General features: G+C 36.8%; 14 protein-coding genes, 1 long non-coding RNA gene, 3 other non-coding genes and 3 pseudogenes across 33 annotated transcripts in view; 5 read left to right on the forward strand and 16 right to left on the reverse strand.

Moving 5' to 3' along the window:
* The window catches only part of LOC103934326 (pentatricopeptide repeat-containing protein At3g22470, mitochondrial-like), a 1,045-nt gene extending 332 nt beyond the window's left edge, over nucleotides 1-713 (reverse strand). The window contains exon 1 of the mRNA XM_048588714.1: nucleotides 242-713. Within this exon, the coding sequence (XP_048444671.1) occupies nucleotides 242-713 (472 nt within the window). The remainder of the gene's footprint in view (nucleotides 1-241) is intronic.
* Nucleotides 714-9,625: 8,912 nt separating this feature from the next.
* Nucleotides 9,626-10,519, reverse strand: LOC103934328 (pentatricopeptide repeat-containing protein At1g12300, mitochondrial-like). Its single transcript, XM_048588715.1, has one exon. It carries the CDS (start codon nucleotides 10,517-10,519, stop codon nucleotides 9,626-9,628), a length of 894 nt encoding a protein of 297 aa, XP_048444672.1.
* A 2,960-nt stretch (nucleotides 10,520-13,479) lies between these two features.
* Nucleotides 13,480-15,939, reverse strand: LOC125479494 (annotated as a pseudogene).
* On the reverse strand, nucleotides 15,582-19,685 carry LOC125468096 (putative pentatricopeptide repeat-containing protein At1g12700, mitochondrial). Its single transcript, XM_048588870.1, has 2 exons — nucleotides 17,524-19,685; nucleotides 15,582-17,076 (listed from the first exon to the last, which is right to left on the reverse strand). The coding sequence occupies exon 1, from the start codon at nucleotides 19,489-19,491 to the stop codon at nucleotides 17,617-17,619; it is 1,875 nt and encodes a 624-aa protein (XP_048444827.1). The 5' UTR covers nucleotides 19,492-19,685; the 3' UTR covers nucleotides 15,582-17,076; nucleotides 17,524-17,616.
* A 2,451-nt stretch (nucleotides 19,686-22,136) lies between these two features.
* Nucleotides 22,137-24,706, reverse strand: LOC108867985. 3 transcript variants are annotated; one of them, XR_007260077.1, is made up of 4 exons: nucleotides 24,420-24,706; nucleotides 22,771-23,485; nucleotides 22,515-22,636; nucleotides 22,137-22,342 (listed from the first exon to the last, which is right to left on the reverse strand). It is a non-coding gene; the product is annotated as an uncharacterized LOC108867985 (long non-coding RNA). The 3 variants fall into 3 exon arrangements; XR_007260075.1 differs by having other exon boundaries at nucleotides 22,771-24,706; XR_007260076.1 differs by lacking the exon at nucleotides 22,137-22,342 and having other exon boundaries at nucleotides 22,365-22,636; nucleotides 22,771-24,706.
* An 887-nt stretch (nucleotides 24,707-25,593) lies between these two features.
* Nucleotides 25,594-27,483, reverse strand: LOC125479438. Its single transcript, XM_048588716.1, has 3 exons — nucleotides 26,728-27,483; nucleotides 26,079-26,505; nucleotides 25,594-25,775 (listed from the first exon to the last, which is right to left on the reverse strand). Exons 1-3 carry the CDS (start codon nucleotides 27,481-27,483, stop codon nucleotides 25,594-25,596), a joined length of 1,365 nt encoding a protein of 454 aa, XP_048444673.1.
* A 3,512-nt stretch (nucleotides 27,484-30,995) lies between these two features.
* LOC125479502 lies at nucleotides 30,996-33,675 on the reverse strand (annotated as a pseudogene).
* Nucleotides 33,676-45,199: 11,524 nt separating this feature from the next.
* TRNAS-GCU lies at nucleotides 45,200-45,281 on the reverse strand. The gene has a single exon. It is a non-coding gene; the product is annotated as a tRNA-Ser (tRNA).
* A 2,627-nt stretch (nucleotides 45,282-47,908) lies between these two features.
* LOC103934307 (tRNA ligase 1) lies at nucleotides 47,909-60,431 on the forward strand. Its single transcript, XM_009344061.3, is given in 28 exon segments — nucleotides 47,909-48,265; nucleotides 48,934-49,404; nucleotides 49,695-49,745; nucleotides 49,968-50,050; nucleotides 50,692-50,791; nucleotides 51,091-51,169; nucleotides 51,500-51,623; nucleotides 51,873-51,979; nucleotides 52,375-52,503; nucleotides 52,975-53,039; nucleotides 53,147-53,311; nucleotides 53,544-53,704; nucleotides 53,851-53,882; nucleotides 54,319-54,488; nucleotides 55,291-55,370; nucleotides 55,659-55,724; nucleotides 55,818-56,107; nucleotides 56,489-56,596; nucleotides 57,222-57,319; nucleotides 57,743-57,803; nucleotides 57,946-58,022; nucleotides 58,113-58,184; nucleotides 58,273-58,349; nucleotides 58,997-59,077; nucleotides 59,315-59,417; nucleotides 59,573-59,621; nucleotides 59,624-59,730; nucleotides 59,840-60,431. Coding segments are annotated over 28 exon segments (3,591 nt in total). The 5' UTR covers nucleotides 47,909-48,070; the 3' UTR covers nucleotides 60,230-60,431.
* A 406-nt stretch (nucleotides 60,432-60,837) lies between these two features.
* On the reverse strand, nucleotides 60,838-63,542 carry LOC103934306 ((R)-specific enoyl-CoA hydratase). 6 transcript variants are annotated; one of them, XM_009344060.3, is made up of 5 exons: nucleotides 63,337-63,542; nucleotides 62,245-63,030; nucleotides 61,538-61,967; nucleotides 61,207-61,322; nucleotides 60,838-61,112 (listed from the first exon to the last, which is right to left on the reverse strand). In XM_009344060.3, the coding sequence occupies exons 3-5, from the start codon at nucleotides 61,802-61,804 to the stop codon at nucleotides 61,004-61,006; spliced, it is 492 nt and encodes a 163-aa protein (XP_009342335.1). In that variant the 5' UTR covers nucleotides 61,805-61,967; nucleotides 62,245-63,030; nucleotides 63,337-63,542; the 3' UTR covers nucleotides 60,838-61,003. The 6 variants fall into 6 exon arrangements, with proteins under 6 accessions (XP_009342335.1, XP_048444866.1, XP_048444869.1 ...); XM_048588909.1 differs by having other exon boundaries at nucleotides 62,245-63,175; XM_048588912.1 differs by lacking the exon at nucleotides 62,245-63,030 and having other exon boundaries at nucleotides 61,538-61,954.
* A 3,156-nt stretch (nucleotides 63,543-66,698) lies between these two features.
* On the reverse strand, nucleotides 66,699-69,974 carry LOC103934308. Of its 2 annotated transcripts, none has more exons than XM_048588945.1 (7): nucleotides 69,625-69,835; nucleotides 69,381-69,533; nucleotides 68,980-69,080; nucleotides 68,704-68,808; nucleotides 68,249-68,458; nucleotides 67,953-68,057; nucleotides 66,699-67,204 (listed from the first exon to the last, which is right to left on the reverse strand). In XM_048588945.1, exons 3-7 carry the CDS (start codon nucleotides 69,064-69,066, stop codon nucleotides 67,169-67,171), a joined length of 543 nt encoding a protein of 180 aa, XP_048444902.1. In that variant the 5' UTR covers nucleotides 69,067-69,080; nucleotides 69,381-69,533; nucleotides 69,625-69,835; the 3' UTR covers nucleotides 66,699-67,168. The 2 variants fall into 2 exon arrangements, with proteins under 2 accessions (XP_048444902.1, XP_048444901.1); XM_048588944.1 differs by lacking the exons at nucleotides 69,381-69,533; nucleotides 69,625-69,835 and adding exons at nucleotides 69,268-69,282; nucleotides 69,846-69,974 and having other exon boundaries at nucleotides 66,702-67,204.
* On the reverse strand, nucleotides 69,420-75,182 carry LOC125479439. Its single transcript, XM_048588717.1, has 4 exons — nucleotides 73,846-75,182; nucleotides 72,693-73,502; nucleotides 69,679-69,883; nucleotides 69,420-69,533 (listed from the first exon to the last, which is right to left on the reverse strand). Exons 1-4 carry the CDS (start codon nucleotides 75,180-75,182, stop codon nucleotides 69,420-69,422), a joined length of 2,466 nt encoding a protein of 821 aa, XP_048444674.1.
* A 4,219-nt stretch (nucleotides 75,183-79,401) lies between these two features.
* LOC103934330 (vicilin-like seed storage protein At2g28490) lies at nucleotides 79,402-82,518 on the forward strand. The gene is given in 4 exon segments (XM_009344084.3): nucleotides 79,402-79,837; nucleotides 80,700-80,878; nucleotides 80,987-81,067; nucleotides 81,517-82,518. Coding segments are annotated over 4 exon segments (1,665 nt in total). The 5' UTR covers nucleotides 79,402-79,434.
* Nucleotides 82,519-84,601: 2,083 nt separating this feature from the next.
* On the forward strand, nucleotides 84,602-87,955 carry LOC103934309 (protein disulfide isomerase-like 5-1). Of its 2 annotated transcripts, XR_007260008.1 has the most exons (6): nucleotides 84,602-84,817; nucleotides 85,260-85,318; nucleotides 85,406-85,581; nucleotides 87,479-87,584; nucleotides 87,682-87,747; nucleotides 87,792-87,955. XR_007260008.1 is itself a non-coding variant. In XM_009344064.3 (5 exons), the coding sequence occupies exons 1-4, from the start codon at nucleotides 84,698-84,700 to the stop codon at nucleotides 87,571-87,573; spliced, it is 450 nt and encodes a 149-aa protein (XP_009342339.1). In that variant the 5' UTR covers nucleotides 84,602-84,697; the 3' UTR covers nucleotides 87,574-87,584; nucleotides 87,682-87,955. The 2 variants fall into 2 exon arrangements, 1 of the variants encoding a protein (XP_009342339.1); XM_009344064.3 differs by having other exon boundaries at nucleotides 87,682-87,955.
* A 336-nt stretch (nucleotides 87,956-88,291) lies between these two features.
* On the reverse strand, nucleotides 88,292-91,264 carry LOC103934310 (elongation factor 1-alpha). The gene is made up of 3 exons (XM_009344066.3): nucleotides 91,107-91,264; nucleotides 89,597-90,079; nucleotides 88,292-89,498 (listed from the first exon to the last, which is right to left on the reverse strand). The coding sequence occupies exons 2-3, from the start codon at nucleotides 90,056-90,058 to the stop codon at nucleotides 88,617-88,619; spliced, it is 1,344 nt and encodes a 447-aa protein (XP_009342341.1). The 5' UTR covers nucleotides 90,059-90,079; nucleotides 91,107-91,264; the 3' UTR covers nucleotides 88,292-88,616.
* Nucleotides 90,251-90,331, reverse strand: LOC125479529. The gene has a single exon (XR_007260090.1). It is a non-coding gene; the product is annotated as a small nucleolar RNA SNORD25 (small nucleolar RNA).
* On the reverse strand, nucleotides 90,459-90,539 carry LOC125479530. The gene has a single exon (XR_007260091.1). It is a non-coding gene; the product is annotated as a small nucleolar RNA SNORD25 (small nucleolar RNA).
* A 1,467-nt stretch (nucleotides 91,265-92,731) lies between the features above and the next one.
* Nucleotides 92,732-98,009, forward strand: LOC103934311 (histidine biosynthesis bifunctional protein hisIE, chloroplastic). Of its 7 annotated transcripts, XM_018644271.2 has the most exons (11): nucleotides 92,732-92,962; nucleotides 93,295-93,357; nucleotides 93,601-93,657; nucleotides 93,755-93,787; nucleotides 95,451-95,499; nucleotides 95,608-95,681; nucleotides 95,777-95,964; nucleotides 96,755-97,000; nucleotides 97,074-97,169; nucleotides 97,262-97,413; nucleotides 97,643-98,009. In XM_018644271.2, exons 7-11 carry the CDS (start codon nucleotides 95,791-95,793, stop codon nucleotides 97,845-97,847), a joined length of 873 nt encoding a protein of 290 aa, XP_018499787.2. In that variant the 5' UTR covers nucleotides 92,732-92,962; nucleotides 93,295-93,357; nucleotides 93,601-93,657; nucleotides 93,755-93,787; nucleotides 95,451-95,499; nucleotides 95,608-95,681; nucleotides 95,777-95,790; the 3' UTR covers nucleotides 97,848-98,009. The 7 variants fall into 7 exon arrangements, with proteins under 7 accessions (XP_018499787.2, XP_048444859.1, XP_009342342.2 ...); XM_048588902.1 differs by lacking the exon at nucleotides 93,601-93,657; XM_009344067.3 differs by lacking the exon at nucleotides 93,295-93,357.
* A 2,739-nt stretch (nucleotides 98,010-100,748) lies between these two features.
* Nucleotides 100,749-103,497, reverse strand: LOC103934313 (annotated as a pseudogene).
* A 499-nt stretch (nucleotides 103,498-103,996) lies between these two features.
* LOC103934332 (pentatricopeptide repeat-containing protein At2g27800, mitochondrial-like) lies at nucleotides 103,997-105,864 on the reverse strand. The gene is made up of 2 exons (XM_018644273.2): nucleotides 105,711-105,864; nucleotides 103,997-105,348 (listed from the first exon to the last, which is right to left on the reverse strand). Exon 2 carries the CDS (start codon nucleotides 105,242-105,244, stop codon nucleotides 103,997-103,999), a length of 1,248 nt encoding a protein of 415 aa, XP_018499789.1. The 5' UTR covers nucleotides 105,245-105,348; nucleotides 105,711-105,864.
* A 4,148-nt stretch (nucleotides 105,865-110,012) lies between these two features.
* LOC103934314 (elongation factor 1-alpha) lies at nucleotides 110,013-112,867 on the forward strand. Its single transcript, XM_009344070.3, has 3 exons — nucleotides 110,013-110,162; nucleotides 110,992-111,474; nucleotides 111,673-112,867. The coding sequence occupies exons 2-3, from the start codon at nucleotides 111,013-111,015 to the stop codon at nucleotides 112,552-112,554; spliced, it is 1,344 nt and encodes a 447-aa protein (XP_009342345.1). The 5' UTR covers nucleotides 110,013-110,162; nucleotides 110,992-111,012; the 3' UTR covers nucleotides 112,555-112,867.
* The last annotated feature ends 15,208 nt before the right edge of the window (nucleotides 112,868-128,075 follow it).

Raw genomic sequence — 128,075 nt, forward strand, 5'->3', positions numbered from 1 at the left:
AAGTTATAATAACAAAGTCCAACTTCTTTCCCTCCATCTCTTCCAACAATTCAACTGCCTTGGGAAATTGTTGGTTTGCACACATGCCATGCAATAAATAGAATAAGTTTGAATGTCTGGAAGTTGGCCACAAGCTTGCACTTGAGAGAACAAGTTCAGTGCATCTTGTGTTCTCCCCATCTTGCAAAACCCATCGATAAGAGATCCCTTGCGTATTCAACTTTTTCAGCTCTACACAAACCTGCAATTAGAATATTATAAGTTACAATGTTAAAATTCAACTTCTTTTCCTCCATCTCTTCCAACAATTCAACTGCCTTGGAAAATTGTTGGTTTTTACAGAGGCCATCCAGCAAAATGTTATAAATCTGAACATTTGGAAGTTGGCCCCTAGCTTGCATTTGAGAGAACAAGTTCAGTGCATCTTGTGTTCTCCCCATCTTGCAAAACCCATCGATAAGAGTGCTATAAGTAACCGTATTTGGAACAACTCCCTTATGAGACATTTCCAGAAAAATCATCTGAGCATCATCTATCCTTTTACACTTACAATAGCCATTTATCAATATGCTATAAGTACGAGCATTAACCATGCCTTTGCTAAGCATTATTTCAAAGACCTTTTTCACCTCGTCCATTTCACCTCGCAAACAGTAGCCATCTATAAGCGAATTGTACATAATTGTATCGGGTGCAATATCCCCTTGCGTCATCATTTCAACCATGCTCCTTGCTTCCTGGACCATCCCCTCTTTGCAGAATGTATCAACCAAGACATTGAAGGTGTGCACATTTGGAAAGATATGTTTCATTAAACAATCTTGTAGCTTCTTTCCGCCTCCCTACTTTGCAAACTCCGTGAATCAAAGAGTTGTAGGTAATGACGTTGGGAGCAATGCCCTTACTCATCATTTCTAAAAAGAGGTTCAGTGCATCAACAACTAGAGCATCTTTGCAAAGACTGTCGATGATCGTGTTGTAGACAATTACGTTAGGCATGCAAGCATTTTCTTCCATCTTCTTAAGCAATTGGATTGCTGCACTATTGTTACCTTTCATGCAAAGACCCTTAACTAATGTGCCGAAAGAAACCGCATTCGGCTTGCAATTACCACTCTCCAACATTTTATTGAAAAGTGCTGCAGCCTAAGTAAGCCGTTGATTAGAGTGGTGTAGGTCATGACATCTGGCTCAAAACCTAATTTGAATAAGTTGCCCAAGACTGACAAACTAAACTCCACTTGGTTGAGATGACAAAAGCAAATAATGATAATGGCTAGAGTATAAACATCTGGACGAAATCCAGACACACCATTTGGTTATTCAAGGAGATGACTGCCGAATAATGTTTGAACTTGGCAAGTTGAGTCAAGATTTGGTTGAAAGGGACAACGGAAGGCAGAGGACGCCAAGTAATTGAGAGCATCCTCAACATTACAGATTTTCACAAGCTAGTTTTTTGTTGAGTGTTCCTAGATTCGGTCAATTTAGAAGCTCGAGAGTGAAACAAAGCCAAGTAATTGTTGAAGAGAACAACAACAGGAGAAGATTGAAGAAGGCAAGGCAGCATACTTCTGGTGCTGCTGCTTCCATAAGTCAGCGATCGTTGCCCGCATCATCTTCAGCATCTCTAAGTCAGCGAGTTGAGAGTTGCTCACAAATCAAAGAGTAATTTAAAGACTGTTTGTGAGAGTTGAAGAGCATGAATTTCATGTTTTTTTCTAGTTCTAGATTAACGCCAATTATAAATAAAAACACAAATCAACGAAAAAAAAAATGATGCTTTTTTGTTGGGACAATATAAGCATGAAGAAGAACACCCCGACAATTATATATACAAATAAGCCCCGTATTTTATATGACACGTCTTGATTTCAATTATTGACATTGGTGAATCACATGATGGTGGTCAGGAGAGGCTGAAATATTTCTGTAAATTTTTTTGGCCTCCGAAAGAATGAACTGTTGTGACAAAGCTACCAGTACTACATTAAAACTGAATAATAATATTTTTTTTTAACAAACGATATTATCTACACCAAGAAAGAGGGAGGGAGTGGGCAAAACCTCACAATGGGTTAGCCATATTAATGTGGTTCAAATCTAAGACATCTGACTTACAAATGAAGAGAAATATCACTAAGCTGTTGTATTAAGTGGAAATTGAAGTCGTTATTAGATGCAAAAGTGAGAAGTACTGAGCATGAAAGTTTTGCATGCTTAAAGCCGTGAAACGAGTCAGCAATGAAGAGCACAAGTATTCAACAATTGTCCATGTCCGAATTGTGTGAGTTACATACACTAGTATTTGTCTACACACTTTATGTGTATGAACACATTTTTTTTATAAGCTGAGAAGGAGAGAGGGAGAGAGAGAGAACGTGGGGGGAGTGTAGGCCTGGCAAACGGATCATGTCTATCGTGTTCTTGTCGTTTTCGTGTAACACCTGTTATCTTAACGAGTCGTGTCGTGTCACACCCGTTATCTTAACGGGTCCGTAACAGGTCGTGTCACTTTATCCAACGGGTAAAGTGACCCGACCCGTTATGACCCGTTAAGAAAAAAATATATTTTTTAAAAATTTGCACATACCACACATTGCCACATAAATATTACTTCAAAACATTAAAACATTTCTCATTCAAGTACTATATCTACACTCGAAAATAAAAGCCTAATAAAAAAAATAATACATACACTACTAATCTATTACAAATATTAAATGTGCAAGGATAAAGAGTTTTTGTTTTTAAGATTGTAAGTCTTTCTCAAAAGTTTACACCTCCATTTACAAAATCTTCAATTTACATCGATCATCATGAAATTGTATTGGAACTTTGGCTTGATCTATTGCCTTCAAGAGTTATGTTGAAGATGTTTTCAGTAAGCTTTTCCACGTCAGAACTCTCTTCCGCATAAACTAAGTATAGAAAAAGCAAACATTAAAAATCATTCAATTATGAAAAGTTAAACAAAATAATTATGAAAAGAAATAAAATAATAATACTATACCATATAAAAATATATTGCCTCCTTTTCCAAATAGCCAATCTCGTGTGCACAACAAAGCTATTTTTAAATTTAATCTCAGCCGATCCAATGGTCATCAATTTTTAATCTCAGCCGATCCAATGGTCATCAATTTTTAAATTTAATTTAATATATATAATTATTATAGTTTTTACTTTTTAGGGATATAAAATTATTAAACTAAGGTATATAATTATTAATATTATAGTTGATTCATACTTTTATTAAGTATATAAATTATAACATAAGATTTTGTGATATCCACATCCACTAGTGTAAATATTTTAAATTGAAGATCAAATTCATTCTTTGTATTCATATAGGGTCAAGGAGTGTAGCTGTAAAAATTCATCAAAATCAGAGTTAAAATAACCGTTAAATCTTGATTTTTCGTTTATAACCGTCGAAAAGCTTTGTCCCGTTACTTGATCTCTGAATGTTTTTTTTTTTGTGATTTTTTGCTGATGTGATCTCCAAGAATATACAAACAATTTTGACGGTTTGGATCGTTGAAATTAGTTTTGGAGAATTCGTATCCCATCAAAACGATAGATTGACTAACACTTAGAGTTTATTTATACTTTCATTAAGTATAACATAAGATTTTGTGGTATCCACTTGTGTAAATATTTTCAATTGAAGATCGAATTCATTCATTGTATTCATATAGGATCAAGGAGTGTAGTTATGAAAAATCATCAAAATCGGAGTTAAAATAACCGTTAAATCGTGATTTTTCGTTTATAACCGTTGAAAAGCTTTGTCCCATTACTTGATCTCTGAATGTTTTATTTTTTTGTGATTTTTTGCTGATGTGATCTCCAAGCATATACAAACAATTTTGACGGTTTGGATCGTTGAAATTAGTTTTGGAGAATTCGTATCCCATCAAAACGATAGATTAACTAACACTTAGAGTTTATTTATACTTTCATTAAGTATAACATAAGATTTTATGGTATCCACTTGTGTAAATATTTTAAATTGAAGATCGAATTCATTCATTGTATTCATATAGGGTCAAGGAGTGTAGTTATAAAAAATCATCAAAATCGGAGTTAAAATAACCGTTAAATCGTGATTTTTCGTTTATAAGCATTGAAAAGCTTTGTCCCATTACTTGATCTCTGAATGTTTTTTTTTTGTGATTTTTTGCTGATGTGATCTCCAAGCATATACAAACAATTTTGACGGTTTGGATCGTTGAAATTAGTTTTCGAGAATTCGTATCCCATCAAAACGATAGATTGACTAACACTTAAGAGTTTATTTATACTTTCATTAAGTATAACATAAGATTTTGTGGTATCCACTTGTGTAAATATTTTAAATTGAAGATTGAATTCATTCTTTGTATTCATATAGGGTCAAGGAGTGTAGTTATAAAAAATCATCAAAATCGGAGTTAAAATAACCGTTAAATCGTGATTTTTCGTTTATAACCGTTGAAAAGCTTTGTCCCGTTACTTGATCTCTGAATGTTTTTTTTTTTTGTGATTTTTTGCTGATGTGATCTCCAAGCATATACAAACAATTTTGACGATTTGGATCGTTGAAATTAGTTTTGGAGAATTCGTATCCCATCAAAACGATAGATTGACTAACACTTAGAGTTAATTTATACTTTCATTAAGTATAACATAAAATTTTGTGGTATCCACTTGTGTAAATATTTTAAATTGAAGATCGAATTCATTCATTGTATTCATATAGGGTCAAGGAGTGTAGTTATAAAAAATCATCAAAATCGGAGTTAAAATAACCGTTAAATCGTGATTTTTCGTTTATAACCGTTGAAAAGCTTTGTCCTGTTACTTGATCTCTGAATGTTTTTTTTTTTGTGATTTTTTGCTGATGTGATCTCCAAGCATATACAAACAATTTTGACGGTTTGGATCGTTGAAATTAGTTTTGGAGAATTCGTATCCCATCAAAACGATAGATTGACTAACACTTAGAGTTTATTTATACTTTCATTAAGTATAACATAAAATTTTTTGGTATCCACTTGTGTAAATATTTTAAATTGAAGATCGAATTCATTCATTGTATTCATATAGGGTCAAGGAGTGTAGTTATAAAAAATCATCAAAATCGGAGTTAAAATAACCGTTAAATCGTGATTTTTCGTTTATAACCGTTGAAAAGTTTTGTCCTGTTACTTGATCTCTGAATGTTTTTTTTTTGGGGCTTTTAGATCCAGGTCCAAAAATGTAGAGTGTTTTTAGGACTGAGTCCAGTTATCTAATTATTTGTTTTTATTTCTTTTATACTCATTTTATATTTTCTAAAAATATTAAAAATCAATTAAAATCTTCTAATATTATGCATTTTCCAACTCCAAAAGAATATATTTAATATCTTATAACAAAAAAACTAATATACTAACATAAATTTATCTACAAAACATTCTACCCTAACTCAAGTAACAAATATATGAATGTATATAATACCTATACGTGAGATATGAAACCTAATTAAAATGTAGAAAAAACATAACATACCTACAAGTAAGACACATTAATCTGTGACAGGTTGATTATAAAAAAAGAATCTGTTATATAGGTAGATAAATATAATTAACCTGTGATATAGGTTGATTATAAAAATTAAAAATAAAATCTATAAATGGGGTTTAAAGTAGGAGGAAGAATGAGAAATAATAAAAAGATAAATAAAAAGAAATAAGCAAAGAGATAATTGGGAAGAAATTTGATTTTTATAATAAATCTTATCATTGAACAGATAACTATTGATAATTAAATAATTAAATATAACAAATTGGACTTATTTTAATAAACTGGACTATTCCTACAATTGGCTCAAAAAATTGGACTTATATCAAGTTTCCCCTTTTTTTTTTGTGATTTTTTGCTGATGTGATCTCCAAGCATATACAAACAATTTTGACGGTTTGGATCGTTGAAATTAGTTTTGGAGAATTCGTATCTCATCAAAACGATAGATTGACTAACACTTAGAGTTTATTTATACTTTCATTAAGTATAACATAAGATTTTGTGGTATCCACTTGTGTAAATATTTTAAATTGAAGATCGAATTCATTCATTGTATTCATATAGGGTCAAGGAGTGTAGTTATAAAAAATCATCAAAATCGGAGTTAAAATAACCGTTAAATCGTGATTTTTTGTTTATAACTGTTGAAAAGTTTTGTCCCGTTACTTGATCTTTGAATGTTTGTTTTTTGTGATTTTTTGCTGATGTGATCTCAAAGCATATACAAACAAGTTTGACGGTTTGGATCGTTGAAATTAATTTAAGAGAATTCGTATCCCATAAAAACAATAGATTAACTAACAATTCTTAGAGTTTATTTATACTTTCTTCAAGTATAACATAAGATTTTGTGGTATCCACTTGTGTAAATATTTTAAATTGAAGATCGAATTCATTCATTGTATTCATATAGGGTCAAGGAGTGTAGCTATAAAAAATCATCAAAATTGAAGTTAAAATAACCGTTAAGTCGTGTTTTTTCGTTTATAACCGTTAAAAAGCTTTGTCCCGTTACTTGATCTCTGAATGTTTATTTTTTATGATTTTTTGTTGATGTGATCTCAAAGCATATACAAACAAGTTTGACGGTTGGGATCGTTGAAATTAGTTTTGGAGAATTCGTATGCCATCAATCAAGTTCCGTGTGTGTGTGTGTGTGTGTGTGTATATTTATTAAGTAGATTTAAATCTATTTATTTTGTACGTATAAATTATAATTGACTGGTACACGGAATAGTACATACATCACGTGTCACGTGTGTCATTATAAAAATAGTGAGATATGTCATGACAGTCATGTGTGTGATAAAAAGTTAATAACTTAAAAAAAAAAAAAAAAAAATATTTCTCACCACTTCTATTAATTTTCATTTTTCCCTCTCTTTTTTGTTTCCTTTTCAACTTTTTCTTATCATTTTCACTTTTCCCTCCAACATCTTTCCCTAATTCCCTCACTTTTTTGTTTCATTTTCAACTTTTCTTAACATTTTCATTTTCCCTCCATTTTTTTTTTCAAAAAGGGCGGCAAGTTGGCAACGGCAAGAAATTGATTATTGAATAGAAAGAAATCACATCAATGGATGCAAAATCATGCAATGCATCATGCATATTAAATTATTAATTAATAATTATTATAGTTTTTATAAAATTTAATATATATATATATATATATAATTATTATAGATAGACTTAATATTTTGGGGGTATAATTATTATAGTATATATAATTATTATAATTATTATAAATTTTATAGTTAATTTAATATATTATATATATATATTTATTATAATTTTTAGGGGTATAAAATTGTAAAATTAATGTATATAATTATTACAGTATTTTTTTAGGGTTATAAAATTATAAAAATAATATTCTGCTTATCGTGTATCGTGTTACCCACGTGTATACCCGAACCAACCCGTTATCTTAACAGGTGCTTATCGGGTTACCCGATAACGACCCGATTCGTTATCGTGTCGACCCAAACACCTGTTAATTTCGTGTCGTGTCGTGTCGTGTCGGATTATCAGGTCGTGTCAGAAATTGCCAGGCCTAGGGGAGTGGGAGGTTTTTGTTTTTGATATTTTTATTTTTTATTTTTATTTTTTTGAAATAAATATTGGAGGTATTTTAACATCATATATTGATGAGGCTTTGAAAAAAAAAAGAGCAAAATTTGGTTGTGTGAAATTACATTTCTGCCCCATATTTCTTATTCATGTTCTATTTTAATTAGAGAGTTAAACTGGTAATTTCATAGGGTTTTGGTTGACAATGAGTGTTTTATTAATTAGTAGAGATTTCTTATTCATATTCTGTTTTAATTAGAAGGTTAAACTGGTAATTTCATAAGATTTTGGTTGAAAATGAGTGTTTTATTAATTAGTAAAGATATAGCCCTAAGTCAAGTGTCAAATTTACAAACTAATTAGGTAATTGTGCACCAAAAATATGAAGGCAAACTGAAAGTTACAACAAAACGATAAAATAATAAGGCGTCAAGTTAAGCAAGATAGTACAACACATGAACAATTAAGATTACCATTGAGAAAACCGAACATGTATGATTAAGATAATGGTTGACAAACTCAAATTGTTCCTTCAAACATGCATAGAATTGTCTTTAGCCTTTCAAAATACATCACAATAGCATACTATTGCTAAAATTTCTAACCTAATGAAAAGTAAAATTAATAAACAAAGGAAATTACAGCTTCCAAGAAAAAAAATAAAAGCCAATGTGCAACGGTTGAGGAAAGAAATGCAAAACATGAAGGGGCAAACAGAAATATTTGGTATTTCACACTCTCTCATTTTTTTTCTCTTTCTTCTTCCTCTTCCAGCAAACTTTCTTATAATTGTATGTAACAATTTCTTAAAGTCTTACAATTGTAGGGTTTTGCACAAATGAATTGGATCCCATCCTAGGATCCCTGCATCTTAGCTGTTCATCGTATATCGTGCGGTCAGAAATCATTTGATTTTTTTATTTAAAATTAAACACAAATAATATCTGACGAAAATTGACCGTACGATGTATGATGAACAGCTAGGATGTGGGATTCCCTCGGATCCTCACAAAGTGGATCTGAAGAGGATCCCTTTCCTTGCACAAAAAGAAAGAGGAGATGCTGACGTTTGGTGAGATATGTTAGAATCATGTGGGTAAAAGATATGTTAGAATCACATGGGTGAAACTTCAAAAAATAAAATTGATATTCTTATCACATATTTGTATTATCTTTCTAACAGAGATATGACCCACATGTGATGATGGCCCCACCGCTATTAGAGAGATGATTCAAATGTGTAAATAGGTGATAAGTGTAGCATTACTTTTTAAAAAAAACAGCAAAATTTGATTTGTGTGAAATTACATTGCGGCCCATATCTTTTATTTCTATTCAGTTTTGATTAGTAGGTTAGACTGTTAATTTTATAAAATTTTAGTTGACAATCAAAGTTCTATTGATATGCAATTTAACTAATTGGACATAAAAGCCCTTCAAACGAAAAATTAAATCTTGAAATTGAAAAACGTTGTATAACCACTTAGTACTAGAATTTTGACGACATTTCTCTTCCTTTGTAGGTGAGAAATCTGTGATTCGATTCTCATCAACAATTTATTTGAACCATATTATTACTAGCCCATTGTAAAGCTTAGCTCACTCCCCACCCCCATTAAGTCTACATAATTCATACTAGTCCAGATACTCTGCTTCAGAAACAGATTTCATAATCTTAATTGATAAATTCAGTTAATAACACATATACGTCACTAAGGCAATGCATGAACGAAAGACTACCTGAACTGGACTCGACAGTGGAACAAATCCCTCCTCCAATGTAGCATTCAAGGGAAGGATGCACCGAAACTTGTCAAAACTAAAAAGATGCAAATCAATTTCATCATGGTCTTTCTATAAATGCCAACAAAGTGGCATCTACTCTATCTTTAGACAATAAATTAACGATCAACTCCGTAGTTGATGCATCTGCAGAAAAACCCCTCTCCACCATTTCTTGAATAAGCCTCACTCCCGTTGATGTCTCGTTGTTATTGATAAACCCTCAGATAATTGTGTTGTACGTCCAACCATCTTGAGAACAGCCTTTCTCTTCCATTTCTCTAAGCAAGTTTTCCGCTTCACATATTAGCCCTCTATTACAAAATCCACTAATCATTGTATTATACATCCTGGCATTAGGTTGAATTCCTTTTGATGATAAGCGACAAAAGAAATCCCACGCATATTCAACTTTTTCAGCTATGCACAAACCATCAATAAGAATATTGTAAGTTACAATATTAAAATCCGACTTCTTTCCCTCCATCTCTTCCAACAATTCAATTGCCTTGGGAAATTGTTGGTTTGCACACATGCCATGCAATAAAATAGAATAAGTTTGAATGTCTGGAAGTTGGCCACAAGCTTGCATTTGAGAGAACAAGTTCTGTGCGTCTTGTGTTCTCCCCATCTTGCAAAACCCATCCATAAGAGTGTTATAAGTAACCGTATCTGGAACAACTCCCTTATGAGACATTTCCACAAAAAGCATTCGGGCATCGTCTATCCTTTTACTTTTACAGTAGCCGTTTATCATTATGTTATAACAACAAGTATCAACCATGCAGCCTTTGCTAAGCATTACTTCAAAAACCTTTTTCGCCTCGCCCATTTCTCCTCGCAAACAGTAACCATCCATAAGCAAATTGTATGTAACTGTATTAGGTTTGATATCTCTTTGAATCATCATTTCAACCAGGCTCCTTGCTTCCTGGACCATACCCTCTTTACAATATGTATCAACCAAAACACTGAAGGTGCACATGTTTGGAAAGATTTGTTTACTCACCATTTCATTAAACAATCTTTTAGCTTCTTTCCAATTCTCTACTTTGCAAAATCCATGAACCAAAGAGGTATAGGGAATGACGTTGGGAGCAATACCCTTACTCGTCATTTCTGAGAACTAGAGTATCCTTGCAAAGACTGTGTATCCTTGCAAAGACTGTCGATGATCGTTCTATAGACTACTATGTCAGGCTTGCAAGCTCCTTCTTCCATCTTCTTAAGCAATTGGATAGCTGCAGTGTTGTTACCTTTCAAGCAAAGGCCCTTTACTAGTGTGCCGAAAGTAACCACATTAGGCTTGCAATTACCTCTCTCCATCATTTTGTTGAAAAGTGCTGCTGCCTCAGCCTCTCTATCCTCAAGAAGATAGCCGTTGATTAGAGAGTTGAAGATTGCGGGATCTGGTTCAAAACCCAATTTGAAGTTTTCCCAAGACAGATAAACTGAAACTCATTTGGTGTAAATGACGAAAGCAATTAATGACAATAGCTAGAGTAAATGCATCAGGACGAATTCCGGTCGCAACCATCCGGTTAATAACGAGTGATTTCCCTATTTTTGGTGAAAACCGACTCATTCACTGTGCTCGAAGGCGTCATAAAAAATAATTGGACGTAAAAGCAGAAAAATATAACTCTTGAAACAGAAGAAGGTTGTGTAATGTAAGAGTAAAATATTAAAATTGAAAGGATTTTTTTAATTTCAAAAATTAAAAACAAACAAGCTGCTATTGCATTCAAACAAGATTAGTTTGTCGCAATAGTGTAAATAATATCGTTTGTTCAAAAAAAAAAAAAAAAAACTAGTTGTTCACTTTGCGCAAGGTTGGAATTTGGAACTAGCCTTCGACTTTCCGTATAATTTTTTATTTGAAACCGGTAGTCTTGAAAACAAAAATTGAGGATTCACACAAATAGGTGAATATTTCCCGTGTTTGTTAGACACAGGAAACATAAGTCTAATGAGATTAAATTAGACTCGCTCCGACTAACCCCTTAGCTAGAACTCCTTAGCGAGAACTCCCAAATTTGACAGGATTACTAAGGCCATCTCCAACAGAATAAGGGCCAGAGAGCTCGTTTTAGCCCTATAGCCCTCCAAGAAATTAATATTTTAAAAAACAATGCCAAGCCATATTTTTTACCATCTCCAACTGAGAGGCCAAAGGGCCAAAGACAAAACATAACCCTGTGGCAAAAAACCATCTCCAACCGAGGGGGCTAAAAGGTCATAGGACAAAACATAATTTATTATTTTAATTTAAAAATTACAACAACTTAAATTTAAAAACTATAACAACTTAAATTTAAAGTCTAAAATCATCATCATCATCCGCCATTGTAGGATGATAGTCGGAGGTAAACAACTGCTGTAGGGTCATAATTTCCCTCTTTTTCCTATTAAAATTGGCCTTACTCATTGGAATGTAATCCAAAGTGTTCCCTTGCATATTCATATCATCCATCTCTTCTTGTATTTGTTTGGCTCATTCTTTATGCCTACAATTCCTTTCTTCCACGGCAATGGCATTTTGGTCCGCCATTAATCGCAAAAGGCTTCCATTTCCCATTGAAAGGTGATATCATCATTTGCCTTACCCTTTTCCTTCAATTTTTGGGCCTTGTTTCGTCCCATAGCCCTAGGTATGGAACCTTCACCGGACATGGATTTTCTACCCTTGTTTCTTAAATGGTAGAAGATCCATCTTCATCCCCATCTACAGCTGAGGATGCAGTTCCGAAAACTAGCGTAGGACCTACACTATGTTGAGGTGGATCTTCAAATAACACCCACCCTTTACAAATTTCCCAACAACCGTGATGCTAAAAGGGTTTCGAGTTGTCCTCCATATACAATTCCTCCGCTTCGCGTACCTAGAAAACATAATTACAAAAATTAAAGGAAATTAATTTATGAAATTAAATGTAATATAATTAAATATTTAAAATAAATTGTGAAAACACTTACTTCGTTGCAGTAATTGGCGCCGCTTTCATGTCTACTTGCGACCATTAACAGTGCTTGATGTTATTTATTCAAACTTGGATGAATATGTTTCTTCCATCTTGAAGAACAACTCTAGTTGTTTCGAGTATTCTATGGAGTGGTGCCTTTGTAGAACTCATAGTTTTTTTTTTTTTTACACACGAGTCCAAACACCTTCACTTGTTTGAGAAGTCCCCCTCACACTATCTTCTATAAGCCCTGCAAAGAGCTTCATCTTCTTTTCGGGTCCAAGCCCTACCTTTCATTGCAGGTGTGGCCATTTGAAAATTATTGAAACAAATTGAAGGAAAGATTATTGGAAGAGGTAAGAAAATAGAATGTGAAGAATTGATATAGAATGAAGTGAGATCGTATGGAATGATTAAAATTATGTGAGAAATGGTGTAGGAGTGGCTTAGGTACTTATAGGGAAAAAATGGGATGTTTTTTTTTAAAAAAATTTGGCCAAAAAAAAAAAATTCAAATCCAACAATAACTGACATCAACTAGCCCTTGGTTTAAAAAATTTGGCCCGGCCTGGGGTTGGCTAGTTGGCTGGGTTGGGCCAACCGGTTAGCCCTTTTCTCCTTTTTTGGGCTGGTGAGACCCACGAGCCCTTTGGCGTAGCCCTCGGTTAGAAATGATTTTCGTGTCATTTCAGTCTATTTTCAACCTCTGGACCTCTGGCCAGCCCTTTTCTCCTTTTTTGGACTGGTGGGACCCACGAGCCCTTTGGCCTAGTCCTTAGTTGGAAACGATTTTCGTGTCATTTCAGTTTATTTTCAACCCTCTGGACCTCTAGCCGGATCAATTGGAGATGGCCTAAGACCATCTTCAAGAGAGAGGTGTGCCCTCCCCCGTAGAACCCAGGTTCCAATCATCGACTATGTTGTTTAGATTAACGTAGTGTTCATGAATTCTACTTTCCAATCATTTCCTCCATTGCTCCTCCTTAACAGAAATTATCACAAAAAAATAACTGAAAAGCTAAACCAAGCCATAAATATGTCTACGAATTTCATATCAGTCCATATACTCTGCTTCTCCAACAGATTTCATCATACCATAAAAGTTGCTCTATCATTCCATAAATTATTAACTTATCATTCGTCAAAACTGAAAAAATGCAAAACAATTTCATCATGGTCTTTCTATAAATGTCAACAAAGCGGGATCTACTTTATCTTTACACAATAAATTAACAATCGATTCTGCAGTTGATGTATCTGTAGAAAAACCCCTCTCCACCATTTCTTCAAAAGCCTCACTGTCGTTGATGTCTCGTTGTTATTGATAAACCCTCGGATAATTGTGTTGTACGTGCAACCATCTAGAGAACAACCTCTCTCTTCCATTTCTTTAAGCAAGTTTTCTGCTTCACTTGCTAGTCCCCCATTACAAAATCCACTGATCATTATAGTATATGTCCTGACATTAGGTTGAATTCCTTTTGATGATAAACTACGAAAGAGATCCCATGCATATTCAACCTTTTCAGCTTTGCACAATCCTTCAATAAGAGTAGTGTAAGTTACAATATCAACATCCAACTTCTTTCCCTCCATCTCTTCCGACAATCCAACTGCCTTGGGAAATTGTTGGTTTGCACACATGCCATGCAATAAAATAGAATAAGTTTGAATGTCTGGAAGTTGGCCACAAGCTTGCATTTGAGAGAACAAGTTCTGTGCATCTTGTGTTCTCCCCATCTTGCAAAACCCATCAATAAGAGTGCTATAAGTAACCGTATCAGGAACTCCATTATGAGATATTTCCACAAAAAGCATTCGGGCATCATCTATCCTTTTACGCTTACAATAGCCGTTTATCAATATGTTATAACTATAAGCATCAACCATGCAATCCTTGCTAAGCATTAGATCAAAGATCTTTTTCCCCTCGTCCATTTCTCCTCGCAAACAGTAACCATCCATAAGCGAATTGTAAGTAACTGTATTAGGTTTGACACCTCTTTGAATCATCATCTCAACCACGCTCCTTGCTTCTTGGACCATCCCCTCTTTGCATAATGTATCAGCCAAGACACTGAATGTGTGCACATTTGGAAAGATATGTTTACACACCATTTCATTCAACAATCTCGTAGCTTCTTTCCACTTCCCTATTTTACAGACTCCATGAATCAATTTGTTATAGGTAACAATAGTTGGGGAAATACCCTTACTAATCATTTCTGAGAAGATGTGCAGTGCATCAACAACTAGAGTATCTTTGCAAAGACTGTCGATAATCGTGTTATAGATAACAACGTTAGGCTTGCAAGCTCCTTCTTCCATCTTCTTAAGCAATTGGATAGCTGCAATGTTGTTACCTTTCATGCAAAGGGCCTTTACTAAGGTGCCGAAAGTAACAACACTTGGCTTGCAATTACCTCTCTCCATCATTTTGTTGAAAAGTGCTGCTGCCTCGGCCTCTCTATTCTTAAGAAGAAAGCTGTTGATTAGAGTGGTGTAGGTTGTGACATTTGGCTCAAAACCTAATTTGAAGAAGTTACCCAAGACTGACAAACTAAACTCCATTTGGTTGAGATGACAAAAGCAATTAATGATAATGGTTAGAGTATAAATATCTGGGAATTCCGGACACAACCATTTGGTTATTCATGGAGATGACTGTTGATTAATGTTTCAACTTGGCAAGCTGACCCAACACTTGAGTGAAAGGGATAATGGAAGGCAGAGGACGCCTTTGAAGCATTTCGTCGAACACATTGAGAGCATCCTCAACATTAGTGATTTTCACACGCTGGTGTTGTTGGGTGTTTCTTGATTACGTCGATTTAGAAGCTCGAGAATGAAACAAACCCAAGTAATTGTTGAAGAAAACAACGACAGAAGAAAATTGAACAAGAAAAAGGCAGCATACCTCCGAATCTGAGTCCGAGTCTGCTGCTGCCATAACCAACTTTCAAAGAAGAAGAAGAAGCAGTAGCTGTTGTTGCCCGCATCATCTTCGGTGAGTCAGCGAGTCCGTGCGTAAATCCTCTTTCGAAAAACGTTTGCTGAGGATGATTTGTGGAGGAAAGAATCTGCTTCAACCTGTTAGCGCGATTTTGTTTTTCTTCTTAGTTTGAAAACAAGAAGGGTAAAGCTCTCAACCTTCAATATCCCTATTTGACGAACAAAATTAAAGACAACTACCTAATAAAATACGGTCAAAATAGTAATATCCTACCATTCACAAATTTATATTACCAACAGGACTTGTGAAATTTCCGGAGAGCACTGTTCGGAGCATACATGGAGAGTTTCACTTTGAAAGAATCTCATTAGCGTTTCACTTGATTTCTATCTGGCTAATCTATACATTTTTAAAATTAGCTTTGATGGTTTTGTTCATGCTAAGGGTTTGTAATTCGAGGTCATAATAGTAATCCAACAAAAAGGGAGCCTTACATTTCCAAGCCTATACCACCAATGGATATGTCAACTTATGCATCGAGCTTCAAACCAGCAGGTCTCTTGGATCACTAGAGTTAAAATAGTTGCAAACTCAAATCATTCTTCATTCACGGTAGTAATCTGTAAAGATATCCAGATTCTTACAACATCTTATGCTGGTCCTCGTTTTCGGAAGGAAAGGCTTCCTGAGAAGTACATAGCCGTTGTATCAGGTGTCCCTTCTGCTATTCACCCAGGAGCTTGTAGTACTCGCAGTTGGATGGCAAAGTCCGCCGGTTTTTGCCTTGTATTGGGATATGAAATTGCAACTTTCTCTTCAGGTTACGTGCACATGCTCGCTTAATTAAACACCGTCAGTTGGGACAAGGCATAACCGTAATGATTAACTCCACATCTATGCCAAATTGATCTCTTCCAAATTGCTGGTCTTTTACTTGTCATCCAGTCTGTTTATCGTGCCAGCACTATTGAAATTTACTCAACGCCTGCACCTGTTAATATGAGGGGATTGTTCAGGGCATGCATCTTCATTCTTCAGCCCTGAGCATCCTTCCTGTTCTAGATTCAGAAAAGGAAGATTGACGGAGCCAAACATTTACTTGCAATTGCCTTCTTATTGCACATACATTACCCATAGGACTTGTTAAACTCCATATCAACAACTCAAGGCATTTATTTCAATGGTGAACTTGCAATATTTTAGTGCAGATAGAAAAATGATTAAGAAAAGATGGAATTCGTATATTCTTTGTTTAATCACAGATGACATTGTTTGATCGGATACAGATTGTACCTTTCATGATGGAATTCGGATGCATCATCATATGTGTATTGTATCTGGTGTTGGAGCAAAGTTTAAGAAATGGATTGAGTCCTCCTCCTGTAGCTATCATTTCCTCCATTGCTTCTTTCATCAGACCCATATCCTTTAAAATTAATTATACATAATCTCCTCAAGATAATTATTACCAAAAAATAAAAGAGAAGTTAAACCAAGCCATAAATATGTCTACGAATTTCATATCAGTCCCATTACTCTGCTTTTCAACAAATTTCATAATCTTTAAAGAAAAGTATCATAAGAGTTGCTCGATCACTTGATAGATTCAATTAATAACACATATAGATTCAATTAATAACACATATCATATATCACTAGCCAATGCACGAATGAATGGCTACCTGAACTGCACTCAGCAGCAGAACAACTCCCTCCAATGTAGCATTCAAGAGAAGGAAGCACCGAAACTTGTCAAAACTGAAAAGATGCAAAACAATCTCATCCTGGTCTTTCTATAAATGCCAACAAAGCGGGATCTACTTTATCTTTACAAAATAAAATAACGACCAACTCCGTAGTTGATGCATCTGCAGAAAAACCTCTGAAGTAATTCATAATCCTATAGTATATTTGAGAACAAGGCAGTGCTTGCAACCACTGAAATGTGATTTCCAATCTTACCTGGGTATCCCATATACTTTATAAATGTTTTAAGTTAAATAATATTTACATGCAAGAAAGAAAACGGCAAAGCCCATGTATGCACGTCAACAAATAACAATCGAAAAGTCTAAGCCCCATTACTCGGCTTTTTCAACAGATTTCATAAAAAGAAGAGTATCATAAAAGTTGCTCTATCACTTGATATATTCAATTAATAACACATATCATACATCACTAGCCAATGCACGAATGAATGGCTACCTGAACTGCACTCAGCAGCAGAACAACTCTCTTCAATGTAGCATTCAAGAGAAGGAAAACTTGTCAAAACTGAAAAGATGCAAAACAATTTCATCACGGTCTTTCTATAAATGCCAACAAAGCGGGATCTACTTTATCTTTAGACAATAAGTTAACGACCAACTCCGTAGTTGATGCATCTGCAGAAAAACCCCTCTCCACCATTTCTTGAATAAGCCTCACCGCTGTTGATGTCTCGTTGTTATTGATAAACCCTCGGATAATTGTGTTGTACATGAAACCATCTGGACAACAACCTTTCTCTTCCATTTCTCTAAGCAAGTTTTCTGCTTCACTTGCTAGTCCCCGGTTGCAAAATCCACTAATCATTATGGTATATGTCCTGACATTAGGTTGAATTCCCTTTGATGATAAACTACAAAAGAGATCCCATGCATATTCAAATTTTTCAGCTTTACACAATCCTTCAATAAGAATATTGTAAGTTACAATATCAAAATCCAACTTCTTTCCCTCCATCTCTTCCAACAATTCAACTGCCTTGGGAAATTGTTGGTTTTTACAAAGGCCATTCAGTAAAATATTATACGTTTGAACATTTGGAAGTTGGCCACAAGCTTGCATTTGAGAGAACAAGTTACGTGCATCTTGTGTTCTCCCCATCTTGCAAATCCCATCAATAAGAGTGGTATAAGTAACCGTATCTGGAACAACTCCCTTACGAGACATTTCCAGAAAAAGCATCTGGGCCTCATCTATCCTTTTATGCTTACAATAGCCGTTGATCAATATGTTATAACTACGAGCATTAACCATGCAACCTTTGCTAAGCATCACTTCAAAAACCATTTTTGCCTCGTCCATTTCTCCTCGCATACAGCAACCATCTAGAAGCGAATTGTACGTAATTGTATTGGGTGCTATATCCCTTTGCGTCATCATTTCGACCACGCTCCTTGCTTCCTGGACCATCCCTTCTTTACAAAATGTATCAACCAAAACACTGAAGGTGCACACATCTGGAAAGATATGTTTACTCACCATTTCATTCAACAATCTTGTAGCTTCTTTCCAGTTTCCTAATTTGCAAACTCCATGAACCAAAGAGGTATAGGTAATGACATTTGGGGCAATACCCTTACTCATCATTTCTGAGAAGAGCTTCAATGCATCAACAACTTGAGTATCCTTGCAAAGACTGTCGATGATCGTGCTATAGACAACTAAGTTAGGCTTGCAACCTCTTTCTTCCATCTTCTTAAGAATCTGGATTGCTGCAGTGTTGTTACCTTTTGCGCAAAGGCCCTTTACTAGGGTACCGAAAGTAACCACATTCGGTTTACAGTTACCACTATCCAACATTTTATTGAAAAGTGCTGCAGCCTCGGCCTCTCTATTCTTAAGAAGAAAGCCGTTGATTAGAGTGGTGTAGGTCGTGACATCTGGCTCAAAACCTAATTTGAAGAAGTTACCCAAGACTGACAAACTAAACTCCACTTGGTTGAGATGACAAAAGCAATTAATGATAATGTTTAGAGTATAAACATCTGGACGAATTCCGGACACAACCATTTGGTTATTCATGGAGATGACTGCCGAATAATATTTCATCCTGGCAAGTTGAGTCAAGATTTGGTTGAAAGGGACAACGGGAGGCAGAGGACGCCTTTGAAGCATTTCGTCGAACACATTGAAAGCATCCTCAACATTACTGATTTTCACAAGCTGGTGTTGTTGAGTGTTTCTTGATTCGGTCGATTTAGAAGCTCGAGAGTGAAACAAAGCCAAGTAATTGTTGAAGAAAACAACAACAGGAGAAGATTGAAGAGGGCAAGGAAGCATACCTCTGGTGCTGCTGCTTCCATAACCAACCTTCAAAGAAGAAGAAGCAGCAATCGTTGCTCGCATCATCTTCAGCATCTCTAATTGTTGTAAGACTTTGTGAGAGTTGAAGAGCATGAATTTCATGTTTTTTTTCTAGTTCTTAGATTAACGCAAATTGAAAATAAATACACAAACCAACGAAAAAAATGATTCTATTTTGTCATGATTTTAGGTTTGGTCATAATTAAATTTCTTTTGAGTCTATATATAAAACGAACCAAGTGAATAAGATATTTTAAAAAGTGAAAAACGGTTCGGTCTGGTTTTGAGCTTCCACCAAGATGAAAACTGAAATGGATATGAACGGTTCGGTTCAATTTTTGAACGTTCGTTAATTTTTTTTTTTTTTTTTATTTGTCAACATTGTTTTTTTCGGTTTATTATGTCGTTGTTCAATTCAGTTCCATGATTTTTATGTCCTCCCCTACAATTATATATAGAAATAAGGGCATGTATTTCATATTACACTTCTTGTAGGTCAGGAGAGGCTGAAATACCTCTGTTAGTCTTTCTGACCTCCGAAATGATGGAATGTCATGACAAAGCCACCAGTTGGTCAGTTTTTTTTTTTTTTTTTTTTTTGTAACATACAATACTGCATTAAAATTGAAATTTTTTTTTTTAACAAACGATATTATCTACACCAAAAGAGGGAGACAAAGTGGACAAAACCTCACAATGGGTTAGCCATGTTAATGTGGTTCAAATCTAAGACATTATTATTTACAAGTGAATAGGAATGTTACTAAAATGTAGTATTAAGTGGCAATTGAAAACGTTATTTGATGCAAAAGTGAGAAGTACTGAGCATGAAAGTTTTGCATGCTTAAAGCCGTGAAACAAGTCAACAATGAAGAGCACCACCTTCGTTATTCATACGTCACTAGGCAATGCATGAACGAATGGCTACCTGAACTGGACTCAACAGCAGAACAACTCCCTCCTCCAATGTAGCATTCAAGGGAAGGATGCACTGAAACTTGTCAAAACTAAAAACATGCAAATCAATTTCATCATGGTCTTTCTCTAAATGCCAACAAAGTGGTATCTACTCTATCTTTAGACAATAAATTTCATCATGGTCTTTCCCTAATTGCCGCTCATGAACTTACTCATGCAAGCTCATGAGTAGCACCAGTAGTAGCACTAGAAGCAAACAATATAAATTGGCAGCGGCGGCAAATAATGGAGGAGGAGCAGACGGCACAGCTGCGCGAAATCTTCCGATCGTTTGACGGCAACAAAGACAGCAGCTTGACCGAATCAGAGTTGTAAAATAATTGACTAAGAGATCAATGAAGAGTGTAAAACAATTGCAATACGGTGATTTAGCAAGTTAATGGAGTTTTCTCTCCTGTTAGGGTGAGAGTTTCTCTCCGCACTAGAAGAAAAATGTTCATCTACCACGGTGAATGCTCGTGATAGATTGCAATCCACCACAAACATTGTGCCCGTTAGTAATTTGGAAGTGATAAAAAGTCTCAATTTCTACCACGAGTTATGCCCGTTGTCAAATGTAATGTAACCATAAACAATGCTTATTGTAGATTGGAATTTACCACAGGTACTACTGCCGTTGTGGATTAGTTATTTACCATGAGTAATGGCCGTTATAAAAAAAAAAATAAAAAAATTATATAAATCCACAAAGTTGGAAATTTATTTATTTTTTTTTTAAATAATCACATATTAAAAAAGAATTACAAACTGTACAAAGCTAACAACACCACCATCGATTTTCAATTTTTTTAAGCCTGAGAGGTTCAAACTCTCGCAGGGAATCCCTATGCACTTAGCAAGCACACGCCTTAACCACTCGGCCAAAGCGACTGTTGATGACTTAGGAGGCTACTAATCATTTTTAATTAATTATTTAATTAATCAAAGTCCTTGTTTCTAAATGAGGATCTTCAAGATCTCAAGGATCCTCTAATCACATTCGTTCATCGTACATCGTGCATATATTTTTCTTCAGGTACGGTTGATATTCAACTTTAAATTAAAAAAAAATACAATGATTTATGATCATACAATGTACAATGAACCGACATGATTGGAGGGTTCCGAAGATCCTCACAAGAGAATTTGGAGAGGATCCTTGTCCCTATTTTTCTCTCGTGAACTTAGTCATGCAAGCTCATGAGTAGCACCAGTACTAGCACTAGAAGCAAACAATATAAATCGGTGGTGGCGAGGAATAATGGAGGAGGAGCAGACGACACAGCATCGCGAGATCTTCCGATCGTTTGACGGCAACAAAGATAGCAGCCTGACCGAGCCGGAGTTGTAAAATAATTGACCAAGAGATCAATGAAGAGTGTAAAATAATTACAATAAGGTGATTTAGCAAGTTAATGGAGTTTTCTCTCCCGTTAGGGTGAGAGTTTCTCTCCGCACTAGAAGCAAAAAATGCTCGTCTACCACGGTGAATGTCCATCTTAGATTGCAATCCACCACAAACATTGTGCCCGTTAATAATTTGGAAGTGATAAAAAGTCTCAATTTCTACCACGAGCTATGCTCGTTGTCAAATGTAATGTAACCACAAACAGTGCCCGTTGTAGATTGGAATTTACCACGGGTACTATTGCCGTTGTAGATTACTTATTTACCACAAGTAATGTCCGTTATTAAAAAAAAAAAAAAAAAATATATATATATATATATATATATATATATATATATAAACCCACAAAATTGGAAATTTACTATAAATACAATTTTTTTAAATAATCACATTAAAAAAGAATTACAAACTGTACAAAGCTAACAACACCACCATTGATTTATACTAGGAAATATCAAACTACACATGAAGCATCAACTAGGCCTCAAACAACAAGGAAATTGTCAGTTGAAAGACTTCACTTTTCCTTGAACACCTCCAAACGCCTTTGAAAGTTAATACTATGAACTGTCGTTAACCTATGAACAACTGAAATTATAAACAATGTAAATCACAAACATGCAGTAGTATTGAAAATCAATAAGCACCGACAACAACAAACAAACTCAAAACTAACGAAAGCATTACTTGAATTCTGCCATCGGTCAAAATATATGCAATACTTGTACTAAATAAACAATTACTTGAAGTTGGGAATTACCATTTCAACCAAGTTTCTTGAAGTTATTTAGTGAGCCACCAAAGAGAAGGATCTTGGAGTCCTTGACCTTGAGGTAGAATTACAACTTGAGGCAGAAGCTTGAACAAGGGAAATTGCCATTACTGCAGAAAAGATTCAAATAAAGCAATAAAGCATAGTGTGAGAAAAGACTCGAGTGCACCTCAAAATACATATAAAGGAAGAAAACAAAAAATATATATAATGAATAGGCAAAGAACATGGATAAGGCAAATACATTTTCTGAGAAGCCATGAACACGAGTCGCACCATTCGTAGCCACCATCTGCATCTCCATTCATTAAACACCCACAACCAAAACGTATAAGAAAACAACTTGAAATCAGGATTGCCATTTATTAACATCTAAGTAATTGGATGCAATTATATATAGAGCCGGCGACAAATACAGAGACCTTCGTACAAACTGTTCTTTATTACACTGGAGCTTTTCCGTTAACATCTCAATCAGAACAAGACATACTCGTGCACATACCTAAGAAGCAAAGTGGATCATCCCACTGATTTTTTTTTATCACAATGGACATATTTCAAATATATAGGTTACCAAGATTTATTCAAGCTTAGGTTAGGTAAAGAAATTGAGGGAAACATCTTCAAATTACTAACCATATGATGGCCCATGAACTAGTTAAGTTGAGGAAATGGTAGCTGCGATCAAACCAACAAAACAACTACAACTACAACAGTATTAGAACAAATACAATACAAAATTAAAATACAAGAGCAAAGTTCCTAAATTTGAGTGAGAATATAGAGGATCAAATTCAAAACTCTAACCCTAAAATCCGTCCAAATATTTGCATACCAATTTCTAAGCCATAAAGTGAGAAAGGCTAGCAAATGCAAACTGCCCTGCAACCCAATCGTCATCCACCATCATTCATAAGAGAGAATAAGCTAGGGGTAGTTTTTGAACAAGAAATACGTTACTGCGACAAATTATTATCAAAGACTCATTAATAAAGGAATATAAAAAAAAAAACGATACAAATGAAAATCAAACTTACCCAACCGAAAAAAAAAAAAAAAAAAAAAAAGGAATATTCATCCAAATGTAAACTCTTCCTATTGGCTGGCAAAGCGATGAGATTTGACGGAGCGACGGACGAATCGATGGAGTGACAGCGTAGCAATGGACAGACAGATAGTGAGCGGTGGAGGTGAGAAAAAGGGTGAAACCAAGGCCGAATTTATAAGGTTTTAAACGAAATTGGGGAAAATTGCTTCAAAAACAAAGCTTTTGATGGCAGTTTTGAAGAGATTCTGGTGCGTAGAGTCCCATCTCCGCTGAGTTGGCTCGGAGGAGGAAGAAGGGTTCTTCTTGCATCAATAAAGGGACGAATCGGGAAACATGAAGAAGGTTTGAGAAGAAGTATGAACAGGGGTGCTAGTGGGGACATAGGATTGGAGTAGATATGGAAGCCACTAAGAGCACTTCCACCGTGTGCTCCAGCCCGAGGGACAGGCACAGGAACAGGGCCAAAGGGCCCGAGTGATGAAGTCCAGCGTGTGCTGGCGAGCGAGCCCAAGCAACCCCGAGCGAGAGGCCAGGTAGGAATCGACAACCCGAGAGCCTGAGGGTTGTGTGACGTGTGGCTGATGTGCGGCATCGATGCATGCGCCGACCTTGACATCTCTTCGTCCTCCTTCCCCTCATTTGACCTGGATCTACACACACAAACCCTCAATTCGAACGAAAAACATCAACTATACATAATCAATTTCAAAAAATTAAATTAAACTAAATTTTCCAATAAAATTACGGTTCTAAAACCACCGCATATACGATCAAATTCGATCGGCAGCAAATAAATCAAGCAAAAAATTAATAAATAAAAAAAAGAATCAGCGGATTGAAATCACTATTCAGGATTGATGGCTGGGACTTAGAACGAGTCGTGAAAAATTAGGGAGAAATTCTAGTCCCGGCAAGCAGCTATCGCTATGTGTAGAGAGAAGGGAAGTGGAAGAGAAAGGGAAGGGAATGAAAGCAGAGAAGATGAGAGGAAGACGAAGATTGGGGAAGAAGGAGAAACCGAGCAGGGAGGGAATGAAAGCAAAGAGGAGGGGAGATGATGATGGTGGAATGAGGGAAAAAGGTAAATGAGGGGAAAAAGGGAAAGAAAGACAGAAAGAAAAAGAGAGAGAGAGAGAGAGAGAGGAAGAACCGGTCAAATGAGGAGAAAAAGGGAAAGGGTGATAGGGATGTTTGATGGATTGGGTGAGAGAAAAAAATATTTTATTGTTTATTGCCAGAGCTATTCAAGTGTAACGATGGAGATGCAAAAGGCAGTTACTGTTCATTAAGGGCAGTTACTGTTCACTGGGTAGATTAAATAGTGAATAGCCTGGGGAGGGTTTCTCACGGTGGAAGTGCTCTAAGAGAGAGGGAGAAAAAGAGAGAGGACAAAAATTAACAAACTAAAAAAAGGGAAAGGAAGATAAAGTGGAAGAGATGGGGGCATGGAGAAGGCAGAGAGTGCGCAAAGTGAACTTGTCAAATTTCAAATATGTTCAAAATTTTTCAAAATTTGGTGTCCCGCCTTCTCTGTTTTTTTTAATTATGAATGATTGTACCACACGTTATGTTTATGGTAGATAATAAAAAGGCGATGCGTATATATATTTTTTTTTTTTTAAGGAAAGACGATATCATTAACTTGGAAAAGTTACTTTGTTTCTTGGATGAGAAGATCCAAAATAACACTCAGAGGCTCCTCAATCCAAACTAAACGAGTCCCACTTGACACTGCTACATTTGCCAAACAATGGGCAATACCATTATTATTCCTAAAAATAGAAATAAACTTCGAAGCAGTAAACGAAGCTGCACTATGTAAATCATCCCCCAATAGCAAATCCATGACCGAATCATGATCCACACAAGTATTGATAATGGAAATTGCTTGGGAGGAGTCACTTTCGACTTGAACCTTTTGATAGCCAACTCCACTTCATGCTTAATCGCTAGCAACTCAGCTTGGAGAGTCGAGGAAACAAAGGGAAGAAAGCGTGTCGTTGCTACCACAAAAGCTCCCTATGCGTCACGGATTACCACACCAGCCCTACCCACCTCAACCTGCAATTTAGTAGCAACCTCCACATTCTCTCTCACCCAATATTCCGCCACCACCCTAGGCATCAAACCATTTCCCCCTGCCGAGTACGAGCCGTCTGTTGCTGAGCAGTAAGTACAAGATCTGCCGCAGCCCAGAATTCCTGCAACCATGCCACAACACGTTGCACCACAACCCCTGGGGCCTCTTGCTTCCACTCCAAATTTGATCATTCCTCGCCTGCCAAAGATGCCAAACCACCATACAAATGAAATTGAAAGCAAAATGATTAGTTTGTAACAACAACAAAAACCACTCATTGACTGATCCACAAGGGACGGAATTAACCAGAAAGCTACATGGGGCCGCAAACCATGTAGCTCTAGCAAAATGACACTATTTGAGAACATGCACCACTGTCTCCGATGCTCCATTACAGAAAATGCACGTCAAATCCGATGTAAACCTTTCTTAGACAAATTCTCTTTTGTCAGGAGAATATTATGACAAGTCCTCCACACCATATTCCTCACTTTCGGTGGGACTTTGGCATTCCATATAGCTTTACATAAAAGAGTAAACGGATTTCCTGCAGAAGCTGAAGAAGACGCACTTAGTGACAGTGGTTTAATAGAATTCCATGCAACCCAATAAGCACTCTTGACTGTGAAAATACCCCAGTCATTATAATGCCAGATTAGTTTATCAGATGGAAGCCGATAACTAATGGGCAAAGCACGAATATGCTCCCTGTCTTCTTCCTTAAAATACTCAGTCAACTTAGCGTCACACCACTTGTTCCTTTCCACATCAATAAGCTCAGAACCCTCATATCCTCTCGAGATGGAGGCGGCATCATTATGGGACAAAATGTCAAGGGTCGTGGCACCCACCTATTCCTCCATACCCGCATTGAAGCCCTATCCCCAATCAGCCATCTCGAGCCCTTCTCCAACACCATTCTAGCTTTGAGTATGCTAGACCAACAATATGAAGAAGACGAGGGAACAAAGGGTGTCCCAAAAAGAAGTATTGGGGAAATACCTAGCCTTAAATAGCCTTGCCGTTAAGGACTCTACGTTTTGGACAATTTGCCAACCTTGTTTTGCCAGTACCTCCAAGTTAAAAGCATAAAGATTCCAAAACCCCATACCACCTTCCGGTTTAGCAATGCACAACTTATCCCGTGATTGCCAATGAATCTTCCTCGAGTCCAGATCACTGCCCCACCAAAACCGAGCCATTAACTGATGTAACTCATCACAAAAAGTCTTTGGAAGCACAAAACAATTCATAGCATATGTAGGCAGTGCCTGAGCCACCACTTTCACGAGCAATTCACGTCCCACTCCACTTAAGCACTTCCCTTTCCAACTACTCAACCTCTTGTGGACTCGTTCTTTGATATAAGCATAAGTTTGGCGTTTATTCTTACCCGCGAACGTAGAGTGGCCCAAATAATGCACATGTCGTTCCACCAATTGGACCCCCAAAAAATTGGCAAGCCCTTGCTGCTCTCGGCCATGCACGTTAGCACTGAACGCAATACTAGTCTTCCCCAAGTTTATTTCATGCCCTGACGCTTGGGAGAAAACACCTAAAATACGTTGGACCACAGCGCATTCATCCAGATTGGTTTTACCAAACAAGAAAATGTCGTCAGCAAACAATAAGTGATGGATACTAGGCTCAGCCTCACAAATCCGAATCCCGCTAAGAACTCTCATTTGCTCATTATACACAATAAGTGCCGATAAACCCTCAATGCAAAGGAGGAATAAATAGGGAGATAACGGATCACGCTGACGTAGACCACGAGAAGGCTCCATATACCCATATGTTTCCCCATTGGCCAAAAAGGAGTACGACATAGATTTCACACACATCATCACCACCGACACCCATCGACTATCAAACCCCAACTTCAACATCACATCTTCCAAAAAGTTTCACTTCACCCTATCATAGGCCTTACTAAGATCCACTTTGAGAGCAAAAGAACCTTCATGACCCCACCGTTTGTTATGAAGATAATGACCTATTTCCAACGCTACCAAAGTATTATCAGCAATCAACCGCCCTGGGACAAAAGCACTCTAATACGGAGAAATTATTATATTCAAAAATTTCTTCAAACGATTCGCAATCACCTTTGCCTCAATCTTATATATGACATTACACAAACTAATCGGTCGTAACTGTGATATCTCATACGGCTGATTCACCTTAGGAATCAAGACTACATGAGTGAAACAAACCTCCCGTAGTGATCTTCCAAATGTGAGAAAAAAGTGAACAACATTCACCATATCATGCTTTACAACATGCCAGAACTTCTAAAAAAATAGGGGTGACTTATCGTCCAGTCCCGGAGCTTTGGACGAGTGCATTTGGAAGAGTGCAAACCGGATCTCCTCCTTCAAGTAAGGTCTCAACAGTTCCTCATTCATTTAAGTAGTAACACATCGTGAACATGCCCCTGTAACCTCCTACACCGCACGATCCAGGACGCCCTGAGAACGAAAAATATTCTGAAAATACCCCACTACCGTGCCTTCAATGCCAACCCTTGAATCCTACCATACCCCATTCGCATCCCTCAACCCGTTTATATTATTTTTCCGTTTATGGTTTAACGCCCGCAAATAAAAAAACTTCATATTCTTGTCCCCTTCCTGTAACCACTGGACACGTGACCGTTGTCTCCAATACATCTCCTCCCTTCGTAAAAGTGAGTTAAGTCGACCCATCAATTCACCCATTGCTTCATAGACTTCGGCCGGAGAATCTCCTAATCCTCAGCATTTCCAACACAAAGCATGCATTGTGAACGACGGGTGTGCTCGCTGGCACACTCCACGGTGGGTGTGCTCGCTGTGGATATTAATCATATTAACCATGATTATCACGCATGGTGACTTAGTATATTTACAACATGCAACTTTGCGCGTGATTATTAATTACTATTTTACCACGGACTAAAATTTGCCTGTGATAAAAAATTGTTATTCACCATGTGCTCACTATGCCCGTGGTAAATTTGTATTTTTTTACAATGGACTCTTAATGCCCGTGATCAAATTGTTGTGGTAGATGAGATGTTGTCTTCTAATGTCGGTGTGTGAGAGTTCAACCTTCTAATTTTAGTTCATTCAAGCTGGTTTCTTCATCTTTTCCACACCTTAGCTGCCGCCAATCCTAGTTGTGGTTGCCATCTTCCACCCCAACAGCTTTGATAGGATTGGTTTCCTCAGTATCTGAGTTTCGATCTGGAAGCCCCTCGGGTTAATCGATATAGTTTATGAATTTATCGAGCCTAAGATGTCCATCTATAATTGACTTAACTCATTTGTGCTTATTAGTCTATTTAATGTTGGATCAAATGGGACAATTTATAATAAAAAAAATGCTAGAGGAATCAATGTATAAATTATTTTTGTAAACCACTTACAGTTGATAATTATGCACTTTTTTTTTAATAGAAAAAATTGTAGTAATGGTCTTTCAATTTTAACTCAATTGGAACAATAGTTCATCAACTAAAAATCAAGGTTCTAAAAAATCCTAGGTGCTAGTCGGGGTAGATTTTAGGTAAATTTCTTGTATATCTTGTAAATAAGTGCATATTTACACTTACCAAAAATTATACTAGTATGAAATCCATGGATAAGATAATAAAAGAAGGATAAAATGCAAAAAGAGTATCCAACAAGTCCAAAATTTAAAAACACATTAAGCATATATGCCATATAACAATAGTGAGGAGTATTGTAGGATGACACATATACAACAAGTTCACAATTTAAAACCACATAAAATGCAAAAATAGGAGGAAAATAAGGAAATATAGTAATGTAAGATGCTTATCATTAGCATCCCGGAATTTAAGTTGATACACACCTATTTTATAAAATTAACAAAATTTCAAGGTATAAACATAGGTTCACGTAGTACCAACTGTGAATGAAAATGTCTGGACCTGAGGGTGATAGAGCGGTAAGAGCTTTCAAAGCCTCCATCCTTGTGCTGTCATCTTTAGCGGCCCCCAACATATGCACGAACTCTTGAGCACCACCCATCTCCACACTTTTCATTCTCCTTTCATCTGTAAATCAAGAGAAGACGTAAAATTTTACAACTTGATTTCACAGCTGGAGATCAGAGAAATGAAACAAGCACTTACATGTTACACAGCTCAAACACAAGAAAGTTTCTGAAAATGATTCCTGCGTAAACTGTATATGGTAATTCATTACCAAGTGTGCTTTACAATATCAAAAGTGAATTGCTTTACCAACAAGGCAACCAGCACCTATACCTATATGTAAAACAGATAGAAAACGTACAAATGAAGTAATTCATAATCCTATAGTATACTTAAGAACAAGGCAGTGCTTGCAACCACTGAAATGTGATTTCCAATCTTATCTGGGTATCCCATATACTTTATAAATGTTTTAAGTTAAATAATATTTACGTGCAAGAAAGAAAATGGCAAAGCCCATGTATGCACGTCAACAAATAACAATCGAAAAAGTCTAAGTTTCATTACTCGGCTTTTTCAACAGATTTCATAATCTTAAAAGAAGATTATCATAAAAGTTGCTCTATCACTTGATATATTCAATTAATAACACATATCATACATCATTAGCCAATGCACGAATAAATGGCTACCTAAACTGCACTCGGCAGCAGAACAACTCCCTCCACTGTAGCATTCAAGAGAAGGAAGCACCAAAACTTGTCAAAACTGAAAGGATGCAAAACAATTTCATCACGGTCTTTCGATAAATGTCAACAAAGCAGGATCTACTTTATCTTTAGACAATAAATTAACGACCAACTCCGTAGTTCATGCATTTGCAGAAAAAACTCTCTCCACCATTTCTTGAATAAGCCTCACCGCAGTTGATGTCCCGTTGTTATTGATAAACCCTCGGATAATTATGTTGTACGTGCAGTCATCTGGACAACAACCTTTCTCATCCATTTCTCTAAGCAAGTTTTCGGCTTCACATATTAGCCCTCCATTACAAAATCCACTAATCATTGTATTTTACGTCCTGGCATTAGGTTGAATTCCTTTTGATGGTAAGCATCGAAAGAGATCCCATGCATATTCAACTTTTTCAGCTTTGCACAATCCTTCAATAAGAATATTGTAAGTTACAATATCAAAATCCAACTTCTTTCCCTCCATCTCTTCCAAAAGTTCAACTGCCATAAAAAGTTGCTGGTTTTCACAAAGGCCATCCAGCAAAATATTATAAGTTCGAATATTTGGAAGTCGGCCACAAGCTTGCATTTGAGAGAATAAGTTATGTGCATCTCGTATTCTTCCCATCTTGCAAAACCTATCCATAAGAGTGTTATAAGCATCTTCAACATTACTGATTTTCACAAGCTGGTGTTGTTGAGTGTTTCTAGATTCAGTCGATTTAGAAGATCGAGAGTGAAACAAAGCCAAGTAATTATTGAAGAATACAAAGCCAAGCACTTATATGTTCACAGCTGGAGATCAGAGAAATGAAACAAGCACTTATATGTTACGCAGCTCAAACACAAGAAAGTTTCTGAAAATGAATTGCTTTACCAACAAGGCAACCAACACCTATACCTGTATGTAAAATAGATAGAAAATGTACAAAAGAAATATTTCTTTCAACAAATGAAGTAATTCATAATCCTATAGTATATTTGAGAACAAGGCAGTGCTTGAAACCACTGAAATGTGATTTCCAATCTTATCTGCGTATCCCATATACTTTATACATGTTTTAAGTTAAATAATATTTACGTGCAAGAAAGAAAACGGCAAAGCCCATGTATGCACGTCAACAAATAACAATCGAAAAGTCTAAGCCCCATTACTCGGCTTTTTCAACAGATTTCATAATCTTAAAAGAAGAGTATCATAAAAGTTGCTCTATCACTTGATATATTCAATTAATAACGCATATCATACATCACTAGCCAATGCACGAATGAATGGCTACCTGAACTACACTCAGCAGCAGAACAACTCTCTCCAATGTAGCATTCAAGAGAAGGAAAACTTGTCAAAACTGAAAAGATGCAAAACAATTTCATCACGGTCTTTCTATAAATGCCAACAAAGCGGGATCTACTTTATCTTTAGACAATAAGTTAACGACCAACTCCATAGTTGATGCATCTGCAGAAAAACCCCTCTCCACCATTTCTTGAATAAGCCTCACCGCTGTTGATGTCTCGTTGTTATTGATAAACCCTCGGATAATTGTGTTGTACGTGAAACCATTTGGACAACAACCTTTCTCTTCCATTTCTCTAAGCAAGTTTTCTGCTTCACTTGCTAGTCCCCGGTTACAAAATCCACTAATCATTATGGTATATGTCCTGACATTAGGTTGAATTCCCTTTGATAAACTACAAAAGAGATCCCATGCATATTCAAATTTTTCAGCTTTGCACAATCCTTCAATAAGAATATTGTAAGTTACAATATCAAAATCCAACTTCTTTCCCTCCATCTCTTCCAACAATTCAACTGCCTTGGGAAATTGTTGGTTTCTACAAAGGCCATCCAGTAAAATATTATACGTTTGAACATTTGGAAGTTGGCCACAAGCTTGCATTTGAGAGAACAAGTTACGTGCATCTTGTGTTCTCCCCATCTTGCAAATCCCATCAATAAGAGTGCTATAAGTAACCGTATTTGGAACAACTCCCTTACGAGACATTTCCAGAAAAAGCATCTGGGCCTCATCTATCCTTTTATGCTTACAATAGCCGTTGATCAATATGTTATAACTACGAGCATTAACCATGCAACCTTTGCTAAGCATCACTTCAAAAACCATTTTTGCCTCGTCCATTTCTCCTCGCAAACAGCAACCATCTAGAAGCGAATTGTACGTAATTGTATTGGGTGCTATATCCCTTTGCGTCATCATTTCGACCACGCTCCTTGCTTCCTGGACCATCCCCTCTTTGCAGAATGTATCAACCAAGACATTGAAGGTGTGCCCACTTGGAAAGATATGTTTCTCCACCATTTCATTCAACAATCTTGTAGCTTATTTCCACTTCCCTACTTTGCAAACTCCTTGAATTAAAGAGGTATAGGTAATGACGTTGGGAGCAATGCCCTTACTCGTCATTTCTAAAAAGAGCTTCAATGCATCAACAACTTGAGTATCCTTGCAAAGACTGTCGATGATCGTGCTATAGACAACTAAGTTAGGCTTGCAACCTCTTTCTTCCATCTTCTTAAGAATCTGGATTGCTGCAGTGTTGTTACCTTTCGCGCAAAGGCCCTTTACTAGGGTACCGAAAGTAACCACATTCGGTTTACAGTTACCACTCTCCAACATTTTATTGAAAAGTGCTGCAGCCTCGGCCTCTCTATTCTTAAGAAGAAAGCCGTTGATTAGAGTGGTGTAGGTCGTGACATCTGGCTCAAAACCTAATTTGAAGAAGTTACCCAAGACTGACAAACTAAACTCCACTTGGTTGAGATGACAAAAGCAATTAATGATAATGGCTAGAGTATAAACATCTGGACGAATTCTGGACACAACCATTTGGTTATTCATGGAGATAACTGCCGAATAATATTTCATCCTGGCAAGTTGAGTCAAGATTTGGTTGAAAGGGACAACGGGAGGCAGAGGACGCCTTTGAAGCATTTCGTCGAACACATTGAAAGCATCCTCAACATTACTGATTTTCACAAGCTGGTGTTGTTGAGTGTTTCTTGATTCGGTCGATTTAGAAGCTCGAGAGTGAAACAAAGCCAAGTAATTGTTGAAGAAAACAACAACAGGAGAAGATTGAAGAGGGCAAGGTAGCATACCTCTGGTGCTGCTGCTTCCATAACCAACCTTCAAAGAAGAAGAAGCAGCAATCGTTGCCCGCATCATCTTCAGCATCTCTAATTGTTGTAAGACCTTGTGAGATTTTAAGCGCATGAATTTCACCTTTTTTTTCTAGTTCTTAGATTAACGCAAATTGAAAATAAATACACAAACCAACGAAAAGAATGATTCTTTTTTGTCATGATTTTAGGTTTGGTCAGAATTAAATTTCTTTGAGTCTATATATAAAACGAACCAGGTGAATAAGATATTTTAAAAAGTGAATAAACGGTTCGATCTGGTTTTGAGGTTCTACCAAGATGAAAACTGAAATGGATATCAACGGTTCGGTCCGATTTTTGAACGTTAGTTGATTTTTTTTTTGTCAACATTGTTTTTTCCAGTTTATTATGCCGTTGTTCGATTCAGTTCCATGATTTTTATGTCCTCCCCTACAATTATATATAGAAATAAGGGCATGTATTTCACATTACACTTCTTGTAGGTCAGGAGAGGCTGAAATACCTCTGTTAGTCTTTCTGACCTCCGAAATGATGGAATGTCATGACAAAGCCACCAGTTGGTCAGTTTTTTTTTTTTTTTTTTTGGTAACATACAATACTGCATTAAAATTAAATAATTTTTTTTTTAACAAACGATATTATCTACACCAAAAGAGGGAGACAAAGTGGGCAAAACCTCACAATGGGTTAGCCATGTTAATGTGGTTCAAATCTAAGACATTATTATTTACAAGTGAATAGGAATGTTACTAAAATGTAGTATTAAGTGGCAATTGAAAACGTTATTTGATGCAAAAATGAGAAGTACTGAGCATGAAAGTTTTGCATGCTTAAAGCCGTGAAACAAGTCAACAATGAAGAGCACCACCTTCGTTATTCATACATCACTAGGCAATGCATGAACGAATGGCTACCTGAACTGGACTCGACAGTGGAACAACTCCCTCCTCCAATGTAGCATTCAAGGGAATGATGCACTGAAACTTGTCAAAACTAAAAAGATGCAAATCAATTTCATCATGGTCTTTCTCTAAATGCCAACAAAGTGGTATCTACTCTATCTTTAGACAGTAAATTGAAGGAAAAATTTTGTCCTAGCTAAGAACATGTAAGAACATTTGAATACATAGGCATACTAATAACACTTTAAAGTAGGCATGCATTCAAAAACAATTCATAAAACCCATGACTTTCAAAGCCTAGTATATGGTGAACCATAAGACTCTTTAACAATATTAAAGAGAATAAGAATTTAGAGATTATTTACCCTTGAAGCTCATCCTTGATTACACAAGGGATTCACCCAAGTGGAGGGCCTTCAAGTCACCTCCTTGCTCCTTGGATCTTCCTTGTGATTTCCTCCCTTTTAGTGCTCCTTTTCTTCTTTGTGGATTTGAGGATTTGTTCTCCAAAAACACCAAAGGTTTGGTGTCTCTAAGTCTCCACACCAAAGATGTAGTGTGAAGATGAAATGGATGACTTAGGGAAGAAGAAGATTGCTAGATGTTCCTCCCCTAAGTGGCCGGCCTCTATGTAGAAAATGAGAGAATATGTTTCACCCAAATTCAATTAGAAAACCCTTAGGATGAAATGGCTATAAAGATGTCTTTATACCACCTCACAATGGAGTGGCAAACTTGCAATTAAGCCAAGTTCACTACCCTCCACCCTTATGGCCGGCCATATGTTGTTATTGGGCTTAATTGCCCATTTTGTTTTAGTTGTCATACAGCTTAAACATAATGGGCCTTGTGGACCAAAACGTTTTTGTGCCCCGAAGCCCAAAACTAACTTAAACGCCCAATACGAATGTTTCGTATAATTAATTAACTATTTAATTAATCTTGACCATTCTTCAATTAAACCATTTAATTGCTTATCCATTTCATATAATTTCTTCACTTATATCCTTACTCGGTGTACGATCCATTAGGTTCCAATTAGCGAGGTAGTGGGCGATGTTACTCTTAACGATCGATTGTGAATTGAAACCACATTTCAATTCTCCCTTAAAATTAGTGTTTGCTAATCTTTAGGGCTTCCACAAACCATGGGTGACGCCTAGCAGCATGTCATGGTTACCCAAGCTAAGTAGAGGTGGTTGGAGAACCTATCCAGTTACAACTACAATGCAATACGGTCTTTCTCTAATACAATACTCTTAATCACATTGTTTAAGTGATAGTTTGTTTCATGTCTACTATCCAATGTGATACTTCTCTATATGATTCAATTGAATAAGATTTGGAACAAGCTTCCTTAGTCATATTCATATGCTTTGGCCAAAGACTCTCGAATCATATCTTAGAGTATTCTCCTTCCACCATGGAAGGTTAGAGATCCCTTGTTGTGCATTCATATGCCTACATGACTAGATAGCTTGACCCCAACAATGCCGTGGACACTCCAATGGAATGCCGTTGACATAATCAAAGATCAAGGACCTAACCATTAGACATCAATGATGCCTCAGGTCAAAGGACTACTTTGCATATTGCAACTATTGAGTTCTCACATGACATGTATGTTCGAACTCTCGTTTGATCGTTGTTCAGTGTACTCGATTACTCTTTCGAGCACTTATGTGTTTGCCTTAGTGTCCAACACCAAATGACTTGAGACTAGTTCATACTCATGCTTGAGTCGACATAACACATACTAACCTTAGCGGATTGTCAATGCCCAATTGGCAATCCTATGGCTAGGAACGTTTTAGGAATGAACATAAGAGAAATGTCCTGTTAATTTAACTAACTTAAATCACTTGTCTCTTAGATCAAATACATTCCTTGGATTCCCTTATTGCTTAAACACAAGATACTATAAATAGTGATTAACAATAAGCTTTGCCCTCTATTAAACATATAAAAGTTTAACACAATAAGTATTCCAAAAAAGCTATTACATCAAATGAGTGGCTTTGTGGGCATACTTCCAACAATCTCCCACTTGCACTCAAAGCCATCTTCCCATGTATCTAATACCCATCTTTTCTATATGACGGTCAAGCTGGATTTGAGACATTGGCTTTGTCAGTGGATCTGCTACGTTATCGGCTAAAGCAACTTTGAGGATGTTAACTTTCCCCTCGGCAGCATATCTTCTAATGATATTAAAGCGCCTATCAAAATGCTTGTTCTTTTGATGTGCCCTGGGTTCCTTGGCTTGAGCTATCGCCCCACTATTATCACAGTACAAAGTTACTGGTGATGTAATGGTTGGAACCACTCCAAGCTCATTGATGAACTTCTTCATCCAGAACGCTTCTTTGCCGGCTTCAGCTGCAGCGCACATATTCAGCCTCTGTCGTGGAATCAGCAATTACACTTTGTTTCTTGCTTTTCCAGCTGACAGCCCCACCATTTAGAGTGAATACATATCCGGAGTTGGAACTTCTATCATCGACGTCAGATTGGAAATCTGCGTCTGTATAGCCTTCCACTCGCAACTCTGTCGCTCCTCCATAAACGAGGAACATGTCCTTAGTTCTTCTTAAGTACTTAAGGACCGTCTTGACAGCTGCCCAGTGTTCTGATCCTGGGTTAGATTGATATCGACTAGTAATGCTCACAGCATATGCGATATCAGGCCTTGTGCATATCATGGCATACATAAGACTTCCTATGGCGGAAGCATAAGGAATCATATTCATATGCCGTATCTCTTCAGGAGTCTTAGGTCTCATGGACTTAGAAAGATGAATTCCATGTCCTACAGGAAGAATACCTTTCTTAGATTGCTCCATCTGGAACCTACTTAGCACCTTATCAATGTACATAGATTGGGATAATCCAATTAATTTTCTGGATCTATCACGATAGAGCTTTATCCCAAGTACATAAGATGCATCTCCTAAATCTTTCATGTGGAAGGTTTTGGACAACCACACTTTTACAGAAGAAAGTACTGCAGTGTCATTCCCGAATAGTAATATGTCATCTACATATAACACTAGGAATACAACTGCTTCCCCAACGACCTTTTGATAAACACAATTGTCGTCTTCGTTTTGAGTAAAACCAAACGATTTGATTTCAGTATCAAAACGAATGTTCCAGCTCCTGGAGGCTTGCTTAAGTCCATAAATGGACCTCTGAAGTTTGCATACCTTAGTCTTTTCAGACTTGGACACGAAACCTTCGGGTTGAGCCATATAAAGCTCTTCCTCTAGGTAGCCGTTCAGAAAGGCTGTCTTCACGTCCATTTGCCAGATTTCATAATCATGGTACGCAGCTATAGCAAGCAAAATTCGAATGGACTTAATCATGGCTACAGGAGAAAAGGTTTCTTCATAGTCAATCCCTTCTCTTTGCCTGTAACCCTTGGCTACTAGTCTAGCCTTATAAGTCTCCACGTTCCCATCAACGCCTATTTTCCTCTTGAAGATCCATTTGTTTCCAACAGGTACTATACCTTCTGGAGGGTCTACAAGAGTCCAGACTTGATTTTGATACACGGAATCCATCTCGGATTTCATGGCCTCTTGCCATCTCTTTGAATCAATGTCGGACATTGCTTCAGTGTAGTCTCTAGGGTCTTCCTTTGTGTCATTGTCACCTAGAAGGTACAATTCCCCAAAGTCTTTGTCTAAGCCATACCTCCTAGGTGGCTTATTAACCCGTTCAGATCTACGTGGAGCTAGGGGTTCAGGAACAGGGTTGTCAACATGTCGTGTGCTTGTTTGTGGTTCATCATTAATCTCATTAATTTCCATCTTTTTACTTATAGTTCCTTTGAGAACAAATTCGTCCTCTAGAAACTTAGCAGTTCTGGCGACAAAAACTTTCTGGTCGTCAGGATGGTAGAACTCATATCCCATAGTTTCTCTAGGATATCCCACAAAATAGCACCTTACTGATCTCGCTTCAAGCTTAGTAGCTTCAAGCTTCTTGACATATGCTTCACAACCCCAAATCTTAATGTGATTAAGACTTGGCTTTCTTCCATGCCATATCTCATAGGGCGTTTGTGAAACTGATTTGGAAGGTACTCTATTAAGCAAGTAAGCTGTTGTATATAGAGCGTATCCCCAGAATGTTACTGGCAGATCAGCGGAACTCATCATAGAACGAACCATGTTCATCAAGGTTCGATTTCTCCTTTCAGAAACTCCATTAAGTTGTGGAGTTCCCGGTGGAGTCCACTGTGATATTATTCCACACTCTTTGAGATAATCTAGGAATTCATTACTCAGATATTCACCCCCTCGATCTGATCTTAGGATCTTTATCTGTTTCCCAGTTTGCTTCTCAACTTCATTCTTGAATTCTTTGAACCTTTCAAAGGATTCTGACTTGTACTTCATAAGATACACATAGCCAAACCGAGAGTGATCGTCGGTGAATGTGATATAGTAGGAGAAGTCTCCTCTCGACGTAGTAGACATAGGTCCACATACGTCAGTGTGGATTAACCCTAGAATTTCAGTGGCACGCTCTCCTTTCCCAGTGAATGGAGATTTGGTCATCTTCCCTTTCAAGCAACATTCACAAGTACCCATCTGGTCATTACCTAACGGGCGGAAATATCCGTCTTTCGACATCTTGCGAATCTTATCAAGGTTCACATGTCCAAGTTTAAGATGCCACATCTTTTCTTGATTAACTTCTTCTCTAGCCCTTTTGGGTTTTGAGGTATTCCCGCTTTCAATACAGTGCAAACCACTATTCGTCTCTTGGTGAAAAAGTCCCTCTATCATATTACCATGAGAGATAATACGACCGTTCAAGTATAAAGTGCAACTCATTTTGTCAAACAATACTGAGTGCCCATCTCGTAAAAGTTTAGAGATAGAAATCAAATTCTTTATACATGAAGGAAAATATAAACAATTTTTAAGTTCCAAGACTTCCCCAGAGGGTAGTTTAAGCATATAGGTGCCTATTGCTTTTGCAGAGATTTTAGTGTCGTTCCCAACTCGCACAACTATCTCCCCATTGCGCAGTGTCTTGCTCTCTGCTAGTCCCTGCATCGTATTACAGATATGTTGACTAGCGCCTGAATCAAATATCCAGGAATTGGAGCTCACTGTAAAAGCACTTTCTATGACCGAAATAGTCTCTTCAAAAGTTCGTGTCATAAAGCTCGCAATGCGCACCCTGTATTTCTTCTTCCAACGTTCATCCTTTCCACAATGAAAGCATGTTCCTTTGGATTTCTTTGCCTTCTTCTTATGTAACCTCTTCCTTGTTTTTGCATTCTCACTCCCACTGTCCTTTTTGAAACATTTTTCAAATTTACAGCACATGTCAATCATCTCGTTAAAAGTATGATCGAATCTATTCACTTTATAGTTTACAATAAACTTAGTGAAATCATCCGAGAGATATGCAAGGAAAAAGTCTTAGGCCATTTTGTCAAGTATAATGGTGGGTAGTAGTTTAGGCATGTCGTTAACTACATAACATAACAGAAATCGTATTAGATTGTTGATTAACTACTTGATTGGGTCTTGAATCAAATAGTACCACCCGCTATTTTTGGCAAATTCCATATCCCTCAATAGAATCCGAGAGTTATGTTGAACTCTTAGCGGGGTATGGGAGACTCACTATTACCAAGCCCACCTCAGAATTATATCATGTTGGTTAGCAAAAATAATGATGAGAGAATAACACTTTAGTCATTTACAACTCTTGTAATTACCCATCTAGTTTGGCCTCTAGAGAATGAATGCCTCAGAATTATATCATGTTGGCACCATTGCACTTAGTTAAGTTATTCCCACCATGCTTAGTTTATGTAGAGGTTCAAGCACAACCTCAGAATTATATCATGTTGGTCATACTCGTTGTCTACACTCACCTCATCATATGTTTATGGACTCCTCCTGGATGTAAGCCCATACTTTGTACTTCCCCATTATAGGGTGAAGCCGGTGCATGAGTCACAAACGATTGGAGCCCACCACGGTGGAAGGCCTACGAAGAAATGTTCAAAACATCTCTCGTTTATCAACTTAATATTCGTTTGTTGAGGGAGTAGTTTTGGGCTACATCAAAAACATTTTAATCATATTAAAAGGACATGGCCCTATCATAACTATTGGTCCAAGTTAATATGATTTAGTAGCATATAATACTCCTACTGTTTCGTTGAAACAAGCGAGACTATATGGAACTACTAACGAACGCATTGCATCCTCATATGGACTATATAGTCATATTAGGTTTTAGGATGATTATGAACCGTTTGATTTGATCCAACACGAGCCTTGTGTTGGACCTTGGGTTTAAGGTAGATAGTTGTTGATTTTAGTTACGCGTTTAATCCAATTAAACCGTTATTTCCTATTGGGCGTTGGACCCAACTATTCCAATTTGCATACATATAAACAAAGAGGAATACATGAAATAATAAGAAGGGCTTATGCCCTTTTACAAAACAAATAATGGGCTTATGCCCTTTACAACAACTTGAATTAATCAAATTACATTCAAATCTACATTACTTAAAACCCAATCATTCATAATGTAAATCGGCCAATCACATAGCTCAATTATCGAGGCCTTTGGTTCATAATCACCCTTTTCTTAATTAACTAAATTAACTAAGAAAAAAACTTTAAACAATTGGTTTTTGGATCCATAGAATTGATTTAAATGAAACTAAATATAATGAAAATCCAATTCTCATTAAAGAGACAAAACAATTTTTGTTCTCATTTTATTTGGGCCATTTTGCAAAAACACAAACTTTTGGGCCAAAATACAAATACACAAAAGTATCAAAACTTTATTTAATTGCACAAAAGCACCCCACTAGAGGGGTGGCCGGCCAAGGATAGTTGTTATAGAGATTTTTGATAAAAAGAATTTTGTAAGTGGATTTTGGTGGGTGAGATTAAAGATGGTGGGGATGGTTTGAAAAGAAAATATATCTTTGATATAATTAAAACCATTTAATCATTTCTTACCAACAATCATCATCCATCAACTAATATTCAAAAATATATCTTTGACATAATTAAAGCCATTTAATCATTTCTCACCAATAATCATCACCCATCAACTAATAATCAAAACTTTATGTAAAACATAAAACTTTTGAATCAAAACTTCAAAACTTTTTGTTCTTGATAAGAACTTCAAGAAATATGAAGAACATACCTGAAAACTCATAATAGCTCCATGGATGTTTTCTTTCACCAAAAACTCAAATTTTCACAACTCAAAAGAGGGTTAATATCCTAGGGTACTTAGGGGTTCCAAAAAGCACATTAAAACTATTTTAACAAGGCTAACAAGAACCCAAAAACTTACCCTTTGGATTTGGCCGAAAATCCCAAAACACTTGGCACCAACTTTTAGTTCCATTATTCATGCTTTAATGAAATACATCTACAACATTTGAGATGCTAAATTTTCAAGCAAAATTTATATTCAAAGCAAGAACAAAGCTTGTAACATTTACAACACTTAAATCACAAAATATGAAAAATCACAAAACCCAAAAGGATCCACCATAAACTAGGCCTAGGCTCTGATACCACTTGAAGGAAAAATTTTGTCCTAGCTAAGAACATGTAAGAACATTTGAATACATAGGCATACTAATAACACTTTAAAGTAGGCATGCATTAAAAAACAATTCATAAAACCCATGACTTTCAAAGCCTAGTATATGGTGAACCATAAGACTCTTTAACAATATTAAAGAGAATAAGAATTTAGAGATTATTTACCCTTGAAGCTCATCCTTGATTACACAAGGGATTCACCCAAGTGGAGGGCCTTCAAGTCACCTCCTTGCTCCTTGGATCTTCCTTGTGATTTCCTCCCTTTTAGTGCTCCTTTTCTTCTTTGAGGATTTGAGGATTTGTTCTCCAAAAACACCAAAGGTTTGGTGTCTCTAAGTCTCCACACCAAAGATGTAGTGTGAAGATGAAATGGATGACTTAGGGAAGAAGAAGATTGCTAGATGTTCCTCCCCTAAGTGGCCGGCCTCTATGTAGAAAATGAGAGAATATGTTTCACCCAAATTCAATTAGAAAACCCTTAGGATGAAATGGCTATAAAGATGTCTTTATACCACCTCACAATGGAGTGGCAAACTTGCAATTAAGCCAAGTTCACTACCCTCCACCCTTATGGCCGGCCATATATTGTTATTGGGCTTAATTGCCCATTTTGTTTTAGTTGTCATACAACTTAAACATAATGGGCCTTGTGGACCAAAACGTTTTTGTGCCCCGAAGCCCAAAACTAACTTAAACGTCCAATACGAATGTTTCGTATAATTAATTAACTATTTAATTAATTTTGACCATTCTTCAATTAAACCATTTAATTGCTTATCCATTTCATATAATTTCTTCACTTATATCCTTACTCGGTGTACGATCCATTAGGTTCCAATTAGCGAGGTAGTGGGCGATGTTACTCTTAACGATCGATTGTGAATTGAAACCACATTTCAATTCTCCCTTAAAATTAGTGTTTGCTAATCTTTAGGGCTTCCACAAACCATGGGTGACGCCTAGCAGCATGTCATGGTTACCCAAGCTAAGTAGAGGTGGTTGGAGAACCTATCCAGTTACAACTACAATGCAATACGGTCCTTCTCTAATACAATACTCTTAATCACATTGTTTAAGTGATAGTTTGTTTCATGTCTACTATCCAATGTGATACTTCTCTATATGATTCAATTGAATAAGATTTGGAACAAGCTTCCTTAGTCATATTCATATGCTTTGGCCAAAGACTCTCGAATCATATCTTAGAGTATTCTCCTTCCACCATGGAAGGTTAGAGATCCCTTGTTGTGCATTCATATGCCTACATGACTAGATAGCTTGACCCCAACAATGCCGTGGACACTCCAATGGAATGCCGTTGACATAATCAAAGATCAAGGACCTAACCATTAGACATCAATGATGCCTCAGGTCAAAGGACTACTTTGCATATTGCAACTATTGAGTTCTCACATGACATGTATGTTCGAACTCTCGTTTGATCGTTGTTCAGTGTACTCGATTACTCTTTCGAGCACCTATGTGTTTGCCTTAGTGTCCAACACCAAATGACTTGAGACTAGTTCATACTCACGCTTGAGTCGACATAACACATACTAACCTTAGCGGATTGTCAATGCCCAATTGGCAATCCTATGGCTAGGAACGTTTTAGGAATGAACATAAGAGAAAGGTCCTGTTAATTTAACTAACTTAAATCACTTGTCTCTTAGATCAAATACATTCCTTGGATTCCCTTATTGCTTAAACACAAGATACTATAAATAGTGATTAACAATAAGCTTTGCCCTCTATTAAACATATAAAAGTTTAACACAATAAGTATTCCAAAAAAGCTATTACATCAAATGAGTGGCTTTATGGGCATACTTCCAACATAAATTTCATCATGGTCTTTCCCTATTTGCCTCTCATGAACTTACTCATGCAAGCTCATGAGTAGCACCAGTAGTAGCACTAGAAGCAAACAATATAAATTGGCAGCGGCGGCAAATAATGGAGGAGGAGCAGACGGCACAGCTGCGCGAAATCTTCCGATCGTTTGACGGCAACAAAGACAGCAACTTGACCGAATCGGAGTTGTAAAATAATTGACTAAGAGATCAATGAAGAGTGTAGAATAATTGCAATACGGTGATTTAGCAAGTTAATGGAGTTTTCTCTCCCGTTAGGGTGAGAGTTTCTCTCCGCACTAGAAGAAAAATGTTCATCTACCACGGTGATTGCCCGTGATAGATTGCAATCCACCACAAACATTGTGCCCGGTAGTAATTTGGAAGTGATAAAAAGTCTCAATTTCTTCCACGAGCTATGCCCGTTGTCAAATGTAATGTAACCACAAACAATGCCTATTGTAGATTGGAATTTACCACAGGTACTACTGCTGTTGTGGATTAGTTATTTACCATGAGTAATGCCCGTTATAAAAAAAAAATTCCAAAAAATTCCAAAAAAAAGAAAAAAAAAAAAATATATATATATATATATATATATATATATATATATATAAACCCACAAAATTGGAAATTTACTATAAATACATTTTTTTAAATAATCACATATTAAAAAAGAATTACAAACTGTACAAAGCTAACAACACCATCATCGATTTTCAATTTTTTTTAATCTCTTAAACATACCCATTCAAATATACCAATTGTTATATGTAAAATATACCAATTTCTTTTAATGTAAAACATACCCATTTTTTTTATGTAAAATCTATTCACTTTTCTTTTAATCTATTTTTTAAAACATATATGGGTACATTTTTCTCATTGATTTGAAAATGTATTCACGTGAAGTTATTCAAAGAAATTTATTAATGTTATTAAGCCTAGAATTCATTATTATTATTTTTCATGATTTTGAAGAATGTACCCATGTTTTCAATTTGAAGAATTTACCAAATGTTTTATGGTACAGTAACTTTTGGTTAATATTGATGAATGTACTATATATATGTACACAATGTGTTTTACAATATGTGTGTACATACTTTTTATGGCAAAACATGTTTTTCTACATCACCGGCATTGCCTCATCATCCTATCATGAGACGTTTCGTGCTTTTTACTTTTAGTTTCTTGTTACGTTTTTGGACAATGATAAAAAAAGCTTTGCATGGCCACGTTGTGAATGTAACATAATCCCTACAAATATTGACTGTTCCAATTTATATGATCCTATAGATAGAGCACCACAACCATGGTCGAAAAAAATTAAACAAAAATTAAAAATAAATCGTCGCCTGAGAGGTTCGAACTCTCGCGGGGGATCCCCATGCACTTAGCAAGCACACGCCTTAACCACTCGGCCAAAGCGACTATTGATGACGTAGGAGGCTACTAATCTTTTTTAATTAATTATTTAATTAATCAAAGTCCTTGTTTCTAAATGAGAATCCTCAAGATCTTGAGGATCCTTCAATCACATTCGTTCATCGTACATCGTGCATATATTTTTCTTCAGGTACGGTTTATATTCAACTTTAAATTAAAAAAAATACAATGATTTATGATCATACGATATACGATGAACATACGTAATTGGAGGGTCTCAGAGATCCTCACAAAGAGAATTCGGAGAGGATCCTCGTCCCTAATTTTCTCTCGTGAACTTAGTCATGCAAGCTCATGAGTAGCACCTAGCACTAGAAGCAAACAATATAAATCGATGGTGGCGACGAATAATGGAGGAGGAGCAGACGACACAGCTGCGCGAGATCTTCCGATCATTTGACGGCAACAAAGACGGCAACTTGACCGAGCCAGAGTTGTTAACTAATTGACCAAGAGATCAATGAAGAGTGTAAAATAGTTGCAATAAGGTAATTTAGCAAGTTAATGGAGTTTTCTCTCCCGTTAGCGCGAGAGTTTCTCTCCGCACTAGAAGAAAAATGCTCATCTACCACAATGAATGCTCATGATAGATTACAATCCACCACAAACATTGTCCCCATTAGTAATTTGGATGTGATAAAAAGTCTCAATTTCTACCACGAGCTATGCCCGTTGTCAAATATAATGTAACCACAAACAGTGCCCGTTGTAGGTTGAAATTTACCACGGGCACAATTGCCGTTGTGGATTACTTATTTACCACAAGTAATGCCCGTTATTAAAAAAACATGGATAAGGCAAATACATTTTCTGAGAAGCCATGAACACGAGTCGCACCATTCGTAGCCACCATCTGCGTCTCCATTCATTAAGCACCCATAACCTGAACGTATAAGAAAACAACTTGAAATCAGGATTGCCATTTATTTACATCTAAGTAATTGGATGCAATTACATATAGAGCGGGCGAGAGATAGCGAGACCTTCATACAAACTGTTCTTTATTACACTGGAGCTTTTCCCTTAACATCTCAATCAGAACAAGACATACCCATACACATACCTAAGAAGCAAAGTGGATCATCCCACTGATTTTTTTATCACAATGGACATATTTCAAATCTATGGGTTACCAAGATTTATTCAAGCTTAGGTTATTTAATGAAATTGAGGGAAACATCTTCAATTTTACTAACCATATGATGGCACCTGAACTACAACAGTATTAGAACAAATACAATACAAAATTAAAATACAAGAGCAAAGTTCCAAAATTTGAGTGAGAATATAGAGAATCAAATTCAAAACAATAACCCTAAAATCCGTCCAAATATTTGCATACCAATTTCTAAGCCATAAAGTGAGAAAGGCTAGCCGCCGCCCGGGGGGGGGGGGCGGCGCTTGCTATGGATATTAATCATATTAACCACGAGTATTACGCGTGGTGGCTTAGTATATTTACAACATGCAACTTTGCACGTGGTTATTAATTAATATTTTACCACAGACTAAAGTTTGCTTATGATAAAAATTTGTTAGTTACCACGTGCTCACCATGCCCATGGTAAATTTGTATTTTTTACAATGGACTCTTAATGCCCGTGATCAAATTGTCATGGTAGATGAGATGTTGTCTTGTAATGTCGGTGTGTGAGAGTTCAACCTTCTGATTTTAGTTCATTCAAGCTGGTTTCTTCAGCTTTTCCATACCCTAACAGCCGCCGATCCTAGTTATGGATGCCATCTTCCACCGCAACAGGTTTGATGGGATTGGTTTCCTCGGTATCTGAGTTTCGATCTAGAAGCTCCTCGGGTTAATCGATATAGTTTATGAATTTATTGAGCTTAAGATGTCCCTCTATAATTGACTTAACTCATTTGTGCTTATCAGTCTATTTTAATGTTGGATCAAATGGGACAATTTATAATAAAAAAATGCCTGAGAAATCAATTTATAAATTATTTTTGTAAACCACATGCGGCTGATAATTAAGCACTTTTTTTTAATAGAAAAAATTATAGTAATGGTCTTTTAATTTTAATTCAATTAGAACATTAGTTCATCAACTAAAAATTCATAACAATTGGTCTCTTAACTCATCAAAACGTGCAGCTATAGTTCTTTTCGTCAACTTAGTTAGAATTCCGTCAAAATGAGTTATGTTGGAAGGACCGTTGTTACAATTGGGTTATGTTGAGGGATCATTGCTCCAATTGAGTGAAAGTTGAAAGACCATTTCTCTAATTGGGTTAAAGTTGAAGGAGTATTGATCCAATTTTTCTTATTTTGTTTTCCATATTTGCCCCTCTATTCAGCCTCACTTGTGTGACACGTGACTCATTTTGGTGAAAGTTCTAACGGAATTAACGAAAATGATCATAGTTGCATGTTTTAAAGAGTTAAGGGACTAATAATCATAAATTTTTAGTTGAAGAACTATTACTCTAATTAGGTTAAAATTGAGAGACGATCGCTACAATTCCTTTTTAAGGGTTCACTTACCAGTTACAACACATTTTTATCTTTTTGATTAAATCTCAAATTAAAAATTTTCCTTTTGAAATACCGCCATTCACAATATTGTGTTTCGCGGAACACCAAAACTCATTGCGCCTCTCCCCTGAACCCGGTCGCTGCTACCTAGAAGTTCTCTCTCGTCCACTTGGCGGGCTCATCAGCCTCATCCGCATTCGTTCTCTAGGAAACTCTCTGTCTCTCTCATATATATATATATAGAACCGTATAGTGGTGGCACGTCCAGTGTAGCAATCATATGTGGGCGTCGCAGAGAATCATCTATGCTCTCGCTCTCACTCCTCCCCTCTCGTCTTCGTCCGCCTTCGTTTCCGGAACCTTCCTCTTGCTCCGCTCCTCCTCTCCTTCCTCCGCCCATCCTGGCTTTCTCCCTCCCTCGCTTTCTCTCTCCTCTTCCATCTCTCTCCCCCATTCCACCATGCCTTACAACCAGGTACCAATTTTATCTTATTTTAATTTGACTTTTCTTTTTTACGCTGTTTTTGTATATTTCGGCGATCATTTTCTGTTTCTTTTTTTTTTTTTTTTTTTTTTTGCAGCTCGTTTACTTTGAATATGATTATAAATTTGATTGGTGGCGGTTTCGGTTTGTTGATCGTCGTCTGAGTAATTTTCTTGGCCGAAACGTTTTGTTGCGAATCGGTTAATTGCGATTTGTGAATTTCGAACCGTGTTGTTATGCACTCCATTTGTAAATGTTTGGCGGAGATTGCTTATTATTGCTGTGGAAGTTGATCGTTCGCCAATTATGGTTAAATTGGATGAATTTAGCTTTGTAATTCGGGGTGGTATTTCGGGACTGTATCGTTGTTTCTGTAGTGTGATATTAGTTTCAGCGAAAACTTGGTTCGGCCCATATAAATATTTGGTATTCTTCTGTAGTAGTAGGAAAATTATAGCAGTATTATACATTGCGCGGGAGTGATTGTATATATCTTAATGCGGTTCTGGTCCCGGTTTAGGAGTTGTAATGACATTGCCTCCTGATAAAGTGAAGAGCCTCACGGCCTATATACATTGTGGTGAAGACTGGTTGTTTTTACTTTAGTTGAACATTGCCTTGCTTAAGTGTATGATTGGGATGTTTGGTTTACTTTGCAGCAAAGGGGTGGGTGTACAGAACAAAAGTGGACACAAAAGCAAAAGACTGACAGCCCGTCCACGTCCACTGGGGATTCTCCAGCAGCTGTCACTTACAGAGTTGGTGAGTTGAGTCTTACTGGAGGCAATGGACAGGCCAATCCTTCAGTTGAACCCACACAGTTTGGGAAGGTCCAATTGGCAAATCAGGGTCCAGTTCAAGGGCAGAAAGGAATTTGGATGCCAAAATCATATGGGACAGTGAGCGGAGCTAAGGCGGTAGAAGTTGAATCAAATGTTGATAAAAGTACAGTTGGAACCCAGGGAAATGGAGCTCAACGAGCAGCAGCTCCAAAAACCAGAGTTGGTTTAAGTAAGCTGTTCAATGGTAATCTGTTGGAAAATTTTACTGTGGACAACTCCACCTATGCTCAGGTGCAAATACGAGCTACTTTCTATCCCAAATTTGAAAATGAGAAGACAGATGGGGAGGTATATTTCTCTTCATGCGTTTCCAATTTCAAATATATTTATCCATTTGTGTCTCTTGTATGGGAATTACCAACATCAATAGCGCTATGCAGGTTTTTTCTCCAACAACTAGCATGTGCTTGCGTCACTGGATTACGTTATATAGCCAAGGAAAACAAATAGAAATGTTCTCATATTTTATAGAATAGTGATGTGATTAAATGGCTACTTGCCTTTAGATAATGATGACATTGTTTATTTATTCTTGGATCTTATCTGAATACTTGTCTGATGACTATTTCTTTATTCAGATTAGGACAAGGATGATAGAGATGGTATCTAACGGCTTGGCTACCTTGGAGGTAAGGGTGTTTTATGAGCTATTGAATTGCTTTCTTGCTGCATGGACATTTTACCTGTTGGCCTTCATGTTAGCAATCATTCTTACTCTCTCGTAAGAGTTGGGAAGCCTCCAGTTGCTTATGCTTGCTTAGATTTACAGTTTTCTGGTTGATTCAATTTGTTTTTATTTTACTAAATTAATCTTCAAATGAAGAATTTATTGACTATGAAACATTTTGCAGGTTTCACTTAAACACTCGGGGTCTCTTTTTATGTACGCCGGTAATAATGGTGGGGCATATGCCAAAAACAGCTTTGGGAATATGTATGCACAAGACGACCATTTCTTCCCATCCTTTTTATATTATTTAATTGTTCAATTCACTCAATGAACGAAAAGATCAATGGAGTCAGTTGTGTTAAATATCTTGTAGTTTCTTTTTTAACCTCATGTCTTGAAGGGCCTGATGTGTGCAGTGCACAAGCAAAAGGACATTGTATTCCTTAGAATACTGTTCGTAATTTGTACAATACACGAATTTCTTAACTGTAAACTTTTATTAAGTAAATTTGTTCTATTGCTTATGTCATCATTAATTGGAATACTTAAATGAATCTGATTATAGAGCAAGCTCTGGAACCATTTTGGGAGAAAAAATCTGATCGAGGGAAACATTTGATTGAAACTTTATGTGTTGCATGTTTCCACTATATCTGCATTTTTGGAACCAGTGCTTGAAACTTAATTTGTTGGATGTTTCCACTTTATCACTAATTGGAATACTCAAATGAATCTGATTACAGAGCAAGTTCTGGAACCATTTTGGAGAAAAAATCTGATCGAGGAAAACATTTGCTTGAAACTTAATGTGTTGAATGTTTCCACTATGTCTGCATTTCTTCCTTGTTCTGTACTTATTTATAGAGGTTAGTCGTGGTTTGCTGAATATTCTATTTCTACTACAGATATACGGCTGTAGGTGTATTTGTTCTTGGACGGATGTTTCGGGAGGCATGGGGACGTGAAGCACCAAAAATGCAAGAAGAGTTTAATGATTTCCTTGAGGTTTTCTATTCACATGAGAAACCTGAACATAAAGAAAACTGATCTTCATTAATAACTATAAATTTCTTCCTTTCTGTGCTTGTTTAGTCAAATCTAAGGTTGACTGTGATAGTTCTTAAAAATAAAAAAATTTATTCTCGAGAGAGGCTAACTATTTTTATCAAAGTATTGGTTTTTGGCTGAATTTAGACTTCAGCCTTTTCTAAATTTGTTTATTTAATAACTTAGTCACCGGTGGTTATGCTTGAATAAATCTTCTTACTCCCTTCCCCTAATTTTTCTGTTGGTCACTATTTCAGAGGAATCGTATGTGCATATCAATGGAACTCGTAACTGCTGTTCTAGGAGACCATGGACAACGCCCGAAAGAAGATTTTGGTACTGAGTTACTATTTTATAATTCATTTTCCTGTGGATTGTGTTAAAGTACTCTGTAAAGTCAGATGCATGGTGTCTCTCCCCTGGCTTTTCCAGTGCGTCATATATTATTAATGCCCATTTTAATTATATTAAAATTTGACTCTAAACATGTTTGTCTTTTAGGATAATTTTGTCGTTTATTGTTTCTTGAATTTCCAGAATAAGGAACCATGATTGTAGCTGATTGCACTTGTCATCACTTGTATTTGATTCAAGTGATGGGTAAGCCTTTTCTCAATATTCGCAAAAAGATTTTCAAGCTCATGTGATTTTTTATTTATTAAACAGCTGTGGTGACGGCAGTCACAGATTTGGGCAATGGAAAGCCAAAGTTCTACTCAACCCCTGAGATAATTGCTTTCTGTAGAAAATGGCGCCTACCAACAAATCATGTATGGCTGTTCTCAACAAGGTGACAACCAGTAATTTCCATGTCACACGAATGGTTATGGTCATGGCAGTTATGTTTTCTAGTCATACTAAGTTTGAAAGATAATAACTTCTTTGCTTTCAGTCTAGGCAGTTACTTGATACTAAAGTTAGTACAATCTTCGGGTATTTCAAAGGAGCAGTTGCATTAGGACAGTTGATTTGTTATAGTTATTGCAATTTTATCATTAATGAAGTCCTGATGAATCTTTTTCTTTGTGTATTACAAAAGGAAGTCAGTGACATCATTTTTTGCTGCCTTTGATGCTCTCTGCGAAGAAGGAACTGCAACACCTGTATGCATGGCTCTTAATGAAGTTGCAGATATATCTATACCAGGTAAACTCTTCAGCGAATTTGCTTTAATTTCGATTCCCACTTCTAGTGATGCCTGTTAGCTTACCTCTTCATAAGTATTGCCTGTTAAACAACCTTTGTAGGATAAAGGGGAAAATGAAGACCGAAGTTATAGAAGCATTGTGTTTATAGTATATTGCAACACTAAAGCTTTGTCAATCACTTGAAAAAGAGGCTTTTGAACAAAATTATTCGGAACATGAATACTGTTAATAAATTTAGAATAAAATGGGTATTGATGATTGTGTATCCGAAAGGTGAACATGTTAATGAGATTTTCCATTTCCTTTGTTGTTTGTTTTGTGTTATCCCCAGTTGGACACTGGTTTCAAGAGGTATTTGTGATGTTTGGAACTCGATTGTAATACTGTTTGCAGGTTCAAAAGATCATGTAAAGGAGCAGGGTGAAATCTTAGAGGGCATTGTTGCTCGTATTGTAAGCCAGGAAAGCTTAGAACATATGGAAAAAGTCTTGAAAGATTTCCCTCCTCCACCAATGGATGGAGGTATGATGTTTCCTTCTTCATCTTTTTTTTTTTTTTTTTTTGTGGGGGGGGGGGGGGGGGGGGGGGGGGGGGGGGGGGGGGGGGGGGGCGCATTATAGGTACTTTAACCTGGAGTTTTTTTTGTGGGTGTGTTGTTCTTCCAATTCAGCCACAACATTCACTTGAAACTTATTAAACTCTTGTCTCTCTTTCCCTTTTTGGTACCTAAATGAATTTTTCTGCTAACAAAAGGTTGAAATTGTTGTTGCATGTTAATTTGTTTCCATTGATCTCCCAAATATATTCCATTACATTTAATGATGCAAACAATTTTTTGCCTTGCGCTATACTTGCCTGGTCTTAACAATCCATTCAAAAAGTTCTTCCTACTTCCCTCTTGAAGATAATTTTGTTGACCCATGGGAATGCTAGTCAGTTTTGAAGCTTTCTTTTCATTGTTTAGATCATCACTGGGTTTACTCTATGTTTCAGCGGGTCTTGATTTGGGACCGAGCGCAAGAGATATTTGTGCTGCAAATAGGTCGAGTGAAAAGCAGGTTATAGTTATTGTTTGGATATGAGATTTCTATTGCTTTGCTGTTATCAACAATATTAGAATGTAGATGTACTATTTTTAAATAATTTTTCTGAAATCCTCATGCAGCAAATAAAAGCGCTTCTTGAGGGTGTTGGCTCCTCTTTTTGCCCTGACCATTCGGACTGGTTTGGAGTTGGAGCTGGTGACAACCATTCCAGAAACGCAGATAAATCTGTGCTATCAAAACTTTTGCAATCTCATCCTGCAGATTTTTCTACCACCAAATTGCAGGTCATTCTAGTCTTCATTTCAATCTTCTTGAAATAATAGCGTCCGCAAAATTTTACAGACGAAATCCAGTCAATCGTCGACCATTAAAAAAATTATATATCCAGTCAATCTTAAATGCATGCATCTCTGTCCACATATTCTTTTAATGGTTTACTACATACAATCCACTGTGAACTGCTAGTTTTGATCTACAATTATCCCTTTGTAAATAATATTCTATTTATTGAATCAGGAAATGATTCGTTTAATGAAAGAAAAGCGTTTTCCTGCTGCCTTTAAATGTTACCATGACTACCACAAAATTGATTCCATATCAAATGACAACCTTTTCTATAAAATGGTCATCCATGTCCATAGTGACTCTGCGTTCAGGCGTTACCAGAAAGAGATGAGGTATTTTTCAAATTCACTCTCTAATCTCTATTATGTTATTTTGAGATTTCTTTTTGAATGCTAGACTTTTGTTTATATTTTTGTTCTTCTTACTTTATTTTTTACACGTCTTGGGTTCATTGAGCATACGTTTTGGTGCATTTCAGGTCTAAGCCAGGACTGTGGCCTTTATATCGAGGTAAAAAAAAAAACCCTTGCTGAGCGGAAAAATTCACGCTTATAACCAGTTAATATTTATTTCTGTACTGGACAATGGACATGTTTTATAGATTGTCTACTCAATAATGGTCGTTGAAAGTATGCACATTGGACATAGGGTTTTGGTTCTTATTTTGTTTAACCTTTCAATGATATTATTTTATCTTTTTGGTGTCATCTTGGTACAAGTGAGGCATAAGTCTGGTTAGACTGAAGGTCGAGAATCAATCTTTCATTGCTTTTTTCTTAACTATAAGCCCCCATAACATTCGGTGAACCTTTCTATAATGCATGTGTCTTTTAATGAATGATGCAAGCATATATCACACCTTGGAAGAATAGGTTTGCCTTATATTTTGTTTTGCTTTCTTGAGTCGTTTATTCAGTACTGAATCTGATACACTTAATATTTGTAGGTTTTTTTGTTGACATTAATTTATTCAAGGCAAGCAAGGAGAGAGCTGCTGAGATCGCAAAAGGCAAAAGCAGCATTGTGGAAGATGGTAACAGTGGTATGCCTGGAAAATATGGATTGGCTGACGAAGATGCAAACTTAATGATAAAACTGAAATTTCTTACATACAAGGTATGTAGTCCTATCCTAGTAGAATAGTATGTAATCATAAAATTCCCTCAAGGAAGCAAAAATAGTATGGTGATTGTTCTCTTTTTCCTGTCAAATTTATTAGAAGAATACTTTTCACCATATAAGGCTGATAAATAGACCTTTCTTTTGTTTGAAAATGGCTATGAAGGTGGTACATTATTATAATAATAGTATCTAATCAAGATTATATCCTCTGGATTAGCAAGGTTAAATCAAATGGATAGCAGCTAAAATATTTTACTGACAATAATGAATTCTTACATAAATTCTGTATGGCGACTGAAGCAAAATAGTGCAACTAGTGTGTTCCTTATTGAAGGGATTAAAGTGAATGAAAATACTAGTAGGCTAGCTATGTTTTAATATGGTATATGGTGGATGTAAAGTATTAAATAAGAAAATGGAAGTGGCAGAAACAAACTGTTGAATTGAAGTACCAATTGTCTACTGGATCTTGTAACTCGCTGTTTTGTTTTCCAATTGTTTCCTCTTTTCCTTTGTTGGGTAGAGTGTTTTGTAGTTTTTATTGGTGGAGAGAACTCATGCATGGCGGTGGTGTGTCAGAGTATGAATAATTTGTTCACTCATATCATATACTAACAACTTAAGCTTTCCGACAGTTATCATTTGGTACTACATCTCTTGATTTCTTCATTTTCTCTATGAGCATATTACTTATTCATTCGATTTACTTTTGATGTAATGTGTACCAATCAATGTTCGAATCATCATACAAGGGTTCAAAGAATTAAATATTGATTCTGCTTATCTTTCATTGCAGCTGCGAACCTTTTTGATTCGCAATGGTTTGTCAATTCTTTTTAAAGAAGGTACAGCTGCTTACAAGACCTATTACGAGAGGTGAGGTTCTCAGGTTATCTTACATTTTACATCTTAAAATGAGTATATTTTAGTCACTAGTCACCATTATTTATCACACATATATTAAGATGTTACATAAGTTTTTTTTTTTGGTTGGAAAAGATGTTACTTAAGTGGAGACATGAGCAATATGGTGTTATAAACTAGTGTGGTTGTTATTTATTGCAGTGAAAGAGACCCCATAGTGCTTTTCTTATTCTTTAGCATGCTAGTACCACAAAATCTTGTTTTTTTTTAACCATTTATACTTTGCGTCTGTCATTACAGGCAAATGAAAATATGGAATACTTCAGAACCAAAGAAGAGGGAACTCAGAAAGATGCTTGATGAATGGTGATTTGTGTAACATTACTCTGTTATTTTCTTTGCTTTTATGACTTTTGTGATTATCTCTTACCTGGTAGAATTTTGTTCCTTCATGCTCAGGGCTGTGTACATACGAAGGAAATGTGGAAACAAACCACTTTCATCATCAGTTTACCTCAGTGAGGCTGAGCCTTTTCTTGAACAGTATGCGAAACGCAGTCCACAGAATCAGTCTCTCATTGGATCTGCTGGAAACTTTGTAAGGGCTGAAGATTTCCTGGCCATTGTTGAGGGAGGAAGAGATGAAGAGGGTGATCTTGAGAGGGAGCAGGAGGTTGCACCATCAAGCCCCAGTGCCTCAGGCAGGGACACTATCCCAAAGGCTGAGGGTCTGATTGTATTCTTTCCTGGTAAGATTGTGTCAAATCGATGGAGTTTTGAAACGTTGGAAAGTTCTCATGAATACAATAAACAACGTTTGAAAGATATCTCTTTGTATATACTTATACATCGTGCAACTTTTTTGTTACTTGGGAAGCATCACCTTCCATGTTTAACATTTCGATATTTCTCTTTTTATACTTCTTTGGCAGTGTGCCCTTGTGCATCTGAATATCTCTTGATGGGTATTTGCTTTTATATTTACATATGGGTGTTTATAATTGTTTTGACGGTGAATATGATTGGGTTCTTATATTTTTATTTATCCCCTCTTTGGTAATGGTTTATGGAAGTCAAAGCATATGTTCTATGCATTTCCTGATGTTTCTTTCTTGGCTTGGAATTTTCAGGACTACCTGGTTCTGCTAAGTCAGCACTATGCACGGAACTACTTCAAGACCCGGGAAGAATGGGAGACGATCGACCAATTCAAAGCCTGATGGGTGATCTTATCAAAGGTAATTTTGTTGTTGAAGCACCTAGAAATACAACTCTTGTGAACACTTCAAATTACATTTTTTTTGACATTGAAGGTTTCTAGCAGTTTCTTCATCATGCACTCATAATATAGTTATCCTTCATCATCCTTCAACTAGCAGTTTCTATGTAAGAATCTGATCAGGTCATCCCAGCATATCATAGGTATCCTTGACCATGGTGCTGAATTTATGCAAGGATTTACCTACGCAATATGATTGAGCTTCATGACAAGTTCAAAATATCTAGAATTTGAGGACTTCTTCTCATTTATTGTTCATATCTTTTATTACCTCCAATGAGAGTACTGTCCCACTTTGGGAAAGTGAAGCCTTGCACGGTAGTTCAAAAGATATTAGTACTCTCCACCCATCGCCAATTGGTTGAAGTTGGACTCAAACTCTATAAACATTGGAAGTTAAAAATACGTAGAATTTAATAGGCTTCTTCTCATTATACTGTTCGTACCTTCATATCGAAACTTCTGTATCCTTTAGAATAGATCCACTGGTATCCTATTGTCAAGATGCTTAATGAATTAGTACGTCAAAAGATTATTGGAGGACTTATTAACATTAAGATTACTTGTTTATTGTCTTTTAACAGGAAAATATTGGCAGAAGGTTGCTGAAGAGCGCAAGAAAAAACCATATTCCATAATTCTTGCAGACAAGAATGCCCCAAATGAAGAAGTATGGAGACAGGTAATTTTCTTTTGGGGTTCACTTCAAGAATTGTTCTACAATCTATTCATGAGAATCCAGAAGTAGTGTTCCATGCAGACATGTGGAGGTTGATCTGTAGCCCAAGGTCCTAACCAAAACTTGTATTGCTTAGTGCTAGTCACTTTCTGTAGGACTAATAAGCAAAAGTGGATTGCTTTTAACCCTAAATGGGGTGATGTTCCGGAAACAAACAATAAAACCCAAAATGGTAACCCAAAGGAACTAAAAAGGACGTCTTGTCCAACAAGATTGGTGGCTACTCGATTGAAAGGAATCATGAAAAAGATCTCCAGATATGAATGATTTTTTTTTTTTGATTAAACTGTTTATTAATTATCAAACCGAAACTGATTTGTGTTTATCATAATTACACTGACCATTTTTCTCGTCTCTCTTTTGCAGATTGAACACATGTGCAACAGCACTAGGGCCTCCGCGGTTCCAGTTGTGCCTGATTCTGAAGGTTCTGTTGCTCCTGAGGCTGTTATTTGTTGTGTTCCAGTTCACTTTGTAGTGTAGTTAAAGATGAATGGAATGTACTTCAGTTAGGAAATGATTTTGAGGCCATTGGATATGCTTTTACATTGTGATCTTTTAATTTGCAGGAACCGATTCAAATCCATTTTCTCTTGATGCATTAGCAATTTTCATGTCTCGGGTGCTTCAACGTGCTAATCATCCAGTATGCATTTTATTCTCTCATGTTCTTTTTCTTCATAGATCTGAGACACCTATATTTATTTGCATACTTACATGCTCTCAATTTCTGAAGGGAAACCTTGACAAGGAATCTCCAAATGCTGGCTATGTGCTGCTAATGTTCTATCACCTTTACGAGGGCAAGGCATGAATTATGTACTCTGGTCCATGCTCTATAGATGCACCTAACTTCATTACATTTTTCTGAATTTGGTTTTGTCTAAATTTTTCAGAGTCGCCAAGAGTTTGATGGGGAATTAGTTGAGCGTTTTGGCTCGCTTGTCAAGATGCCATTGCTGAAGTCTGATAGGTAGTTTCTGTTTCCTGAGACCTCTCGTATTGGTTGTTTTCTGTAATGCTCTCTATATTTGATAATGATAAATATGAGGGGAAAACTGTTCCTAGTAATTTAAATCACGCACCTGGTAAGGCAGGGGTTTTTGCTAGGAGCACTCTTTGCATGCCTTAATTTATGGGTGGGTGGATTGTAGTTACTATATGGATTAAGGGGAATTCTCAGTTCATATGAGTAATCTCCAACGAAAAGTATTTAGTGACACACACACACACACACACACACACACACACACAGACATACATACATACATACATATATATATATATGTGTGTGTGTGTGTGTGTGTGTGTTTCCTTTTATTTTACTAATGAATTAAAAGATTGTGTTCACTGCCTTACTGCCTTATAAGACTCTCTAAAAAACTGTGTTATGGATAGAGGAAAAGATAATCCAATTGGTTTGTGTGGTTGATTCCATAACATATGAAAAGCATAGGATGAGGTATATTATTTGTTTGTATGAAGCTTGTATCTTTCCTCTCTAGCCATGCAGTTACATTAACTTTATGGGGATTTGCTTGTGTAAAATGTGAAGTCTTATATTTGTCCCCTCTTGCATTGCAATACACTAATGTCATGGGATTGATTTTGCATACCCAGGAATCCATTACCTGATCCCGTGAAGAATATTCTGGAGGAGGGAATAAATCTATACAAGCTTCACACCGCCAAACATGGAAGGTTAGCCATTTGGACACTATAACATGAAATGAGATTTGACCACCACAGGAGATACTTATTTCATTTTCATTTTCGTTTCCTACTTAATTGGAATTTCAATGAAGTTAAGCTTTTAGCTGTTTGCGTACAGCGTACCATAGTAGCATGACAATTAGAATTTTCCTAGTCGTTTAACCTCTGTTGTGTCCGCTTTCATGTGGGAAAACCTTACCTCCTTGCATGTAAACCTGTACTCAGATTGGAGTCGACCAAGGGAACCTATGCAAAGGAGTGGACTAAATGGGAGAAACAGTTGCGGGATATTTTATTTGGCAATGCTGAGTATCTTAATTCTGTTCAGGTCGGTATCATTTTTGCATATTCTTTTTTACCTTATGAGCCGTTGATTCCACATTTTCCAGTTCTATTATATTAAACGTCTCTGGAATTTACTTGATGAACCATTAACTTTTCAGATCACTAAATAAACTTTTTGTGCAATCTTAATGACCTCAGGTTCCTTTTGAGTCTGCTGTAAAGGAAGTGTCAGAACAGCTGAAAAAAGTCGCAAAGGTGAGTACAAAACTCCAGATACTGGGAAGAGGAAGTTCGGCGCCATTGTCTTTGCTGCCGTTAGCCTGCCTGTTATGGAAGTCAGTGGTCTGCTTGATAGCGTAAGTTAATGTTCGCTTTCAATTATTTTTCGTAGTCGCATCACTTATGCAGTGAGATTATGATGACATATCTGTCTCGTGTTTCTTTTCTTTTTTTCTTTTCGTGCAGTTGGCTGCAAAACATAGTGAAGCCGAAGCTTTCCTCAAAGACAAGCATTTGGATAAACTTGACAAGGCTCATGTTACTCTTGCACACAAGAGAAGTCATGGTGTTACTGCCGTGGCTAGTTACGGAACCTTCCTTCACAAAACGGTCCCTGTGGATATAACTAAGCTTTTCTTCTCGGATAAAATGGCTGCATTTGAAGCCAGCCTTGGGTCTGTCGAAGGCGAAAGAGTAGTGTCTAAAAATGAGTGGCCGCATGTCACCTTATGGACTGCAGAAGGGGTTCCGGCCAAGGATGCCAACAACTTACCCCAATTGCATTCAGAGGGGAAAGCTACCTGCATTGCAATTGACCCACCTGCCACCATTGATGGCACGCTGGAATTTTACTGAGGTTTGATCGGTCCGGGCCAGATTGAGCTCGGCATATGATTAGAATGAAATTTCATTTGACGATGCGGGTGTTCAATGAAGAGAGAACCTAACTGCTTAAGTGAAGGAGAATATTTTGTATGCCATGAGGAAAAGGAAATTTTGTTGAGTTGATTTCTTTTCAGAGGTTTTGTATACATAAGGCAATTAAAATTTTGAAGTCTCTCTGTGTAGCTTCATCAGCTTTTACCAATTGAGGGGTGTTTAGCCGCGGTTGCATCGCTCGTATCTGTTTACATGATTCGGGATGATTGCGCAGCTGCAACTCCAAGTTTTATGACCCTAGAAATGTTGACACTGCATTTTTGACATTCTTCCCCTTGGCGGCGCGTCGGCTACTGTAGTAACTGTAATTACAATCAAACTCTCGGGAACATCCAAGCAAAGTAAAATGCAGACATTCTTCCCCTCGGTGGCTCTTCGGCTACCGTAGTAACTGTAATTACAATCAAACTCTGGAGAACCATCTAAGCAAAGTAAAATGCAGGAAACAATTTCGATGTTTATTTACGCCCCTTGATTCTTCTTCGACTTGTTCAAAAACCGAAGGGTGTGCGAAAATTGCTTTCAAAAAATTGATTTTTATTCAAAGAAAAGCAATTGGGATGGCTCATTAGCCTAAACGAAACAAACAAACAAATGGAAGGCTTCAATTGATTTACAGCATGCTAACTTCACATGCTGAGTGTCTAATTTCATAGCAAGTCAGTGTTGTAGGCCTGAACCGACTTTCTGTCATTCCAAAGTACTCGCTTGTTCTGCAGCCAGTGTAGGCACGATGGCCATAGCCTCACCGTCAATGGCGGTAGCACCATTCTTGAAGCATGCCGTCTTGAATTTCACTCTGAACCAAACAGTCAAAAACCAATTAAGTCGGTCTCTGTTTAAGTTATACAAACTGTAGAAGAATTGCTTTGGCAAGGAATGAGGTGGCTTACAGATATCTGTTCTTCTGTTCTCTTATGTTAGTTGCTTGTACCTCACCAACTATCTCTTCTCCAATATAGACAGGCAACCTGAAATGCAAGCTTTGGGAAACATATATAGCCCCGGGCTGGAAACACCACAACAAAATCAAGGAATTAGAACTTGGGTTCTCGACAAATGCAACCGAAAAAGGAAAATGTTCAGCGATAAATGTAAGAAATGTTCCATGCCGATGAGCCAATGACAGAATTTTTAGGAACCATGGGATTACTGTATATTACAAATGAACCATATCAACAAGTCATGAGAAGGGAGGATAAAATTATGGAGCATCATACTTACAAAATGAGAAGATATGATCTTGGGGAACAGGGCAGCAACAAGCATCCCGTGAACCAGTTGATCTTCAAATCCAGCATTTCGAGCAGCCTCGGAATCTAAATGCAGAGGGTTAGAGTCATGACTCACTTTTGAGTACTCCAAAACATCTTCATTGGTGAATACCCTATTTTGCTTCAATGTATCTCCACTTCTAAGAAAACCAGCTGCTGCTGATGAAAAACCTCTCAAAGAAGGTAGGTTGACTGAGAGTAAGTTCCGGCCAAGCATAACTGTAACCGTTTCTAAACGCTCTCCAACAGAGTAGTTGCCCGTCAAAACTACGTTGATTCTACGCCTTACCAGAATAGCATTGTCCTCCTCTCCATAGAAAATACAGGTTTGAATGTCTTCTAATCCACTTGCAATATATGCTCACACCTGCACCATCAATCTGCAACTCACACAATGTTTCAGGATCATGGGCAATTTTGTTTTTGCATAAATTGCTAGGGTGAAGTGGAAGCCTTCATTTTCTGCGCACATTATTCCGAAGTTGCTCGTACGAGGCATTGTAACAAACACTTGGTGGGCATAAATTTCAACAAAACAAAGATATATCAAATTGTTTGTTAGGATCCACCCGCGAGATTCCAATTCGACACAGATATGATTTATGCTAGTCGAAAACTAAATTGTTGCAAAAATAAAATCTCCATGCAGAATATTACCTGATTAGCTGCAATAATAATAATGCATCGCTGCGGTCTTTTTTTTTTGGAGTACAGAGAGCGAGAGAATTAAAGTAAACGAAACCAGCAAATGGGCTGCTACTTGCATTTATTTATTTATTTTTTTTATAATTTTTTGTTGTCAAAGGAAAAATTCAGTACCAACAAAGCAAACGTGTACAAAGAGAGGCCTAATTACAATTAAACGAAGAACCGAAATATGGACCCCAAAACGAAAAAGCCCAACCCAAAGTTTGAGCGCGTACAAACAGAAAGCCCAAAAACCCTTGGAAATCAGTCGACGCCCGACCATGTACCAACAACTCTTGCAACCACTGGAGATCCAACCAAACAAATCCTACAAATTGGAAATGAAGAAGATTCCATTCTCCTCTACCAAACCACAAAACTCGAATCTGCAGCCGCCAAGGAAAGGAAACCCGTGGAATATACATTCCACAAGTAATGGTGCCTACTAAGGCTGGGCACGAGTCGGGCCGGGCTCAAATTTGAAGGAACCAAACCGTACGCGTATAAAACGTAACGGGATGGACCGGACCGGGTAGAAGGATTTTGAATTTTGAAACCAAACTTAACCCGGCCCGTTACAAACGAGCCGATTCGGGATGAGTCCACAGGTCCAATTACTTCTTCTTTTTTCGGTTTGGGCATAATGAGATAAAGCAGGAGATTGAAATTTTCAGAAGTTCCTCTATTTTCATCTTTCTTGCTGCTCCACACTGAGATTGAATCAGGAGACCGAATCGACGATCTGATAGTCAATAACTAAAAATTGACAACAATCATGAGGCTTTTTTCGATTCGAATTCAGCTCCACATTCTTATACGAACAATCGGCACGTTAAATTCATAAAGATTTGATATCAGAAAGATGATTACTGATCACCACACATGCAATTCTTGAAAGTTACTGAAATCAAAACAACAACTTCCACTCAATTTCTCAGCAACAGAAAGATCAAGCCAAATCAAAACCAACAACTTTCAACTAAATTGCACATAAGAGTCAAAATTTAATTGCTATACAGAACTATCGGTCCAATCGAAAACAATCAGAATTCGAGACCCTACCTCCTCCATTCTCTGAGAACGAAGCCCTCCCCAGGCAACATCGCCGACGAAGGCGGCAAAATCGGATCGTCGGACCTGCCAAACCCTCCATCAAAGCCCTGGCCGTTCGATTCGGCGTAGATCGAGGGAGGAGAGAAGGCCTCCAACGCCGGCTGAGTGGCGAAAGCGTCGTCTGCGGCGGAGCCGTGGAATATTGGGGAATCGGTCGATCGCTGGAGGAGAGTCGGGGGTCGTAGCCCAGGTAACCGTCGTCGTCGAACGGGCGAGTTGACCTGGTAGTCGGGACCGAGTCGTCTTCGGGCTGAGTGAACGAGGTAAAGATTAAGTCAAGTGCGTTGAATCAGAGGAGGTGTGAGCGGAGAAGATGGGGTAGTGGTAGCGCCGATGAAGACCGCCGTAGCTTCAACGAGAGGAGGAGTGAGCGGTGGGAGGTGAGAGTCCATCTTGAGAGAGGATGAATCCCTCTTCAGGGAGAAGGATCGATCCTGGAAAAGTCCAGAGAGGAGGCGAGTGTCAGAGTGGTAGAAATGAACGGTAGAGATTTAATCTCCAAACAATGGACGGTGAAAACGGTCCGGTCCGGTCCGGTTAGGGTAACCGGTTTTTCAGAAATTTAAACTCGCCCCGCCCCGCCAATTACATGTACCCGTCCCGGCCCGTTCCGTTTTGAGTTTACAAAACTTGAACCCGTCCCGTACCCGTCCCGAACTGGCAAGACCCGGCCCGCCCTCCAGTTCCTAGACCAGTTTGCCCACCCCTAGTGCCTACAACAGTGCACAAATGAAAGGTGGTGGTGTGATCACTCGTGCTAGAGCTCTACTATTGGTTATTTACTTTATTTTATTAAAGATTCAAAACTTTATTTATTATTATTTTAAACAAAAATATGAAGAGTCATATTCATTAGAGAAGACATTATAGAGTTTTATAAATAGTGAACTCCTCAAACAGAACAGAGGTTAACATATGTTCAAATGTTTTTCTTCTCTTCCTACTACAGTACTCATATATAATCCTTATTATCTTCCTAGTCATCTTGATCATCAATGGGCAATTGATCACTACGTGGCACCCCGTCTACTTTAATCGTGCTTATGGATTAGATACTCTGTGAGATTCAAGTGTTGTATCTTGGAGTTGTAGATAGCCATTATAACCAGCACGTAGAAAGGCGTCTACGACTTTAGGACAGTGACAGCATGCCTCTCTTGATATCATAGGCCAAATCATTCTTTACCTTTTTCCTTTTTACTGCTTTATTTATTGATATATGTGTTTGATGCATTTGAGTATTATCTAATTGATTGAATTTACATGTGTATTATGATCATAATCATTTATATTATCCAACAACAAAAATCATAAATTGCATCTCTAGTGTCGTGGAAAACCCTATGAATTTGTATGTGTTGTTATTTTGGTTGTGTGATCAATTATCGCAATTTATTAATTTCGTAATTTAACGAAAAGGTGTTTGCATGTATGCATTGATTATCCATAATACGTATCTCTATGGTGTTTCGTGATTGAGTTAGGCAGGTGATGATTAAAACATATTTTGCCTACATTGCTTGATTATCCCATATTATTGAGATAGTGATAAAACTCAAATGTATCTGAGTCTTCTGAGGCCGTCCTTCCTCTTACTGGGAAGAACAAACCTTATTTTTTTTTTTATATTTGGGTAAAATGAAAGAAACTTGTATTACAATATAGACCATGTCTTTTCATACAGATTTTCTATTCATTTTATAGGAATACAGTCTACATAGAAATATTTTAAATTAGGGTTCTTAAAGGTTGAATCAAAATTCAATATTCTTTGCGCTTTCTTGCTTGTGTAATTGTTTTCTTGGTACCTCCGATGACTTAGCATTGTGGTTTAAACGATTGAGATTAGGGGTTTGCATCTAGAATTACTTCGGGAAAAAAAAAAATTTCCTTCTGAACTCGTCACTTTTCTCACCTGGTAAATATCCTTTTTACTGCTTTATGTATTGATATATGTGTTTGATGTATTTGGGTATTATCTAATTAATTGAATTCACATACGTATTATGATCATAATCATTTATGTTATCCAACATCTACACCTTCCTAGAAAGTTGCAAAAAGCGGTGAAAGGAGACAGTTGCAAAGTTGGAAAATTGTGCGATTGAGAGATGTCGGAACCATTGGAGAGAGGACGAAAATGGGTTGAAGAGAATCATGGATGTGGAAAAATAGCAGAGGGTAGAGGAAAATGAAGGTCGGAATCGAGCGGCGCGCTGTTTAGCGCCGGTTTGGATAATTTCATGAATGGTTAAATAATTTCTTACAACCAATATCGCTTTCACAACGTTGGGTTGAAAGATGTAAAAACAATTTTTTTTAAAGGATATGTTGGTTCTTCAATGCATATTTTCAAGTACTCTTTATCGAATGAGGATCCCCTTCGAATCCTCTTCGTGAGGATTCTAAGGATTCTCAAATCGTGTCCATTCATCGTATATCATACGGTCAGAAATAATTTTAAATATTTTATTTTTAATTAAATATGAATAGTACCTGATGAAAAATGACTGCATGATATACGATGAACAGACACGATTTGAGGATCCTCATGATCCTTACAAAGAGGATTTGTCAACTAAAAACTAAGGAAAATACTATTATATTCTTCCATGAATAATTAAAAAAAATAAAATCATAATCTATCATCTAATTTCACAAAATCTATTGACAAAAAAACAATATCAAAATAAAATTATGAGCATTAAAGTAATTTCGCACAAAATTTTTTTTTTTTTCTTTTCTAACCCACATGTCAACAAAACATAGCTATATTTTAAAATCATAAAAAATAAAAAAAAAAACTCCCATATTCTCTCTTTTACATTTCTCTCCAACTTATCTTTCTTCCATGTACTTTTTTTCTTTTAAATTTTTTATGTGTGGGCTTCATCTAGTGCTAGTATATAAGTACTTTAGTATAAGTGCTTTATGCAAAAAACAATCTCAAATGGATCCTTAATGTCGGAGATGTTGAATACTAGAAAATAGACTGCATTGGGAATCTTGGGATGATATTAGAGCCAAACCAAGTTTCACTATGCATCTTGGTTGTTCTCCGATTGGCTAGAGCTCGTAATAGTTGGTATTAGAGTCAGGTAAATATATCGAGTCATTGAGTTGACATCAGCCTAGGAGTGGGTTCAAAAATCGAAAAAAATCGAACCGAACACTATAGTAAGCTGAAAAAAAATTGAATCGAATTCCGTTAGTTCGGTTTCAATTTCAGTGGTTTGGAAATCAAACCAAACAATCCTTAAAACGACACCGTTTTACTTACACCCATCTAAACATTGTTGTTTTATTTTATCCTATGACGTAAACGTTGGGGTTCAGAGTTTTATTTTATCCTATGACGTAAACGTAAACGTTGACGTAAACATTGTTGTTTTATTTTATCCTATAACTTTCAGTACAAAACAACTGAATTTTAGAATATCTGTTTGACGAAACAACAGAAACGATACATTCAATGTACATCCTAAAGCTCAAATCCAGCACAGCAATTACCCCCAAAAAAGAAGCAACTCTAAAAATTTGTGCTTCTTGTACCCTTGTATATAGGATGCTGATTGAAACATAACCAATGCAGGTGCTTTTCTCCAACTTGGTGGACTATTATAGTCTGCTTTTTTATCTTGGCAGTCATGGGAATGTTGACAGGACAGGCATTTCCATCGCTCTTCCTTAGGAGTGCATCTGGCTTCTCGCTCTCCTCGCAAGAACTCGAGTCTGCACTGAATTTGACTTTTGATCCAATCAGTCATGTGCAAACTCATCTTCACCGAGTAATGAATGGTCTCTCTGTAACTTGTATCTGAATCAGAGACGGTCATATCAGTGTCTTTCCAAAAGGTATAGTACCAAGTATTTCAACATGAACAAACGTTTACTTGAACCATAATTGAAGTCAGGGAAGCACGCTGCTTATCTTTTCAAACATTGAATAATTCCACAGGTCTTTTTTTGTTGTTGTCAGCAATGATTCGTGAAATAATATTAAAAGGGGAACTTGCATTTCCACCACATGTTCACCACTTGTAATAAACTATTAATTAAAAGAAGCAAGTTAGCCTCTTTCACCATGTATCCTTTGTCAGATTGTACTGTCTTCCCATCCACTTGCATTAGGAAAACATGCAATTGTTGTTTAAACAAAGCTCTTGGCAAACCTCCACCACCCATACAATAAGGAAAAACAATATAATAATGTCAAACTACCCTCTTGCAGTCAAATATCTTTCCAAGTTAGCCTTCTTGCACATTAATCCACCAAATGCCATATTTTACCCAAATACCCCAAATAAGTGAAATGGTGCACATTTTAGGTGCAAACAGCTACGAAAAGTATAGAAAAGTGTTTTGTACTTTGGCAAGTAAGAAAAAGGTTCCATTCATCTAAAAAAAGGCTGAATTCTAGTTCAAGATGATATCAACTTTATGAAATCCCAAATTGTAACTTGACTATCAAACAGAACTATGATTTTAAAATGCCAAGAGTCGGCTAATTCATTCAGAACAAAACCCCAAATACTACCAAATCGTAACTCTGTTTGAATGCTTACCTCTTCTTCAAGTTTTGCATGGCGAGCAATACACGCTTCCATAGCCTTACTCACTTCTTGCATGCCACAAAGGAAAACAAGCTCCATGTTTCTGTCATACCATTGCTATAATGGACATGTAATGAGAACAGATCTAGGTCAAATATCTTTCGAAATCGTTAAGTTGGATGGACAGAAAACTTACATTAAACCCTCTTGCAAAGTAATAATAGCATTCAGATTACTAAAGTTAATTATTCATAGTTACTACTACACCGGCACATTGCAAATACTATCTCGAAAAAACAACCATATACCATGGTTTCAATGTCGATGATAGTAAAGTACGTGACACTCAACCCTTTCTTCCTACACAGGTGCAACGAGTCAGCCACCCGAGTCATCTTCTGGGCACTCTTCAAACCTCCAGCATCCTCGATATTGGGTTCAGACCAACCTGATAACCTGCTCTTCGGATCCCATTTATCTTCAATCAATTTGACACGAACTTTAGCTCTTTTTACAACCTGCCCAAAAATATAATCAGATTGTAAATGTTCATAGGAAACGTGAAAGGTATGGAAAAGTGCTTTGTACCTTGGGAAGAAAGAAAAAGGTTACATTTCGTCTAACGAAAGCTGAATTCTATTTCAACATGACTACCAAATTGTAACTTCACCACCAAATTGTAACTTGACTACCATAGGAATCGGCTAATTCATGCAGGACAAAACCCCAAACCCCAAATAGTAATCACCTTTTGAATGCTTACCTCTTCTTCAAGTTTTGCATGGCGAGCAACACCAGCTTTCATTGCCTTACTCTCTTTTCGCTTGCCAACAAGGAGAACAAACTCCATTTGTTTTTCACACCATTCCTGTCAGTGACATGTAAGGGGAACAGATCTAGTTCAAGTATCTTTTGAAATCATTAAGTTGGACGGACAGAAAACTTAAACTAAAACCTCTCACAAAGTAATAATAGCATTCAGATTACAGAAGTTGTTTATTCATAGTTACAACTACACTGTGCCCATTACAAATACTACCTGGAATTGACGACCATATGTGGAAATTGGAAGCATTTGTGAACACACACCGGAGAAATGGGGATACTCAATCTGATTCCGCCTCATTTTCACTTTTCCAACTGAAAATTATTCAAATTTCAAATTTCTAAATCAAATATTTTGCTTTACACTCATACACCATTGATGTGTCATAAAGAAAAGCAGCAAATTTAAATCAATCTATTGCATAGAAAACATTGCAATATCGTCGCTATACAATTCAAAAATCAAACTCAAACAATCAATGTAACCATCCAAATCCATTACCATATCATTAACAACCAAACCAAACAACAAAGTTTCAAAATTTACAAACATACAGCGAAACCAATTTTGCAAAAACCTCAAAAAAAGAATCCGAAAGCCAATAAATTCCATACACTGCCAGTAATGTCGGTGACAAGCAAGCCCTTCTTCCTTTACCGGCGCAAAAACGATTCAGCCACCTGAGTCTTCTTCTGAGCACTCTTCAAACCACCCGAATCCTCAAAATTGGGTTCGGAGCAACCCGAAAGCCTCCTCTTTGCATAGCCCTTCTCCCAATAATGAGATAAAATGTTGTAATGTAAATTATCTAAAACACCAAGTCAAGAGAGGATAAAAATTATAAAGCATCAGACTTACAAAATGAGAAGATACGATATTTGGGACCGGAGAAGTAACAAGGATCCTGTGTACCAGTCGATCTTCAAATCCAGCATTTCGAGCAGACTCAGAATTCAAATGCAGATGATTATAGTCATGTCTCACTTTTGAGTACCCTATGACATCTTCATTCGTGAATACTCTAGCTTGCTTTAATGTATCTCCAGTTCCAAGAAAACTAGCTGGTGCTGACAAAAAACCTCTCAAATAAGGTAGGTTGACTGAGAGTAAGTTCCGGCTGAGCATTATTGTAAAGGGTTTATAAACGCTGTCCGAAAGAGTAGCACCCCAACAAAGTTATGTTCATTTTTGCCTTTACCAGGTAAGTGTTGTCCTCTCAATGGAAAATGCAGGTCTTGGCATACTAATCTAGTGTATGCGTACACTTGCACCATCAAAGTACACCTTCAAAACTTCAATTCACGTAATGTTTCAGGAATCAGGATCATTGGTGTCATAACCAATCAAATGTCAAGTGTATATTATATAACAATTTGCACAGTTTTATTTCAAATGGAAAAACTCAACGACAAACACAATATATTAGAACATAAACACTTAATGAGGTTATATATAAAATCACAAATCACTGACTTGTTTCTTGAAGATAGAGGCTTACAGAAGCAATCTCCTAAGACAGAAATTCGTCCCTACACCAGTGCAGCAGTCCTTGGACGTCTATCTTGCAGGATACAACTATCTAATCCAAGTTCTTGCACTCGAACTCGGATTCTTGGCGAATTAGTTGTGGTGTTTCTCTGTAAACTGTGAAGAATTTGATGGAAGATGTATTTTCTTGTTTCTGATCCGACAGCCATATATAATGGCATAAACGAGCAGTTGAAACTGTTCATAAATGAGCAGTTGAAACCGTTCATAAACGAGCAGTTGAAACCGTTCATAAATGATCGGTTTTATCATTTCAGAAAAAAAAAAAATGAATGAAAAGATCAAAAACATAAAAATGATACTTGGGTTTTTCGTCCATCCGAGCCCCAAGGCCCAAGGCCCATCTTTGACATTTAATATATGCACCCAAACCCTTCAAGTCTAAGGCCCAAGGTCCATGGCTTTGGCCCAAATCAATTCAAACTATAAGTGAGTCCATTCACTTATAAAGGTGATGTTCAAGGAGTGTTTGGGCGATGTGGGACTCCAAGTCCCACATAAAACACAAGTTCCAACAATACCCCACATTTTCTATTCAAACTTTAGCAATACCCCACATTTGAATTGAAAATAAGATACTAGCTACATTAGTAATGTACTTCCAGATAACTTAGATATGATACGCATCAGGATAGGTGTCTTTTGAACTTAAACCTTCTCTAGTGAGTACTTATCGGTTTTACCTAATGAAGCAGTGAATTTACTATCTTGAACTGATCATTCTTTGTAGTAAAATCGAAACAATAAGTATCACACACATCACATCTGAACACACGTCAATTCATACGGTTGAGTTCATTTTGGTCCTGAACATATCCTGATTTCATGAGACCTTTAGAGAATTGTAGCCATACCAATTCTCAAAGATGCGACCCCACATCAATCTCATATAGGTAATGCTAATAAAGAATATCCTGTTCTATTCATCTTAATCATAAGATATTAGCATTATTAAGAATAGTTATTCACCCTTTTCGTCTTACAGGCAACACACAGATTTCCATCATAAGAATGAGTAAAGATATTGTGTTGTTTACTTTGAGTTTTCCTCAACTAGTTTGCCTATTGAACCTAGACCATGGGATCTCCAATTAGCTAGGTTAGGTTTCCGTCAAGTTATAACTCATTGAGTTGGCTTTAAACCCATTCCCCTCGATGTAAATGTCACTTGATCCTTGGATAGGCCTTTTGTCAAAGGATCGGCAATATTCTCCTTAGATTTAATATAATCAATGAAAATAGTTCCATTCTTGAGTAGTTGTCTAATGGTTTTATGTCGTCGCCTTATATGTCTCGACTTCCCATTATATTCAGCATTTTTGGCTCGACCTTGTGCAGCCATGCTGTCACAATGTATACATATTGCAGTCACAGGCTTGGGCCAGAATGGAATATCTTCCAGAAAATGTTTAAGCCATTCAGCTTCATCAGCAGCTGTATCTAAGGCTATAAACTCTAATTCCATTGTCGAACGTGCTATACATGTTTGCTTGGATGATTTCCATGACACAGCTGCTCCACCAAGTGTAAATACATATCCACTTGTGGATTTACTGTCTGTGCTCCCTGAAATCCAATTTGCATCACTATATCCTTCTAATACTGGGGGATATTGAGTGTAATGCAAACCATAGTTTATTGTATGCTTTAAGTATCTTAATACCCTTATTAAAGCATTCCAATGATCTATTCCAGGATTACTTGAATACCTACTTAGTCGGCTTATTGAATAAGCAAGATCAGGTCTTGTACAATTCATAATGTACATTAAGCAACCTATAACTTGGGTATACTCCAATTGAGATACGCTCTCTTCTTCGTTTTTAGTAAGTTTATGAATGGGATCAAAAGGAGTTACTGCAGGTTTACAATCATAATGTCCAAACCTTTTTAGAACCTTTTCCACATAATGTGATTGAGTTAGGACATATCCATCTGAATTCCTTAGAATTCGAACTCCAAGAATCACATCAGCTAATCCCATATCTTTCATGTCAAAACTAGAATTTAGCATTTTCTTTGTGGAGTTAATCACATCTTTGTTTGTTCCCATTATAAGCATGTCATCAACATATAGACATACAATAACACAAGCATTTTTCGTTTTCTTAACATAAATGCATTTATCACTTTCATTGATTACAAATCCATTCGTAATCATATTATGATCGAATTTTTCATGCCATTGCTTAGGCGCTTGTTTGAGTCTATATAAAGACTTAATCAACTTACAAACTTTCTTTTCTTGACCTTTGACAATGAAACCTTCAGGTTGATCCATATATATTTCTTCATCTAATTCACCATTTAGAAATGCAGTCTTGACATCCATTTGATGTATCTCAAGATTGTACACAGACGCTATAGCTATTAATAACCTTATAGATGTTATTCTAGCTACTGGTGAATAAGTGTCAAAGTAGTCAAGTCCTTCTTTTTGACGATACCCTTTGGCAACTAAACGAGCCTTATACTTGTCTATGGTACCATCCGGTCTTAATTTCCTCTTGAAAATCCATTTGTGTCCTATTGGTTTATTTCCAGGAGGCAAATTAACCAATTCCCATGTATTATTTTGCATGATGGATTCTATTTCACTTTGAATAGCTTCTTTCCAATAAGGTGCTTCAGACGATTCTAATGCAGCCTTATAAGTTTGAGGCTCTTCTTCGGTCACAAAAGTGAGGAAATCAGGACCAAAATCCTTTGCAATTTTTGCTCTTTTACTCTTTCGTGGTTCCAAATCTTGGATTTGAACTCTCGAAGTTGAGGCATGATTATTGTCATCATTTCTTGTAGTAACCTCATGTTCTCTTTTGTTCAAAACATATGACCTATCTTTATAAGGAAAAATTTCCTCAAAGAACTCAACTTCTGCAGATTCAAGTATAGTATTTATATGAATGTCTGCAATTTCAGATTTATGAACCAAAAATCTATATGCCGAACTATTATTGGCATGACCAATAAATATACAGTCCACTGTTTTTGGTCCAAGTTTTTGTCTCTTCGGAAGAGGCACTTGAACTTTTGCAAGACAACCCCACACTTTCAAGGTTTTATATGTAGGTAACCTACCTTTCCAGATTTCATAAGGAGATTGATTAGTCTTCTTATGTGGAATTCGGTTCAAAATCGTATTTGCAGCAAGGAGTGCCTCACCCCATAAAGTATGTGGTGCACCAGAACTGTTCAACATGGAATTAATCATATCCTTCAATGTACGATTTTTCCGTTCAGCCACTCCATTTTGTTGAGGAGTATATGGTGCTGTTGTTTGATGTATTATTCCATGTGTTGAACAAAATTCTGCAAAGTCATTAGATTCGTATTCACCACCTATATCCGATCTTAAGACCTTTATTCTTTTGTCTAGTGGATTTTACCACTGATTTATATGAGTGTCTTGCATATTTAGATTCTGTGCATATCTCACATTTAGATACTTTGTTCATGGAACATTTTGGCAGTAGGCCTAAGTTAACCATTCTTTGAAGAGAACGAAAATTAACATGACCTAATCTTGCATGCCATAATGTAGAGGACTCAATCAAGTAAGCAGAAGAAGCACTTGGCTTGTTATTATTCATAGCATTAACAGAAAGTACATTCATTTTGAAGAGCCCCTCAACCAGGTAACCCTTTCCCACATACATCCCACCTTTGGTGATTACAAACTTGTCAGATTCAAACACAATTTTGAAACCTTTGTTACTCAGAAGTGATCCAGAAATCAGTTTCTTACGAATATCTGGAACATGCAGAACATTGGTAAGTGAAAGCTCTTTTCCGGAAGTGAGTTTGAGCGTCACTTTTCCCTTCCCTGCAACGGCAGACGCAGTTGCATTTCCCATGTACAGATTTTCTCCACCATCAACAGATTGGTAAGTAACAAATAAATTTCGATCAGCACACACATGCCTTGTTGCTCCTGTATCAACAAACCAGTCATTTGAATTAGTCAATAAATTGACTTCAGAGACAACAGCAACAAACGTGTCTTCTACAACATTTGCTTGATTGGAACTTCCAGAATTCTGATCCTTCTTGTGGCGGCAGTCCTTTGCCCTATGACCTGTCTTTCCACAAACCCAGCAACCTCCTTTGATTTTCTTGAAGGTTTTCCCTTTCACAGCAGTCATTGCTTTCTTTGCAGCATCCTTGCCTTTGTTTTTCTGATGGTGCCTTGCCTTGTGCGAGTCACCTCCTTCCACAACATTGGCTTTTGCCTCCAACGATGAGACATCATACTTCTCATTTTTGCGATGATCCTCCTCCACACGCAGTTTGAGAATCAACTGATCCATGCTCATGTCTTCAGTTAGATGCTTCAGATAAATCTTGAAGTCCTTCCAATTCGAAGGCAGTTTCTCTATGATAGAGCCAACCACAAAACCTTCTTTCAGACCAAGGTTTTCTTCATCTAACTCATGAACAATCACTTGGAGTTCTTCAACTTGCTTGACAACAGACTTGGTGTCACTCATCTTGTAATTCAGAAATTTTCCAATTACAAACTTCTTGGAACTTGCCACTTCAGACTTGTACTTCTTATCCAGAGACTCCCACAGTTCTTTCGCTGTCTTATATGATGAATAAACATCATACAGAGAGTCATCTAGAGCATTCAAAATGTAGTTCCTGCATAGAAATTCACTGTGAGTCCAGGCTTCTATAGCCTGCAGAATTTCGGCAGGAATATCTCCCTCTTCTGGTGCTTTGGGGGACTCAGAAGTAATCACATGACTCAAGTTCAGAGTTGTTAAGTAAAACAACATCTTCTGTTGCCAACGTTTGAAATCAACTCCCTTGAACTTCTCAGGTTTCTCAACGTGTTGCTTGACGACACCAACATTTGATTGATCCATGAGAAGTTTCTGTCTTAGATTGTTATAACCAATCAAATGTCAAGTGTATATTATATAACAATTTGCACAGTTTTATTTCAAATGGAAAAACTCAACGACAAACACAATATATTAGAACATAAACACTTAATGAGGTTATATATAAAATCACAAATCACTGACTTGTTTCTTGAAGATAGAGGCTTGCAGAAGCAATCTCCTAAGACAGAAATTCGTCCCTACACCAGTGCAGCAGTCCTTGGACGTCTATCTTGCAGGATACAACTATCTAATCCAAGTTCTTGCACTCGAACTCGGATTCTTGGCGAATTAGTTGTGGTGTTTCTCTGTAAACTGTGAAGAATTTGATGGAAGATGTATTTTCTTGTTTCTGATCCGACAGCCATATATAATGGCATAAACGAGCAGTTGAAACTGTTCATAAATGAGCAGTTGAAACCGTTCATAAATGATCGGTTTTATCATTTCAGAAAAAAAAACTAAATGAAAAGATCAAAAACGTAAAAATGATACTTGGTTTTTCGTCCATCCGAGCCCAAGAGCATAAACGAGCAGTTGAAACCGTTCATAAATGATCGGTTTTATCATTTCAGAAAAAAAAAAAACTGAATGAAAAGATCAAAAACGTAAAAATGATACTTGGGTTTTTTGTCCATTCGAGCCCCAAGGCCCATCTTTGACATTTAATATATGCACCCAAACCCTCCAAGTCTAAGGCCCAAGATCCATGGCTTTGGCCCAAATCAATTAAAACTATAAGTGAGTCCATTCACTTATAAAGATGATGTTCAAGGAGTGTTTGGGCGATGTGGGACTCCAAGTCCCACATAAAACACAAGCTCCAACAATGGGCAAATTAGTTTTCGCGTATATTGCTAGACTGAAGTGAAAGCCTTCATTTTTTTCCTCATATCATTCCTAAGTTGCTTGTACTAGGCATTGTCACAAACAATTGGCAGGCATAAATTTCCACAAAACATTAGATACACCCAGTTATCAAATGTTTGCTAGGATGGACCCGCGAGATTCCCAAAGCTACAGATGATTTATTATTCATATGAAAGTCAAAAACATTGCCGGTCGAAAACTAGACAAATGAAAATATAAAATCTCCAAGCAGAACATTAGGCGTTTGGAAAAGCAATATGCATAAAGTTGGGAATGCGAGAACAAAATGCATCACTTGAAACAAATGCATCATGGAGAACTGAAGAGAGGGACTGAGAGAGAAAAGGCCAACGAAACTAGCAAATGGGTTGTAGATGTAATTGTATCCAATTTTTTAAACTCAAAAACAATTTTCAAGTTTTAGATCTTAAAAACTTGTTTGGTATGACTATTTTTAAAAACTGAACTCAAGACTTAACTCTAGTATATTCTTTAAAACTATAAAAAAGTGAGTTTTTAGAATTTTTAAACTTAAACTCGCTTTTTTTTTTCCACCTCCCCTCTCACTCCAAATCTCTGTCTTTTCTTCTTTCTCTCTCCCTTTTTTTGTTTAACTTTTTCATCTTTTCTCCGATCTGCTCTCTTCATTCTTCTTTCTCTCACTCTTCTTCCTCTCTATCTCGTCCGATCCTTTCTCTTCTTTCTCTTTTCTTCAATCATCTCTTACTTTCTTTCCTCCTCTTTGTCTAGTTTAAGTCGTAAAATTTAAAATTTTTAAATCGCAAACCAATCAAGTTTTTGAGTTTTCAAGAAAATTTTTAAGAAATGATAAAAATTTTCAAATAGGATACCAAACAGGCTCTAAGCATTTTACACTTTTTCTTTGTCAGAGGCCTCTTCAGCAACAGAATGTGAAATATCCTTACTATTCACCGGAAAGATGTAAATAAAAATATATATTCACATTCTTTTCTATCTTTAGGGTAATCTCCGTAAGTTAAAGAGAGAAAAATAAATGAAACCACATATTTTTATCTCTTTAGAGATGCAAAGTGAGACGTAAAAACATTTCATATTTATATCTCATTCTCGAGATGCTCTTAGGGCCCGTTTCGGGTACCTTTTAAAATAGAAATAAGTAATTTTTTACAATCAAAAGCGTTTTTAGCAACGTTTCGTTTAAAGACTTATAAATGCTTTTAACATGTTTTTAAAAAAACCAAATGATGGTTCTTCAATACGCATTTCAAAGTGTTTTTCTATAAAATTGCTTACATAAACTTTTAGTAAAAATTTCAGAATGTTAATAAAAACTTTGTAGTTTAAGTGCTTCTTGCAAAAGAAATTCCAAACGAATTCATAATGTTAAGACTCAAAAATTGCAAGTTGGAAAAATAGCCAGCATTGGGAATCTTGGGATGGTATATGAGGCTATGAGCATCGTATTAGAGCCGCGTTCCACTATGCAACATTGCAACTTGGTTGGTTTCCTGTGGGCAAGACCTCGTATTAATTGTATTAGAGCCAGGTGATAGCATCGAGTCATTGAATTAATACGAGCCCTTGCTGCCCGAAATCTTGCCAAAGGAGAAGGGCTACCGTCGAGACAATATCCCACTAGATACTCCTTATATACCCTTTTTAATTGGGCAACTTCTACATATGGGATTGAATCATTGGGTTAGGATTTGTTTAAAAGTGCTTTTAAAATGTCTGCATGCGCTTTTGATGAAAATGTTTTTGGAATCACTACTTAGTAAAAACGCAAGTAAATCCTTAAAAATCACTTGAAGTGTTTTATGGGAGAAGCACATAACTAGTGTTTTTTCCAAGAGGCACTTCAAGTGCTTTTGGAACCCAAAAACATTTTCTCTTTAAGCGTTTTCAGTCATTTTAAAGCACTTCCAAATAAGCACTTAGTGTTGATGGTAACTTTACTCTCAAGTTCTCATCCCACATAAGTTTTACACACTCATTTTTACTTCTTGCACATCTTAATTTTCGACTGTCTGGTCAAATAAATTAAAAAGACCAATAACTAAAAATTAACTAGAACGCATGGAAAATAAAAATAAGTGTGCGAATAGGCACTATACTTTTTAAAATTTTGAGTCAAAAGTTATATTTGCCTGCAAACTTGATCAATCTCTCTCATGCATCACTAATGTTAGAGTCATATATGACTTTGGAGTTATATAGGTCGAAAGTATTATAGAGTCGCAGGTGCATCCACCATAATTGATGATGCAAAAATTATATGTGACTCGATCCCTTTTTAAAACGTAAATTAAAAGTTAAAAGTTAAATTTAACTTTGTATGCACTGTGAATGACATAAATTGCATCATATTTATAGATCTCTAATACACTATGTTGATGTACAAAATCGGGTCGATCACGTAAATTCGACTGTAAATCATACATACACATAAGAACACAATGATATATCGTGGTTCACACCAACTTAGGATTATATCCACACTGATGTTAATTCGATTTCACTATGTAAATGACTAATGAGGGTTACATCGTACACAGAGGCTAGAAAGGCCATTTTTGTCATCCATCTAATTAGTAAAGTCCAGATACTGAGATTCAATATATGGTATAACACACTGAAATGTTAAAAAGTAAAATATACTATTCTAAAGACAAATACAAAGTCATATCCAACTATATATTTGAATCTAAAAGTTAAAAGCGGCTACTCCCCATTTCTTAAGGACAACAAAAATGAACTAAATGTCAAACCGTGATGACCCTATAAATCAATGGAGATTGATATCTACACACAGATAATGAACAAATTACTGAGATTTTAAAATTAGAATAAACTCTACTAAAAGATGATGCAAGAAATGCATTACTCATAACAAAAAATCCGAATTGTTTTTTGAGCTTTCGACAAAGAAAGAATTGTTCTTTTAAGAGAACGAGTAGATAGTAGGTTGGAAGATATTTTTCAATGTGATCAAGATATGTAATTACGTGTTATCGTACAAATGATTTGATATGTATATTAAAAATTTAATAAATTAAAATATAAAAAATTCACTACTTATATAAAAATACGTAATATACTGTTCCAATCATAATGAAAATTTTCTGAAGGTTTGGTTTTCCTTTTTAAAAGGCGTGAACTGATGTCTGTCTATCAGACTCACACTCTCACACTGTGTTCGAATATTTCTCTTTCAAACACCAAGTGTGTCTAAGCCGTAAACCGCCAGCGAACCGCATAGACTCTGCATGGCCGACACGCGTCCCCATGCTCTTTCCCTCCCCTCTATATAAACCCCAGACCTCAGCCTAATCTAATGGCTTCACAGAAAGGTCATCACGGAGAAAGCAAAACAGAAGAAAAAATGGGAAACAAAGTGATGACGTTTGTGGTTCTGATGCTGGTGATGTGCTATGGAGTTTCAGTAGCGCTGGGGTACACTGGTGATCAGGATGAAGGTTGGAGGAGAGGGACGGAGGAGAAAGAAGATTGGAGGGAGGAGCAGGAAAGCGGTGGGAGGAGGAGGCCGGAAGAGGAGGAGGGGCATTATCCGGAATCGGGAGGGGAAGAATCGGAAGAAGGTTGGTTTTTGCTGCCACAGGCAAAGCAGGTAGTGAAAACTGCAGCAGGAGAGATGAGAGTGGTGATGAGTGCGCGCAGTAGGGTTGTTGATAAGCCCATGCATATTGGGTTTATTACAATGGAGCCTAAGTCTCTCTTTATTCCTCAGTATCTCGACTCCAATCTCATCCTCTTTCTCTGCAGAGGTAATCTTATTACTAATCACTAATTAAGAAGATTTTTTTTCTTAATCTGCGAATGCATGCAAGGATGCAAACTGGTTTACTTTGAAAGTAGTGAGTGAATGATACCATTTAGATCGACATCAACACCAATATGCGGTCTTACAAATTTATAGTTTTTTGTTAATCGAAACGATGGTAGATTTCATTGAGAGAGGCGAGGCCAAAACAGCCCCAACCCCATCAAGAAGGATCCATTACAAACAGTCCTCGAGGACAAGATCAGTGATAAAACTAGGAGGGCAGACCAGCCAATCCTGGCGGCTACCGATACTTGGTGTTACGAATCCTTGTTTGATGATATCGACTCTTTGATGAGTTGCTTAATCTTCCTTGCTCTATTTGCTTCTTCTTCTTTTTTTTAAATGAAAATTGGTTTAAATTTCTTAATTAACTGAAGCGGATGCATGCAAATTGTGCAATTGGTACTTCCAAATTGGCGAGTGATCACATCTTTGATGGATTGCATCTACTTAATTTTAACTGGTTTCTTCTTAGTTAGTTGATTTTACTTTTTGAATTTAAATAATTTTCTCAAATGTTTTTCAATTTAATTAGATGTATGCAATTGTATACAATGTGGGACTTCCAAAATGGTGAGTGAGTAGACAATGGAATCCTAATATTTATTTATTTTCTTAATTAATTACATTTACTTTGTTTTTGGTGGATATTTGCATTTAGTCTTGTGACTTGAATTTTATCCATGCAATTGTGGAAAGTAGGACTTCCAATTTTTTTAGTGAACAAAATTCCCTTTGATGGATTGCTTTTGAATCAGATTCTTATGAGTTGTGGAACATGAATTATAATTGTTTGCTTGCAGGAGAAGTAAAGGTGGGATTGATCTACAAAGATGAATTGGGAGAGAGGAGATTGAAGACAGGGGATGTGTATAGAATTCCAGCTGGGTCTCCATTTTACTTGGTGAACGCTGGAGAGGGCCAGAGGGTTCACATCATTTGCAGCATTGACACATCTGAGAGTTTGGGAATGGGTTTGCAGGTACATAACAGATTAGGGTTATGGTAATTAAAATTTCTTAATTAGGGTTATGGTAGTTCAACATTTCAGTATCTATAACTAATTTGGGTGTTTTTGAAAATAATGCAGTCCTTCTTCATTGGTGGAGGAAGCAACCCACAGTCTATTATTGCTGGATTTGACCGTGAAGTACTTGCAAATGCCTTCAATGTAAGCACATCACAGTTTTATGATGATCAATTCCTAAATTTAAAATTGCTACATATTATTGATATATCATCATATTTTCAGTAAGAATCTGTTCATATTGATATCTGAAATTCACAAAATATGTGACACCAACTCTGGAATACATTTTTTAATCAAATTTAAGCACGTGATATGTGAAATGGTGGTTGATTTTTCCAATTTGTCCCTTAAAGGAGACTCGTGCACACTTTCACATGTTTAATTTTGACTAAAAATCTAACGTAAGTTGGTGTGAGAACCAACGTGACACTTTTTGTCGAAACTTACAGATACTAATTTGAATGGATTTTTAATTTGGATACCAAAACTACAATTGGGTGTGCACAATTTTCTCTATGATTAACAATAATCCTAGAAGCCAAATTTGTTTACCAAAAGTTAAAGACACAAATGTGTGTCCAATACTGCAGGTCACATCATCAGAACTAAGAGAGATGTTCACAAGTCAACAACAAGGTCCAATCGTCTTTGTGCCCGAATCTTATTCGCCAAGTGTCTGGTCAAAATTCCTCCAGCTGAAACAGCAAGACAGACTTCAAGAAATGAAGAGTATGTTTGACATCCAACAAGATGATCACCAAGACAAATCAGAAACATGGTCATGGAGGAAGCTCTTGAACTCAGTTTTTGGCGCTGATTCAAACGACAAAAAGTGGAGGCGAGATGACTACGATAAGGGCAAGGGAACAGGAAAATCACCAGACTCTTACAACCTCTACGACAGAAAGCCCGACTTCAGAAACGACTACGGATGGAGCATGCAGCTCGATGATTCTGATTACTCACCGTTGAAACACTCTGACATCGGCGTTTACCTTGTCAACCTTACCGCTGGGTCAATGATGGCACCGCATGTGAATCCGAGAGCGACAGAATACGGCATTGTGTTGAGAGGCTCCGGAACACTACAGATTGTGTTCCCAAATGGGACACAAGCCATGAATGCCAACATAGAAGAAGGTGATGTATTTTGGGTGCCAAGGTACTTCCCATTCTGTCAAATCGCATCAAGAACCGGCCCGCTCGAGTTGTTTGGATTCACAACCTCGGCGCGGAAGAATAGGCCTCAGATTTTGGTTGGTGCGGCGTCTGTTCTTCAGGAGCTCAAAGGACCCGAGCTTGCAGCTGCTTTCGGCGTGACTGAAGACCGGTTGAGGAGGTTTGTTGATGCTCAGCGCGAGGCAGTGATCTTGCCTACGGCACAAGCAGCACCGCCGTACAAGGAGGAGAGGAAGCCGCCGAAGGAGGAGGAGGAAGAGAGGAGGCAGCAGCATCCGGAAGAGGGCGAGAGAAGGGGGGATGCGGGAAGGTTCGATTGAGAGAGAAGGGAGGATGACAGAAAGGATAAGGGAAGGTTTGAGAGGTTCGACAGGGTCCAAGAGGCGATCAAGAGTGTCACGGGTTTCGATTGAGAGACTCTGGGTGGTGAATAAAGAGTGGTTTTGTGGAGTTTCTATTTCTCAGGCTTATTTAGGAGCTTTTAATTTGTTCATGTTTTTATCTTTTGTACTTGTTTTTTTTTTTTTTTTTTGGGATAAAAGTTGTGGTGGTTTTCTGGGACCTTTGCGAAGGAGTTGCTTATTAATGATAACTGTAGGACTTTCTGCTTCTGTTTGGTGCCTATCCTAATTGCTTGCTCTACGATTTTTTTTTTTTTTTGTTGGGCGCTGAAAATCCTTGATGCAGTGTGAAATGGACGAGTGGGATTTTGTAAACGGATAACGGATGAGCCTGGCAGACTTTGCGGTGACATAATTCCAACTCGTACGAACATAGTGAAAGGCACATTGGTACAGATTTGACTTGTGTTATTTGCGGAGTGCAGGGAGAGTGTGATTCATTTGATGCGACATTGTCCTTATGCCATGTTTGCTTGGTTAGCGTCACCTTTGGGGCCTCCGCCGAGAGGTGAAGCTAGTACGTCCATAAAGGACCGGGTCCTGTCTCTAGCCTCTAGCCTTAACCAAGTTGATTTTGATATTGCTCGTATCAGAAGTCGGAAAACGTCTTCTCCCCTCTTCAGAATGAGGCGTTGGTGGCTAGAGAAGGGTTTATTTTGGCGACAGGAAGGGATTTACACAACGTTTTGATAGAAAGCGACTCTCTCCAGATCGTTGCCGCTTTGTAAGAGGCTTCTCCTGATTCGTCCCATGTTGGACCAATTGTAGAAGATGCTAAGGCTTTGGTGGCTGGGATCATCTGGAGCTCTCCCTACCCATGTTCGTCGTCAAGCAAGTGAAGTGGCACTGGCACACCGCTCTTGGTTCGAAGAGCCTCCTGCCTTATTGTAGCCCTGCTCTATGAAGAGTACAATAGGTAGTCTGTTGGTGCAGCCGTATGAATGCTGCTGTCTAGCTGCTAGCTATCTATACTAATGCTGTTCTCATGTATTGTTCCTTTAGTTCAATGAGAAGTCCATCTTTTCAATCAAAAAAGAAAAAGAAAGGGAAGCCCTCGGTGCATTCTCGACGTTCATGGTGTGTTTACCAAAGGGGATTGGAGTGGGAAGAAGCGGAATCGCACTCCTCCTGACACCATGAGCACCACCATCACCTGGGTAATGCTTCGGTAATTACTTCTAAATTTGGGAAGTGTTATTGGCACTCCAAAAATCTCATTCTACACTCCTCACAAGTGTATTCTTCTTTCCAAATATAGAAAGTTTGGAGTGTAGAATGAGATTTTTAGGGTGCCAATAACAATCCCTTAAATTTTGGCCCAATAATATTTTAGCACATATTTTATTGTTTAAAAAATAATACATTTTTTCTGAACTTTAAAAATAAGAAACACGTGACATCTTTTGATTGAGCCAAATCAAAAAATGAGTATATGAAATTTGAGTACCTAAGTATTATTCCCACGATATCACCCTTACATCTTCATGACAATATATTTTCTCACAAAAACTGGTGGAGGTACAGAAAGAATTTATATGAGAGCGTGTGTAGTGGTGGCGCTGAAGGCGGGGAGGTGGTGGATATGGGCATCGATATTTCTTTGCCCTCTCTTTGTTCTTGCTGGGCCCTTTTCTGTGTCATTTAATTCAATCCATTTGTGATAAAAAATAAAAAAATAAAACATATATAAATTACTTTGCACAAAAGCATTTTACCAATCACATTAATTTTCATTTTCATTTATGTGAATTAGTCAACAGTTAGCTTTCAACCTAAAAAAAAAAAAAAAAAAGCCAGGCTTGTGCTGCTAGAGGAATTGATCCTTAAATAACCGCATATTTTGACGGGATTGTACACTTTTATGTCTCTCTATATGAATTATATAGATGAGTATTATTCCTACTATGATTTTAGAAAAATTTAGTAAACAATTTTATTAAGAATTTAATTCTGACTCCATCATATTTCAACTTCTTTTCAATTCAATTCGTCTCACTTTAATTATGGAGTAGTAAACGAGACGCGCTATCTCAGAGTCACGTGCAAGGCATGCTTTTCCTTTTGGCCAAGTGCAAAGCGAAAACGTTAGGTATATGTGTCTGGTACGAAACTGAAGCCGGGAGAGAACTTGACATAGCTTCGTCCGTCAATCTAATTTTCACGGAAAATTGTTATAATTTTTTCAGCAGCGATGAAAGCCGGCTCTGCTTCTCTAGTTTTCATCTCAGTTCTTCTCTTTCTTCTTCCAATTCTAACAACATATACCGAAGCCGAGGTTATAACCCTAACCGCTGACACCTTCTCCGACAAGGTAACAACTACAAAACCCCTTCAAATTCTTCATTGATTTGCATTCAGTTTCACAGATCCAATCTAAATAATTTCAGAGATGCAATTTTTCAATTTCTACACGCAAGCATATATAGTTAGGGTTTTTAAGCCCTAACCAGGTCATAGTTTTCCTTACTCATCAATCCCTGGTGGTCTTATCAATGCTAATCCCTAGTTAGTTTCTCCCTTTTTGTCAATTGTGTTTTGATATCGTATCGGTGACAGAATTAAATGGCGACTGAGTCTGCGAAATCGGACTGGAAGTTGAAGTGAAATTTTTTATGGGTTGAGTTTTATAAGAAATGTATGTTTTTTTTATTAAGTAGGTAGGAGTTTGGAAAGATATGTCATGCTCGCTAATTAGAAATGTATTTTCCTTGATCACCTTGCTGATTGTTTATTTGCGTATGCGTTTTTCGTAGGTGAAGGAGAAGGACACGGCATGGTTTGTGAAATTTTGTGTGCCATGGTGTAAACATTGGTAAGTTACTCACATCTTCCGAGTTTATGATTCAGCGAGATTTGTTGGATTGTTATTCTTACTGGTAATGATAACATTTGGTTTCAGTAAGAACTTGGGTACATTGTGGGAGGACCTTGGGAAGACAATGGAAGGTGAAGACGAAATAGAGGTTGGGGAGGTTGATTGTAGTACGAGTAAACCAGTATGTTCAAAAGTTGACATTCATTCATATCCTACGTTTAAAGTATTCTATGATGGTGAAGAAGTTGCAAAATATCAAGGTGCGATTTGAATTTCGTTTCTGCTATATCAGTTGTGTTTTCATCCATAGTCATCTTTGGGCTGCATAAAATCTTTTCTATTTGATCTACTCAGGCTTACTAATATCACTTATACGATCACATTGTAATCTAAACAAATGCGCTTCCGATTTCTATGAAATTCCTGTTTAAGGGCCTTGTCTAGGAAATAGATTTCAAGTGCAAGCTCCTCGCGGGCTTGGGCACGTATTTACATGATCCACCGTCCCCTAAAGTGCCTGTTAGTAATAACTTCTGAGAATAAGAAATTGTTCATATCTATCTATTTTCTATTCAGATCACTAGCGCTTGCATATTCATTTTCATTCGATACAGATTCATTCGGGAAATCATTATAATTTATTTTGGGAATATAAATTGGCCATCACGTCTGCTATTTTTGTAATATCATTCATCTTCCAACAACTTGTCATCTTAGATGTATGATAACAACACTGGAAATCCATCACAATTAAGAAGTCCTAACATTTGGCTACGTCTGACATTGAAAGAGGTAATATTGCAGCCTTTTTTCTTTTTTGGTGGAGGAGGAATGTGAGATATAAATTGCAAGAATGTTTTGAGTGGTGTTGTCTTTAGTGTGTACCTGTGAAAGATTTGGCTGCTTTGTTTAGTACAGTGGTGATAGAGATAATATTTGGTGACTGATCCTTGGCTTATGTAGTACTAGCCTCTCCACACGCGCGTGAGCGCGTGCGAGATGCATTTTTACATTATACATGCGTGCAAGATGCATTTTTTGCATCACAGGCACTACGCGCCCCAAAGATGTGTTTCTTTAGATATTTTTATATTTCTTAAGTGATTATTTTATAAATTGTGCGTGTGCGCACATCATAACAATAGTATCTACATACTTTTATAGACGCAATCGTAAAACAGTATGAGATTGTTATTTATGCATTCGTCAAACAATATGAGATTTTGGGTGCAAGTTTATACTTGAAGTTGATGAACAATAGTATGTAGATGTAAATAAAAAAATAAAACAAAATAGACGAAATGTCATTGGCTAATATTGAAACCCTAACATGTAGCACCCCTAAAGATGTCTTACATTAGTTGTTTTCATTTTGTTTAGTGAGGTAGTTGGACAATTACAATGAAATAAAAACAACTAACGCAAGACGTTTTAGGTGATGAAGTGCTCGTTCAAAGAGGTTTGTGAAAAATAAATGAAGAAATATAGCAAGGAACCAAATAATAGTGTTAAGGAAACAAAATAAACAATTAATCTATGACATTGAATTTAAGAGTAAGAATTCATATGTATCATCTTTTCCTTCCAGCACTACAAAATACAACTTACTCTAATACATTAATAAATGTGTTATTAAATATTGCTAAAGATGAGTAAGTAGGGTTTGTGCTTCATAGTATAATCTACTATTTTTCTTGACAATATCTTACAATTCCCTTTCCACCTACACACGTAATATTGGCTGGCCTTGTTTAGTATGAACAAGGTGATATTAGTTCTGTTTACTGTTAGATTGGTGGCCATGGTTAAGAAAAACAATTACTATTATTTCCGTGTGACGTATGATACCTCAGATTATAGTCAAATACCTAGGTTTCAAAATATACGTAAACTACTCAGGTCCCATAAGCAAAACATGGTGATATCTAGATGATGGAAATTGCATCTGTAGGTGTCGGCAACAGGTACATCGCAACCGTGGCGTCCTGTGCCGATGTACAATGTCATCTGCAATTTTATCTCCACATGGCGTTGCATTATTGGCATGGGATGACCCGGTGGCTGTGTACCCGTGCTATGGATTCATTTGAAGTAATGTAGTAGACTTTCTATAGTATGGTATCTCACCTAATTATTGTTTCTTGTACAAATGATCAGGGCCGAGGGATGTTGACTCTCTAAAGAACTTTGTCTTGGACGAAGCTGAAAAGGCAGCAACAAAGGCGCAGCTTGACAGTGATAAAGAGTTGTAGTAAGCTATCAAGTAGACACCTTGCGAAAGCAAATTGTGAAATCTAAAACATTCGAGATAATTGTTTGCAAAGAATGATTTGGGAAATATTAATCCCACTGCTCCTCAGGAATTGATGTGTATGTACCAATATATGCTTTTATGGACATCGACTCAGCTTCAGTAGTGGGTTCGGGCACAACAATTTTGACTCGGGATGACAACTCCAGTGGGGCAATTGCTAACTACAACTGATACGTACGCGGGGAAGAGCAGCTTGTATTCATAAATGAAATTCAGGTAGTAATTCTCACGGGATATTTTGTTTGGGTGTTGGTTAGGTTGGTGGAAGTGTCCATGTTTAAGTTATTACTGATTTAAATTGATCTCATCGCGTTACAAGATGTTTTAGAAGATGTTTTGGAATGTTCATGTTCATGTTTGGATTTATAAGATGTTTTGGAAAACGGATATGATGCAATCGCGTTACAAGAGATGTTCTCATCGCATTCAATGAGAACACCAAAAGATTGCTATTATCTTCATCAAAAGCAACATGTACAACTTCATCTTAGCATTGCAGAGTAAAGTAATACCGCACACAGAGTGGCATTCACCGCATAAAAACTCGGCACACCTAAAATTCAACTCGAAAAGGCATGTCAAAAACAATTGACGTAGAACAATAAGTTATATTTCTGTTCTGGTCGCAAAGGAGTAGGCAAGGAAAACATAAAAGCTAAAGCAAAGACACAAATTTAAAAGAGAAGCAAGTTTAACAACGATTGCAAACATTAATACAAATTGTCCAATAACCAACTACACGACCGATTTCAATGTATAAACCAACAAAAAACCATAACGAATAGCATTCAACACAGCTTGCCGAGCAACCAGAATCGCTTCTAGCCGCTCAGCTCCTCCACAATCCTTGCAGCAAGGCATGAGGGCTACGATGTAAAACTTGTAAAACCTGTCCAACTCTGAGAGTAGGCACAAAAATGGAAAATATACGACATTCGACAAAACTGATCTAGCTAAGGGCGGACAATAACATAAAACACTTCACTTCTTCTTGGCTGCGGCCTTGGTCACCTTGGCACCAGTTGGCTCCTTCTTCTCCACACTCTTGATCACACCCACAGCAACGGTCTGGCGCATGTCTCTTACAGCAAAACGTCCAAGAGGTGGGTACTCAGAGAAGGTCTCGACAACCATGGGTTTGGTGGGAATCATCTTAACCATACCAGCATCTCCGTTCTTCAAGAATTTGGGCTCCTTCTCAAGCTCCTTACCGGATCGCCTGTCAATCTTGGTCAAGATCTCAGCAAACTTGACAGCAATGTGAGAGGTGTGGCAATCCAGCACTGGAGCGTAACCATTTCCAATCTGCCCAGGATGGTTCATGATGATGACCTGAGAGGTAAAGTTGGCAGCCTCCTTTGCAGGATCATCCTTGGAGTTGGAAGCAACATAACCACGCTTCAGATCCTTGACAGCAACGTTCTTAACATTGAACCCGACATTGTCACCAGGAAGAGCCTCCTGAAGAGCTTCATGGTGCATCTCAACAGACTTAACTTCAGTGGTCAGACCAGTGGGACCAAAGGTCACAACCATACCAGGCTTCACAACACCAGTTTCAACTCGTCCCACAGGCACAGTTCCAATGCCACCAATCTTGTAGACGTCCTGAAGTGGAAGACGGAGGGGCTTGTCTGAGGGCCTCTTGGGCTCATTGATCAGGTCAAGGGCCTCAAGAAGGGTTGGTCCCTTGTACCAGTCTAGGTTGGTGGACCTCTCAATCATGTTGTCACCCTCAAATCCAGAAATGGGGACAAAGGCAATTTTGTCAGGGTTGTACCCAACCTTCTTGAGGTAGGATGAGACTTCCTTGACGATTTCATCGTACCTTGCCTTTGAGTACTTGGGAGTGGTGGCATCCATCTGCAAAATTCAGAAATAATGAAACATGAGTTAGAACCGTCCACAAATAAGTACAATCATAACGACTGAAATGTCCACAAATAATGTATAAGACCCACCTTGTTGCAGCAGCAAATCATCTGCTTGACACCAAGAGTGAAAGCAAGCAGAGCATGCTCACGGGTCTGACCATCCTTGGAAATACCGGCCTCAAAACCACCAGTGGTGGAGTCAATAATGAGGACAGCACAATCAGCCTGGGAGGTACCAGTGATCATGTTCTTGATGAAATCACGATGTCCAGGAGCATCAATAACAGTGCAGTAGTACCTGGTAGTCTCAAACTTCCACAAGGCAATATCAATGGTAATACCACGCTCGCGCTCAGCCTTGAGCTTGTCCAACACCCAAGCATACTTGAATGACCTCTTGTTCATCTCAGCAGCCTCCTTCTCGAACCTCTCAATGACACGCTTGTCAATACCTCCAAGCTTGTAGATCAAGTGACCAGTGGTGGTTGACTTCCCAGAGTCGACGTGGCCAATGACCACAATGTTGATGTGAACCTTTTCCTTACCCATGATGGGATCTCAGCAAGTTATCTGAAAGTACAGAAAACAGCAATCATCAAAACACAACAGGCAATTAGCCTGAATGAAATATACAATCGTCTCAGTGTGGCCAATTCATCATCAAACAATTAGGCAGACAGCATATATTATATGAAATTAAATCCAAATCAACAATGTACAAGTATTTATGGAAATATAAAATTGAACTCAGTCCCTTAGATGTACTTAGATATGCGATCATTACCGCAAATCATTACAGGTCTGAAGGAATCATCACAGTTACCACAAAATAAGTACATATTTACTAGGATTTACAAATTAAAAGAAACAAAGATAAATTTTAATTTAATTTAAAAACATGCAAAACCAAAAAGTTAGTTGCTACAGTGTTCCTAAACAAACGAGAAAATTGAACTCAGTCCCTTAGATGTTCTTAAATCTGCGATCACATCCGCAAATCATTACAGGTCTGTAGGAATCATCAATGTTGCAATCAATTTACTGAACCCAAATGCATAATATTTCTAAATGTAACAAAATTAAACGTTTTAAATACAAATTTCGAAATTAATTTATGAAAAAGTTTAGTTGCACCAATAATCCTCAAATAAACAAGGGAAAATTCGAGGTAAAAATTTATGGAAAGCAACACGATTAATATTGCTTCAAGGGAACGAGTCACATGGAACTGATAAATCCATAAACCAGATAATGAAGCCTAATATAGTAAAAAAGATAAACCCAAATCTGATTAGATCTTCCCGCATCTGATACAAGAAGCTAAAGGATTTGCATGCACATTCAAGAACCCAGTTCATAAATCCTCAAACATTTTCGGAAAAAAAAAAAACGAAAAACACAAGAAACCCACATGCAGCTTCTTCAAAACCCACGAACGCAAATGAAAATTTTCAACACAAACCCACAGATCCAATCACAAATATTCATCCATAACCAAAACCCAGATCATTGATTCACTTCAATAAATCGGATAACATGCAAACCGAGAAGATTTCAAGAATTTTGAAGCCATAAAAGTTGAAGCAGAAATGCTAACCTTAAGTAATCGAGGAGTGAAAGATGGTAGGGGGTTCTCTCTCGCCGCAGACTTTGTAATCAGGAGCGAGATAGAGGAGAGGAAGATCACAGTGAGGAGCTCGGGGATTTAAAGGGGAGCGAGTGCAGCGTCAGTTTCGTTAGGGTTTCTTTCTGAGCCGTTAGATTTTGGGGATTTGATCTAACGGTTGTAACGTTTACTTAGCACTGCGGCTGGCTTGCGAGTATGGTGATGCCCTAATGTTTACACATGATGTTGCCACTTCGCTCTTTCGCATTTTCTTTCTCAGTAAATGACCATCTTGTCCTTTCATTTCATTATGTTTATTTACTTCTCTCGTATTTCGTATTTCCTGCTTATTGAGTTCTTGCATAACGGTATGGGGTTTGAATTCTGTCAGTAACTAATCAAATATTTAATCTAACAAAATATATAGTTTGACAAAAAAAAAAATAAAGATCAAATAAAAAGAAAAGCAAAAGTTTTAACTCGAAAACCTACTCACTAGAAGTCAACAAAGATGTGCCAATAACCATGAAATATAAAATACAAGAGAATTTTTAGTGTGCTCAAAACACAATGATACATCATGTGTCACTATATAAATAGTGGGATGCTTTTGTTAAAAAATTAACAACTTAAAAAATAAAAAATTTCACCACTTATATAATGACACGTGATATCTATCTCTGTTCCTAACACACTGAAGAATTTCTGCATAAAATGCCAAATGCCATAACGAGATCAAGTCGGTAGAAAAGAAACCTTGCCTAGCTTGACCATAAAACGCCATCCAAGAAGTGTCATCCGCTTAACATCCTTCTTGCACCAAATCTCTCTCAAATCACTTGGTTGGAATATGAAGACTTACAGAATTCTTTTTTGTGACAGCAGCTATAAAAATGAAATTTGCCATTTCCATTAAAGATGGTCTAAAATATCAAACTCATACGTAATGAAAAAACCACTAGACTAATTATGGGTAGAATTGGCACTAAGATGTCAACATTTGGGATTTGGTGTGGAGATCAATTTTCTGGGTAATTATTTCAATTCAAAACGTATTTGGGCCAAAAGTTGGGTTTAGGCCAATCTAGTGGATCCCGTAACAAACCGCACGTGCCACTTTTTATTTTTTCTTTTGCACACATGCCTCCTTTGTGATATATAACGCTTTGTATTGTCGTAAAACAAGGAAAGGATCCTCTCTGATCCTTTCTACCAAATTCACCAAATTCATCAATTCGGGCTCTTGAAATTTGATCAACCGATTAAAAACATGGGCTCCTTTAAAAGTTGTAATAACTTTAACCATTGGATCAAATTTCAAAGGTTCGAATTAATGGATTAGGTGGAAGAGATTTGAAAAAATCCTTTCCGTAAAACGGCACCACTTGAGCAACAACAGCAAACGTTCAGCAATATTTAGCAAACAAAGGTTAGCAGCCACTAGGGGTGGGCAAACGGGTATAAGAACCGTGTGTCAGGACAAGTAATCAAGGTTCGGGACGGGTACGGGTACTGCCCATTCTTAATTTTTAAAAAGAGAAACGTGGCTGGACGGGGCGGAGCTTTGAAATTTTAAGAGCAGGGCGGTTCCAGAAGTATAGAAACAGATACCCGGACCGGCCGGTTTGTAATTGCAATGGACGGACGAGATTGAAAGGAACCTACCAGCAAATCTGAACCGTTAGTTTTACCCTAGGACCTAGGTCTCCCGAGCTCGACTCTGTCACTGGAGTCCTCGAACTCGACTCGATTCTCTCTGGCCGTCTCGCCTCGTCGTCTCCTCCACCACCCCGGGCTCGACTCTGTTGATTATGACCTCGTCGTCAACAATGCCCAGACCAATGAAGGTTGGTTCTGATTTAGTTATTACCTTCTGAACATGTTGAAATTAATCACAGATATGGGTACTGACAGGTTGTATGAGAGTGAGTGTGTCTGATTGAGTGGTAAAATCGTCGACCACCACATTATCTCTGGTGAAGTGAGTCAATCTGAGTGGGGACAGCTTGTGTGAGGTTGAAATCTGGGTTCTTTAGGAATGGTTAATCTGACTAGAACTTCCTGGGAATTGTGGGTTGTGATGTGGAGATTCAAATTTTGGTAGCTTTTATCCTTGCTCTCATGGATTATATCATTACAATATTTTATGGTCTTTACGAGCTATGTTTTGTAATTTCAGAGTATCTTGATGAAGCGATGTTGATTCCCAAAAATACGTCAGTTGTATTGTTACTGATTCAGAGTACTATCTCAGATCCTTTAACTTCTCGTCTTTAGTTTAGTTGCAAAATCCATAATCAATTTAGAGTTGGCATTATTACTCTGATCTTGTGTTTAATGAATCTGTGACATGGGTAGTCCCTGTTTTGCATCTTCGTTGGAGTTATTGCCATGTGCTTGGATAGGATGATTGTGTTTCTTGTGACCCCTAGGGCAGATTTCAAGGGTTGGTTAAGTTAGGCTATTTTTATTTCTTTTGTTGTAGGCGAAGGTGGAAGATAAGGTGGAGTACACTGAACCAGAAAGGACTAGTCTTCCCACTGTATTCATTTAACCATTCGTACCCACTATTGATTTTGGTCTGATAAATGTAGATGGTCAAGAGTAACTCATACATTTTTATCGTTTCTCTCTTGCAGCTGTCTGGAAAAGAGTGGCGCCAGATTCTTGAGGTTGGTTTCTGTAAATTTCATCATTTTATAGCCTTAAGAACTTATATTCTGGACTGATTTGTCTTGAAACCACACTTGCTGCTTAAATTCATTATCCTCATCTTGTGCATGACATCATTTATACATTGCACGAGATCAAATAATCACCGACTGGTTGGTTGGCAACCAGAATGTTAATGCTTAGAACTTATATGGTGGATTTCCTGTTCTGTGTCTAATTTGAGTCTATTGTTAGCTGCTGTTCCTTTTTCTCAGGGTTGAGCCTATTTTTAAGATGCTCCTCCTTTTTCCCTCTGCTTCTTGCATTCCTGTTTAGGCATTATTTATTTTCTTTAGGAACTGGAAGATCCTGTGACCCTATAGTTCTGTTGACCAATGTCAGAAGGCATTCACAATGTAATAAAACATATGCAGCCCTATATTTTAGTAGTCTTGTGTTATGATTCTGTGGTCTGTTCTGTTTGTAGTTAGGTTAACTTAGTTTGAAGATCAGCTGCTATGTAGTTACATTAACTTAGTCTGGCATCGTAATGCTTCTTTAGGGTGCTGTAAAACTGTAAAATCTGTAAAAATTGTGTTTTTTATTTCCCAAAAAAAAAAAAAAAGGGGGACCCATGTACCCGTACCAAACCGGCCCGTTTCCGGTTCCTGTTTTAAAATCTGTTGTACCCGCCCCGGACCGATCCATTTTTTTTTAAACTCTAGTCCAGTCTGTTCCTTCAAAATTGGGCCCGGCTCGGCCCATGCCCAGCCCTGGCAGCAACCAAGTACGCCTCCCTTTTTACTCTAGTTCTGTTCAGATTCTTGAGGTATGAATACATGTTACTAAAATGGATTCTGTTCCTAGTTTTTTTCCTTTTTCACATTCACCCACCAATTAATGCTGGTTTTGAATTTACTAAAAAAGCTCTGCAAATGCATGGGTTGTGAAGAATTCATTGGTACCCGATAAAAAATCATGGGTTTTGGAAGAAAAAATTGATTAATGTTGTTGCTTTGGATTTGGAGTAATTAAGTGGTGTAAAGTTTGGAGCTTTGAAGTAATATATGCCTGGGTTTTAAATTTGCAGTAGAAACTTGATGGGAATTTTGTAAAAATGTGTTCAAATATGCTTATAAATTATAGGGAGGCAGCTACTGATGTTGTTGTGAGCACATTTTGCAAGAAGGTTTGAACTTTCGGAGTAGATTTGAACCGGTTTAATCAAAACCCCCTTCATAGGACTATAGGAGGTTTGGTTCTGCATTGTTATGGAACAAAAAAACTTACATTGATGTGCTGAATATTCTTATTGGGTGATTATGGAATATACATAGCTAGAGTGGGATCCATATCTATACGTTATTGATCATTGATTTGTCGTTCATATTATTGGTTCCCGAAAGATTGATTATGTGGCTGTTGATATGGATCCCACTCCAACTACAGTCGATATGGGTGATTAGAATATGAAATCATATAATTTTCTATCTTTGCATCACCCCAACATGAATCCTTTGTGGAACTGTATTCGTTTCATGTGAATCAAGATCTGACAAGATGAATACTAAGTTAAACCAATGCTCGATTTCCCCTTTTTTTTAATGTACAACACAGAATTAAGTTAGCTTCTGAGGAGAGGACCCTATAAAGAATTATTATAAACTTCTCTTTTTTATTTAGGGATTCATAAGAATCAGAAAGGGACTGGTTGGAGAAGTTCTCTGCTATGGTATTCTCTCTCTCTCTCTCTCTCTCTCTCTCTCTCTCACACACACACACACACACACACACATATTTCTATCATAACTCTCATGATTTATCTATTGTATTATTGCAGATACAATTTCCGTTGTCTTAATTCCTCTCAAGATTTTAATTTTCGCAGACTCATGCATATTTCTTCAATCCTAGGTATCATTGGGGATGCGTTTGTAATTGATATTATTTTCTTATTTCCATTGTTCCTTTATGGTGACAAATGGCTTCATCTTGTATTTATGTCTCAGGAAAGTTGATGTGAATGGCGATTCCACATTTGCATTTTCTGCAATCTGTGAGAGTTTCTTCCCCTTGCCGCGTTTCCGTTTCTAACCGGTATCACTATGGTAGAAGCAATTTCAGTAGAAAGAGCAGTTCTCTTGTTTATGCTTCCTCCACCAGCAACTTTGACAGGGACCTCCATCTGCAATCAAAGGTACCTATTTCACTAACTTAATGTTGATTGTCATTCTTTACTCGAAATATTTCTAATCGAGATGTTGAATAGAGAAATTACAGAAGGATTCTTCATTGTTTGAATATGTTTTGATAAACCCATCAGCATTTACAGAAATCAGTACTGAATAGAACCGCAACACCCCTTCTTTAGCTGCTTCTGATGATAAAGATAGCCTTGTTATATCTTCTTTTTGAATTACACTGCTTCATTTTGTTCTTGTGACTTAGCATGAATCATCCTTCAGAATGAGTGGTAATACTGCTTAACCAAGCCCTAAATTTTTACTTAACCCATGTTCTTCGGAAATGCAACTCTACCATACAGGGCACTACATGATTCAGTAAAAAGAAAAATTGTGTTTCGTCTTCTTAATTTTTCTATATTTATGGAGTTCCTATCATTCACTATTCATAATAGGTGTTTACTAAGAATTATACAGAAGGAAATTTGACGTAGTTTGTCATTTCCTGATATTTGATTTGAGCCCCATCTGGACTCTAGAGAGCAACCCCCTTTCCTTGAATGTACAAAACATATACCTACAAGTAGTGCCAATAGATGACATGTATTCATCTTCACTTAGTTTCGTAAATGTGCTAAACTTGTTACGAATCACTCTCATATCGTGACAAAGACTGTAGTGCCAATAGATGTAATGTATGCATCTTCACTTAGTTTATTTTGGATGCCGTCTTTTTCCTCTTCCCATTTTCAGGATAGAAAATGTAAATGGAGGAGATTATAACATCCACCAATAATATTTCAGGTTGAAACAGTGTTAGACAGTGTAAAATGGGATGAGAAAGGTTTGGCGGTTGCCATAGCTCAAAATGTTGACACAGGAGCCATCTTGATGCAAGGCTTTGCTAACAGGGAAGCAGTGGCTACGACAGTTTCCTCCCGGAAGGCTACATTCTACAGTCGGTCGCGATCAACATTGTGGACAAAGGGAGAGACCTCCAATAATTTCATTAATGTTCAAGAAATCTTCCTTGATTGTGACCGAGACTCCGTATGTCATTGGCTAGTTTAGTTGGAACCCATTTTCTAATCCTCAACTACTTTAACTCAGACCTTTTTCTCAGATAATATACCTTGGGAAGCCTGATGGACCTACTTGCCACACAGGCTCAGAGACGTGCTATTACACCCCAGTGCTTGATTTGTTGAAACACCGACAGGTTTTCAACATTTAATCGATTATAGTAACCTACATATTTTTATCAAGCATCAAATTACTTGTTTTGTACGTGATTTAGATGATTTGTGACAGGAGGAAGAACATAAATTGGCATTGACCACCTTGTACTCATTAGAATCGACAATTGCCAAGCGAAAAGAAGAATTAGAAGTTCCACAGGGTGGAAAGCCCTCGTGGACTCGGCGTCTACTATCTGATGAGAAGTTGTTGTGCTCAAAAATCAGGTAAGATGTTCAAAATGTCGTAGGGTTTCAGACTTTAGTCAGAATGATATAAATTTGCTTGGTATCTTAACTTCTCATTAAGTAATATGCTTGTTAATATCGGATGCAGGCTTTTGGGTGGTTCTAGTTATGATTTTATCCTCATTGTCGAAGACTATATTACAAAATGAGCTATCTTCTGTATTTTCACTTGTAAGCCTCTGTTCACGGTTTTTCTTTCTCATCCCAGGGAAGAGGCGGATGAGCTATGCCGAACACTTGAGGAGAACGAAGACAGGCTGCGTGCTGCCTCAGAGATGGCAGATGTACTTTATCATGGCATGGCTTTGCTGGCCTGTAAAGGCGTGAAAATGGAAGAGGTTTTGGAAATTCTTCGGCATAGATTTTCTCAGTCGGGTATCGAGGAAAAGAGAAATCGCAAGTCACAAGCGTAGACATAGGCAGCTTAGCTTGTCAGGTTTAATGATATGCTTTGATCAAATTTTCCTGTTCTTCTTAATCGTTTTATTCACCAGCTACTGTGGTCTCAATTGCTAAAAGGCGTATTTATGAACGTTTATTTGCAGCTAATTTGATTAGTGTGTGTTTTAAACTGATTTCGTTGTGAGTGTCAATTGTTTGGATTCGAAATTATCAACGTATATCCGGTTGATCAGTAGTCTTGTTACTTAGGTACTCCTTAATTATGTTTATGGAGAAAATCCTAATTAATTGAGAGGGAAAAGAGTACAAGGAACGTACAATTATGGCTAGTTTGGGCTTGCTGTATTTTTTTTTTTTTTCCAAACTTGCTTTTGCTATGTTGTAAGAATAAACCGTTGTGAAAAGATTTTTAAAAAAAAAAAAAAAAACAAATGTTGGATATACTATATGGTAAAAGTGCTTTTAGCAAGAAAAAATAGGGTTAAGATTGTCAATATAAAAGTTTCATTAATTGATGCTATTCAACTGCCTCTAATGAAAAAAAAAACGTTTTTTTATTGTAAGAATGTGTAGAGGTGTTTATGCTTTCTATTAGTTCGGACCCATCATTTTGATTTTTATATGAATATAGATCTATTTTTCTTTCTAAATAGATCTATATATTCTTTCGCCCAGCTAACCAGCAAGCTCTAACCCGCCCATCTATCTTTTGATTAACCATTGCCCAAGAGGTTCTCCGCACTTTCAAAAGAACCAAAGGTCGAAGAGGATTCATGGCTTGGAAGCCTCTACGCTTTCTTCCTTTGCTAAAGCTACCGGAAAGCAGGAACCTGCAGGCATTCACAAGCCCATTACTTTCCAAGCCTTCTTGTTTTTGACCCTATAGTGGAACTCAGCCTTTTTTCAAAAGCCTCATTTTACACTTTTCAAGTGTAATTTTCTTACTAATTATATAAGGTTTAGAATGTAAAATGATATTTTTAGCGTGCTAATAACAATTCCCTTTAAATAAATAAAAAATTTAATGATAGAAATAAATAACAAAAACGATTTCTGCTGCCGGGATTCGAACCCGGTTGTTGTGAAACAATGCTCAAACCAATTTTTTGTGCTACAGCGGCATTTTAAATGCTAGTAGAGCAATTTAAAAAAATATTTAAACGTAAGAGACTCGTTGCAATTCGTGGCCAAATTTCAAGGAAGAGGATCCTCTCCTGAGCTCAGGATGGGGATGCTCCTTATCAGCCCATCTGGACCCTTCAAATTTAATTTAATGGTTGCAATTATTATAACTTTTAGAAGGTCCTCTGTTTGGAGCCGTTGGATTAAATTTGAACGGTCCAGATGGACTGGTTAGGAGGTTCCGCATCCTGAGCTCAAGAGAGGATCCTCTTCCAAATTTGAATCCCTTGATCTTTATATGTAAACCCAAGGGCCTGATGAACAATATTTTTTGGTGTCACAAGTTTCACCAAAAATAATTGGACAAAAATACCCCTCAAACAAAAAACTTTAAAAGCAACTTAAAATAATGCATCAAATGTGGCAGGGGTATTTTCGTTAATTAAACAGTGTTTTTTTAATAATTAATTTTTATGTAGATTTTTATTTTTTTTAATAATTAGTACCTCACAATAGGCTAGTAATAATGTGATTCAATCAGTTTTTCATCAAATAGTATTTTCTCTATATTTAAACACGTCTAAAACATCTTAAGAGGCTTGTAATGCCGGTCATAAAAAAAATCTTTCGCACGCTGATAATAATGTCATTAAATTAGTTGTCAAATGATTTTTTTTTTTTTTGTAACAAACGATATTATCTACTCTAAGGGAAGGGGATGGGCTTAGCCTCACAATAGGTTTACCCTCACAATGGGCTAGCAATAATGTAATTCAATGAGTTGTTTAGTAAATATTATTTTCTATATTCTTAATATAAATTCAATAGGAACCGATTTTATTATGTGGATTCAGCTGCTTTAATTGGTTTATGAGAGGTTTCTTTTAGCATGATCTAAGATTATTCATTTACTTCAAATAGTTGACCTTCTTTTTGTCAATTTACGCATATAAATACATTTAAAACGTGTAAGTCGCGTGCATGAAAGCTAATAGCATATTAAGTGAGTCGCCAACTAAGATTGACCGATGGGTGGCCATAATTTTAATTACGTGGGTTTAGGAGAACATGGCCATATATCTACGTGTCAAAATATCACAATCATCTCCGAATTCTTATTTTTAATATATGCTTTTTTATACTATAGTTCAACTGGCTGTGATTATAATTTAGATTCCAACCGCTTAAGGTTATGTAATATTCTATATATTGTAAACATTATACACATAAACAATCAAAGAATAATATTTCTATATGGTATCGGCCTAACTAGGTCCTAGGGTTTGTCCCAATCCTTTTCGGTCTAGGTTTTTCTCTCTTCCTTTTGTCTCCTCTTTCATCACGTCTTCCTCTTCTTATACTTCTCTACCCGACCCCAATACCATCCAATTTGTCAAACCTACCGAATCCAATTACCTTCACTTTTCAATTGGAATGAATTTATAAAGTAATGATCTTTCAGTAATGATCTAAAACATATGTTCATTGAGATATATTGTGGAGCAGATCCAAATAAATGGTTAACGTCACAAACTGATTAGTGCTTGAGTGTGTAATAGTACTAAAGACCAGCGAAAGAAAAAAATTAAAAAAATATATATATAAATCTAAACTTGGAAATTAATAGCTATTAGAACCCTTTGTCCAATGTTGACTATAGCATATTCAAAAGAAAACCAAAACCATGAAAAGAAAAATGAAACAAAAGCAAAACGATTGATCTTTCTTTACGCTTCAATCTTCAAATTACTTCTTTGACGTTGTTTGAGTAAAACAAGGCTCTCCAAGCATGTAAAAACACGACCAACTTTGCCGATTCCATTAATGTTGATTTTCCGATGGCTTTCGTCATTAAAATTGTACATGATTAACTGTTCTCCGAACACCATCAAATCATGAGACTCTGTCCAGAAACCGGAATGTTTTAACGTCGAATATGGGATGGAAACCCTCATTTTAGTCCAAGACTCGCTCACTCCATATTCCGTCATGACCCAAAACTCGTTATATGTTCCACCACGAGGATAAGAATGATGCGTTATGCATAACCAGTGTCTGAAGACTCCCAATTTCATCTTCCTCTTAATACTTTCAACAGAATCGCATTCAAGTGGGAGTGGAATTTCTCGAACCCTCTCCTCCCCCGTTAGAGTGAGGGAAACGATCACTTGCGACTGATCTTCGAGTCTTTCCCCAAACCAATGGAGATCTCCATTCAGCATAATCCCTTGTTGACTAGTAATGTACGGAAACAGTCCCTCAATCCTTCTCCAAGAATCGGTTTCCAGCGTAAAAACACTAAACACAACACCTTCATCGAAATCGTCGATGAAGGGGTTGGTTAAGCGATCGTGTTTATTGTAGATTCCCACAACCACCTTGTGTTCATAAGTGGAACGATCAAATCCAACCCCATATACCTTGACTGAATTCCGATAATTCTGGCAATTTCTTTGTTTCCTTGGTGGAGGGGTCAACCAAATATAACCTTGAGTCACACAACATGCATAACAAGTCGTTGCAGGAACACAACAAGGAAACGAAAATACCCGACACTTCGCTACAAACATACTCGTGCTCGATGGCTGATACTAAATTCTGATCATCGGTATCATTATGATCGAGAAACTCGTCGAGGTGCATGGACTGAGTCCATTATGTGCCACATCAGTAACTATGACGCTTCGTCTTTGGCAGAGTAAACGGTCTTTGTCTTTGATTGCCTTGTTGAAGAGCATTGTGCTGAATTTGGGGTCTGCGATTAGAGAACGCCATGGCTTTGAGACGCACTCAAAGCGGCATAAGGACTTAACCGGCAACCATGAAAGAATCTCGCGTACGATCTCGGACGGAAGGTTGTTAGGGTTTTCCCTCAGCTGGTGTTTCATTCTCCTGTAGAGAGAGAACTAAATTATTAGGGTTTTCACTCCAAAAGATAATTAACTGACTTTTCCAGCAACTTAAATATTAGGGGTAGTTTGCTATGTTGGTATTGAACAAGGAATCCAGCAGGGTTAAGGGTCCCTAATCCCTATCAAAGGTCCTATCAAAGGTAACTTAGGAGTCTGTTTAAATAATTCACTAGAAGGATTCTAGAACTAATTTCCGAAAAACAAAATAACAACAAATCCTTATCCACTAAGTGGGGTCGACTGTAATTTCCGAAATACTATAGATAAATTTTCAAAAAAATTAATCAAGGTCAAGAGATGGGAAAAGAATTAATGAAAAAATCCGCAATTATTTACCCAACTTCTGCCCCCTCCCCTCAGAACAAAATTCTTTCCGCATGTGGTCTCTTCAAATCTGTTTCCCTCAATTAGAATGCATCTAGTTCGGAGTACAACTTTTTGGGTATGCCAATCCAGTAACTTCATAATTAAACAAGTAAAATCACATGACATACGTGTATTTACCAGGCCTCCGATTAACAGCTAGAGGAATCATGAACATGTGAGATTCAACAAGACGACAGCCGACAAAATAGTCATAAGCGTTCATCCACAATGTCTGTAAAGCAAATCTCGACAACTTTCTGTGACCTGTGACCTGCGAGATCATGCTTGGTGAATATTGTGGATGGCTGCATTGATGCTTTGTGAATCAAATTCCATTATCTTCATCCATTTCTCAAAGTCTCCGATTTCCTACGACACAAACCCACAAAAGAGTCGGAACTATTAGCACATTCCACTCTCAAGAACTTCAGAATTTTCGGCACAGCTATTGCCAAAAAGAAAATGTTAAAAAGCTATGTCATGGACAGGAGCATGACGCATGCCCGTGTGGCTTTGGTTGCGACTATAGCTCACATTTCTCAAAAGCTAATTATTATTTTGTTCCTTAGAAGTTATATGAACCTTAATGGCAGTGTTGATAGAGCACATGACTGAGAGCCATTGATCAGTCCGTTTGCCGAATTGGGAAATGGTGGCAGTCCATGCTTGAATTTCAAGATCGATCCGTTTCTCATTTACAAACAACTCTTTCACCCCACGTTCACTGCTTCCACCCCACGTTCACTGCTTCCACCAGAAGCTCTGCCACACTCACAGCCCTTCTTAGTGGCATCATTCTTCGCCTTCTCTGCCACAATCACTCGCATTATTCTTAACTATTTATTTAGTAATTAATTCATTCAAACAGTTGAGAATTCTGGCAACATAAAGAAACAAATCATAGATTGAATGTCGGGGGGACTGACCAGTGAGTCTCTGGATTCTGAGGGAGGTATGGTGGTGCTCTTGTACCAATTGAGCAAAGAATCTTCTAGTTCTCTGGGTTTTGTCTTGGACGAGCACGATGCCACGGGAGCATGTTCAAAGGGAAGAGATGCTGGTGAATACATGCTCAGCAGAAAGTTCTCGGAGAGTGAGCTGTGCTGATTTCTTAACAGCACTGTTTGAGGTGGGCTAAAATGTTATTGTTTCCTGAAACGATTTTCGACCAAATGGCAACATTTTGTGTAATCATCAAACACAATGTATTGATGCACCGGCTTAACTTCAACAATAAGAGGGGTAACTTGTAAAACGTGTTTATCTGCAACAACAAAAGGAAACACTGGATCAGATTCTATTCACATCGAAAGATGCTAACTAATAGCTTTCCTTCAAGATAAGACATTAAGAATACTTCTCAGTTAACAAGGTAGAGACTCAACCAGTTCCAACAGGTACACTTATTTGATATAAAAAAAGCTTCACCAAAAATTTGTTACAAAGATTGTGTAATATATATTCAACTTGGCTACAAGTGACTGATACTGACAGTTATAACTTCTAATCACAATGAAATGAATATGCGGAAAACAGATATATACAAAAGATTTAAAAATTAGTCGAATTGTGTCTTCATATCCACTTTGGCCGATGCACGCATCAACAACCAACGCAGAAGAATTTAACCACACCAACTGCCATCACTTATAGACTGGCTCTAATTTAGACAGCCCAGACTAAAATACTGGAAGTCTGGTAAATTTGTTCTAGATAATATCAAAGTAAATGGGAAATGTGCTTGCAGGTGATCAATGACACTACCTGAATTGAGCATCAGCATTTGGATCTCCATAGTCATCTTCAAGCACATATAGAAGCTTCCTGTAGGCATGCCCATTCAGAAGGTCTTTCTCTTCGAATTCCTTCAACAACTTCATAGCCTCGCCAACCCTTCCTTGTCTGCAGATTTCATCAAGTATTGTCTTATAAGTAATGAATTCAGCTGATCTTCGATTCTCAATCATCTCCCACAGATACTTCAGTGCTTCCTCAACCTCTCCATGAAGAGCCAAAGCATTCACAAGTGAGTTGTATGATTTACTACTCGGCATAAACCCTTTGCTCTTCATTTCATTGCACAGCTGCTTAGCATTATTTGTTCGGCCTTGACAACATAACCCATGGATGAGATAATCGTAGGAAAATGAGTTTGGTGTGCATTTATAGACCACACCCATCTGATGGAATATTCTAAGTGCATCATTGAGATGAAGGGATAGTACGTACCCCTTAATCATAGAATTCAAAGAGTAAATATCAGGCTCAATCCCATCATCCACCATTTGCCGAAACAGACACCTGCTTGTCTCCATATACATGTGATTTATGTAAGAATTAGATCCCCTACTCAAAAAGGCTGTAAAAAGAATATTGTACGTCCTGATTGAAGGCCTACACTCCATGTTTCTGCTATTCCTCATGTGTTTAAATATATTGACAGCTCTAGTCAACTTCCGAGCTTCCGTGAAAAAATAGATAATGGAATTGTAAAGCGCCTCAGAACCAATGTAAGAAATAGCAAGCACTTGGTTGACAACATCATCCATTTCTTGATACATTTTAGCTATGCCAAGTTTCTTTATCATAATGTGGTAAGTAGAAACATAATGTCTGAACCGTGGCTGTTGTGATGCCCAGTTGAACAACTCTAAACACACAAAAGGATTGTCTTGCTGAGTTATAACATTGCAAAGTTCTTCAGGTGTAAATCTAGGCAACAACTGGGATAAGGCCCTTTGAAACTGGACTTCATCAAGAGTTGATCTATTGGATTCCGATCTTTTACGTTCTCTCCTTCTAAACGATCGTGATGGGGGCTTGGTCGAGTAAAAATTATACAGCAAAAACCGCTCATATACACCAAAATATCCATTTGAAGCGATTTTGGGAACTGGGTCAATTTGGGTTTGAATCAAATAGTGTATAGGCCTCAATGTGCTAGTGATGGAATTCAAACTATATGAAAGAACATCCTTTCTAAAGCAATATCTACGAACAGAAATCATATTACCGAATGATTTACCGTAAGATCGAAGTACCAAGCTTCGCAATACTGCACTTCTTAATTTGGTTGTGCCACCTTACGCATTATGAACTTCTAGCCTGAAAACTGAAATCACAAGAAAACAAATCATCAAGGCTCAATCAGACAATTACTTTTAAAGATAGAAAACAGATAAAACGAAAAAAATCATGGCCCTTCATCATCAAACATAAATTTTTTGAAAACAAAAAAAATAAAATGAAATGATTAGAAAACCTGACTTAAATTAGACCTTTCTATATGATTATACAAAATAAAGCTAACCCAGAATCCAAAATCCACATATTACAAAATTCTCCAGCATTACTCTGAAAACTGACTGAAACAAGGGGGTGAACAATGCGCAATTTATACCGAAACCGATACGAAATAACAGACGCTTAGCTTTAAAAAATTAAAATAAAAAATAATGAAAAATGCTTGAATACCTAGCCAATACAGAAGCATTGATCGCAACAGTTTGCAGAAGAAAGAGAAACAAAATACAGATTACTATTTGTATTATTTCTATTCCTTTAATTCTTTTTTGGCTTTCTCGGCAACCAAACAGGTCTTGAGGAAATGAAAAGAAGTTGGGAAGAAGATTACCTGGAAAGTGGCAAAGACGAGTTTGGTTGTTGAGATGATGGGAAGAAGCTCACATCAGAATAAAACTCACCGTTCTAAGGACTCGGATCCTCTGGATCCCCTTCTATCCGGATCCTCCGAACACATTAATCCTAGCCGTTGAAGTAGATCGCGCGGCTAGGATAACTGTAGTTCTTTTTACATCTGTCAAAGTTGTCTCTTATCCAAAAGTCAATTGAACCTTAATACTTGTTTTTTCTTTTTGAATGTGACTGGTATACAGGATGGTACATCACATGTCATTATACAAATAATGAGATATATGTGCTAAAATGTTAATAACTTAAAAAATGAAATTTTCCACCACTTCGATTAAAACACGTGGTATATCACTTATATTCTTCGATTAAAAATTTCCCTTTTAATTGGCTGCCAAAGCCAAAGCCAAACCCTATTTTAGTACTTGTTGTAAGTTAGAATCGACAGAGGAACCACTGCAGAAGGAAAGGAGGGAGAAGAGATGAGGATTTGCAACTCAAAATTGAAGGAAATTGAACCACATACACAAACTTAGGTGGTTGACTGAACGGTGTTGTGAGATTCGGGAGAAAAGACTCATAAGAAGAAAGATCTGAAGACAATTAAATTAATTAAATTAATTAATTTAATTCTTGACTGCATGATTTGAATCCAACGGCCAAAATGACCGCAAGATTCGAAGACACAGATCTGTAAAGGATCTGAATCTCCGTTGCTGGACATTTTAGTTTGCACAATTGGGAGATTGCCCCTGAAAGTTTTGTGTCATTGACAATTCACTATTAATTAATTTATTCAATTAATAGAGAGGAAGCATATTATATATCGTTCTGCTCGGTGATGACTTTTAGGCTTCACGGTGGGGCATTCATACTGAAAAATTGGTCGCATTGGACTCGTCAATATGGCTTGGTGCAGCTTTTGTTTATAAGTATTTTAATTCAGTAGAAAACAAGACATAACAGTACAAATCACTTTCAAGAAATATGAACCAACAATACATTCAATGGATGCGTTTCAATTGTTTATTTTTCGATATTTTTAGAGGAATGTTAGGGATATCAAAATTTTAAACCAAATAATATTATAGATGATTGGATTGTGTTGATTACATGTCGATTAACGTGATTGTTTCTTATTAGTGACATGTCATTTGGTTTACAAATTTAGTTTAAAAATTAGGTAAATTACATTTTATCTCTTCAGGTTTGGGATCGATTTCAATTCCTTACAACATCTTTAAAATATTTCACATTCATACCTCAAGTATTATTTTATTTCAATACAATACGTCGGTTACATTTTTCATCCATTAGTCCGTTAAAAGCTAACGTGGCTGCCACATTTGTGCTGACGTGGTTGCCAAATTTATGCCACGTGGCAAAAAAAAAATTTATGCATTTAAAATATTATAATAATTTACCATATTTAAAAAAAAAAAATCCCTGAAACCATCTTCCCCGATCCTTTCTCCCTCTCCTCCGCTCTCTTCACCTCCCCTCCCATCTAAAAAACCCAACCCATCACCTCCCCACCCCAAAAAACCCAGATTATTTGTATGAAACCTGCAACCAAAAAAAAAATATATATATCCACCGATGCTTGGAGAGAAGGGCCGATATTCCCCAGTTGTCGACGGCGTAGACGGTGATGGTGGTGCGGTCATGATGTCCGCGGCAAGGTGGGTGAGGGTGAGGTAGTGGTTGAAGGTCGAGAACTGGGGATTTTGGGGGGTTTGGGGTTCTAGATCGAGAGAGAGTGAGGAGAGTGAAGGAGGGTCAGCATGTGATGTTGTGCGCTTCGGTGAGGGTGGTGAGGAGTGTGAGCGTGAGGAGGAAGGCGCTGGCGGTGAGGAGTGTGAGCGTGAGGGGGATTCTGGGTTGGGGGCTCGGGTGGGGAAGACAAACTGGGTTTTGCCTTCTTTTTTCTTTTTTTAATTCATTGTTTTTAATTTTTAATTTTTTTATTAAGTGTTTAGTCATGTGGCACAAATGTGGTAGCCACGTCAGCACAAATGGGGACCTCTTATTTGCCACGTCATCACTTAACGGTTTACTGAACAGATTTTCTAATGGATGTATGAAATTGAAATAAAATAGTACTTAAGGTATGAAAGTGAAATGTTTTAAAGATGTTGTAACGAATTAAAATCGACCCCAAACCTGAGAAGGTAAAATGTAATTTACCCTTAAAAATTTGATCTACTATATTGTCGTGGGGGATTAATACCGAACTTGTTTTAATGGGAGTCAAACTAAGACTTTGATTTACAATTAAAGAGGAATATTGTTACTTTATAGTGTAGTGAAGAAGAATATCGATCTCTTTGAGTCTTATTATGATTTGCACTCATATTTGATCTCCCGCACCAAATAATCCTACTACCTCCTTCTCTCACTTTAGTTTTGTGCCTCCACCATCTTTCTCTCATCTATTCCACCAAATTTTGAGTTCATAGGTTTTAGGAAAATTACTTTTTTTTTTTTTTTTAACAAAGGATATTACATACACTAAGTGAGTGAGAGAGTTGGTTAAGTCTCACAATCAGTTAGCAATAATGTGGTTCAAATTCGTTTTTTGCGAGAATCGAACCTAAGACCTCTCATTAATAAGTAAAGATGAATACACACAAAAAATGTCAAGATTTTAAAGAGATGAACAAAAAATATTTATCCTATGTCAAGATTTTAAAGAGATTGACCAATGGTCAACTTTCAACAAACACCAAAAATGTCTAACTTGCATTGTGCATACACATTCAAAACACAACATGTCTTGTATTTCATTGCAAACGGCCTTTATATAATGATTCATTATATATTTTATTTTATTTTGTCAATTTGTTGACGTGCAATTTTTGCAAGATAATTATATTCACACACCGATTTTTACTTTTTATTTTTGACAATCGTATCAAATAAATAGAAAGAGATCAATAACAAAAAATTAGTAAGTATGTAAAAAATAAAAATTGACGTGTAAATGTCACTTTCTTTTTTGTATCTCAAACTCCTTATAAGGTGAGCTATACATGCATCCATCTAATTCCACATTCGCGATGGATCTAAATTTTTGTAAGGACCCAATACTTCTGGCCCAGTCCATAAACTCGCTACAACGTCATACAATTGTATTTGGGGTGTACTATCCACACAATTCTTTTTACTTCATGCACACTCTCTTAATTTGTGATCATCGGATTGACTGAATTAAAAAGATCAAATAATAAAAATTAACAAGAACGTGTGAGAAGTAAAAAGATGAGTTCTTTTTTTATTGTTTTCTTCTTTATCAAATCATTTCTTATGTAATACAATAATGACAATCCTATATAAAAAGAAAATTATTTTAACTAAAAATATATAATGGTATCACAATCACACTAAAATGTTATCCCAAAAGTATATCGCTTAAACCTCAAATAGTTACGATTATCTATTCTTTTTGGGGGTTAGAAAGACTTACAGAAGTATTTCAGCTTCTCTTGTACACAAGTCTAGTTTCTCATGAGAAGTAAAAAGATGAGTACTTTTTTTTATTTGTTTTCTTCTTTATTAAATCATTTCTTATGTAATACAATAATGACAGTCCTATATAAACAGAAAATTATTATAACTAAAAATATATAACGGTATTACAATCGCACTAAAATGTTATCCCAAAAGTATATAGCATAAACCTCAAATACTTACGATTATTCATTCTTTTTTTGGGAGCAGATTTACAAAAGGATTTCAGCTTCTTCTTGTACACAAATTTAGCTTCCATGCTAGCAGTGTATTTCGAACTTGAGACCTCACACGTTTTTTTTTGTAGTGATTGAAGGAAGCTTCGGAGTCCTTACCATTGGATCGCTGACCCGTGGATAATCATAATTGTATTCAGGGAGGTTATGATCATCTGTAATTATTTATTAAAATACTTATATTGCAGGATGCCGTCAGCGGAAAAAAGCAATTTATTTATTAAAATATTAATATTGAAGGATGTCGTTTGCGGAAAAGGCGTGAATCCGGATTACCGAAATTTTTTTGAACATGCCAGGGCAGCACATTATGTAAGTTCAAGCAAACACTCACAACCGTCAGATCAAATCCTCGCTCATCCAAAGGCGGAGAGTAAAACCCTAGCCCTACAGAAGCCCCATTTCCCCCTATTTAAAATTCACGAGGCTCTCACATTTGCTATCCTCTGCTGTTCTCGCTCTTCACACTCTGAAAGTCGTCGAGAGAAAGCTCCTGAATCTTCCTGTCGCTCTTGTCTGTTTCTTCCAGGTTTGCTCAGATCTTTGTCTCTTTGTCGCAGATTTTAATATATTTAATTAAATTCTGTGCGATTCTATTTGTTCGATTTAATTTTGATCCTTTTAGATGTTAATTTCCTGCAAGTTTTTGAAAATTTTGAAATTTTTATGGGTTTTTTTTTTTTTGTTCGTTCACTGATGAATTGATGAACTGGGTTGTGGTTTTTGTTTGATATTTGTGATCAGATCTTGATTTCTGTGTGAATTGCATGTGGGTTTTAGGGTTTTCGTTTATCTGACACTGTTAGAGGAATTTATTTATTAATTTTCATTTGATTTGGGTTTTGGATTCTGGGTCTGTTTCGTCTGTTCAGATAGTTACAGGAAAGTATTATTTTAATTTTTTTTTTACGTTAATAAAAAAGAAAATATATGGTTTAATGTTTGTTTATTTGCTGATTGGATACAATCACGCATGTGTTACATTAAGATTGTAATAATCTTGATTTTGTTTTAATATTGTTTAATTGTTTATTAATTTATTTGTTAATAATCTTGGTTAATTTGTGGAATTTCTGAAACTTTATTTTTCCCCTTCGTATTTTGTTAAATTGCAGAAGAAATTGTTTCTCTGTTGTCAACAGTGTTGAATTTTCAGACCTGTAAAGATGTGCAGATATGATCGCTGATCTTTAGGAACATCTGAAGGACTCTGTATTTTGATAATCTTTGCATCGATTTAGTTGTATCTTTCATGCAATATGTTGTTGTTTGGCGACGAGTGATCATAATCTGATGATGTTGTAATTCATCAAAGCTAAGTGACTGATTGACTTTCGGTTATCTGTTTGAATTTTCAGTTCTCTTGCTGATTATCCATCATGGGTAAAGAGAAGTTCCACATCAACATTGTGGTCATTGGCCATGTCGACTCTGGGAAGTCGACCACCACAGGTCACTTGATTTACAAGCTTGGTGGTATTGACAAGCGTGTTATTGAGAGGTTCGAGAAGGAGGCTGCTGAGATGAACAAGAGGTCATTCAAGTATGCCTGGGTGTTGGACAAGCTTAAGGCTGAGCGTGAACGTGGTATTACCATTGACATTGCCCTGTGGAAGTTCGAGACCACCAAGTACTACTGCACTGTCATTGATGCTCCTGGACATCGTGACTTTATCAAGAACATGATTACTGGAACCTCACAGGCTGACTGTGCCATTCTCATCATTGACTCTACCACTGGAGGTTTTGAAGCCGGTATTTCCAAGGATGGTCAGACCCGTGAGCATGCTTTGCTTGCTTTCACTCTTGGTGTCAGGCAAATGATTTGCTGCTGCAACAAGGTGAACCTTATATATCTTGTGTCAAATGTGTTTCAAATCTTAAATGGTATTGGTATTTCGATGTTTTTTTTTATTGCAGTGATATATTGAATTTTGTATGGCGATGATATTTTAATGCGTATTGGGTGTCAGCTATTAATGCTGTGATTTCACAAGCAGTTTTAACTCATGACTCACAGTGTCGATTATTGTGTACAGATGGATGCCACCACTCCCAAGTACTCAAAGGCAAGGTATGATGAAATTGTGAAGGAAGTTTCGTCCTATCTCAAGAAGGTTGGCTACAACCCAGACAAGATTCCCTTTGTCCCCATTTCTGGGTTCGAGGGTGACAACATGATTGAGAGGTCCACCAACCTTGACTGGTACAAGGGTCCCACCCTTCTTGAGGCTCTTGACCAGATCCACGAGCCCAAGAGGCCCTCAGACAAGCCCCTCCGGCTTCCACTTCAGGATGTGTACAAGATTGGTGGTATCGGTACCGTCCCCGTTGGACGTGTTGAGACTGGTATCATTAAGCCTGGTATGGTGGTGACTTTTGGCCCAACTGGTCTGACTACTGAGGTCAAGTCTGTTGAGATGCACCATGAAGCTATGCAGGAGGCCCTTCCAGGTGATAATGTTGGATTCAATGTTAAGAATGTTGCTGTCAAGGATCTCAAGCGTGGGTATGTTGCTTCCAACTCCAAGGATGATCCCGCAAAGGAGGCTGCCAACTTTACCGCTCAGGTCATCATTATGAACCACCCCGGCCAGATTGGACAGGGATATGCTCCAGTTCTCGACTGTCACACCTCCCACATTGCTGTCAAGTTTGCTGAGCTCGTTACAAAGATCGACAGGCGATCTGGCAAGGAGCTTGAGAGGGAGCCCAAGTTTTTGAAGAATGGTGATGCTGGATTTGTGAAGATGATTCCCACCAAACCCATGGTTGTTGAGACCTTCTCTGAGTATCCACCGCTCGGACGTTTTGCTGTGAGGGACATGCGCCAGACTGTTGCAGTTGGTGTCATCAAGAGCGTTGAGAAGAAGGATCCAACTGGAGCTAAGATCACCAAGGCCGCAGCTAAGAAGAAGTGAACCGCACTGGTTCAACAGATTTCCGCAGGCGAAATCTTCTATCATCTTAATAATAATATTAGCCGTAAAAACTTCTCTATTAGTATTTCTATGGATTGCTGGTTGCGTAATTTGGTGTCGGTGTCGTCGTTAGGTATGCATTATCAGAACTGGGTGCTTGACCGGCGGTGGCGCTGCTAGTGTTTTCCTTTTATGTCCTCTGTTGAGAGTCAAGGTGCTCTGGGTTCTTCCCGGAGCGGCTAAAAGCTTTTGCGACTTGGTTCTTGCTACTCTCGCTATAAAAACATAGTTTCTATTAAATATCTTTTAATTACTTCGCATGTTCGCTTCTTCCAGTTGTTTTTTTGTTTTCTTTTTTGCCTTTTTTTATATGAATTTGAATCAGCTTGTGTAATTATATGATCTCTGATTCCCGAACTTCAAAATCTCCGGCAAGCTCTGACTGCGGTGGATGTGGTCGGTCTGCGATGTTTTTATGTGGAAATGTTATAGAATGTTTTTATGTGGAATGGGTTTATCGTTGTAGTGATGGCTTGGTCAAAACACAACTATATATTATTGGATCGAACTCGTTTCATGCAACTCATTCTCTTACAGGGGATTAGATTTGAATTTAATCCCATCACATCAACAAAATCAATTAGCAATTAAGCCACAAACCCAGATATTTTAACTGTCACCGTAGATGTCAACGAAGGGCACGATACCCAGAAGCAGAGGTCGCGATGACCAGAACCGGAGGTCGTGATGCCCACTTGGTTTCTATCAACTATCTTTGGTTCTCTATTCTTATATGCTTGGTGTGGATTGATCGATCTGCTACCTTTGGATCTCTGTTTGTATCTACTTCGGGTTGATCGGAGGTCGTGATGCACCGACGCCCATGGCAGGATAGGTTGGAGAAAAGGAGAGCGTGATTTTTCTTTGGCATGAGTCCGACTAATAATACCAAGGTTTTGGAGGGGATAGTTAAGCGGATGGGAGGGGTATTAAATTGGTGGGGCTAAATTAAATAATTCGGTACTTATTTAATACGAGACTTATCAAACATCTGTTTCGTATTATTAATATTATACGATAGTCTTATACAAGGGGTCAAACAAGACCTCAAGGATCAAGGAACATTTCTATTAGGTTTCAGGTCTAGAAAATATAAAAAAAAATTTGACAGGACTAATTGGCAATTGGGTATCCCTACTGCATATTAAATTGTAATGGATAAATCCGTTGTTGAAGGAAGAAATGAAAAGTTGTGTCAAACAATTTCGAAAGGGATTCAGAGTATTTTCTTACTAATAGTCACCATCAGATGATTGCGATCTAAGAACCACCGTTTTAAATTAGGATTGGGATCACCTCCGGATCCCCTCCTGAGCAAATTGAGCAAAACATCACAACCTTCCATTTTCATCCTTTTGCATGATAATTTTTTACTATTTAAATTTATTTCTGGCCACAAGATCAAAAATGGAAGGATAGGATGTTTTGCTCAGTTTGCTCAGTAGAGGGGATCCGGAGGTGATCCCGGTTTTTTAAATTAATACTATGGTAAGGAAAAACCATCACAAACTATATCCGTCATCCTCACACTTAATTGTTGGCAATTTTGGCCCACAATCATGCATGCGAGTACGGAAAACACTTCCTTATCCTCCATGGTATATGTGTCTCTGTTCACATTTAATTATGTGAGAAGAGGAGAGAAACAGACACTGCAACAACGCGGATAGGATTAAGGAAGGTTTTTTTTTTTTTCTAAATTTTTTTGTTTACGCATTAATCCTTACAAAAGGAGATAAATCTCACAAAGTAATGGCTCGTCTATGAGCATGAACTTGAATAGTATATATCTGCAAGCCACTATCTCTTCATACTGTCAGTTTTCGACATTCTTTTCTTTTAGTTTCAACTGCTATATCAAGTTTGTAATTGTTATAACACTTATGTTATCGTTATATCAAATCTATATTATGATATTTTTTGAGATTTCAATCAAACGTAAATTAACATGATATGGATTTGAGATTTCAATCTGATATTTTTCTTATGAACCCAATACACTCGTTAGCTTAACTTAAAAACTGGATATGGAGTTGGTTAACAATAATGCATGAAAAATGAAACATCGAATCCTGTCACCTTACTTCAAATGGAATCTTAGGCTGCCTCACTTGCTTTCTGTACTGCATAGGGCCCATAAGGGCATAAGTGAAGTCAAGGGATTTCCTTCTTCTAACAAGTGGCTGAGAGTAAGCAAGCTACATGCATTCAACAGATTTGTGGTTGAGTCTATAACATACTCTGGGTCGGGAATCTTTGCTCTTTTCTTTTGCATTTTTGTTGCTTGGGTCAAAATAGTTCCTGAGATTTGCATAGTTCCTTACTTCGGTACTTGAGATTTGAAATCGATAAAAGCGGTTCTTAAGTTTATCCATCATCAATCATTTTCGTCTTTCCGTAAAAATTTTCTATTAACTAAGGATCAAAATAACAAAAAAAACCTTAATTTGATAAATAATCTTAGAATATTATTTTATCTAAAAAACTTTTTTAAATAGACGAAGGAAGTGAAAAAGTTGACGGGAGGACTAATGGTGCGGGGCGGAAGTGGTCCAGCTGAAGGACCACACAAACTAAAATACGAGTTAAAAGATTAAACCGTAACTCGTATAGGTATAAATTCAAGTACCAATACTTCACGTCTTCCACATGTTGATTGTCCCAAAGTCCCACCACCCCCAAGAAACTAATCATCAAGTTGCTCAACTCACCCCACCCGAAACCCCACCCCCCCCCCCCCCCCCCCCCCCCCAAACACCTTTTTTTCCCCTCCTCCTCCTCCTCCTCAAAACCAAAAAAAAAACAAAAATACAAAATAAAAGGGAAAAGAAAAAACTCTTGGTCCTCCAATTTTATTTTGTCCAAAGTTGTTTCCTAAATTTTTGAAAGTCGCTATAAAAATTGATAGAATAGCACGTAAGTATTTTAGAACGACATTTTAGTAAATCATCTATTTTTCCAGTCTACCGTAAATATGCTGCCAAGCAACTTATTGACGCTTTTTGCCGTGGAGTAAGCATTTATGTTGCAAAACAGACATATCCACCATATTCAAATATGTCGATTTAGTTTGGAACTGTTTCTTTATTCAACACTAAACTAACTAAACCCGCCAACGAGAGTTGATTGAATTGAAAAGGATCATTCTCTTCGCTAAACCAATATCTAAGTTCGAGTTCAGCCGGGAATCTCTCTTAGTGAGCAATCTGTAAAAACCAAAAAATTGCTAAGACCCCTCTATAAGTGTCCCCTCATCCTAAACTTTTAGTAACAAAAAAAAAACTAACTGAACAAATAAAACTAATTTTTCACTTTAGAAAACAATTGGCTGTAAGGGATAAGACTGAATTATATGATTTACATATTGTTTTTTACACATGTCTCCATTTGTTGAGTCGTTTCACTGATATACTAGTTTACGAAACGCCGTATCAACTTGGTTTTTATCCGTGCAAAAAATGTTCTTGCTAACACAGCTGACACTATAATCTGTTCGAACAAAAAATCAACTAAATTGAATTGCGTTCATGATTAAATCTATCAACTTTTATAGCTAATGCCACAATTATCCTCTCTTTTAACATATTTTTTGAAAGTTTAAAGACTAACTTCAATAAAAGGACCAAAATAGGCAACCACTAAAAATAATGCAACTATTTTGTAATCAAATTATTATTTGGACCAACCCTTTTCTTTTCTTCTAGGACACATGAAATTAATGCTTTAGGAGCTTGAATTCAAGCGTACTCCAACTCCACCCCTAAGCTATCATATAACAAGAAATTTGATTTCATGCAATCCATTCTCAATCCATAATCATATGAGCTCGAATCTTTTAACTGTGAAACTTGTTCGTATCGGCTTCATAACTAATTTCAAAATGACCTTTGATCGGTTCTATATATATATATATATGTATATATATATGTATATATCAATATAATTCTTGGATATAACACTTGGATTACTAGATTTCGTATATTTTAATCCATTGATTCTCGTCTTAAAAAATAAACGAATCCATGCTAATAATTTTAACTAGTACCAGAGCATTTGTGGTTTCTATGCTCACGTCAAGAGTTGGACTCTCGTCATCCTCCTTTTGCTTAGCCAAGCTTTAAACCTCACATGAATGAAAATCGAAAACAAAAGGAAAAGATGAAATATATTTCTACCCATAGAAAAGGATAAGAGGAAATATATTTCTACCCATAGAAAAGGATAAGAGAACTAAAATTTACAATTGGTTGAAAATCTGATGCCTTGAGAGAAACGGACTCTAAGGAAGTATGTCGGACATCCATTGTCCTATAATCTCCTCTCTGAGTTTTTCAATGATTTGCAGACAAACTTACAAATGGTTGAAAAGCTGATGCCTTGAGAGAAGGGGACTCTAAGGAAGTATGTGGGACATCCATTGTCATATAATCTTCCTTTCTAAGTTTTTCAATGATTTGCAGACAAATGATCGAGATTTTACTTTTAGTTCTTGCATAAAGAAGGAGTAATTAAATCAAATACATGATTTCGGATGCAGATTAGATTCACTTTTACTAGCTTGAGAAATGATAAACAAACACTGTTTTTAGTTTTTTACTCACCCTTGCTCAATCTTGTATGTTATTCTATTTGATTTATTCAATCCGACGACAAAAATAAAAGGTTTTATAGCCAAAATGATTTCTTAAATTGGCATAACTTTTCGCTTTGGTCCATGTGATTTAAAATTGATATAACTGAAGCCTGTGTCTTTCCACCGTTGATTACTTTGGACATTTTATGACAAATTTTCGTTAAATAAGGAGAAAATAACAAAAATACCCTTAATTTTGTCATATCATTCGGCCCATTGTTCGTTAAATTTTTGGGTATTTTTTTCATCTTAGTTCTTAATTATTAGAGATTTTTCACGAAATGATCAAAATAATTGATAATAAACAAACTCAGAGATCACTTCTATTGATTTCAAATCTCATAGAATATTTGAATAAAAACCAGAATAGAAAGAAACATACGAAAAGTCCAAAAAAGGTGTAAAAATCACCTCGTTATAAACTTTTCTTTTTATGGTCAACGTAAGAATTTGAAATTGGATCAAATTCAAAACATGGATGGATGAATGAATGGATGGATGCATTGCTCATGCTCATGTGACGAGTGTTCTTTGCTTTGTTTAATGGTCAAGATGATCGTTCTTTGTTTGAACAATGGTACAACAACAGTGTGCCAAAAGCAACCAGCAAACAAGAAGAACGACAAATCAAAGGCAAATAACCCAAAACTTCATAAAGCAAAAAACGCCAAAAAAACCCTGATCAAGCATAAACTCCAAAATCTGACCCGAAATAAAAATAATATAAAAAATCCAAATATATGTTAAAAAATAAAAATAAAAAATCATCAAATCCTTCATATATCATTTAACATTAATTCATAATCCAAATTAAGTAGGTTCATAAAACACATAATATTAATTAAGATTAAATTTAATAAGCTAACTTAAGCTAAGCTAAAAAGCTTATGCAGCTTTTGCAGTACAAGCCAAATAACTGCAACACAGATCATGTAGTGCAGTAGCTAGATCTCCACCATCATCAAACTTGATCTCTTCTTCTGCAACTCTTTCACTTCTAATTTCAAAACCTACTTCTTGATTTGCATGCAGAGCTGCCCTGGCTTGTGATCTCTTCCTTCTCATGGCTTCCCTCCTGCGATCATGATCTACCATCCTAAAACAAAAACCACCCACAAAAAAGAATCAAAACCCAATAATATATTCTGAAAAATGGAAAGAGAGAGCTTTAGAGAGAGAAAAGAAGTTTATACTCCTTAGAAAAGGTGAGATGGTGATGGGTTATCCCTGAAACACAGAGAGGAAGGCCAAAGCTGCCATGGAGGTTAAACATGGACTGCATTTTCTTTCTTTTTTCCTTTTTTTGGGTTTTTTTTTTGGATGGCTGTGAGGAGAAAATTATTGGGAGAAATTATTGTATGTGTTTTTGGTGAATTTTGGGATGGGGATTTATAATATAGGGAGGGATGGAGAGGAGTTGAGTTGGTGAGGCTCCAAAGATGAAATAAATGCAAAAGTCGGCTGGATCTATGACCTATCTAATTGCAGAAAGGGGACAGACAGTGAAGAAGAAGAGCATAGCAAATACAAGAAGCATTCTTGGGTCCTTCGCTATTTACTGTGCAGGTTAAGATGGAGATTGTGCCACATGGTAAGAGACATGGACTCTCATTTCCTTTGCCATTTGAGTACCAGGCAACATTTGGCTTGATGTAATTTGGACCTAAAAAATAAGCCCAATGTATATGTTAAGAGCAGTCCAATGTTGTGAAAAGAGGAGGTCCAAACAACTCGGTTGGGAGAGTCGAACTTGAAATCTTAATAAAAATGAACATTCTTAAATTATATTTTCAATATAGTTAAAGAATGTTCATATATATTGATATCACACTTATGAGTTCAATATATCACCCTCATGAGTTCAATATATTGGTATTACATTCAAATTTTCCGACTCACTGTAAAAGTGTAATTCCCATGTGGGTTAAATATGTTGGTATAATATCAAACTAGCAATATTCTGAATTCCAATAAGAGGGTATCATGTGTGGTGAAATCGTTAATTTGTATTAAATACGATATTAAGTTCCATTCGGTTTACATATGTGTCAACGTTATTTACCCAATCTTATATTGAGACTTTCGGTTTAGATAGGTTTGGTTTGGTATAAAATATAAAAAAGCATAAATAATATTCAAACTCGGTTAGCAAAAAGTTTAATTTGCAACTAGTAAACTCTCAATACTTATATTGAGACTTTCGGTTCGGATCGGTTTAGTTTGGTATAAAACATAAAAAAAGCACAAATTACTTTCAAACTTGGTTAGCAGAAAGTTTAATTTGCAACTACTAAACCCTTATTACTTATATTGAAACTTTCGATTCAAATCAGTTTAGTTTTGGTACAAAATATAAAAGAGCATAACTAATTTCCATACTTGGTTACCAAAAAGTTTAATTTGCAACTACTAAACCCTGAATACTTATATTAGAAATGCTAGCTACTCGTTCTTATTTAACAATGTGAATTTATAATCAAAATCGTCTATTGACCAAATTTAAAAATTGTTTAATCATCTAACAATTTTAAAATAATTTCATAATTAACCTTGAGCAATGAGTACGGCCGGATCCATCCGAAAGTCAGAAATAAAATTATAAAATTTGATATCAGAAGGTAAAGATATTATAAAGAATGAAGCAAACTAAAGGTGGAAATTTTGTGTGCACATTTTTTTTTTTAACGAGTGAACAGGTTGATATTTAATTAGTTAAGATCGTTCACAAGTAAAAACAAATGTGTGAGCAAAGCCCAAACTTGAGGTGTACAAAACTAGAACACACGGTACAATGTAATATTACAAATTAACAGTATCAGAATGTTTCTTAACAACGCGATATCTTAAACTAGTATAATTTCTGAGTCGCGGAATTCAAACTCGATCGGTTGCAAAGTAACAGGAATAGCAGATCCATATATGACATTCTTCAAAATCAAGAAGGCTGGCAATCAGTAACGAAAGAAAAGAGGAAGGATTAGTAGATAAAACTACACTTGCTCTTTGACCCGATCGTAGTTCCAACGGCTATATGCCCGTTTCAAAGATCGGGTTAAAGAGCTTCAAGGCCTCATCCATTAAGCCATCCTCTACCAATCCATTGAACATATTCATTTCCAGTTCCATGACTCAACTTCTATCAGCGCGCCGGCTGAGGAAGATTTGTTTCGTCTCCTCCTCGGTGGTTTTGGTGGCATCGTCATACAATCATAGCATATCGACTGCTTCTTCGAGGCGGTTGTGGAACCCAAAATAATCACCATTGTTAAGCACAATCCCCTTATCCTGAAGGCTGAATCTGTTTCAGAAACTCTCGGGCCTCCTCCACTGTCTTCGCCTTACTGTCCGCCTGGCAAGAAATGGCCTCCATCAGAAAGGTTTATGTAGCGGAATCTGGCTGCATTCCGTTGTCAATCATTTGCAGAAACTACTTCGCGTACATCTCGGCCAGGGCGTTGTCTCTCTGGAAAGAGGGGAACTTGATGGCATTATTGTATGTTTCGGCCGAAACGGTCATCCTAAATTGTAACATGAGCATTATTTCTCAAAAGTCTTCGGGTCATCTTCTTCCCCTGATAATGTAATGCAATGGCATTGTTAAACATACGACAGCAACGTCTAATTATAATAACATTGCATTCTGAAAGTAAATTTAAACAAGACAAGGATGGAAATCTTGATTTAATTTCACATAAAGCATCCTAACTTTCGGTCTCGGAGGTCCAATATTCGTGATTTTAAGTGCACCGAGATATTAATGGAACGGAAGAAATTGATGAAAGTATAAGATCTATTTCTTTAAATCTCACCTATTTATTTTACGATGTTGTACATGTTCTGCCAAATCTCACCCGTTCATTTTGGATGTGAATTCATATATTATAATGCCTAAGTTGCTCCATTGCTGGAAATAACATTCAGCATTCTCCATGCCTATACTCTGCAGTAACAATATAGAAAGCGCCAATTCACAAATTTCACATGTAGGGGTATGTAGGACTTTTTGTATCCAAGACGTTTAACAAAACAAAAATTTTAACTTCTTTATTCTTAAAAGTGGGTTTAACTTCCATGTTACGTAGCATTAAATGTTACGGGCAACGGGCATTGGATGAGCAGAATTCAAGGGATCACAACAAAAAATAAGATTCAAATTTAAAACGTCTTGCTTAACAAAAAATAGATGGAGTTAACGACAAAGACTAAACCACCACACCAAAAAGAGTTTAAGAACCGTAAAACGACAAGAGAAAACTTCAAAGACAGCTATAAAACTCGGGGACAAGTTAAGGACCATCACTGTAACTAATCCTATGTCTCCTCTTTGCTATGCAAAACAATGATATGCTGATAAAACCTCATGAGCCATAACCAACTGATCGACACCAACTACACATCATCGAGGGCAACATTCATGGCAATCATCAGTAGTTTCTCTCATGGCTTTGTTCTTGGCGCTGTTTAATAGATTTCGAGTGCCGCTTATGCCCGAGCTTACTTATTTCTCTATTTTACTAAGATCGGAGGTGGAAGTGAAGCTGCTAATCGATGGAGCCAGCGTGGTTAACCACCACGTTGCTCAATATATAGTCCGTTGAGGAAAAGGTCAAACTACCAGCTAAAGGTTTTGCTCAGGATAACATATAAGGAAGTCTTTGACCTGACCGACAAGATGAAGTATCTTCATCTCCTGAAGTGAATGGACTAGGATTCTTTTTAGATCCCATCTGGAACTTCAATCTAGAACGTTCATGCAAATTGAGTGGCCATGAATCATTTATTTAAAGAACGTTCATGCAAATTGAGTGGCCATGAATCATTTATTTAAAAACCGTTTGATAATTATTTCGTTTTCATTTTTATTTCACTTTATTGAAATATGAAAACTAAAATCTTCTTTCTACTTTAATTTTTTTTTTTTTAAATAATGAAAACTACTTTTTTGAGTTTTCAATTTTTTTTTAAGGGTCATTTTGGTTCCAATCCCTAATCAACACAATTGTTAGACGAAACCTTGTTTGTTTAAATATTTTGATTGAGGTCCTTAGCCTCATTTAAGAGATTTAACTCATGCATTGTGCATTTAATGTCCCACAAATTATGAAATTTAAACAAATTCAAATAATATTATTAAAATATAATAAATACTTAAAAATCAATTTTAGAGTAATATTGTTCTTCACAAAAATTATGGCAAAAAAATAATGTACCCATAATTATTAACATATTATAAAATAAAAAAATAATGATATATTTTAAAACATAAAATAAATACATATAATTAGCATGGGTACATTTAGCAAAATCAAAAATGGGTACAAATAAATTTAAAAATATGGGTACAAATACAAATAAAATATAAAAAATATGGGCACAAAAAGGAATTAATATATGGGTACAAATTAAAACTGAAAAGAAGAATGGTACAAATTAAAATAAGGGTTGCAAATTAAAAATGGATACAAACTAAAAATAAAAATATATGATAAAAAATTTAGCCATAAATATAAATATACAGAATGTAACGTTTCTAATACTAAATGAATATATTTAGAAATAAAAAATATTTTATTATTGAAATAATTAATGACGTTTATTGAAATCTAAGAACCTTGATAAAAAATTGAAAAGGAATAAGGTTTTCATCAATGGAGTAGGAAAAATAAAGATGAGAACCTAATTTTTCCTTTTTTTTTTTAACTGAAAAATGAAAGTAGTTACCAAATAAGATTTCAGTTTTCAGTTTTTGTTTTCACTTTTCTGAAAACTAAAATATTGTTTGGTAACTAATTTCGGTTTTCAAAAGGTGAAAACTACTCTCTCTAGTTTTCAAATTTTGGCGTTGAGTTTTTACTTTTTGGTTTTTAATTTTCACTTTTTTAAAACTAAAAATAGTTTCTAAACAAAATTTCAATTTTTAAAAAACTGAAAACTAAATGGTTATCAATCATTGTCACATCTTGATCCGGGCCCCTATCACATCCCGGACTCGACTTCACCGTAGCACAATATTGTCCGCTTTGGGCCCCGACCACACCCTCATGGTTTTGTTTCTAGAAATTCACACGAGAACTTCCCAGTATCAACCAAAATCAAGGTGTGTCGGCCGTCAGGCCTTGATTTTAGTCAGGGTGTGTCAATCATCCCTTATGTTTTCACCAGAAATGATGGACTAGCCCCCTCATTTGTTCGCTTTCTTCCCTCTTCTCTCTATTCGACTCTATTCTCTATCTTCTCAGTCTGCTCTTTTCTTCTATTCTCTCTCCGTGTGTGCAAAGTTTGTGAGTTTTTCCTCTTTCTCATGCAAAATTTGTAAGTTTCCTTACCCGTTAATTTTATTAGAGTAGCAAGTAGATTGAACAAACTAATAAAGGTTTTGTCATAAATGATTTTGAAATTGATCTAATTCATCATTTTTCCCCTTAATTTGAAAATCAATTTATGTGATCTCTGAATTTGACTACCTCACATAAATCTAGTTCGTGCTGTCTAAATTTATTAAATTTTTTTGTTTGTTACTAATGTGGCAACGAAAAAATAAATAAATTATCTTTTGGATATTTAAAAGAAAAAAAAGGCTAGCCCCATCTCTCCTGCCCCATCCGCCGTCTGCCAGACCCAACCACCAAAAGCCAAGCTCCACTCCGGTGGCGGCAATTGTGTTGTTGAAGGTACATGTGAGGCTTGCAGTCTCTCTCTTTACGTATATATACATGCAAGGTTCTGAAAAACACTAGGTGCTAGTCGGACGGCGGGCAGAGACATAGCCGCGGTCCAAGTGGATTTATGTTAATTTATTGTATATCTTGTAAATAAGTACTTATTTATAAAAAAAAAAACTTATACTTGTATAGACAATAAAAGAATGACCAAATGCAAAAATAGAAGTAAAAGAATACACAAAGTATATCCATCCAACAAGTTCAATATTTAAAAAAAAAAGTAAGCATATAATCATAATGATGAGTATTCTTGGATGATTGACTAAAATCTTCTTGTTCATGATCCTTGCATTGGATATGATTGACTAAATTCTTCTTGTTCATGATCCTTGAATTGGATTAGGCTTAGACCAAATTATTTAATCTTGTTGTATCTAGTTCATTTCTTTTCTTTGCATATATCCCTCAAAAGTGCTCCAGTTCATTTCACAATTGGATGAACTTGTAGTCAATCTATCATTTTCAAATTAGGCAGGCCATTTCCATAAGTATACCACCATGAAACTAAAAAAGAAAAAAAGCACACAATTAATCATTAAAAAATAAAAAAACCAAACCGCTGCCACCTAGGACCACCTAGCTCTAGACCGATTTTTCGAAACGATTTGCACTAAATCAAAGCAGACCACCTAGTGCCTAGACGGCTGCCTAGGACGATTTTTAGAACGATGTATACATGTTATTCTCGTTCACTTTCTGCTTCAGCACCTTTGCTTCCTCATTACCCCAATCTAGCATATGGGTTCTTTCATTTTCTCACTGGATTTCTTTCATTTGGACATTGTGCCATTAAAGGTCGACGATTGAAGGTTTTATGGGAGCTGAGCTCAATTTGCATTTAATGTGTGCCTACTCTTATGTGCAACGTCAACAAATTAACAGAGACTATATTAATGTGAGGTAGTTAAATTACATTTATTGATTTTTAAATTGTGAGGTCAAAATAATGAGTTTGGTCATTTTTATGAATCATTTGTGATAAGCCTAATTAGAATTTAAGATGGAGAGTGCAGAATGGAAAATAACAAACTAAACTGCTACTATGGTTCGGATTGGCCGATTTGGTTGACCTGATGCCCACACCAACATGTAACAGTGGCTAGATCGTAATTATTGGATGAGTAATGCTTGAGAGACCAACATTTTAAAGCAAATGTTGTAAACCATATGACGTGATTATTGATTATTAGATTACTGTTTAAGTGTCGATTAACATACTTATTTCTTATTAGTCACACATTATTAAGACCAACAAATAACGTGGTTGTTGATGATTGAGTGTTGATTGATCAATTACCTAGTGCATCATTGATTTGGATTGAATAATGAATTATCTATCACACTAAATAGCTAAATGGCTAAAAACTTTCAACTTGGTCGATTTTGGGAGCAACAGAAAGGTGACCCCTACAGTGGGCAGTTGGTCTTTTGCCTCTATATGCATACGCATGACTTGCCGGTCGAATCTCATCATTTTCATCCAACAGGATCCTTTCCTAATCCTTTTTAGAATATTGAGAATCCATTAATTATGTTTGTTCATCGTATATCGTGCGGTCAGTTTTTATCAAGTACGGTTTGTGTTTAATTTTAAATAAAAATATTTAAAATGATTTCTGATCGTACGATGCACGATAAACGGATACGATTCACGTATTCCATTTTCACAGTTAACCTTTAATGTCCCACATTTCCCAATCACCCACCAGTGCAGCCACCCAGCACCACAAAAATGCCCAAAGAGTGGTCACACTTGTTAATGCTCGATCTGCTATTATTGTTTGCTGCTGAAACAAACCTGTGAGGTCCAAACCTTCTTGGAGGTCTGCATCATCATAAATGAAAACAACAATTATATATGATTGATTTGCAATGAAATTAAGGACCATGAGTAATTTCAATTCAGTTTCTTTTTTACACAAGTGATATAGTGCTGGGGGTCCGAATTGAACTCTATACATTGAATGCATTCGTAAATACTTTTAACTAACTGAGTTACAAAAATATATCAGTAATTCATCTCGGTTGAACTTGATAATATCAAAATTGCAAAACGCAAATTAAGAGCAAGAGCAAAGCACTTGAACTATCCTTTGTAAGGCATAACAAAGAGGCCAGGATCCGGGAGGCAATAGGGCAATAGTTAGCATGAGGTATAATTTGACGTGCCATGCCAACAAGTCCTCCCTTCCAATGAGGATTCTCCCTCCTCTTATTTTTGGGTGGCATAACTCAAAGACATCATATTTCTTTTGAATGGTCTAAATTAGAAGGCAGGGATGGGAGGAGACAAAAATAGAAGGGAGATAATCCAAGTCTCTAGTTTTTTAACAGTTTGAGTTGCTACTTGGACTTCATTGTGCAGATAAGAAGCGTTCCTCCACGCAAGCACAACTTGATACGTTTGTAGAAATGTGTTATTTTGTATTTTTATTAAGCTAATTATGTACACATGTTAGATTGTGATTCGTCATTTAGTGTTTGGAATTCGAAACTCTCCCACACTAGCTAGTACTTCAATTATTGAAGCGATCTTAACTCATAACTGTAATTCGCCATTTAGTGTTTGGAATTTGAAACTCTCCCGCACTAGCTAGCACTTCAATTATTGAAGCGATCATAACTCATGCACCAATTTGCTTGTTAGTGCAACGTTCATGCCGCTGCAACCTCTGGTATTTTAGCAATATGAAATTTCACTAATTGACAAGAGAAGGCAGACATAAAAATAGCTCTTACTATATGGTCTATATAGCACTGCCGAGTGCTGACGTACCACAGGTGACCTCATAAATTGTTTATTTGACAATTTAAGCACTTAATTCCACCAGCCACACAAAAAAGTATGCTTGAATCATATTTCAACGAGCCAAACTGTTTATTTTTTAAATTGCACCTCATAAATCATATTTGCAAAATATTTAGCCCATTCGGAAATATTTGATACATCTAATAGAATTAAAAAAAATTGACGAACACTATGTTTTGAAAAACATTAAAATTTCATCGAGACAATTAAATGAGGAAATGGTTCTGAATTGAGTTGAATTTTTGTAAGAATGATTTATGAATCAAGACTTACAAAATAATCTGGTCAAATTGTTGAAATTTAATGTGAAGTGAGTCCCACAACTAATCTTTTTTTTTTTTTTTTTTTTGAAAAAATGAGGATCCCTTGTATATATATAGGATTTAGGATAGATTGTATATATTTGTATATTATCTATGTTTAATAGATATATGGCTGGAGGCAGTCTGGATAAATATGTTTGTATATATAAAACCATGTTCTATACTGAAGCAGAGTAGAAGCTCATACGCCATTGACCACGCCGCCATGGATATGGGGAGAGTAACGAATATTCGAGAGGTTCGCTACGCAGGAGAGATGACGCCGACGGCCATGTTCCTAGTATTAGGATTGGAACGACGGCGTCATCTCTCCTGCATAGGAAACCTTGCATTGTATGTGCACCAAAACCACTGCCATGGCAAATTGGCAACCAGAGATTCAGATGAAAATAAGGTTCTACTCATTATTTCAATTCGTGCTTAACCATAATGTTTGTTGTTTACTGTGAAATATGTAGTTTTAGTTTTGCAGGTACACAACCTAATTCGATATGGTTCGTTGCACTTCCAAAGCTTGGAAGAAGAGCTGCATAAAACTTGGTTACCAAATGTTTCTATTAGAACTAATATTTTGGTTTTCTCTTTTTGTGACTAGCGGGGATAGGTGATTCGAATTTAGAATGTCTTCCAACATTCGAAAAAGAAGAATCAGTTGGTTTTCATTTTCATTTTTTTTAACAAATTCTCCCCTCCTCTGTGCACTCTCGAGAAACTCTGAAGTTGGTGTACACTAAAGACGAATGACGGCAAACCTTGGCCGCACAAATTGGCCCACAATTTGTGCAACAGCTAGACAGGAGTCTACCATCCTATGTCTTGTTTACACTTCATCCCAAAGTCGTCTTATCAATCAAACTCCACTAGCGTCCCGAGCTGCCTCTTTGGAGTTGGGTGGGAGTCAAACTTGGGTGGCAACAATTTCAACACTCCAAGTTGCCAACCAACTCCTGGGGTTTCTAGTTGGTAATTTTGAT

Source organism: the organism of the source record quoted next, unplaced genomic scaffold (genome assembly GCF_019419815.1).
Source record: "Pyrus x bretschneideri cultivar Hongxiangsu unplaced genomic scaffold, Pyrus_bretschneideri_v1 Contig29, whole genome shotgun sequence".
Classification (NCBI taxonomy): domain Eukaryota; kingdom Viridiplantae; phylum Streptophyta; class Magnoliopsida; order Rosales; family Rosaceae; genus Pyrus; species Pyrus x bretschneideri.

Excerpts from the sequence above, each read along its gene's own strand:
- LOC103934328 (XM_048588715.1), bottom strand. The coding sequence starts at position 10,519 with ATGACGAGTAAGGGTATTGCTCCCAACGTCATTCCCTATACCTCTTTG.
- LOC125468096 (XM_048588870.1), bottom strand. The coding sequence starts at position 19,491 with ATGAAATTCATGCTCTTCAACTCTCACAAAGTCTTACAACAATTAGAG.
- LOC125479438 (XM_048588716.1), bottom strand. The coding sequence starts at position 27,483 with ATGTCGTACTCCTTTTTGGCCAATGGGGAAACATATGGGTATATGGAG. Across the intron at positions 26,506-26,727 it reads TTTATGCTTTTAACTTGGAG|GTGGGTGCCACGACCCTTGA; the intron begins GTACTGGCAAAA and ends ATGGAGGAATAG. Across the intron at positions 25,776-26,078 it reads AGAGAATTTGTCTAAGAAAG|GAATTCTGGGCTGCGGCAGA; the intron begins GTTTACATCGGA and ends GCATGGTTGCAG.
- LOC103934306 (XM_048588912.1), bottom strand. The coding sequence starts at position 61,804 with ATGCTTGGCCGGAACTTACTCTCAGTCAACCTACCTTCTTTGAGAGGT. Across the intron at positions 61,323-61,537 it reads AGATCATATCTTCTCATTTT|CCCGGGGCTATATATGTTTC; the intron begins GTAAGTATGATG and ends TGGTGTTTCCAG. Across the intron at positions 61,113-61,206 it reads GAACAGAAGAACAGATATCT|AGTGAAATTCAAGACGGCAT; the intron begins GTAAGCCACCTC and ends TGTTTGGTTCAG.
- LOC103934308 (XM_048588945.1), bottom strand. The coding sequence starts at position 69,066 with ATGAGGCGGAATCAGATTGAGTATCCCCATTTCTCCGGTGTGTGTTCA. Across the intron at positions 68,459-68,703 it reads ATGCAAAACTTGAAGAAGAG|GTTGTAAAAAGAGCTAAAGT; the intron begins GTAAGCATTCAA and ends ATTTTTGGGCAG. Across the intron at positions 67,205-67,952 it reads ATGCAAAACTTGAAGAAGAG|ATACAAGTTACAGAGAGACC; the intron begins GTAAGCATTCAA and ends TCTCTGATTCAG.
- LOC125479439 (XM_048588717.1), bottom strand. The coding sequence starts at position 75,182 with ATGGATCAATCAAATGTTGGTGTCGTCAAGCAACACGTTGAGAAACCT. Across the intron at positions 73,503-73,845 it reads ATTGAGTCCTCTACATTATG|TTCTGGTGCACCACATACTT; the intron begins GCATGCAAGATT and ends CATGTTGAACAG. Across the intron at positions 69,534-69,678 it reads CTGGATTTGAAGATCGACTG|GGCTATGCAAAGAGGAGGCT; the intron begins GTACACAGGATC and ends TATTGGGAGAAG.
- LOC103934309 (XM_009344064.3), top strand. The coding sequence starts at position 84,698 with ATGAAAGCCGGCTCTGCTTCTCTAGTTTTCATCTCAGTTCTTCTCTTT. Across the intron at positions 84,818-85,259 it reads CTGACACCTTCTCCGACAAG|GTGAAGGAGAAGGACACGGC; the intron begins GTAACAACTACA and ends CGTTTTTCGTAG. Across the intron at positions 85,319-85,405 it reads GTGCCATGGTGTAAACATTG|TAAGAACTTGGGTACATTGT; the intron begins GTAAGTTACTCA and ends ATTTGGTTTCAG.
- LOC103934310 (XM_009344066.3), bottom strand. The coding sequence starts at position 90,058 with ATGGGTAAGGAAAAGGTTCACATCAACATTGTGGTCATTGGCCACGTC. Across the intron at positions 89,499-89,596 it reads TGATTTGCTGCTGCAACAAG|ATGGATGCCACCACTCCCAA; the intron begins GTGGGTCTTATA and ends TGAATTTTGCAG.
- LOC103934311 (XM_018644271.2), top strand. The coding sequence starts at position 95,791 with ATGGCGATTCCACATTTGCATTTTCTGCAATCTGTGAGAGTTTCTTCC. Across the intron at positions 95,965-96,754 it reads ACCTCCATCTGCAATCAAAG|GTTGAAACAGTGTTAGACAG; the intron begins GTACCTATTTCA and ends ATAATATTTCAG. Across the intron at positions 97,170-97,261 it reads ATTTGTTGAAACACCGACAG|GAGGAAGAACATAAATTGGC; the intron begins GTTTTCAACATT and ends GATTTGTGACAG.
- LOC103934332 (XM_018644273.2), bottom strand. The coding sequence starts at position 105,244 with ATGATTTCTGTTCGTAGATATTGCTTTAGAAAGGATGTTCTTTCATAT.
- LOC103934314 (XM_009344070.3), top strand. The coding sequence starts at position 111,013 with ATGGGTAAAGAGAAGTTCCACATCAACATTGTGGTCATTGGCCATGTC. Across the intron at positions 111,475-111,672 it reads TGATTTGCTGCTGCAACAAG|ATGGATGCCACCACTCCCAA; the intron begins GTGAACCTTATA and ends TATTGTGTACAG.